The sequence below is a fragment of the Manihot esculenta genome, chromosome 5 (assembly GCF_001659605.2).
Source record: "Manihot esculenta cultivar AM560-2 chromosome 5, M.esculenta_v8, whole genome shotgun sequence".
Lineage (NCBI taxonomy): Eukaryota > Viridiplantae > Streptophyta > Magnoliopsida > Malpighiales > Euphorbiaceae > Manihot > Manihot esculenta.
In genome coordinates, this window is record NC_035165.2 from 6,656,684 (window position 1) to 6,764,842 (window position 108,159).

The 108,159-nt window shown below is 35.1% G+C and overlaps 8 protein-coding genes and 1 long non-coding RNA gene across 23 annotated transcripts; 6 read left to right on the forward strand and 3 right to left on the reverse strand.

The window, feature by feature from the left end:
* Positions 1-9,995: 9,995 nt before the first annotated feature.
* On the forward strand, positions 9,996-12,407 carry LOC110614843 (chlorophyllase-1, chloroplastic). The gene is made up of 2 exons (XM_021756522.2): positions 9,996-11,734; positions 11,964-12,407. Exons 1-2 carry the CDS (start codon positions 11,471-11,473, stop codon positions 12,183-12,185), a joined length of 486 nt encoding a protein of 161 aa, XP_021612214.2. The 5' UTR covers positions 9,996-11,470; the 3' UTR covers positions 12,186-12,407.
* A 1,167-nt stretch (positions 12,408-13,574) lies between these two features.
* On the forward strand, positions 13,575-18,427 carry LOC110614772 (protein TIFY 4B). Its single transcript, XM_021756428.2, has 9 exons — positions 13,575-13,881; positions 13,952-14,079; positions 14,305-14,474; positions 15,957-16,047; positions 16,164-16,326; positions 16,584-16,649; positions 17,598-17,655; positions 17,748-17,962; positions 18,187-18,427. The coding sequence occupies exons 1-9, from the start codon at positions 13,764-13,766 to the stop codon at positions 18,201-18,203; spliced, it is 1,026 nt and encodes a 341-aa protein (XP_021612120.1). The 5' UTR covers positions 13,575-13,763; the 3' UTR covers positions 18,204-18,427.
* A 3,535-nt stretch (positions 18,428-21,962) lies between these two features.
* LOC110615650 (ETO1-like protein 1) lies at positions 21,963-27,717 on the forward strand. 2 transcript variants are annotated; one of them, XM_021757644.2, is made up of 5 exons: positions 21,963-22,878; positions 22,996-24,708; positions 25,137-25,428; positions 26,096-26,405; positions 27,186-27,320. In XM_021757644.2, exons 1-5 carry the CDS (start codon positions 22,754-22,756, stop codon positions 27,191-27,193), a joined length of 2,448 nt encoding a protein of 815 aa, XP_021613336.1. In that variant the 5' UTR covers positions 21,963-22,753; the 3' UTR covers positions 27,194-27,320. The 2 variants fall into 2 exon arrangements, with proteins under 2 accessions (XP_021613336.1, XP_021613335.1); XM_021757643.2 differs by having other exon boundaries at positions 21,965-22,878; positions 27,229-27,717.
* A 1,228-nt stretch (positions 27,718-28,945) lies between these two features.
* LOC110614471 (probable protein phosphatase 2C 51) lies at positions 28,946-52,240 on the reverse strand. Of its 13 annotated transcripts, XM_043956678.1 has the most exons (23): positions 51,781-52,240; positions 51,351-51,609; positions 50,311-50,416; positions 50,060-50,201; positions 49,577-49,841; positions 49,015-49,385; positions 46,240-46,313; positions 45,359-45,506; positions 44,963-45,146; positions 44,239-44,467; positions 42,711-43,214; positions 42,314-42,371; positions 41,517-41,604; positions 41,254-41,328; positions 41,065-41,148; positions 40,748-40,891; positions 37,563-37,635; positions 33,584-33,669; positions 33,430-33,484; positions 32,347-32,473; positions 32,010-32,218; positions 29,631-29,680; positions 28,946-29,494 (listed from the first exon to the last, which is right to left on the reverse strand). In XM_043956678.1, the coding sequence occupies exons 1-20, from the start codon at positions 52,079-52,081 to the stop codon at positions 32,408-32,410; spliced, it is 3,312 nt and encodes a 1,103-aa protein (XP_043812613.1). In that variant the 5' UTR covers positions 52,082-52,240; the 3' UTR covers positions 28,946-29,494; positions 29,631-29,680; positions 32,010-32,218; positions 32,347-32,407. The 13 variants fall into 13 exon arrangements, with proteins under 13 accessions (XP_043812613.1, XP_021611704.1, XP_043812614.1 ...); XM_021756012.2 differs by lacking the exon at positions 29,631-29,680; XM_043956679.1 differs by lacking the exon at positions 29,631-29,680 and having other exon boundaries at positions 32,010-32,279.
* A 2,649-nt stretch (positions 52,241-54,889) lies between these two features.
* LOC110615064 (heat stress transcription factor A-7a) lies at positions 54,890-56,994 on the forward strand. Its single transcript, XM_021756770.2, has 2 exons — positions 54,890-55,575; positions 56,161-56,994. The coding sequence occupies exons 1-2, from the start codon at positions 55,366-55,368 to the stop codon at positions 56,899-56,901; spliced, it is 951 nt and encodes a 316-aa protein (XP_021612462.1). The 5' UTR covers positions 54,890-55,365; the 3' UTR covers positions 56,902-56,994.
* Positions 56,995-62,972: 5,978 nt separating this feature from the next.
* Positions 62,973-66,994, forward strand: LOC110615870 (protein indeterminate-domain 12). The gene is made up of 3 exons (XM_021758051.2): positions 62,973-63,857; positions 63,960-64,356; positions 66,032-66,994. Exons 1-3 carry the CDS (start codon positions 63,680-63,682, stop codon positions 66,819-66,821), a joined length of 1,365 nt encoding a protein of 454 aa, XP_021613743.1. The 5' UTR covers positions 62,973-63,679; the 3' UTR covers positions 66,822-66,994.
* Positions 66,995-69,865: 2,871 nt separating this feature from the next.
* Positions 69,866-82,706, reverse strand: LOC110615203 (lysine-specific demethylase JMJ30). 2 transcript variants are annotated; one of them, XM_021756958.2, is made up of 15 exons: positions 82,453-82,699; positions 82,274-82,351; positions 82,099-82,182; positions 81,857-82,000; positions 81,675-81,743; positions 81,057-81,183; positions 80,438-80,510; positions 80,152-80,268; positions 73,862-73,981; positions 73,654-73,672; positions 72,971-73,055; positions 72,552-72,880; positions 72,257-72,372; positions 72,073-72,166; positions 69,866-70,109 (listed from the first exon to the last, which is right to left on the reverse strand). In XM_021756958.2, the coding sequence occupies exons 1-15, from the start codon at positions 82,546-82,548 to the stop codon at positions 70,041-70,043; spliced, it is 1,620 nt and encodes a 539-aa protein (XP_021612650.1). In that variant the 5' UTR covers positions 82,549-82,699; the 3' UTR covers positions 69,866-70,040. The 2 variants fall into 2 exon arrangements, with proteins under 2 accessions (XP_021612650.1, XP_043812339.1); XM_043956404.1 differs by lacking the exons at positions 69,866-70,109; positions 72,073-72,166 and having other exon boundaries at positions 72,668-72,880; positions 82,453-82,706.
* A 5,086-nt stretch (positions 82,707-87,792) lies between these two features.
* LOC110615050 lies at positions 87,793-90,397 on the forward strand. Its single transcript, XR_006350666.1, has 2 exons — positions 87,793-88,481; positions 88,790-90,397. It is a non-coding gene; the product is annotated as an uncharacterized LOC110615050 (long non-coding RNA).
* A 12,268-nt stretch (positions 90,398-102,665) lies between these two features.
* LOC110615849 (calcium-transporting ATPase 12, plasma membrane-type) lies at positions 102,666-106,803 on the reverse strand. The gene is made up of 2 exons (XM_021758019.2): positions 103,035-106,803; positions 102,666-102,723 (listed from the first exon to the last, which is right to left on the reverse strand). The coding sequence occupies exon 1, from the start codon at positions 106,606-106,608 to the stop codon at positions 103,435-103,437; it is 3,174 nt and encodes a 1,057-aa protein (XP_021613711.1). The 5' UTR covers positions 106,609-106,803; the 3' UTR covers positions 102,666-102,723; positions 103,035-103,434.
* Positions 106,804-108,159: the final 1,356 nt, after the last annotated feature.

A 108,159-nucleotide genomic window follows, 5' to 3' on the forward strand; every position in this document is an offset into this window, starting at 1 on the left:
AGGGACGTCCAGAGATTAACCGGGAGAGTGGTGGCGCTTAACCGATTTATGTCAAGGTCGGCAGAAAAGTGTTTGCCATTCTTCAAAAAATTGAGGAAGGTCCCGAATTTTGAATGGACAGAAGACTGCCAAAAAGCCTTCGCAGAGCTTAAGGAATACCTCAGCTCGCCTCACGTACTCAGCAGCCCCGTAAAAGGGGAAGAACTCCTGATATATTTGGCAGCCTCAGAGCAAGCAGTCAGCGCAGTACTAGTAAGAGTGGAAGAAGGGGAGCAGAAACCTGTTTTCTACATCAGCAAGGTACTTAGAGACACTGAGATCAGGTACTCGAACATTGAAAAATTGGCTTATGCCTTGTTGTTAGCAGTCAGGAAATTCAAAGTTTATCTGGAGGGCCACCAAGGAGTTGTGATGACGAACCAACCCTTAAAGAAGGTCCTACGTAGGCCGGAAACTTCAGGACGGATGTTGGCATGGTCCGTGGAAATCAGCCCCTACTGTCTGGAATACCGACCTCGAACAGCAATAAAATCTCAAGCGCTGGCTGACTTCATAGCAGAATGCTCATTCAACGAGGAGAAGGAAGAATCATCCTCGGAGATGCCTAGAGAGGAAGGAGAGCGAGAGCTCTCCCAAGAATTTAATTGGAAGCTATATGTAGACGGAGCATCAGGATCTGAGGGCAGCGGCGCAGGGATAATGCTTAAGGGGCCGGAGGGTTTCAAAGTATGTTATGCTTTACGGTTAGAATTCAAGGCTTCTAACAATATGGCCGAGTACGAGGCCTTGGTGAATGGGATGCTGGTAGCCTCGGAAGTAGGGGTAACCGACCTCGAAGTAAATAGTGACTCTCAACTGGTGATCAACCAGGTAACGGGGGTATATCAAGCCAGAGACCCCATCATGCAGAACTATCTTGATAAAGTAAAAGCCATAGAAGCCGAGTTCGCAGAACGGGGAGTTATTATCAGATTTCGAAGAATACCCCGGGATGAAAATGAGGAGGCAGATTTGCTTAGTCGATTGACCAAAGAAGAATTAGAGCAGCTCCCTGACGAAGTATACATACAGCATATCCGCACACCTGCTTTCAAGAAGACAAACACAGTACTACAGGTGGACCGGAGCCCAACTTGGATGAGCCCCTATCTGAAATATTTGGAGAAGGGCGAACTCCCTGAAGATAAAGACGAAGCCAGAAAGATAGCAGCTCGAGCTGCCAATTACCAAGTAATAAGGGGAACTTTATACAGAAAGGGGAAGTCCAGCCCATGGCTCCGGTGTGTAAGTCCGGAAGAAGCTGCAAGGGTAATGGAGGAAATACATAGAGGCCTATGTGGGGCCCACGAGGGAGCAGAGACATTAGCTAACAAAATATTCAGACAAGGATACTACTGGCCCACTGTTAAGAAAGAAGCAGAAGAGTTTGTCCGAAGGTGCGACGTATGTCAGAGATTTGCTAATGCCATCAGGACCCCTGCCACTCCTCAGGCAAGCATATCCAGTCCATGGCCTTTCTCGCAATGGGGAATTGACATCCTGGGCCCTTTCCCCAAGACTACGGGGCAAAGAAAATTTGTAGTGGTAGCTGTGGAATACTTCTCGAAATGGCCAGAGGCAGAAGCAATAGCAACAATCACAGCCAGAAAGATGATAGATTTCGTATGGGGGCATATCATCTGCAGATTTGGCATACCCAGAGTACTTATCTCAGACAACGGCAGACAATTTGACTGCAACACTTTCAAAACCTTCACGACGAACGTGGGTATATGGCATAAGTTCTCCTCCGTAGCCCATCCTCAGACCAATGGTCAAACGGAAGTCACTAACAGAGCAATCCTCCAAGGATTAAAAAAGCGGCTGGATGGTGCAAAGGAAAATTGGGCAGAAGAACTCAATAGTATCCTATGGGCACTCCGAACTACTCCCAGAGCACCCACTAAGGAAACACCGTTCGCACTCGCTTACGGTACAGAGGCCGTAGTTCCGGTTGAATTACAGATCCCCACTCATCGAGTTCAATTTCTCAGCGAAGACACTAATGGGGAAAAGTTAAGAAGCAACCTGGATGCTCTTGAAGAAGTTAGGGAAGAAGCGCAAGTCCGAACTGCTGCTTATCAACAACGAGCGGCAAGATATTATAATCAAAAGGTCAGAGAAAGAAGCTTAAAGGTGGGAGACCTGACTTTAAGAAACTTGGAAGCTACAGGAAAAAGAGCAGCCGCAGGCAAGCTAGCACCGACCTGGGAAGGTCCATTCAAGGTGACGAAAGTGGTCAAGCCCGGGGTATACCGAATTGAAGATATGCAAGGAAACCCCGAGCCCCACGCCTGGAACATCCAGCACTTAAAAAGGTACTTCCCTTGAAATATATGTAAAGAAAAATATTGTACTCTGAAAGGCACAAATAAATAAAATAACGCCATTCTTTACGTAATGATGTTATCTCCATTAAGAATGTTACTTCTCTTTGAAAAAGAAAGAACAAAACTAAAAGACCGGGATCCCCAAGATCTCCCGGATGCAAGACCAGGATCCCCAAGATCTCCTGGCAAAAGAAGACCTCCTTGAGACATAGAGACCTCCTGGAGGTAGAAGACCGGGATCCCCAAGATCTCCCGGATGCAAGACCAGGATCCCCAAGATCTCCTGGCACTAAGAAGACCTCCTTGAGACATAGAGACCTCCTGGAGGTAGAAGACCGGGATCCCCAAGATCTCCCGGATGCAAGACCAGGATCCCCAAGATCTCCTGGCACTAAGAAGACCTCCTTGAGACATAGAGACCTCCTGGAGGTAGAAGACCGGGATCCCCAAGATCTCCCGGATGCAAGACCAGGATCCCCAAGATCTCCTGGCACTAAGAAGACCTCCTTGAGACATAGAGACCTCCTGGAGGTAGAAGACCGGGATCCCCAAGATCTCCCGGATGCAAGACCAGGATCCCCAAGATCTCCTGGCACTAAGAAGACCTCCTTGAGACATAGAGACCTCCTGGAGGTAGAAGACCAGGATCCCCAAGATCTCCTGGCAAAAGAAGACCTCCTTGAGACATAGAGACCTCCTGGAGGTAGAAGACCGGGATCCCCAAGATCTCCCGGATGCAAGACCAGGATCCCCAAGATCTCCTGGCACTAAGAAGACCTCCTTGAGACATAGAGACCTCCTGGAGGTAGAAGACCAGGATCCCCAAGATCTCCTGGCAAAAGAAGACCTCCTTGAGACATAGAGACCTCCTGGAGGTAGAAGACCGGGATCCCCAAGATCTCCCGGATGCAAGACCAGGATCCCCAAGATCTCCTGGCACTAAGAAGGCCTCCTTGAGACATAGAGACCTCCTGGAGGTAGAAGACCAGGATCCCCAAGATCTCCTGGCAAAAGAAGACCTCCTTGAGACATAGAGACCTCCTGGAGGTAGAAGACCGGGATCCCCAAGATCTCCCGGATGCAAGACCAGGATCCCCAAGATCTCCTGGCAAAAGAAGACCTCCTTGAGACATAGAGACCTCCTGGAGGTAGAAGACCAGGATCCCCAAGATCTCCTGGCAAAAGAAGACCTCCTTGAGACATAGAGACCTCCTGGAGGTAGAAGACCGGGATCCCCAAGATCTCCCGGATGCAAGACCAGGATCCCCAAGATCTCCTGGCAAAAGAAAACCTCCCTCAGACATAGAGACCTCAGTAAAAAAAGAAGACCGAGATCCCCTAGAACTCCCGGGAAAACAAAATAACAACAGCCGGTGAGGATCTTAAAGAACCTCCCGGAGCATGAAGACCAGGATTCCCAAGATCTCCTGGCAAGAGAAGACCTCATCGAGGTCCTAGTAAAAGAAGACCTCACCGAGGTCCTACCAAAAGAAGACCTCAATAAGGTCTTAACAAAAGAAGACCTCAATAAGGTCACCCCGGCACAGCCAGGATCTCGTAAAACCTCCGGCAGATAAGAATAATTGGTAAAGGACTTCAGGGCCCCCCAACCAACCAAAAAAAAAAAAAAAAAAAAAAAAAAAAAAAAAAAAATATCTCGACCCGATAAGCCCAAGACCGAGCTCCTAGCTCGGAAAGATTCATTTCTTCAAAAGATCAAAATACGAAAGCCAAAAACAAAGGCCGAGCTCCCTCCATAGAAGAACTCATAAATCCTTAGGAGGACACTCAGGCTATAATCAAAAGCCTAAATCAGTTTATTTAAAATAAATATACAAAGTCACAACGAAGAAAGAAGGACTAGAAGTCAAAAACTAGCATGACAGTTGCCATCAAATGGGTACGAGATTTGATCTCTCAGACGACAGCTAAGAGCTGAACTCACAACTTAAGATTAATTTAGAGCTTCTGAATAAACATATGAAGTCTACATCACACATACGAAGAGTAAAGATAAATGTCAAAGAATATGAAAAACAAAAAGGAAAACTAATATTCCATTAATAACTATTACAATTTATTTCTCCGGAGAAGAAGGAGGATGAATAGTCCTTAAAGGACTTACATCAATAAACCCACCCTCACTATTTCTATTTACAGCCACCCCTGAAGGAAGCTCGGTGTCCTTCGGACCAGCGCTCTCAATAGTAGGGGCAATTTCTGACCCAGGGTGAAGGCCTTCTTTCACGGAATCAGGATCGTCCTCCTCCGACCCTAGCTCGGATCCCTTTGAAGAAGACTCAGCTGGCCGATCTCGGTCCTTCCGGCAATCTCCTCGGGGCAAAGGGAAATCATCCTCCCCGTATAGCACTGACTCGCCATCTGAGTCCACTTCGCGCCTACGAAGCTTGGCCAAAGGAATATCAGGAGCCTGTCTAGCTTCTCTTAAACCGCGATTGTAGCCAGTTACATACATGCGGTAGGCCCTATCAAAGATAGCCTGTTTCATTTCACTAGAAGCTTTATACTCATCAAGATGTTCTTCACAAGCCTCGGCTACAAATTCCTCAAACTCAGAAGAATCTTTGTAGTCCTGAAGATGAGCTTCACAGGCCTGATCAATTTTACCCTTTAGCTCATCAGACTCCTGATACTCCGCTATGTACTGATCGCGCTTCCGCTGAGCCTTCTCTTCGGCATACTTTACCACCTCAAGCAGGGCTAAACATTTACATTCCAAAACTCTAACTTCATTTTTCAGCTGTTGTTGGCGAAGGTCGAACTCTTCAGCCGAGGAAGTCAAGTCTCTGATACGGTCAGAGCTTGTGCTCAACTCCTGCTCAAGGACCTGTACCCGAGCTAAGGCCATCTCTCTCTGAGCCTTTACTTCCTCCAGATGAGTCTGAAGTCCTTCGAAATCAGCCTTTAAGGCATCAAATTGGCGCTGGACTTCAGCTTTCTGGCTAACGGCCTCATCCCTCTCCTTGAGAGCCTCTGTCATAGAGGACAGCTGCTCTAGCACTCCTCTACAGCGAACCTCCAAGGTAACTGCCCTCTCATCAGCCTCCTGGAGAACATTGCGAGTCCGAGACAACTCATCTTCTAAGGACGAGGTATGCTTGGCCGTCTCGGCTGTTTTCTCTTCAGCCTTTTTGAGGGCCTCCAACGCAGAATGCAATTCCACCCGGAGGGACTGGATCTGCTCCCGAGCAGCTACCAAATTGCCCCTCGCATCACTGGTGGCAGATATATTCTCCTCCAGACGTGCCTCTTCAATTCGGCGATCTACGGACTCCCGGAGGGAGCGATCACGGATATCCACCTCCATAAAGAGGCCCGTCACCTAACATGAAAATGCAACCATCAAGAAAGAGAAACAAAGCAAACTGAAAGGAGGAGGAAAAATGACTTACCATTAGAAGCATCTCCCTAATGGACGATCCGAGCTCCTCACGAGAGCGAGACTGGAAGGATGCTTGCTCCTTGGTAAAGCTGGATAAAAGGCCGGTCAAAGCAAGAAGGCGTGGATCCGAGGCCTCTGTGGCTCCACCAAACATTTGCTCCCTAAGAAGATCGGCAACAGCACTGGCCGGAGACTCGGATGTAATACCCGACGTCTTTAGAGAATTGCCAGGAGAAGGCAATGACGGGTCAGTAGCAACACCTTTCCCTTTCCCAATGGGAGGAAGAGCTGGAGAAGATCCTGTTGCAACTCGGGACTTCTTCCGGACAGGAGAAGAGGCAGATTTTCCAGAAGAGGCTGGGCGCTTGCCTCCGATCTTTGCTGGAATGCCCTCAGAACCCTCAGGTTCAGTCCTCACAGGGACAGGGGCACTTTCACCAGAAACCTCTGGGCTTTGATCCCCTAGGAGGATGATCTCCATCCCCGTCCCAGAGGTCTCCTTGTCTTCAGCAGAGGACTTAAACTTTCCCCTCAACACCTCCTCAGTGGAATGGGCAGCACCCTGTCCCACTTGTTCAGTAGACTTTGAGCTCAACCCACCATGGCTAGATGGCTGAGCTGATTTAGTGCTGTGAGAGCTCGGCTTGGAAGCTCGAGAAGAAGCTTTACCAGACGGCCGGCTGACCTTCTCGGAGGAAGCGACCTGAGCGAGCTCTATAGCAATCTCAGTTACAGAACGCCCATCCCCAAAGGCGTCAAAAATTGCGTGCATGTTCTCCCGAGACAGGTCAAGGTTCTTGGGGAATTTAATGCCGTCCATTTTAACCTCAGAAGCTGCAAAAAATAAGAAATTATGCCGAATCAGCATATTATCTGATATTCTTAACAACGAAGAAACAGAATAGCCGGACAAAGCACTATACCCGTGTCCTGGATATCCCTAAGGTTGGCCGCAAACATACACTTCTCGACATCATACTTCCTCTCAACGGAAGTCAGTCGAAGCAGCCCAACCTGCTCAATAAGACTCAATTCGGGCAGATCATTACAGCCCGGAAAAATCTCCCCCCAACTTAGGCCCACATCCCACGATCGACAGGACCCTAGTTTCAGCTCCGCCACAAGGAAATTCTCTATCCACCCCTTTATAGAATCCTTGTAGCCCGTAAGAAGAGATAGCCCATTGCGGGGGGAAAAGTAATAGAAGTTTTGCTTCGCCCTAACCAGGCGGAAAAAAGTAACAAACAGGCAGGCCGTAGGTGTAAAACCCCAACACAGACAGATAGACTCGAAACAGGACATAAATAAAATGGAATTTGGGGATAACATTCGAGGAGTTACCCCAAAGTGTTCAAAGACCTCAACGAAGAAAGGGGAAAAAGGAAATGGTAGACCAAATTCTCTCTGCTTTAGGAAAAACACTATGCTACGACCCTCTTGGGGATCCACTAAACCAGGAGGGGGAGGGTAGGGAAGAACTATCCTCTCATTTGGACGAGGTGCTCGAATAAAATACAACGGAGTATCTAGAAGCCTCCGGGAGATGTGATCAGTTATATTGGAAGAAGTAATACGTGACTCAAGGTTAACAACATCAGGAAGCTTTGAACTTGCCATTGAAGAACAAGGGAGCGTACCTGAGAACACAATAAGGTGAAAGACGCAAAAGGAGTCGCAGGAAGCCAGAGAGCAGAAGAGAGCTAATTTCTTCGGAAGACAGAAGGAATTCGAAATGAAAGGCAATAATGAGACGGAACGTTGATCTGAACAGTTTTGTCTTGGAGCGGCGCGATCATTAATTGCTCTCGAAGTTTACCCTCTCAACGGTTAAGTAATAACCGGAGAGAAGGTAAAGGGGCAAAAGGATGATCGCTGGGCTTGTTTACATCTATCAAGAGCCAGGTCCACAATGATAGCCCATCACTTAAAGGCCCAGGCAAGCCCAACTTGTTCAGACCTGATCTCCAGCCAAGACAACGTAACCCACAAGATTCATCACTTCACCACATCCACAGCAAGTATCAAGGAAATGGAAAGAAAAACTCAAAGATGCAAGCAGATGAAAGCATGATAAAGGTTAGACCTACTCATCACATAGAATATAAGATTTGACTTGTTAAAACAAGGGTACCTCGGATCTATACTGAGCTGAGAGCTTAGAGTTCGACTTATCAGAAGCCGAGCTCATAGGTCGAAATAGTCCAGCTCGGACAACATGACCTGAGAGCTCGGCCAGCTAACCCAGAGCTCATTTCACTAAGCGAAAGACAGAGCTCTCAGGTCGGCTAGTCCAGCTCGGACAACGCACCTGAGAGCCCGGATGAAGGAGACTCAAAGCTCAATTCATTTAAGTAGAGACCGAGCTCATAGATCGGTCAGACAACCCAGTTTGGAAATATGAAAGCCCGGTTGGCTAAATGGGTCCGAAGTCCGGCTCACGGGTACAGTTAGTTCAGCTCAGAAAAAACAAATTTCAGTTAAAGCTACGAAGAAAAGCAGTTTCAGTACTCCATCCATGGTAGAGAAAGAACAACTCAAGTATGAACGAAAACGAGAACTTCATTAAAAGAAAAGCACATTACAGCACGTTACAAAGGCCTACACTACGGGACGAAAGACTATCCTTAAAGGATTTACATAGCCACATGCATCATCATCAACAATTACATCGTTATCACCTATCCTACTACTTCGGCCTTCGGTTCGGAGAAACTCTCGCAGCTCGATATGTGAGTTTGGCAGAAAGAGCTGCAGAAAGCCAAGAAGTTAATCCTCATAAGCGTTTCCCATGGATCCTCTGTAGGACGGCATTCGGTTACCCAAGTGTGATACGCGTGACAAACTCACATGTCATATGCTGTGTGTATATCACGCATAAAAAAACACGGGCTTCAGATTACGACCTCAGGAGGATCGCCGGGCTAACGTGTGAAGGTACCAGCAGAAGCTTGACTGAGTGTAGCAGATCTCAGTCTCGCGTAATACTGGTACTTCACATCAAAGAGACTAATAATACTGGTGCCTCACATCAAAGAAAACAACAAACCGAGCACTCGAGCCCCTTCCATTTATATCCAAAGAAGGCAGCAACGGGGGAGGTCGGCCAGAAGATCGGGGCAAAATAATTTCAGCAACTGGCCAAATGGTCCCACCCATCAACCGCCCTACCAGACGGATCCCCAAAGCAACATTCAAACTCCTTAGAGGTAACATCCACTCCTCTGAAATTTTGAATTGACTCATCTTCATCTCAGGTACTACGAAAAAGTCCCAAAACAGAGATAAGTTAGCACAATTTTCCGTCGAGATGATAAAAGTAAGATTAAAATAAATTCCTGGTGCAACACAGCAATGTAATATCAAGCTCGCCTTCGCCCGCTTGAAGAAGGCACCAAATGGATCCTTCACAGATAAAACAAGAAAATCTCTCTGTTCCAACAAAGTGCCTGGGAATGGTAAAGAGGTGAGGTTAACATATATATCCAAAAGTTTATGTTTTGCAGGACAAGGTAGAGCCGAATTCTCAATTAATGCTGTCAGAATCCTTCAAAGATATTCATGAGAAAGGAAAGAAAAGACATGTCCAGATAACAAGGACAGGAAAGCAAAAATAACCGAGAACGCGGAGAATAAAGAAAAGTCCGAAAGAGGAAAGAGCAGATAGGCTTCAGAAACTGCGCAAAGATAAAAAAATGAAAGAGTATTATAAAGACACCTGGACACGAACAGGCGCGGCCATGATGGTTCTTGATATTCACCCCCTCGGCAGTTGGAGCAATAACTCCCGAGAAGGTGAAGGGGCAATTGATGACCGCTGGATTTCTTCACCCCAGAACAGGGGCTTGACCCCAGCCAAAGGCCCATGACACGGAGGCCCACGTACTTGATACCCCCCAACAAGCCTGGCTCATCCCAGCTTCCGGGCCGGGCTCGACCAAGCTTCCTCACTCAGTCCAGCCTGATCCCTGACCAGCAGACCCCTCTCAGGCCCAGCGTCCAGCCCAACTCTCGGCCCAGCCCGGAGTCCAGAACAATATTCACCAGACAGCCTGGCAGATCCGCTGGAGCGTACGCACGGGGAGAATCAGAGGCCGTTACGCATGGAGCAGGCGGCTGATACCCTAGTACCTCCGAATCCGCATGGCAGAGACGCGTGGCCCAATCCTGGAGAGACCTTTACACGTCACCAGCAAGCAAGACAATGTATAAAAGAGGAGTCCTCTCCTCAGAAAGTTTAAGCCTGATTCAGTAATACAAAACCCTTGTAAAACTCTATTCTATTGGATCTCAGATCATCAAAATTTAAAAAGAAAATTAGTATGGAAGACTTGGGTTTAATTGTCAAGGATTAAGGATGGAATTGTTTAATTAAAAAAAATCAAGAAGATATCACTAAAAAATGTGAGCCTCTCCCAACAAATTTTAACAGAAGAGATATTTTAAGTTGCAGAAGAGAATATATCGCCTACAAATGGAGGCGAGTGGTAAAAAAGGTAACGAAATTAGCCCACTTTTATTACCATCATAAACTATTTTTTAATTTTTAAATTATGTTAAACTTAATATATGGGTTTTTTCGAGATAAAAAAATATTCATGATATTTAAAAATTTGAATCCTATTATAAAAAGTTTGAATCATATTATAATATACATAAATATCATCCTTTTAATGAATATATGTAATTTAGTGAAAACAACTAAGGAAGAGAGAGGAGAAGTATGCGGCAGGAAGAACGATGCTCGGTGTGGAGTTTTGTTCCATTGTGATTGTTGACGGTGTTCTCGTCTCCGTTTGTTAGCCTCTTTGTAATTTGGTTTGCTTCCCCTGCCTTTAGGTAGGGGAAAGCTTTGTTTGTCTTTATTCTCTTTTGGTTTTCCTTCATCGAATTAGATGCTGCAGTTTTTTTGCTGTTGGTCATCTGTTTATTTTGCAGGTCTTAGAGTTTCGTTGCGAGGGTGTTGTTCTTGACTTGTGAGGAATGCTCCAATTAGCTTTCAGGATAGATCTTCCTACATGCGTATGTTACCTCGGCACCGCACCACTATTTTCGGTGATTAACGCTCCCGTCGAGAGTTCTGCTGCGTGGTCCTCCTGGATGGTCTTGGGTGCTGTGTGGTCCTTCTGAGTGGTATTTTGGTGCTGTCTAGATTTATTTATTATGAGTCTTTATTTTTTTTGTTGTGTTCTAGGTTGCCTGAGATTATTTGATTTTATTTTTTTCACTTTTGTTTTTTTACTTTGTTTATCCGTGTGTTGTGTTGTATTGTTTTGAGTCTCTATTTTATGATCAATCATCAGTTTTTTATATTTTGATGATATTTTTGGCATTTATGTCAGTACCGATGAAATTAATATGGTATGTTTTGTTAATACTTTTATCGGTTCTGTTGGTCTCATTATCGTCGATTCAAGTCGTTATCGGTTTTGTTAAAATTGATATAGTATATTTTATTAATACTTTTATCGGTTCTGTTGGTCTCATTACCGTCGATTCAAGTCGATTTTATTATCGGTTCAATATATTTTGATTTAATTTTTTTAAATTTAAATTTAATTTGTTTAGATTTTTGTGAGTTTGTTTCAGCCTTTAATATTCTTATTCATAAGTTATAAGCATTTTGTAAATGCAATATAGTGCATGTTAAAAACAAAAGAGAGGAAAAAAAAAATCAATAGTGTCAATACCATTGTTAGTAATGCTACTGGCAATGACATCACAGTCGTCGGAAGTGGTGAAGCCAATTTTGACAACACAGCTTCCTGTTTTTGAAGCAGGAAATATTTCCACAAAGCCTATTTCAATGAATACTCCTACTAAGCCCTTGTTTATAATTTCCCCAATTGTAGAGGGAAATTACCCTGTCTTCTTGTTTTTCCATGGCATCTGCACTAGCAATTCTGTCTACACTCACCTCTTCAATCGTATAGATTTTCATGGATGCATGGTTGTTGCTCCTCAGGTACGTGCGTACTCTTTGCATGTGAATTCATGATTCTCTTATTTTGTTTAGGTTACTCAAGAAAATAAAATAATATCTTATTAGTTAGGATTCATGTCATGCTCCAGAATATTAAATACCACTAAATTAAAACTCGTTGATTTTAAGAGTTCTTTTTTTTTTAATTACATGGAAGAATTAAAGATATAAACTTCTTACTTTTTATTTTTCTTTTTAATCTTTGGCTCAGTTATATACTTGCCTACTCAAAATTCCTACCACAAGTGAAAATGACGAACTCAGTTACGCGGCTGAAACAGCTAACGGGTTACTCTCAGGCCTCCACACGTTAATGGGAACCTGGACTAGCTTGCTGTTTCATACTATGGCAGAGATGGAAAGACAGCTTTTGCACTTGCTCTTGGATCCTGTTGCCAGGTGGAGGAAAGGATGCCGATGTGATCCCTATTAAGTGCAATTATTTATATATAGTGTAGAAAAAAAAAATTGCCCTAGACAAGAAATTCTGCTATTGATCCTTGCTAATAGCTCCAAACACTGTCTTACCAGCCTGTCTACAAACAGAAACATCCAGATTGTGACACGCCACTATATTGCTTATAAGTGTGCTTTGTTGTCTCTTCTTTTCGTTGCTTTCTAGGCTTGTGAATTTATGAATTTATAGTTTTAGTTACTTGTTGTGGGGGAAGATTGGTGAGTTTGCTGTAAATGATTTGTGAATTTTTGTTATGGCTGCTTGTTACCATGTACTTTTATTGTTGTGGCGACCTGTTGTTTAAAACTATTAGGAATCTGCTTCTTTTTCAACGGTCAGAAGAGAACTAAATCAATTCCATTCAATTCTTCTACAACATATGGATTTTGATTCAGGTGTGTTGATGTTGGAAATAATTTGAATGTGTTAATGTTCATCATGGTCAAAGAATGCAAGTCCTGAGTTTTCATCAATTGATGACAGATTTATTTTTTTAAAAACAATCTAACGCTTAATTGAAAGAATGAGTTGAAATTATAATTTATGACCGTATGCTCAAAATAACGATATAATTGAAAAAGTTTCAATTTTTACTAATAATGATAGCCGCTGAGCTTTCTACACTTAGGGGAGAAGCTCGACCCTAGAAAAGAACACATACTCAAAACCCATTAGCCCATTCTCAAACAGAATTCAATATCTCAAACTTTAACTCAGATACCTAAGACAAACCGAATCAATCATGAGTGTAAGTCCAACAGAAGGTAATCCAGCCCGACGATATGACGTGAGAAAGAATACTTCGCAGCTCTATTAGCATGTGCGCTAGAGAAATTAAATGGTCGTCTGGTATGGAGAGGTATTTTGACGCATCCATATATATAGGCTAAGTGATAGAGACAGATAACATTGTAATAGAGAGATAGTTAGACGTCACTAACCGTAGATAAAAAAAAATAAAAAAAAGGCGGTTAGACGTCACTAATATCAGATAAAAAACAATAAATAAAGAAAAAATATAAAAGAGAAGAGGCGTTAAAATGCCACTAGTATCGAATAAAAAGAAAAGAAATAAAAAAAAAAATATTTTTTTTCACCAACATTTTATTTTTTAAATTTCAGAATATCAAAATAGTAATTATAATTTAAAAAATTTGAATATCAAAATAATAATTATAATTTGGATGGAATAAAATGTAAGGTTAAAACATCATATTTTAAAAAGAAAAAGAAAAAACATTATATATTAATTATGCTAAAAAGTAAAATTTTCTTATTATTATAGCCAAGCGGAGAATAAAATTACGTGGCGAGCGGGGGTTGCAGCCTCATCAGAAGAATAAATAAATGAAAAAGCTTCTAAAAAGCCAAGGCAGCTACCCAAAAGCCCCCCTGCCCCGGTCTCTCGCCCGCTCCACTAAACTAAACTTCCTAAAGGTACACTCTTATTTACCGCAATATCAAGAAGTAGAAACTGTGAATCTCGCTAATCTTCTCAGCAGCAGAGAGCTACCTGAACTCGCTATCGCCGATTGCTGGACGGAACCTAACGCCATGCAGCCGGGAGAGACCATTTCGCGGTCTCCTCTTGACAAACCCATTCACCAACTCACTGAAGATGACATTTCTCAGCTCACTCGCGAAGATTGCCGGAGATACCTAAAAGAAAAAGGTCTCTAAGGATACTTTGTATAAATTTGTGCTTGTTTATGAATACCAAAGTATAGGTTGTGTCACTGCAGGCATGAGACGGCCTTCGTGGAACAAATCGCAGGCAGTCCAGCAGGTGATCTCTCTCAAAACGCTTCTCGAAGCGACACCGGATACTCGGAGAAAGCTCTACATTCCCCGTCCAGATAACCCTCATCGTGTGCGTCTCCCAATCCCAACCATTAACCACCACCCTCTCATAATTCTATAAGCTGTTAGTCACAGATATTTATTTATTATTAAAGTAAAACTCTCAGCAAAATTTTATCCCCTTTATTTTTTTTAACAATTAATAAAAAAAAATGTTTCACTTGTTCTGTATGTAACGGTACTTCTTCTTTTACTGATCGTTTATTTAATCTTCATAATTTAATATTTGTTATAGGCCCCTGCAAATTCCTCTGTTTCAGTGAAGGAAACGAGCCCCGATAAACAGATCTCCGCATCGCCTGAGGAACCTGTTCCGTTTCCACGACATGATCCCACAAAGCATGATTCTCATGTAGATCTCCCGGCCCGTCTCGTTGCCACCGATAATGACTCGGTTTCCCCGAGGTTGTTCCTTTGGTTTTGTTGTTAGTTAATGTTGATGGATTAGCAGCCTTGTTATCGCTTTATTCTATTAATATTATATATTTTATGTGGAGGCAAAAATACATGTAGTTTTGCAGTGAATTTCATGCAAGTGGAAGTATCTGGGTTTGCTCAACTTATGAGATTACAAGCCAATTTAGCTCTTTTTTATTTCTTTATTTTTTGCACTTTTGCTCTCTCTTTGTGGATAGACTTAGTTTTGACTTCGTGGGTCAACTTTGTGCCGATTACTATCTTGTCAGCGAGTTAATTATAACCCTTGTATCTGGAATTTGAGCGGCATGTGCTTGCTGGCTAGTTTACAAATGTTGTTAAAACCGGATTTGTATTTGAGCAACAACTATTGTCGGCTTGGTCAACGAAAACTGTCCTTCACTTGTCTGGTATTGCTACTGCTATAACCTTTGCGTTATTCAGTGGGGTCTTCTATTTTTCATTTCTTTCCTTCCTTTTACCTTTTTCATCGATCATCATCATCTTCTTCTTCTTTTTCCTCTTCTCCCCCCTCCCTCTCTCCCCCTCCCCCTCCCCCTCCCCCTCCCCTTCTTTTCTTTTGGCCTTGACAGGTTGCATTATACTTTTGTCGCTGTGAAGTGATATACACTTGCAAATCTTTATGTAATATTTCGTATAATTTGAATCATAACACTTGCAATTTGTTTGAAATTTGAAATCTGAAAAGGATTGCAATATATGCATCTTCCTTGTTAAGTTAATTAAAATGACTTCTGGATACATTTAGTTTGTCATGGGAACATGTGTGCACGAGTAGAAAAGTGCTTCAGACTGTGCTACTGCCTATGATAGCCAGTCTTATTTTATTGAGAATTTGATTCACGATATTAGGAAAGAAAATAAGAAGAGAAGTAGTAGAGAACTGAATACTTAAAAATGAAATTCAGGTGCCTTTAAATAAGCTTTACAACCACGATTCACAAATTAAAAAATCTCAACAAATATCCTAATAAATCTTATAACTTATTTGAATAATTAAAATTGTAAAATAATAAAAAAAATAATAACTAAATATCAAATCTAATGTTGAAATTTTGAATTAAATCCCAACACATTTCCCTACAGTGGAGTTTTAATATGATGTCTCTAAATCTGCACCCTTAGATAACTGTGGCTTATAATTTTTCAATCACTGCATATTCCAATTCCCAGCATTTGAATTGGGTTGGAGGTGTTATTTGGTCTCCTTTGGGATGTTTCTTTTTTGTTTTCTTTTCATATTTTCATTAGGGCAATCAATGATGACACTGTCCATGTAACTGAATTACCTTTGGCAGTGGACCATTTTGATCCTCAAGCAGCTGTGTAATTTAGATTTTTGAGCATCTGCGACATGACCATAAATTCTAAGGATGAAATGACAAGTATGCAGTAGCATAGACTACTAATTCAGGTTCAAAAACTGAGTTAGTGTGTTTAACTTGACAGGATTAAGACCACAGCAAATGAGCCTGTAGGACAGATGACAATTTTTTATTGTGGGAAGGTTAACATTTATGATGATGTACCAAGAGACAAGGTAGAATTTCCTTTTATTTTTCTGTAGAAATACTATTCCAGATGTTATTTTCCTTTTCATGAAGACTATGAACAGTATGCTGTTGTAGACTGGTCATCTGATGTAATTATTTTCAGGCACAAGCAATAATGCAGCTTGCTGCATATCCACTCTCATTTTCTCTGGAAACTTCGTCTGATACAGTTCCAGCATTATGGCCCATTCCAAGCCGACTGGAAAGTCCAGGTGTCAAAGCAGCGCCTATTTCGCCTATGTTGATCTTTCCTGCCCTGCAGACAGGTTGGTTCTCAAGGGTGTTAGGGTTCTTTGTTTTTAAGAATTGCATTTGCATGAACATTTATTTCTTATCCTCACATGTTGATACTAGTTATACAGCTCCAGTTTCCAAAATTATCAACATGATGAGCATAGGGAGATATATATACCTATTTGTGGCTTATTTGTCACGGCATAAATTCTTGTCTCAAGTTGCAACAATTGTTGGTACACGGAGCTTTGTATTTGTAGTAACAGGTTGTCATGGTTGTACTTTGCAGGTAAAGTGGCCGATAATTGTGAGCTGCCCAGGGAAGAGAGCAACATGTCACATGAAGACAGCCTAGGTTAACCTACACTAAGCTAATCAGCTCAAGAAAAAATTTCTACTTCTATGACCTCTGTGTATGTGTGTGTTGCAAATCAAACTTTTATTTCAAAAACCACCTAGAGCAGATAATACCCAATAAATAGACTTTATATCATATAATCGGCATTGTCATTCATCTTTTATCACTTGGTACTTTGAATGTTTTATTGCTCTAGCTTGCATTGTTCCTACTTCAGTACAAACTTTATTTATTTCCATGCTGGCTTTAATTTACAGATAGGACTCTCTTATAGTATATTGGATGGTTCATTATGACTGAGAAACGAGAATGTGATATCGCTTGAGTCAGAGTGACTTGTGATAAAATTCTTGCACCACTTGAGGATGCAATATATCACCTCTATTGAAGTTGTTTTCCTCTTTCCTTTTGCAATTAACTTGTGGTATCTGCACAAGAACCCTTTGGAATATCACTATGTTAATAATAGCAGGCCGTATGTCCTCATTTAACCTTACTGCCTGACCAAGGAAGGTGGCTTTTTTTTGGGTCAATCTTCTTGAAGGTTTGTTTTCTATTGTGCCAGCTTCTGAAGTTCAGATTGATTTCTATTCGCAAGCTTTTAATTATTTGTAATATCTTGGCATCCCATGTAATTAAGCCTGCTTAATTGATCAAATGATCTGCTTCCTAGGCCATGTCAATTTGTTTTCTGAAGTTCATTATAATTAAGCGCCAGAGATGCTGTGAAAATATACTGGAGTTACTTTTAAAATAACACAGGGGAATGAGCTGGAGAATTCTTTTTCCCTTACAAAGTTTCTTTATGATTCTCATTTTCCACGAAGAGAGAAATTAATTCCTCTTATATGCTTACTGATTGATGGGGATTTCAACTTCTTCTTCTTCTTCTTCTTCTTCTTCTTTTCATTATGTTAAATTAACTCTGTCTTAAAAATGTTTCAGAAGGCCCAGCAAGTAGAAAAGCATCAGTACAGAGATATCTTGAAAAGCGAAAAGACAGGTATCTTAAATAGTATATACTTACGACGTCAAGGTAAATCAAGCAGTCTATTTTGCCCTGTTATTCGTCCCTCATATTCCTATTAGGTGAAGGTTCAAGAACAAGAGAAAGGTGGCAATGCCTTCATCTGCTAGCTCGGACATGAACTTCAATTATCGAGAAGGAGATCAATTCTCAAATGATCAATGGAACCTTAGTGGTGCATTCTCTTCTCCTCAACCCAGACCACCTCAAATGCCAACACAATGCAGCTCGGTTGAGAATACAGCAAAACATTCCTATCTCCCTGCTGATCTCAATGGCAGAGGTAGCACACACTCTTCTGTCAAACATTTAAGTTTGTAGTGGAAATAACACTTGATGCTCCCTTCAAATGTTTATATTAGTTTATGTCATTTGAATTGATACAGATTGCAAAAGTCATTAACTTATCAACTTCATATTTCCTTTACACCAACTGTAGCATGAATGTCAATATATAGAAGGGTTAAACTATTAACAATAACTTCTGATTGTGGCATTCATGTGCAGATATACAAGAATGTTGAATATGGAGAGGATGATTCTGTTATGTAAGATACTCTATCACTATGAGCAAGGACTTGCGTGTTCCACTTGACCATTTCTACTTTCTGATGTCACGTAAGAAGGCTATAGGGAGTAGCTTCTTTGGAAGAGTTTGTGCTAGGAAGATAAAGTGTATTGTAGAGGTTTCCGTAGTCAAGCAGAAAACAAATTCTAAGTTCAGATTTATCTAAATTTATTCACCCTATCTGTATCTCTTAATAGCTAGTAACTAATGTAATGGGCAATTGCTAATCCTATTACCTTAGCTGCATTCTCGTTGCTCTATGGTCATGGACCAATGGCTGAGCACATAAAAGCAGCCTGAACAAATGATGTCTTTCATGAAGAAGCTTGAATTGATATCCGTTGGATACTCCCGAGTGAGAGATTGCAGTAGAATAGACCAATGGGAGTTGTTGAATTGAGCCATGTGAGGAGGCATAGGTGAGGCATCAAGGACCCATGTATGGACCGGAGGCTTTAGGATAAGTGAGAGGGATATGCATAATCCTTCTGACGAAGATTTGTGACCAAAGTCAAATTATTGAAAGTGGAAAAGGATATATACGCTGCTGTCTCTCTTTCTGTCTCACTAGAAAGGTGGCCGAACCCATCATTCCTTGCTCCCCGTTTAGTCATTTGGTCAAATTTTCAATTATTATGAGCGCCCCAAATCTTTCATCAGTGACATACCGCTGCTCTATTTAAGGCTAATCATATACATGCATGAACATGACGCGTATTGCCATTGGTCAATTTCCTTAGATTTGCTTTTCTCTGATCCATTGAACCCTAAGCTATAAGAAGAATAATAGATTTTTCCTTACCTCTTGATTCTGTCTTATGAGATGGATGGCTCTTGAATTTTTATACCTCTCATGGTATGTGATAATATTAATAAGCCCTACATAAAAAAAAAAAAAAAAAAAACAAAAACAAAGCTTGCTTTTTTCTTCTTTCTCTAATGTTACTGTTCATTGTAATTTGAAGAAATTATTGGATATAATTAGAACAAAATTCTTTCATTCACATAAATTTTTCTTCCATTATTGACAGAATTTACTTCTTAATATTCTCTGTTGCATCTAAATTTTAATGCATTCATATAATTTATAATATGGTTGATTTTCAAATTTTTATGTATAGATTCATATTATATATAGTGCTTTTACTTGTACTTCTATTAGTAAAATAATATTTTCAACCTTAGATTATTGTTATCCATATTTAGTATAATAATTATTTACATTAAATTAAAATATAAAGGTTTTTCTATTATAATAAAAAATGAGAGAAACTTGTTGGTACTCATTTAGTCGATAGACAATAAATAAAATTTGTTATAAATAACTTGAAAATTGAATTATAGCAAGTTACCCTTTTTCTATATTTTTATTTATTTATTTTTAATTATTGTCTATTTTTTTATATTATAATAACATATAAATTAATTATTATAAATATTCAAAATATATTTTAATATCTAATAAAATTTATATTTTTAAAATTAATATAATTAAAAATTTAATATAAAAAATTATATTTTGTAATATGTGTATAAAAGCAAAATAAATAAAAATTATGAGGAAATATATTTTAATAATACGATTTAGAATTTAGAGGATATCACCAAATTTACAGCTATCTAATTTGAGGATATTGGAAATTAACATTTCTTTTTAGAAAAGATTATTATTTTGTTCTATGATATAAATAAACTCATTAGTTAATCCATGAACACTTAATTATTAATTATGTGTATTTTGTTGTAGTTAAATATTTTATTTTATTAATTTTTAATTTTTATTATATTTCAATAAAAATATTTATTTATTTTTAATGTTTATTTAATTAGATTTTGAGTAAAAATAAAATCTATAAAATTATATTACTATAAAAAAAATGATAAATGAAGTTATTGCATTTAAGTAATATCTCCGAATATTTCTTATTAATGAATATTTTTTATTAATATTTTTATTAGGATTAGACAATAAAACTGTTGAGATTGATATATATTATTTTTTTTTTATGAAATAATTGATATCTTAAATTTATCTCTAATATGTAGGTATTTATTTTATAAATGATAGCACTGAATTGACTCATTTAGAAATTCATATGAAAATAATATGGGTTTATGGATTATTTAAATCATATGTATTTGTCAATAAATAATTTTATATAAAAATTTTTACATTTTGATTTATTTTACATGTTAGTTAATTTATGAGTAATAAACGAGAATAAATTTGACATATTAATAATTATATGAAAGTGTTTAAGTAATTGAGATAGAATTTATGATTGTAGGTTAAATTAGAAAATATTTCATTTGTCCTTTATTAGCATTATCATAAAATATTTATATAAAATAAAATGAAATTAATAAATAAAATTTAAAATTTCTTTATTCGATCAATTGTTAACAAATAAAATTTAATATAATTTAACGTTGCAGATACATTTTATGTATTAAATGTTAAATCGAGACATTCGTAATAAAGAGATATTAATTTTACTAATAAACCATACACTAATAGAATAAATTGATCACTTTTAACATTTTAAATATTTAGATATTTAGATAGTTAATAAATAATATTATCAATTTTTAAATTAATTAATTAATTATATTTGCTATCAATATATTTAAAATTTAAGGCGTAATATTCATAAAAAATTATATGAAAAAATAAATTGAAAAATTAAATTAAATAAAATTTAATTGCATATAAATTGATATTAAATAAAATTATAATTTGAAAAAATTATGATTTTAATGTAATTAATTAAATAGAAATTTAATTAAAATTATTTAAAATTTATATGGTATGTTTATTAAAATTTTAAATAATAATTATAATTTATTTATTTAATTAGTTAAATAAATAAAGAGTATCTTATAAGAATCCCTCGAAGAATCCGTCGAAGAGACTTTTAACTGTGTCTAAAATTTATAAAAAAAATCAGAAAAATATCACAAAAAATTTATTTTCCTTCAAATTCTTAAGACTATTTTAAGATTTTTCTATTAACATTTGTGTTTTTGAAAATATTGTTATACATTAAGTTTGAATAATTTATAGTTTTTCACAACTCAACTGAAATGAATGGTGTTTTATTTTTGCTAAAAAAATATTTATTTATTTTTTAATATTATTATTATTTTTATTTAAATATAATTTATATTAATATTTTTTATTTTTAAAATTCAATTGAATAAAATTAATGAAACGATTAATCAGTATATTATATTTTTAAAAGTTTAGAATTTTTTAATGTAGTTATTTAAAATTGTGTGATGAGGTTTTCATTAAATTATTATTAAAATAAATAAATTTATTTTTTAATATAATAATAAATAAGTTATCATGAAATAAAGTGATTTATAATTTCAAATAAAAAATCAATATTTATGACATGATTAAGTTGGTTAGTTACATAGCGAAGAGTTTAGTTTTTTAAAGGGGAATCTCTCATTATGATCAGTTTGTCGAAAATATCCTTAATCTATAGTACCATATCATAAAATCTTTATATATTAATTTATTAATATATTTGATTTTTTAAATTAAAATTTAATAATAAAAATAAATTATTTTATTAAAAATAATTTATATGAAAAATTATTTTTTAAATATAAGTTCTTTTTTAATATATTTTTAAATAAAAAATTAATTTTATTTAAAAAGAAACCGATTCTTTTTGTAGTTTTATTCTTCCAACGAACTGTTGCTCCAAATAGCTTCTTCCCTTCTTTAGTCTCCACAGTAGCAAGAAAAGAAAAAGACTTCCCTTTTAACATACAAAAGAAACTTAACAAAAGCTGGATTCAGAATTTTTCCCTTTGGATTGCATCACTTTGATTTATCCTGCCTCTGCAAGCTCCAGCTCTCGTAATCTGTGATTTCCATCTTCAATTTTTTTAAACTCACAACTCAACTGGGTTTCCTTCTTTGTCTCTATCTATTCGTCTATTTGTTCTGCTGCTTTTGGCTTTGCTATAAGGGGATTTTGTGGGGTAGAGAGATCTTACGTGGCTGTTGGCTGGATTCGATCTTTTCTTGTTTCATTTGCTTTGTTTGTTGTGGAATGAGATAGCTAATGTTTGTTCTATGTTAGAGAATAGCAGCTGATGAAGTTCTGGTTATTCATTACTGAAAATTACCCAATCAAAATCTTGAGTGCTGCTCTGAGTGAGAATTAGCCGTCATGTTTTGCCTGCTTTTGGGATCAACATATGCAACGTGTCAACTTTGCTGAGTGATATCGTACTTGGAAGCTGTTTGTTTGTTTGTATTTTTTCTTTTTTTTTGGATTGAGTTTTTGTTGCTTTGCGGGCTGAGGAAGTGGCTTATGAACACAAGCAAATATTAGCTTTTCTATTTTCCCCTTTTGACTCCCCAACTTTGTAGTGTTCGATTTCTAGGGAGGCTGGGGAGGGGGGATAGAGAAAGAAAAGTAAAGCAAAGCAAAAATCCATCTGGATACTGTGGAGATCTGGGACTTGTTTCATCTGTTATGCCCCATGAGGACTTTCTTTCCCTCTGAATCATGTAAAGAGTCACAAGAAAATGCTTTGAATCCACAGTCATGGCTTCAGGTTGAAAGAGGGAAACTATCAAAACTGTCTCCATGCTCTTCTTCCTCCATGTAAGTCTTTGTTTTCATCTTTTATAGTTCAAATAACTAAGGCAATTTCCTTTTGACCAATAGATTGACTTTTTTTTGGTTCCTTTTCCTTTTCCTCTTTTGGATTTCTATTTGTAGAGAATCACTTATCAAGGTCCCTGAACCTCCAGTTCTACCATTCTTTAGACCAGTTGATTATGTAGAAGTTTTAGCTCAAATTCATGAAGAACTTGAATCATGTGCTGCCCAAGAGAGGGCAAATCTCTATTTATTGCAATTTCAGGTCTTTAGGGGCCTTGGGGAAGTCAAATTGATGGGGAGAAGCCTCCGCTCCGCATGGCAGAAATCTAGCACTGTGCATGAGAAGCTTGTATTTAGGGCATGGTTAAAGTATGAGAAGAAAGGAGAGGAGCTTCTTTCTGACTTGCTTGCCACTTGTGGTAAATGTGAAGAAGAGATTGGACCAATAGATGTTGTCTCCCAACTTCATGCTGATTCAAGTTTGAAGTTTAATGAGCATGCTTTAATGAATGCCGACTGCAATTTAAAAAATGTCATCTTTAAAATTGGGGATGAGAAGATATTTTGTGATAGGAAGAAAATTTCAGGCCTTTCTGCTCCATTCCAAGCTATGCTTAATGGCTGTTTCTCAGAATCTCTCTGTGAAAATATAGATTTTTCTGAAAACAACATATCCCCTTTGGGTTTTAAGGCAATAAGTGAATTCAGTGTGACAGGCAGTTTGATCGAAGTCTCCCCAAATGTTTTGTTAGAAATATTGCTCTTTGCAAATAAGTTCTGTTGCGAAAGGCTAAAAGATGAATGCGATAGGAAACTTGCTTCTCTGGTTTCCTCCTTAGAAGACGCTGTAGAACTCATGGAATTTGCTCTTGAAGAAAAATCTCCCATCCTTGCCGCATCATGTTTGCAAGTTTTCTTACAAGAGCTTCCTGCTTGTCTGAATGATGATCGGGTGGTGGAAATATTTAGTCATGCTGATAAACAGAAAAGGATGATTATGGTTGGGGCTGCCTCATTTTCACTGTACTGTTTATTAAGTGAAGTTTCCATGAATCTTGATCCTCAGTCCAATAAAACAGCTTGTTTACTAGAACGGTTGGTGGAATCAGCTGAAACTAACCGGCAGAAAATGTTGGCTTTTCATCAGTTGGGATGTGTGAGGCTTTTGAGGAAAGAGTATGATGAAGCCGAACATCTTTTTGAAGCAGCTTTGGGTGCTGGTCATATATATTCTGTATCAGGTTTGGCTAGACTGGGTTACATTAGGGGTCATAGACTTTGGGCTTATGACAAGCTCAGCTCTGTGGTTTCCTCTATTAACCCACTGGGATGGATGTATCAGGAGAGGTCCTTGTACTGTGAAGGCAATAAGAAATATGAGGACCTTGATAAAGCAACTGAGTTGGACCCAACACTCACATATCCCTACATGTATCGAGCAGCTTCTTTGATGAGGAGAGAAAATGTTAAAGCTGCACTTGCAGAAATTAACAGGATTCTTGGGTTTAAACTTGCACTGGAATGCTTGGAACTCAGGTTTTGTTTCTATCTAGGTCTTGAGGATTATGGAGCAGCCCTATCTGATGTTCAGGCAATTCTTACTCTCTCCCCAGATTATAGAATGTTTGAGGGGCGGGTGGCAGCATACCAACTTCGAACCCTTGTGCGAGAGCATGTTGGCAATTGGACAACAGCAGATTGCTGGATGCAATTGTATGAGAGGTGGTCTTCAGTTGATGATATAGGGTCTCTCTCTGTCATATACCAAATGCTTGAATCTGATGCACCAAAAGGTGTTCTATACTTCAGACAGTCTCTGCTTCTTCTTAGGTCTGTTCTGAAATTAACTGGCATTGTGACAACGTCATGAATTTGTTGGACTTAGACTAACACCTAACTTCTTTATCAAGCATATGCAACATCAGGGCATATACAGTGTTTTAATCCAGGTCCCCAACTCCTTGGGGGCTGGCACATATGGCCGAGATTTGTGATCTCACATTTGCATGGAATTATCCTTTCTAGAGTCAGAATCAGAACGTATGCTTGAACTTTTTTTACTTGTTCATTATCCCTCCCACCCATCAGCACATATTTCTTTAATTTTCCTGTCAAGTGAGAAAGTTTTCCAGTCATTTTACACTTCGACTTTCCTTGAGTCCTCTTCCATGCAATTTACTGCCTTAGGATGTTGGCATGGACTGAATGGATGATGTTTAAAATAAGATTGACATGAAGCTCATTTCTGTACTTGATAGGTTGAACTGTCCTGAGGCAACCATGCAAAGCTTACAATTAGCCCGTCTACATGCATCAACTGAACATGAACGTCTAGTTTATGAAGGATGGATCTTGTATGACACTGGTCATTGTGAGGAAGGGCTTCTAAAAGCTGAGGAGTCTATCAAAATTAATAGGTCCTTCGAGGCCTTCTTCCTTAAAGCCTATGCACTGGCTGACTCCAGCCAGGATCCATCTTGTTCTGTAACTGTTGTGTCACTCCTTGATGATGCTTTGAAGTGCCCTTCAGACAGACTGCGGAAAGGCCAGGTATGGTTTTAATGTCCTTACAGCTTTCATGACAATATTCCTTCCTTTGACTTGCTAGCATTTGCCTATCAAATTATGCAGTAAATTGGCTATCTTCATAAGAATTATAAAATAACCATTGACTTTCATCTGTAACCCAACTTTGGTTTGTATCATGGTCTTATGCTGTTTACGCATTTGGCTTTGTTTAAAGAACATCTCACATTGTTATTCGTTATAGAGTGAAATGTGAAGATTTTGCACATCATCCTCGCTGTTAATATCTTTGGGATAAAAAGTTTCATTTATCGAAAAGGATGTTGAAGAGTTCTCTGTGGAAATTATACTTGTGCATGGAACTTTTTATGGTTATGACTTATGAATTTATCAATCCACAATCTGCCTGCTATATGAATGATACCTCGTGTGTGTGTGTATATATATAGTAGTGATAACTGTCAATATAGTGTTCGAGTCTCCCCATTCACTTTTATGGGGGAAAAGAGAGAAGACTACCTCCTATTGTGTAGCGCATTGATTGTATTCCGCCTTTATGCCTCCTTCAAATCTCCCAAAAAAAAAATTGTCAATATAGTGTAAATTGATTAATCAACTATTATTTAACATTGCATTATGTGAATAAGCATGCATGTACTAACATTTTAGTTCTCAAAATTTTATTTGCCAGGCACTTAACAATCTTGGAAGTGTATATGTGGACCGGGGGAAATTAGATTTGGCAGCTGATTGCTACATAAATGCCCTTAAGATCAGGCACACTAGAGCTCACCAGGGTCTTGCACGAGTCCATTTTCTCAGAAATGACAAGGCTGCTGCATACGAAGAAATGACAAAACTGATTGAGAAAGCCCAGAATAATGCATCTGCTTATGAAAAGAGGTCTGAGTACTGTGATCGTGAACTTGCAAAAGCAGATCTTGAGATTGTCACAAAATTAGATCCACTTCGAGTGTATCCTTACAAATATCGAGCTGCAGGTCAGATTATTGTCTTCCATACCTCACTGTAGTACCACACAAATAGTTATCACATAGAAAGAATTGAAGTTTTCCCCCTAATTGAGTGTGATATTGCCATGATTATTCTGTATGTGTTGGCTGTTGTTTGGACTCTGAACTTCTGACAGAAACATGCTCTCAGTTCTGTCTTCATATAAACACCCAGCCTGTATACTCATTTGATATTGTTGGTGTCCATTCTTTGAATTTGTCGGTTTTTAGGTTGAAGTTTGTTACAATCTTCCTTTTTGTTTTTATTTTTCTTTTTCTAGAGAAATTTACTATCTAATCTGTATATTATAAGAAAACTCATTAGTTGGTTTATTAGTTTTGAAAAATACATTGAAATATTTATGATGTTTTAAAAAGTTTATTAATTAGTCTATCCGCTAAATATTTTAAAAAAAATTTAAAATATCATTGATACGGAAAGACTAATTAGTAAAGTTTTTATAAAATCAAGAAACCAATTCATAGGCCTTTTCAAAACAAAAAGGCTAAAAAGACTAAATAGCAAAATACTCAATGACTAAACTTAATAGATGCATTAATAGACTTACGGATGCATTAATAGACTTTTTAAAATGTCAAAAACGTCTTAATATATTTTTTAAAACCGATGGACCAACTAATGAATTCTTATAATATACGGAGTAAAGAGTAAATTTTCCTTTTTTTTAATTGGTAAAGACAAGGTCTTTGTTGGATCTTACTGAACTGAAGTGGGGTGACATCATATGCTTAGTTTTTCATTTGTAGGAAACTGATATTGTAGCTGCACTGCTTTTTTGTGTTGGGTCAGTGTTAATGGACAATCAAAAGGAGAAGGAAGCCATAGTGGAACTATCAAGGGCAATTGCATTCAAAGCAAACTTTCACCTTCTACACTTGAGGGCTGCATTTTATGAGCACATTGGTGATGTCATGGGCGCCCTACGCGACTGTCGAGCTGCTCTCTCCGTCGACCCAACGCACCAAGAAATGTTGGAATTTCACAGCCGTGTAAGCAGCCATGAACCCTGAATCTATACGGGCAACTGCAAATATATGCTTCTTATCATCACCCTGTATACTATTCTTTCCCGACCCTCAATTTTTTTTTTTTTTTCAATTTATGCTTTTTCCAGTTTTGTAATATTTAATTAATTAATGTGAAAGCATCCATGTTCGTCCCATTTTATAGCTAATTGTTCGACCTAATAGTAGGAGGATGTCTTGGTACCTGCAAACATATAATTCTGGTAGGATCAGAAACTCATTTGCTTACAAAGAAAATAATTCTCTCTTCTTCCTTTTAGTTTCCTAAATATTATTCGATCTTGTAAAAAAAGTATGCCTTTTTTTATTTTCTTGAAAATTTATTCCAGGAATAAAATCGCCGAGGTTCCTCTAAACTAATTCACCATTGCACTTATTAGGACCGGTTATAATTACGGGTCATCTCAAAATAAAATGCTAGGACCTCTTTATTTCTCTTCTTTTAGTTTCTGATTTTTCACTTTGATCACGCTTTGTTTTGGGTTAATTTTATTGCTAAACTTAAAATTCGTAAAATTTTTACAAATTTTATATAGAATTACAATTTCATATAAAGGAAGATGTGATTTATTTTTTATTATTATGTGATTTTTCAACTTGTATGTTGTGTTTTCTTTTTCAATAACAAATGGGCATATGAGAGTGTCGTCGTTCAAGAATGACAATTTTTATGACATCGTTAGTTTAAGTTGAAGTGGTAATTTTTTGCTATTATATAATATATTCCACTTGAACAAGATAATTATAAAAATAAAATAGTTAAATATATAATTTATCCCTTGTATGAAAATTAATTGATATTATGATCTTTTCGACGTTTTCTGACCATAAATATTTGAATCATATACAAAATTGTTAAATATTTATAATTTAATAAAATTTAATAGTTTAATAATTATTCTTTGTAAAGTAATAGGTTTATGGGTTAAAATAATTTCACTTTTATAAAAATAGAAATTAAAATTTAACAATGTGAAGTTAAGATGCCAGCTATTTTTTTTATGTAAAGCGAAAATGCCAAAATATGTATTTGACATTTTTTTCTTTTTTCACTTTTACCATTTGAGAGATAGTTGTTGCGAGAGGATAGAGAGAGACTCAATCATAGCGGGCTACACCATCATCCAGTTTTCGACTATTTCCGCAGTCCTCTCTCTTCAATTTTCAACTATTTTCTACTCTGGTGAATCTACGGCTTCCAAGAACCAATCAAGCAATCAAGTCCGAGGATAGAATTCTAATACCCTTTCCTTCAAAATCGATAACGATAACCAAGCCACCTCCAACGCAAGAATTATTAGACCTGGAATTTTAATCCTACCGGAATCATAGCAGTTGCTAATTTTTATATGGAAAGACTCGAAGAAAGAGCCATAGGTCATATCTTTACAAAACTACCCGTTGATCAAAATCCAATTCCTACTCGCTTTGAGAAATTATTAGAGACATAGCTCACCCTGAATTTGATTCATTCAATAAGATAATCGACTAAAAGAAGCTACATTATGAATCCAAGTATGTAGGCAAAAATGGGCTTGAGGAGGAAGCAGTATCTGGTGGCCTTGCCGATGGTGGGAAGGAAGCTAGCGAGATGGCGTTGTATACCGTTCATACAAGAAAATGGGCATAACAATGGGTGTTTCCCTCGAGCGATTATAAATCATTTCAGTTGGAAATTCTAAAAGAAGCATTATCCAGAACAGTAACATGGTTCTACTCACTTTTCATTTGACTGTTTAATTCCGGTACACTCCTTGAAAACCATAACATTGTTATTGCTTCATTCTGTACTCCTGGAAGCAAATAAAAATAACTTTTTCTCTGGCTCCACTGCCACTGTTCTTTTGTATGATGAGCAAATGTTAGCTGCCAATGTTTGAGTCAGAGGCCTTCTCTTCTTCTGTCCAAGAAATGTCGGTCTGGTCTGTGGATTGAACGTCTAAACCTTTCCTTAAGGTTTCCTCCCTCTGTCTTCATTGCCCGAGTTAAAGAATGACTGCATTACTTGTAGGACCTCACACACCAATAGCCTGCATGCATATAATGAGATGATTAATTGAATGTTCAATTAAATGAAAGGTGATTCAGCATTGCATATCATCAACAAATGATAGTAGTCCAGATAGAAACAAAGCAGCTGGTGGTTCTGCATAATTGGGGGCATGCCTCGAGTCAATGAAGTGCTTGCCATGACTCTTTTCGTTGGTGATATATACCTGAAAAGGTAAGTTTCTAGCTTAATTATGAGTTCATTTTGGAATCCAACAGAAACTAATGAAGACTGGTGAAGTCATTTATGTATTCCCATGTTCAATGTTGAGTATTATAGCCTGCCAGACTTTTCTTTTGGTATCATAGTATCAAAATTATTCAGCTTAATCTGTATATTTACATAAAGCCAACCTCTAATATTTTTCAGAAAGATATTGTCGTGTCCTCTCTCGTCATAGGAATATACTAAGTGGTGCCAAGTAACATATTTAAAATTTAAATTTGTGTCAAGCCCCAATAAAATCAATTTTTAGCCATTTCATTTACTATTATATGCATCTATATTAATGCATTAGAATAATAAAGAAAATCTTAAATTTGGAATCAATAAACATAAAAAAATAAAAACAAAAATACAATTTGTATATATTCCAATAATTTCAATATTACTTATTATAAATATTGCACATAATAAAAGCAAGTGAGCTTGAACTTGAGAAAGAGAATTGAGTAAGAGTGAGAGATGAAGAGAATGGAGCAGGTGTGGGTGAGATCAGAAAGAAGCCAAGAGGGAGAACTACAAAAGGAAGAAAAGTTCCAAATCAATACAACAAAAAACATGAAAGTTACCTTGCAGGTAGATCAACCATTGAAAAATCAATGAGAAGAAGACTAAAGGTTGAAGATTAAAAAAAAAAAAAAAGAGGGCTGTTAATGGCTAGGTAAATCGAGTGAGCTTGAGCTTGAGACAAGGAATCAAGTAACAGTTAAAGAACCACCAGTTCAGGTTCAAGATTTTCTTGAACCTGAACCAAACTGCCATGGGACAGTTCGAAGGACAGTTTTGAAACCATTGATTTTATTCAAGTCTCAGTATGAAACTATTCAAAGGATAGTTCGTAGAAAGACTCTGTGATATGGTTTGGATAGCGGTTCAAGAACAGTTTGAAACCAAAAAATAAGAGGAAAATTTTTTCAAATTAAGCAATCTTGTAAAAATATTTTAACTTATCTTTGAAATTTTTAATTAAAATGAAATAAGAAAAAGATTGTAATTAATTTGTCTTTTTAAGAAAATTTAATAAGAAATGACTTGAGCTCAATTGAAAAAATAGAAAAATAAAAAAAGAAATATTATAGTGATTCACCAACATTTACCTTTGCGCTTGTTCTTTGAGCTTTCAATTACACTAATTTCTATCTTTTATAAAATGGTATAAGAAAATTTGTTGATTAAAGAAAATAAGAGTAGAAGAGAAAAAAATAAAATAAAATAGAGGATACTGAAATATTTAGTGAGAGTACACAATCATTCAAGAATATTAGAAATTAAAGAGTACAGCAAACTGTATTAGAATTTGAGAGAAATTGAAAAAATGTTGTAAATTTAATCTAAATAATAATTTATAAGAAATAAATATATTGAGGAAATTAATATTAAGCGAGATAAATTATTATTCTTTGGTTACATTTTAAGTACGAAAACTATTTAAACATAAATTCCCAATTAAATGGCTAACATTAATTTCTATTTAAATGGTTTATATTTGATTGGATAACAAATAATTTTGAGATTAACAGACATCCATATAGTGCTAAATATATTTCATAATTATTGTGCTGGATATAAAGAGATTAAAAATTGTATAGAGAACTTGAGATTTTTTTTTTTCAATAATTGAATTAGAGAGGGGTGAGTTATATATAAATTTTTATTTGAATCAAACCACTAGTTCAATCCCGTTCAGAATCCAGTTCAAAACCCCCCATTTCATAGTTTTGAAGAGGTGAGAACCTGAACCAAACCACAAGGGGGTGTTTTCGGTCCAGTTCTGGTAACCCAAACCAGACCATGGCCACCCCTAGGAGCAGGTATCGATGACATAATGCATTTGCCATTTGGGTTGGCTTTGATATGGTTAACTAGCAGGCAAAAGGCCCAAGTCAATAACTTTTTGGACCTAAGGCAAAAGGACTTAGATTACTGGATTTGGGTATTACTTGGGATCGCCCAATCCAATGGGGGAAATCTCCAATGACCAAAAAGCCCAAAACAGTTATGTTTCACTAATTTCGAAGTGAACTTCTAAAATTAGATTTGAACTGAGACCGAATTTTTTTTTAAAAAAAATCAAATTTTATTGATCAGGTTTGATTGGTATAGTAATTCAGCTCAAATTAAATAATGCTCACGCCTAGTCCAAATCACATGGTACAAAATGCTATCCGATAGAGGGTTAAGAAATCGCTTGCAATGTTGATTTTAAAAATGCAATCGCATTGTTATAAACTATATAATTCCTTCCAAGATCTTTTGTTGAAAAAGTTCCTTACCTTTTGGCACCAAAAGTTGTGTTGAAAAACATGCGCAATGGTTGGTGCGGCAACTGGATCCAGGAATAGTCACCTCGTGCTGATGAAATGATTCTATCAGGAGCTGACAATAAACATTATTTTGCTCCAAGGAGCAATCTCAAGTAAGAGAATAGAACTCCCTCCCATTTCCCAACAACTCTCATTTGGCAATTCAATTCAAAACGTCCCTGAAAAGCCCACAAAGTGATCCGGTGCACATTAGAACCAAAACAACTATGAAACTGGCACCTGAAGCAAAAATACAGACATTACACACTTTCATTTTTTGTTAGTACAAGATGATTATGAAAATTACCTTCAGGAAGAAGAAACCACTGGTGCATAAAATGAAAGAAACTTGGATGCTTCTTGTTAGCTCATCTTGTAGGAGGAGGATGGAAATAAGGATGCTGCAAAGCATCATGAACGCTCAATCGATCCTCCTGCAGTCACAAGAATTAGGACCCAACTTATAATCAACCATGTGGCAAGTTGACAAGAATTAGGACCCAACTTATAATCAACCAAGTGGCAAGTTGGCAACTGTGACATTGCAAAATGAAATTCGTACAAGAAATTGGCAGTACAATTTGTCACAGCCAGTTATTAATAATGAATTTTCCTTGGATGAAAATTAGTCATGTTTCAATGCTAGATTCTTCTCAACATTCCACAAGACGTTCTAGGACTGAGCCAAGAGAGTTAACAGCCTCTAATGCCTGGGTAGTCACTATTTAAAGAGGGTTCAGTAGACTGCCAACATAAAATAAAAGGGGGCAGTAGCTTGGCCGCCAAACAGTACCTGCACTAAAGATTATCAACATGCCATCTGAAAATGCTTAAAATTCAATCAGCCAAGCGATTTAGCAGCCTCTAAAGCGTAGACATTCACTGGCAAGTTCAGTAGAATGCCTGCATAAAATAAAAAGTGGCCAGAAGCTAGGCTGCTAAAGAACACGTGCGTCAAAAATATAAACATGCCATCTGAAAATGCTTAAAATGCAATCAGATGGTTACCCTCTTTGTAGATCTATGATTCATTCAAAGAATTGATAATTTTTCACTTGACATCAATTTGATTCTGAGTCAGAATACAAATTAATGTTGATTGCAGATATCAGACAGTCAGCAAGAGCAAAACTAATACTCTGTTTAATTTGAAGCTAAGTTTGATCCTGAGTCGGCATACAATAAATGTTGATTGTAGATATCAGACATTTAAAAGCAAAACCTGTACTCTCTTTAATTTAAACCTATTGCTCTACATAAATATTCTCATATATCAATTCTTCATACAATAAAAGGAATAGGGAAATATTGAAAAATATATGGACCTGTCTTAAACATTCACCAGACATCATTGCAACAGATAGCAAATTTCCAAAATCTGTAAACTTACAGGATTCCAGAGTAATAGTTGGCGCACTAACCGCAAAGCCCAAACATCTGGAAACCTGCAGATATTGCAAAAAGAATACTGGATTGTAAGACACTAGCACTAAGGGAGAACATGAAATAGTATATAGTACAGCACCCATGACAGTATAGATTACCCTAATTTCAGAGGATCCCTACTCTTGATTTGCTGTGCAAAGAACTCTTCAGAGCACTTCCAGGAAGCAGGTGAAGTGGCTCCACCCTGGATCTCAGGAGAATATTACTTTTTTCACCATTTATAGAACATGATTAAAACATACTGACAGTAAATAGCTTTACCAACATATACTTAGAATAATGCATAAATGTGTGATTGTATCCCCCCACCATTTCTTTTTTTTTTTTTTTGGGGGAGGGGGGGTGTTGGTGTGGTGAACATGGAGAGGGAAAATAAGTTTCGTATTTCATGAGCATCATTAATGACGGCAGGATATGTACTATGCCCAGGGACCATAATCAAGAAGCTAAGCCAAGGAAAGAAAGTTACATTTGTTAGTTTGTAATATTTGAGGGTAATATTCAAGATTAATCAATATAGTTTGCATCTTTCCCTAACCCTCCTCCTTCTCGGTCTCCCTCTGTCCCTTCTCCTTCTTCCCCCATTTTCCTTTGTACTTCATTGGCTGTAACCATGTCACAACAATTGGTATCAGAGTGAGCAATACAATCCTAGGGATCGCCTTTTGCTTCCTTCTCTTCTTTTCTTGTTCTTTTCCTTCTTGATTTCTGTTCTTTCTTTTCTCTATTTGCTGCAGTAGCCATGCTGAGAATAACAAGCTTCAAGGCAATCGGACATTTGTGGCCAGTCTCATAGAGTAAAGGATTTTACCAGAATCAAGCACAATGGAAATTTCAGAATAGAATGGAACAGAATCAACAGAGTTGGGAAAAGAAAATGGATCAATTCTCGGAATTACATAATAACTTACTTTCAAGAAATGTGTCTTGCCATTGACAAAGAAGATTGTGCAAATTTTGGCTGTTCCAAACTTGAAGAAGAAGATTATGGTTATGGTTATGATTCTTGATGGCGATGATGATCAAGTTCCTGCCCTCAAATCAAATCCTTCCTCTCAAGGGTTTGCTCAATGTAATGTAAGTTTTGGTGCCTCTCAAACATTTTGGTATCGAAAGATTTAATAGAGAAATGTTAAAATTAATGAGATTTTTCCTAAATGAAGAATATTAAGAATGACTTATGAGAATCTCATGATTATGAGAAAAATCATGAGATTTATTATCATAATATCAAGAGTGATTTATTATTGATAGCATTCTATAGCCACTATAAACATGTAGTTGTATGTACTAAAAAAAAACACAAGTGAATAAAATGTAGCCCTTTAAAGGTTTTTGTTTGTAAATGTAGGGTCCTATAGCTGAACACGTAAATCTTCTTTTTGTCCTTTCCTCATTTCTTTTTTATAATTATTAAATTTTAACATGGTATCAAAGCTTGAGTTGAAGTCCCTACTATTGTTCTTCTTCATTAGAGTTGAAGTCCCTATTCTATTCTACTCTTTATTAAAGCCAAGGGTTCAAGTCCTTACTCTATTCTACTCTTTATTAAAGCCAAGGGTTCAAGTCCCTACTTCATATATCAATCTTTCTTTCCTCTACTTCTGCTCTTCCTTCTCCTTTTGGGTTTGAAGTCTCAAAGGCTTTGAAAATGCAGATCTGAGTTTCAAAACCTAGGATCCAAGACCCACCAAGCCTCTTCAGGAGGAACCCCAAAAACGAAGGACCTCCTCTCTTTGCAGTATCATAGAAGGAAAAAAAAAGGAAAGAAAATAATAGGAGAAAAAGCGCATGATAATAAATCCAGGACTTATGCAAAAATATCATTAATGGGAAATGTTAAAATTAGTGAGATTTTCTTCCATGAAGAATATTAGCAACGGGTTTATGAGAATCTTATGATTACGAGAAAATCAAGAAATTTATTACCACAATCTTAGGGGTGTTTTATCATTGTTAGCGTTCTGTTATCTTCCGCTATAAATATGGAGTTGTATGACATAGGCTCCCCGCAGCTGAACCACGTTAATCTTTTTCTTTTTTATAATTCTTAAATTTAACAAGAAAGACTCTGCAACAGATGTGGAATCTTCAATCTAATGAAATTCCTGAGACCAATGGAGGAGTGTTCTCAAGTCCCAAAAACAATTAATGTTGCTTTTGGAAATTGCAAGGATGATGATGAAAATAATTCTGAAGAAAAAAATTCAGAATCTTTAGAGCATTTCAGTGTTGTGAAGAAAGATCGAAGTTCCACGATCACTATAATTCCTCAAGTTCCATCTGCAGCAAATAATCAAGAATTGATGATCAATAAGAATTCTCCAGGTGAAGATGGCAATTCCATGTTTCTTAACCCTAAACTCTTAAATTCTGGAGATTCATCATTCATCAAAAGACTAGTTCTGAGTACCAGGATCACTTGATGAAATCAAGAGGTAATAATACCATCAACGAGAATGGACTCACAATGTGGAAAAGGCAGAGAATGAAAAGGTGTGGTGCACAGGAAATGTTCGTGGAAATGCTCTTGAAGAGAACATTCTAGAATTGAATATTGGCTCTGTTCCTATAAATTCAGGTTGTCAACATTTGGAGAGGTCCAAGTTGGTAAGGAATCATCTCCTTGGAATTCCTATATAATTCTTGGCTTTGGTGTTTGTATGGCACTTGTTGGATGAGTGAAGCAGTTGAATATATGAATCCTCAAGGAGATGTTGGAAGTTGGAACCTCAATTATGTATGGACAAAAGAACAGGTCTTGAGAGTTGGTGCCACAGAAGCAACTCTTTCCTTGTTCATGTTTAAGTTGCTAAGAATGGTAGCTTATGGGAGTATTTGCCACAGTTAGCTGGATAAACAATCTATGTGGGCAAGAAGTATGCAGATGAAGGATTTAGCTTCATCCTAGGGCACAAGGATGTTCTCAGAAAAAGCGAACTGTTACTTCCTGGGAGTCGGATCATAATCAAGAAACTAAGCCAAGGATAGGAAGTTAAAGTGGTTAGTTAGTTGTATTAGTTAGCTGTTCAGTAGTTGCTTATAATTGACAATAGGAGAATTTGAGTTGTAATTTTAGGGGATTCAAGATTAATGAAATATAACTTCTATCTATCCTTCTCAATCTCTTTCTTCCTCTTCTCACTCTCCTTCTCCCCCTTCTTCTACTTCTCCAACTTTTTCTCAGTTTCCATTCTCCCCCTTCTCCTCTGTTTGTTGGTTATTACAAGGTCACAACAATAGGATCCACAGTCAACCCCTTTATCAACCAATACATTTAGCCTTCTCCAAATAAAATATATTTGATTTCAGCATTCAATCATTTGGATTATCAAATGTTTTTATGTGACAACTCTGATGCTATATTGCATTATTGATTTTTAAATTTTTATGCAGAAATGCTAAAGTTGAAAGGTCATGGATATGAGAATCTACAAAATTTTGAGAAATTGTCAAGCACGGCCACACTAGTACCAAGCATACCATATTTGGCACTCACACCCAAATCTAACCCATTATTGAACTTATTTATGTTATTATATGTAATAAAATTATTCCTTTCACCTATCTATTTGGACTAATGTTAGAATTATATCACTGGCATCTAATTGTAGCAGAGGCCATAGAATCATGCACAAGCCATTTTCTATACCTTAAAACACTCGAGCCACCAAAAGAAATTATTTTCTTTTATTTTTTTATTAACCTACACAATCAGGTGACCTTCCATCTTCCAGAATCGTAAACCCATTGATGCCTTGGATCTCATATTATGGCTTACAACACCTCCCAAGTCCTTATAGCCTCTTCCATTAAAAAAATGAGGCCATTGATCACCAAAGAAATAGTAACAAGACCAGGTACTCTTTTCCTAATGCCAGCTACTCTGATTCCCTAAATCAAAAAATTAAATAAATAAAACAATTATGTATGTCAGGGAACAATCAAGTGCTTGATCCTAACGATCAGTTTTACTAGATATCACATCAGAATATCATATAAAGCAATAATATACTGATGAAATATGTTGTCTTGTAGACAAAATAAACAGCATTTAGAAAAAGATGCTAAACTTACTTGGCCCATCGTAGGATTATGTTTAGATGAATTCCCAGGGATTAAAATACATAGTTCCATCAATGACCTAAGTCTGGTGCACAAAAATAGCCCCTCATCAATGTCAAAGTTATCCTTAATTAAAGAAGCAAAAAATTCATTCTAGAAGCAAAAAATTCATTCTCTCCCATTGACTACTAAATATTATCTTTCTAATCGTAAAAACAAAGTTGATGGTCCACAACTCACCTTTACCATTTGTTAAATTTCTGGACCCTAGTAACAGTTTTAAGAATTCATTAACAATTAAGCAGTTCAGCAGTATGAAAGAGAACTTGCAATTTCCAATCATCGAAGGTTCTCATACACTTAAAAACACCACAAAAGTATCACATATGAGTTATAACTGCAGATAAATTTTGAGTATGTTTATGGGAAAAAAGGATTCCCAGAAACCACAGCAGGAGGTTTGACAAACAAATGCATCTCCTCTCTCTCTCTCTCTCTCTCTCTCTCTCTCTCTCTCTCTCTCTCATCCATACATTTTGAAATCTGAACCCCCTGACCCCTTGAATTTGTATCTAAATTTAATGAGGATTGAGGAAGGGCGTGGTCCAAAGCAAAAATCTGGAGGCTCTTTCATCAGTTAGAATTAGAGTGTTGGAATAAGTTAGATTTTTCCTTAATTAATAGGACATGTCCCATTGAAGAATCTCATAATTATGAGAAAATTGTGAGATTGATTCGCAAAATCTTAAAAGTGATTAATAATTTATTGATAGTATTCCATATCTATCAGGTACCTTCCATTATAAATATTTAGTTCTATGTAATATGAAATAAACCAAGTTAATAGAAATGTAATCTTTTGCATTTTGCCTCTCTCCTCTCTTCCTTTCTCCTCCTTACTATCTTTCTAAAAACTTAACGTATCAGAGATTTAAAATTCTAGTCCTCCTTTTCCTTTCTTCCCACGCAAAAATTCTGCTTTTCTTCTTCACAAGTTCAGAGTTGGGTTCAAAGTCCCAGCTCACTTTTCCCTCTTCTTCTATTGTTCTGCTGGGAATTTCTGTTATAGTGTGATTCAATTTTGGTTTTTCTAGTATTTACACTTTTTCATGTATCTTTCTCTCCTCTTCCTTCTTCTTTGCAGCTGAGGGTTCGAGTCCCAAAGCTTACTTTCTCCTTTTGGGCTTGAGTCTCAAAGCTGTGGTCGCCCAAGCTATTTTTCTCCAAATCTCTCTGCCTTTCTTATTTCCACATGGTATTGAAAAGAAAAGGCAAAGTGACATAAAAGAAAAGAGAGTGCGTGATAATAATTCCATGACTTTAGCAAAATCTCATTAAAGAGGAGTATTGTGATTAATGAGATTTCTTTTCTTAATTAATGGGATACATCCCATTGAAGAATCTCAGGATTATGAAAAAAATCGTGATATTGATTTGAAAATCTTATAAGTGACATATAATTTATTGATAGCATTCCATATATATCATGTATCTTCCCATTATAAATACGGAGTTCTATGTAATATGAAAATAACACAAGTTTATAGAAATGTAGTCTTTTGTGTTTTGCCTTTATCTTCTCTCTTCCTTCCTTTTCTCCTCCTTTCTTTCTTTCTAAAAACTTAACAGAGAGCTTCTCAATGAACTCAATCTTGGTTTTGAAATCTTTATTTAATAATATCTGCAGAAATATTGAAGGTGCATTACACTATGTGACAATTAATAAGATTCTTCTTAAGTTAAGGAGAAGACTATTGCTGCTGCTACAAATTACTGTTTGTCTTGTATTATATCCTCCATTAGAAATATGCAGTTCTATGCATGCTAAAATGTGAAGTGGTGAAATAAAAAGGTAGCCCTTTTGGTTCTTCCCATTCTCTTCCTTCCCTAAAAAATTAACATGGTATCAAAGTCATCTAAATTTCTGGGTCTCTCCTGCTCTTCTTCACAATTTCAGAATTGGGTTTAAAGTCCCAGCTCAGTTTCCCTCTTCTTCTGGCCCCTGTTTTCCAAGTATTGTTTCAATTATTGTGTTTGGTGCTTGAGCATTTCTACCTTGATAAAATCTTCCCCTGCTCCTTCATTTCAGCTGAGGTTTAAAGTCCCAACGCTATTTGTCCCATTTCTCCTATTAGAGCCAAGGGTTGAAGTCCCTACTCTATTTCTCCCATTTTCTCCTCTGTTTCTCAATAGAACCCAAGTCGCTAAAGAAGTTTTTTACGAAAAAAAAAAAGGAATCAGAAGTCAGAAACAGGCTTGAAGAAACAGACCATCAAAGACCACTTCCGTCTCCTTCCAGAAGATGTTTCTGAATTTGGACAGCTCTATTTGATTTGAGTTTCTGGACTTTTGAGGATGTTTTTTATGTCTTTTATGTGCTGGAAATTTACACTTACATTGTATTGTCTTTGTGCAGCCCATGAGCTGCCTCTGAGTTGTTGGGAGGAGTCTTTAGTTTCAAAAAGAATATCATAAGGGGGAGTATTAGGGTTAAAGAGATTCTTCTTAAATTTAGGACAACATCACTGCTTCTGCCTGCTGCATATTGCTATTTGTCTTATATTCTCCACTACAAATATGAAGAAATATATATGATGAAATTTGAAGAAGTGAAGTAAAAATGTAAAAAGTGTAGTCCTTCAGGTTCTTCCCATTCTCTTCCTTCCCTCTTCCTTCTCATAATATTTCTTTTCTAAACACTCAACACACTAGAAAGGAAAAAAGGGCATCCTCTGATACTAAAGGCTAACATTTGTTAGATAAATAATAACAACACTTGATCCTGTTTTCATGTGAAATTTCCCGGTTCTATTACTGCTGAAGGTACGAAAGAGAACCCAAGTTAGAGTTCTTTCCACAACTGAGTTTGATGGGCTCTTCCCCACCCTCCACCAACACCCTTCTCTTCCCTTATGGTAGAAAGTTGAGTACAAGAACAAGCAAAACGTGACTTTTAGTCCATTAATTTATGTTGCAAACAACCTTAGCATAATTGTGAAATATAAACTAGCTGAAGCTTAATATATCAAGTCACTTAAAATTCATTCACAATAGCACTATTAAAAAAAATTCATTCATTTGAAAGGACAATGCTCAAAAGCATATCATTGTGAAAGAGAACCATCCATGGGTCAGCTCCATAAACAATGAGAATCTAAGCATTCAATAATCATAAGAGCATAGGATGCAACACTCACTTGTATGCGAGCTCCTTAAGGTCTTCATTCCAACCTGCAATATGGGGATCTAGAAGGGCTCGTGTTAGAGAACTTATTTGAAAAATATTTGGAGATCCTAAGATCAACTCTAAGATCACAACACCAACACTCCACATATCATACCTGTCAAAACCCAAAAAAGTAGGGGCCACAATTAGGTCAAACATATTTTAATGTTGACATTCAATTTTTACAAATGAATTGAAGAGAGATACTCGAGCAAGGAAAATAACGTACTTTGCAAAGCTAACCGAAAATGCTAAAACTCAAAACCACTAAGTTGAAGGATAACATACTTTAAGTTCAAGTATGATGGGCCCTGATACCAACTTGCATTAAGAAATGCTTCAGGAGGGGCATACTCATAAGTTTGTTCAGCTCTAATTAGCAAAAAATAAATCAGTCATAAACACTTAATGAATACAGGGATCTTGTCATAGAACACAAGGAGAAATATACACTGCTCTTAAAGAGAAGTAAGATACCTAGAAGGTCCTGTTGATCCATATAAATGTTTCAGAGTGAACTCATCCATTGCACTACCAAAGTCAATAATGCGCCTGAATAGTAAATAAAAGAGGGATAACCAGTTCATAACTAGCAATACAATCAGAAAACATATGTTGCAATTAATCTCCCAAAAGCATATTCCATTCAGTAATGAGTGACTAGAAACTTCTATGTGACAACAAACTTAACAAAGAAGCTTTGTGAGTTACAAGAATTAATATAAGATAATCTACCATACATTTTGGTGGTGTAGTTCTTGTCTCTAGTGGGACCTCCTTTCAAGCATCTACCTGTGGCCTGATCCTCAAAGCATATCACCATGTTCTCTATCAATAAGAAACATGAAAGCATCTTGAGTAACGCATAATCCCCAAGAAAAAATATTACTATTGGATAACAAAAAGTGCGATAACACAAATGTAAACTGATAAGATGCAAAAAAAAAAAAAAGGTGTTATCCCAAATATAGGAAGTAGCTGTAACAGACAAGCAGATGGTATTTTTCAGTATTTCGATTCTCTTCTCTCTTTTTTTTTAAACTTCAAATAGAGTCTTAGTTTTTATGCCTGGATAAATTTTCCTATGGGATTTTCAATGTTAACTCTTTCTTATTTCTTTATTTTTTTGTTTTTTTGTTTTGTTTTTTTTTTGGGGGGGATGCATGGTGGTAATTGATAACAAGATTAAATTTTCATTTTATTTGCTCCATTCTTTATACTTTCATTTTGTTTTGCCATGTCAAGCTGCATTGTGCAAGTTCAATTTTGTTAGATGAGAATGACCAAAGAATCTATGTTCCGTAGTGGAGACTTGAGAGGATACAGAACAAAAGTTTGGATGCATTAAGCTATCCTGATCAACATGTTGCCACATCTTTGTTCAAATATTTGCATGTGTCAGATTTCCACAAGGCATCTTTCATAAATTTATACCTCTAAAAATGTTGTTAAATTTTCAAGATCATATTACATTATAATCAACCCTAACAAAGAGAAGAAGGAAAAAAAAAAAGAAAAGAGACCTTGCTGCTCTCACCTGGTTTGATATCCCTGTGGGTGATGTGGCGGTCATGGCAAGCCTTAACTGCTATCAGCTGGGAAACAGAGATATCAGATATCTTACTAGTAAAGCGGTAAATTTGTGAATAATAACAGGCACATATTGGAATAGACACGGGCTAAGATTTATATCTAGGTATAGATTTGAAACACATCAACATTAACTCCATTACAAGAATTAATTGATGCTTGCCAATAGAAACAATAGAACTAAAAGTACATCTGTTGTACCAGAAGACCAAAACAAACAGTCTAATGAACGTTTCATCAGATTAAGTTATATATAAGGAAAGTGGAGGGATGCAGGGGGCCCTGAGTTACCAAAACTTCAACCTCATAAGTCATAACAGTCTAGGATTTGTTTCCAGACATACCAACTGCCATATAAGGTTGCGCATTTCCTCTTTTCCTGCTTCCGTTGTCTTCAGCCAATGCCACCACTTTGAAGGGTGCAATACCTGAACACGAATTACTTCTTCAATCTTTTCTTTTTCAGATTTATTTTCTATTTCCTCCACGGTATACATAATCTTTGACAAGGAGACACCTTCATGATAAAATACAAGCCAAATTTCATTAGATCGTGATTCAAAAGACTCTACATATCTTGCTATATGGTTCAAACCCTCTTCAAAAGAAGCTCTCTGCAGTCTAAATTTGTTGGGGAATATATTTTCAAAATTCCAACTGTTCCATGATCCATAGAATGATTCATTTGATTCCAAAAGGTCATCAAAATCTGATTCCAATTCTTCCAATAAAGGGGCTGAGGTTCCATCTGAAAGTAAACAGCCAAGACGCCTGGAGGCATTTAGGAATAATTCACCAAAATATTTCTCCCGTAGACCACTCAAATAAACAGCCGCACCTCTCTCCACCTGTTTCCAGCAATCAACTCTATTTAAAAAATTTCACCTTCAGAACTTATAGCTAAACACAACAAATGCCAAAAACTAAGAGAATAATTTTCCATATTCAAGATTATCAACAACAGCAAGAAACAATCAAGTAATTAAATAAATCAAGTCCTGTCAAACCACTAGCTGCTTCTAGAGTTACATTAGGAGGTGGAAACAGTAAGAAACTGATCAATTTGGAGAAGATCTCAAACAGATTAACTTAGGAGCACCAAAGCACAAGCAATAATAAAAAAAACACAGAGATAGAATTCATCATGTGCAACTTAAATTTAAAATATTCCTTTCTTGTTCACTAGCATCATGTAGATGAGACTGATACTTTTCCCCAAAGCCAGTAAAGTAACCAGAGAAACCATTACAAAGTAGAACTTAAAAGGGTGTTTTTGGCTTATAAAATTAAGAACCGTTTAAAATAAGTTAGTACTTTTATCAAGCAATTAACTACTTATTGTTAATTGATTGATAAAAGTAAAAAATAGATTTTAAGTTAAAGGATAAAAGTAAGTAGCAAAACCAGACACCCTCTAAATGCTCCAATAGAGACAAAAAAACATCTTGATAAAAGTTTAAAAGATCTTTTCCTATTGTCGAAGGACAAAACAGATAAAGCAAAATCTTCCACCTTTGACAAAACAGATACAGCAAAATCTTCCAAGAAAGCCACCAACTGTATGTCATCACTAAAAAAAGTTCAGAAAATGCTTCAGCATATAGCAGGTTATTCATAATTGGATATAAGGAATAAACATAGTTCCTACAAAATTTTACATAATCTCATAATCCAATGTTTGATTACTATATAGAAATCACATATTAATAACCCAAGCAGATCAAGTAATTTCATATCAACTAACAAAATAATGAATCTTAAGGATTTTGCAACAGTAATAATCAGTCATGCATTGAGGAGAAAGGCCTCATAAAAGTGAAAGACAGCAAATTGAGATCTAAGGAAAAGACAAAATTCAATTTTCTAAATTACCATTATTCGTTTCAAAATGAACAAGTTGTCATCTGGAGAACTAGCATTGCAATCTTGCATAGTATGGCGAGAAGAAGTTCTTCCGTTTGCATCAGAACAACTAGCAAACGAGATGTTATCATTTTTTCTAGCCCAAACTGAAGCATTTCTATCTTGATGACAGTTCCAGTAGAAGGCCAGCCATACTTCACCATATGATCCTTGACCAAACCTTTTCTTTAGTACATATCTAAGAACCAGAAAGCAAAAGTGTCTTGAAGGTTAGTTTTAAAAACAAGGCATATAATCAAGTTGAATGTGAGCTAGAAATAAGTCAATGATTACAAGCACTGATATAGAGTTTCTTTAACAAAAACATTGGGCAGCGCAGTAAACAGGCAGGGTGCACCCGCAGAGAAACAAGAGTAGCTATGCTAAACAAGGCATGACCACTCAAATCACAGCCAATATCCAACTGTTCCTCTCCAATTTCTAAATTTGGGGCATGACAAGGCTTACACTCCAGCACACCTGGTTTTGCTCAAAAACCAAGCAGGATAATTATATATGGTATGAAACAAGTACCGATAAATTAACAAGATCTCAGCTGACAGGACATGGAATTGAGCTTCTCCTCTTCCCCATGCCGAATACCAGGGAAGTTTCAAATATCAAACAATTCAATAAGCTAAAAAGTTACAAAGCAGAAGAGGAAAAAAGAGTTAATGGCAAAGAAGATAGAAACCTTAAGTCAGGCGCTGCATACTCAGTTGATCCCAAATTTGAACCAGTATCATGGAAAGGAATAGACTCAAGCAAACCAAGGAAACTAGCAAAGACTTCGGGATTAGTGCATTGATCTTTAACTCCAACAGGCATCCCAATACTTAAGCATAAATTCAGGTCATTATATAAATTCAGGGGTCCACCTAAAATAAAATTAAAAAGAAAAAGTAAATACAGCGAAATGCACAAACAATTATCTACATCTACATTCTAATCCTCCAGATAAATCTGCTTCAAAAGATCTATAACAAAAATAATCACACTTTTTAAAAAAAGGTTTCATTATGGCTTTAAGATGCCATAAATCCTAATGAAATGAAACAGAAGTAAAGTACTCCGGAGCAACTTAACTTACCATACTGGTGACTGAAGGCCTCTGGTAGAGCCTGAGGTATGCCATGCACATAATTTTCTTTGTCAATATTTTGAGCTCCTAGTGTGTCCATATCATCTAGGTTCTCAGACAAATAATAACATCCAAAGTTCCCACGTTTTCCTTCAACCTGAAGAAGGAAAAAAAAACATCAAAACCCACTACACCAAGATCACAACTAACGACATAAAGGCCTATGGTAGAGCCTGAGGTATGCCATGCACATAATTTTCTTTGTCAGTATTTTGAGCTCCTAGTGTGTCCATATCATTTAGGTTCTCAGACAAATAATAACATCCAAAGTTCCCACGTTTTCCTTCAACCTGAAGAAGTAAAAAAAACATCAAAACCCACTACACCAAGATCACAACTAACGACATAAAGGCCTATGGTAGAGCCTGAGGTATGCCATGCACATAATTTTCTTTGTCAGTATTTTGAGCTCCTAGTGTGTCCATATCATTTAGGTTCTCAGACAAATAATAACATCCAAAGTTCCCACGTTTTCCTTCAACCTGAAGAAGTAAAAAAAAACATCAAAACCCACTACACCAAGATCACAACTAACGACATAAACCCACCTTACAGTTAGTTGTCTAAGAGAAACTGTACCAAATCCTTTTCTTCTCCAGTGATCATTATTAGAAAGTAAAACATATAAACCACAAACGAAAATACTTGTACCTGACCTGGTCATTTATATATTTCATTGCATGTTAAAATGCCACAATCAGTTTCTCAAAGGCAGAGCAATCAGTTGCCTCATGAGTAACTAGAGGAGCTAATGCACTAAAGCAGCCTAATTGAAAAAGCAAAGAACATAAACAAGCAAAGCCTAACAACATAAGATCTTAATGCGTTACCAGTAACCTGTCAAACTTTGCAATAAGTGGATGTCCATGCGTCAATTGTTGTAGATCAGAAGTGACACCATTAGCTGTCAGAGAGCAATAAAATGAAATGAACTCTTTGGGAAAGATGATGGTTGGATGTTAAGCATAATTAACAGGCTGTAAACAGTCCAGTGTTAAAGGTGGAAAAGGAGGAGGAAGAAAAATCTTTCAACAACCGATAGGAGTTTATGCTAAATAATTTGTTTATCTTACATTCTCAATATGAAATGCACACTTCAATACTGCATCATTTACCTACATGTTCATCATCTGTATGCAGCAATGCATAACACTTGGAACGCATATGAAACTTAGCCTGTCTACAACATAAAACGTTTAAACTTTATAAAACAAGATGCAATTGACAGATGCATAATACACAGCCAAGTTCTCAGTGATGAATAACTGATGGTCAGAAAAAATTTACATCAGCAAGGATAAGCTGACAGGAATTTTAAGTTGTTTGAAAAGGACACGAACCATATGCAGGCTCAGATTTGCAGATTCTGTGCATCTAGGAAAGAAGTCCATAATTAAGGCTCTCTTTCAGTTAATATAAAGAAAATATGGGGCAAAATCATGACCATCAAAGCATAATACAACGAAAACAAAAAAAAAAATGTTCCTCCGAAATGATCGTCCAAGGGTTCACAAGAGTGGAATTAGTTACTGCCTTGGCCAGTCAACCATTCAGTATAATTATAACAGTATAGGGAAAACAACTCCAAAAGAAATTATAAGAACTATTTCCCACTAGCAATATTCTTAGACACTGAATTAACTATTCCTAGACCATACAAGACTTTGGTTTCCAAACAACCTCCAGCTAACAATTAATCCTTCCCATAATCTGCAACAACACATGAAATTACAGTACACCTCTCTTCAACTTGTCAATTTTAGTAGTTAGACCCAGAGAAATAGGGGTGAGCACCGTTCGGTTAGAACCGAAATAACCGACCGAACCAATTTGATTTAATAATTTGGTTCGGTTTTAAAACAAAATAGTTCGGTTCGGTTTTAATTTTTGAAAATTTCGGGTTGGTCGGTTAGGTTCAGTTTTGGAGATAAAATAGTTCGGTCAAACCGAACCAGCCGAATTAGCCTTAAACGCTGCGTTTTATGATAGAGTTATATCACTTCACTTCGGCACAGTTCCCATCCCGCATACAACCAACCACCTACCTCCCTCCCTCTCAAACCTCAGTCTCAGTTGAAGCACCCTGACGGCCACGAGACGACTCCTCACCGTTCTCGTCCTTCAATTCAGTCCCGCACCCACCCAGTCGCCAGTCCCGCAGCCAGAGTCTCTTTTCTCCATCCTTCGCGTCTCTCTCATGGCCATCGCTCGCAGCTCGCGTCTCTCTCTCACGGCTGTCGCTTGCGCGGCTCGAATCTCTCCCCCTGATGGCCATCGCTCGCATCTCTCCCTTACAATCGTGGTAAATTATAATTATGGTGTATTTTAAACTTAATTTTCTTTATATTTTTGAAACTATCTAATACTAGTTTTGGGTGTCCAGATTCTGGACACATGGTGTAGCACGCTGATTCTGAACTCCATAAAGACTCTTTCTTTGACAAATTTAGCTTGTAAGTTTCATGAACTGCCCTGATTTACTATGGTTGATCATTTCAGCGTATATATTTTTGTTGAGAGTTGGTTTAGTCGGAGAGTTAAATTGCAATTCTTAGCTAAGCATCTTGGGAATTAGAAAATAAAATTGACAGTGAAAGGTGCTCCTTGCCAATTTATGATGAATACTAAGATATGCATTAGTTTTGTCATTGTAGGCTAAGGGATTTGTTGATTAATTTGGATTTTATGATTAATTGATTGGATTTTATGATTAATTAAATATATTAGGTTCAAATCAATTCTTATTAGGCTTAAATTATAGTATAATTCAATGAAATTAGAGAAAAGATCAAAAGCCGATTTCGAACCGAATTGAACTGAACCAATTCGGTTCGGTTCGGTTTTCTATCTTATTTGGTTCGGTTCAGTCTACAATTTGAAAAAATTCAGTTAAATCAGTTTTGGCCGGTTCGATTCGGTACCGAACCGACCGATGCACACCCTACAGAGAAATTCTAAAGAAAACAGAAAATTATGGTTATGAGAGCTTGGAGGAGAGTGAAATACCACCAACAAAGAGGAAAGGACCTTCATGACCATCTATCCACTGGAGATTTTTGCAACCACAAAAATCTTAGAAACCAAACTAACATTACTTCCCAACAAAATTCCCGACCTAATTGCCAGCCTTCTTCAATCCACTCTACTAGAAAAGCCTAAATGAGGATGTTACTGCCATCATTATTCGTGTCCATGAACTCCTCAACATGCCTCTAACCATGCCAGGGGCCAGTTTGTAACTGGAACTAGATTGACCAAAATCAGCATAGATCAGGAACGAAACAGGTAATCTCACTTCCAGGCCAAAACGGATTCTTAAATTCTTAAAAAAATTGAAAAAAATTCAACTGTTGGATTTGACCAAACCTCACCAGAATCAGAACCAGGGGGATTGTAAAGGAGAGTTCTATCCCGATAACCGCTGGTTCAAGCTGAGAACCAGCCCTTGGCCAACCGCCACCCCTATCTCTAGCTAAAATTTTTTGTAAGTGCAATGACAATAAATTATTAAGTCTCTTCATTAATGTGAGAATGCACTACAATTAACAAATTCCAGTTTGAGTCAAACACAATATCTTCAGAAAGCTAGAAGCAGAGAGAATTACTTGATTGGTCATGCATGAACTTCTTTAGCCCTATAGATGAGCAATCCATGTCTCCATCTTCAATGCACCTTTTACTTGGCAGGTTTTGAGGAATTCTAACAGACCCTAATAATGGAACAACAACAGTTGCCACATTGTCCACACTGCCCTTTTGAAATGCAGTGTTTACTAAACATTCAGCTAATGAATGTGAACATGAAGAAGAAAGATCTGATCTCTCAGTTCCATGAGTATGTACTTCCCAAAGTAGATCACAAACATCCTGTAAACTCAACTTTTCAAACATGCCATCAGATGCGACCACCAGATATGTATCATTTGTGGTAAGAGATTGCCAATCTGTCACTTCAGGTGCAGATATAACACCATAACTGAAGATAATTCAGAAACATTAAATAAGAAAAACAAATATTTGCTACATTATAAGAAAACACTAATCCAGATAAGACTGTTGGGGGAAAAACTGCAAGGTAGCATGCTTTAATGTGGAAAACAAATGAGATCTAATTATAAGTGAATATAAATGCCAAATAATCAATCCTTAATTGCTTATAAACCTCACCTCTTAAAATACACATCACCAATAGCTCGGGAAACAGCCAACTGACCATTTACTCGAGAAACTCCACCCCACTCATGAACATATCCACCTGCAGTTTCCACTCGAAACTTCTCATCATCTCTGTCTGGATGATGGTCTCTAGTCAATTCCTCGACAATAAAATATGCCAGTCCATTGGAGGCAATCAATTTAATGTTGTCCCGATATCTTGAAGGAAAAGCAGCTCCACTACGTCTCCGCTCTCTGTACAACCTTAATAAATTGGCTGAAATCAAAGACCACAAAATATATAAGCTTTACCATATTACACTTCAACAACAACTATGGCCGTTGCAAATCTGTAATTCATTTTCAGACATGCAAGAATATTACGCCATTAACAGAAGTTGCAGAACATTGAAAATTAACCACGAATAAAATCAGCCATGATGAGAAAATATGTAACTAAACTTTAAACATTTGATACTGGGCTCTGTTTCTGACCTTTTGCCTCTGCAGGAGACTGAAATTTTTCAGAACACAAAAAAGCCTTTGAATCTCCAATGTTGGCAACTAAAATTTGATCATTTGCTATCAGTACAATGGTGGCAGTTGAACCTGAATCAAGATTTCTTCTAGATGCTTCCTTCATGGACCAATGGATGACGACAATTGTCAACATAAGCAAGAGAAAGATTGCTGTACATATAAAAACTGAAGTTAAGTACATGTAAAGATGGAGGAATTGAACTTGCTTTTGAAAATGTGGCATCAATATCACGGATAGCCCTCAATAATGCTTCCTTCAAAATTTCCAAATGAAAAGCATCATCAAAGTTTTCTGGTAATGGAAATTTAAACCTGCAAAAGCAATGCAGAGTGCATATTAAAACATTAAAAAAGAAGGCACAAAAGCCATGATATAGTCACATCACTAATGAAATAATAGAACCAAACTAAACCTAAATGTCAAAAATACTAGTCCTGATGACAGAAGATTGTGTGTTTTGTGCAGTCCTTCAAATACATCATGGCTTTTTTTATAACCAACAAGAAAAAGAGTAGTGTTGAACATATACCCTATTTAATGTTAGAAGCTACGAGACAAACCAACAGTTTATGACTCTTTTCCCCTTCTTTTCCCACAATTATAATCTTTACCAAATTGACATGGAAGAGAGCAAAATTTATTCACTATTGGCAAAGGCAATAAGGTAGAATAACTAACATCAATTGCTACCATGTTAAAAGTTCAGATTAGTTTATATGATTCAACTGCAAACAAAAGTGGGAGAAAAGAAAAGAAAAAACGTACACTGAACATACATTGCTTCAACTAAATTTGCATATTCTTATTCATGAATTGACCATAATAAGGTTCAAATGAACTACACAAAATTTTGGGAAATTCAGTTAAATTTTAGATATCATGTGTTCATGCACTTAGGTGATAACACTAGTTATCTTGTTTATGTGTGTGTGTGCACATGCTAATGTTATAAATTTATTAGATACAAGATTTTATAGAGAGAGAGAGAGAGAGAGATGAATATTATAATTTTCATTTTATTGTTAAGGTAATTTAGGAAGTGAGAAATAAAATGAATTTCAATTATGAAATTACACCAAACATGAATTACACGGAATTTAATTGAATCCTACATTTCAAGTTGTATCATGCCAAATAGTGGGATTCATTTTTAAATAACAATGCGTCATTTGAAATAAATTCTAGGTGTGTCGTTGGTTAGAAGTTAGAACCAAAAACTACGTAAAAGTGCACAGTTAAAAGCACCTATCAAAATTCAGCTCCGGCCGACCAAGTTCTTCATCCCAATTTAACACCTGAAAAACAGCATCCTTTTCTCTCTTACTAGGTAATCTTCCTGCGTATTTCTTCAACACAAAGGAATATGTAGCATCCAAAAGAAAATATGTATGCAAAGCAAAATACTCCAACAAAAACTTCGAAGCCATCTCACTAGCCTCAGCACCATTGTGACCATCAAAAACTGCCACGATTCCTACTGTAACCTCTTTAAGCCCTGTTTTACCTGCTCGAAAAGATTCTATTATTTATTTTAGGATCACAACTCAATACAACTTATTCACATACACAAAACCATAGACAGGTACAAACGCATTTACATCCACACACCTAAAAAAACGTTTCAGTGTGTATGTGTGTGTGCGTGTGTGAAAGAGAGAGAAAGAGAAAGGGAGACCAGGGAAAGGAATGCGAACGTCAAGAGCGCAGAGGATGCGATCCTCCTGAGACTTCCTTCGACCCTGGAGCAAGGCCGATTGGCAACGGGTGCTGCCAGTTACAGTGGTGGAGGTGGTGCGTGATGGAGTGTCGTAATTTGGAAGATTCCAGCGAGGGCATTTGGTGGATTGGAAAACCGCCGGAGCACCGCCTTCTTTGTACACAGTCAAACACGTCGACGATTCTCCGCCACATTGTGTCGTTGCATATAGGGTGATGACAAACCCTACAACTAAACGCTTCCAATTACATACAACCATCCTGATCCGCTAAATTAATTTCTGAATCCTCATTGAGAATTCGATATCATAGAAATTAATCCGGGAAAGGGGAGGAGTCGGGTGAGAGGAAAAGAACTGATTCGCGCGCTTGTTGTGAACTGCAAGAACTCTCTTCTGCCCAAATTAACAGGCAATAGCCCTTCGACAAAAATAAATAAATTCAAGCATAAAACGCTCCGTATTAGCACTATTGAAAATTGAGCAAACAAATCTGACAACATTAATTAGCACATCCTCTTATTCACTTAGGAATCAATTAATATCAAATTTTAATTCCAGTGGATGTTAAACGGCAATGCTGACTTCTCTTGACAATGGACCTATTAGCATTTGTCACAATGGATATATAAATGTACACCTTTTTAATTAAAAATTAAAATATCATATTAATATATAAATTTCACTACATTTTAAATAAAATTTTAATTTTTTTTAATATCACCTATTTCTTCAAAAACTTCACCAACACTCAAAGCATTCAAGTACCTCCCTTACATATCTCATATCTAAGTGACTGTGCTCAGCTTGTACTTTCTTTCCCCTGATTATGGCATAATGCTTCCCTTATGGGCGACAGTAATTGTACTGGTTTGCCCTTTGATTAAAACGGAAAATCCAGTCTGCCCTTGCTCAGAATGAATTACTTATTCCTCCCCCAATAAAAATAAATTCATCTTTTCCTTTTTAATTTATTGTAAATTATAAATCACTTTTATTTTTAAAATAATAACTTTTAACTTTTTAATATGTATAGACAGATTTATTATTTTAAGAATAATGTAGTGATAAACGAATATGAATGTATATTAGACAAGACAAAATATAACTTAATGATATTAATTATATTTTTAAATTTATCTAAAACTAATTATAAAATCGGGATGACAAAATTTCTGTGAAATATTTTTTTATCAAATTCACATTCACAAGAGGGTATTTTAACATCGTATACCAATACATAAATATTTAAGTCTATAAACAAAGTGTCATCATAATAATTATGCATAATAAAACAAAGTTGAAAGTAAAAAATTAATAATAAGTGATATGATACAATATCACCCAAAATGTATTTTGCATTGTGACTGTAGAATTGAGTTACGTAACAAAATTTTAATAACTCGTAATTTTCAATAATTCAACTTTAATTAATAAAAAAAAAATGTTGATTAGTATGATAGTTAATATTCAAAATGATAAAATATTCACCTCTGATTGAACCTCTCATAACATCTCTCATAACGTTTAGTCACCGCTAAAAATATTATATAATATATATTTATTATATTTATAATTATAATTATAAAAACTCTTATTTATTAATTAATATTAATTGAATTTTTAAAAAATTTATTAAATTTTATTACAATATAAAAATAAATTATACATAAAATTTAAAATACATATTATTACACACTCAAATAATCTGGTAAATCATTTAGTTCTAACCCTCAATTCTTGATTTTTATCAACAACCTCATTTGTTCCATCAAGCAACAAACAATTTTATAAGATTACAAATACTTTATTTGTCGATTTTTATCAAAAATTTTAAAACATATTTTCTTTACCATGCAGTTTTTATGAATTTGATTGGCAAGCTATTTTACAAAATTCTAAATATTTTATTTATAAATTTTTATAAAAAATTTTGAAATATATTTTCTTTTAATATTTAATATTTGTGTAATTTAACTCATTAGCTATTATAATTATAAACCTGACTCTATAGATTTTCTTAATTTTACAATACAATAAAAAATTTCAATAAAAAGAGTTCAGAAGAATACAGATAGTTCTCTGATCCCGATTGTACTTTATTTTATGATATATTTAGAACGAAAAAAATAAAGAGTGATATTTTTCGTTGCTTTTACCTTCCAGCCAGATCCACATACGTACATTAATAATACTATTATTTATATAAAATAAAACAAATAAATGTTACATATTTATGTTTTAAAACAAAAATTATTAATAAAATATTTTTCAATCACCCACTTGTCACTACGCTTGTGGAAAGAGAGCAGGGACGTGTCAGCCCAAGAATACTCGAATTCACTTAACCACGCGTAGTACCTAAAACATATTTTTCATCAATATTTTTGGACTAGACTAAACAATCTGGTCCATAAAAATTAGGTACAATAAAATGTTTATATGGTAACATATGTAAATAGAATTAATATAAATTAATACTTTTTTTAAAAAGGTAAATTCACTCTTTTCTATTTAATTTTTTTTTATATTTAAAGAAAAAATTGAAAGATAAAATCTGAAATTTTTAAATTATGAATGTATTTTTTTATTTAGATTAAATTTATATATTTATAATATAAATATATAAAATTTTATTAATATTTTATATTAAGAATTTTTATAAATTCCATTTAGATAATTTTTTAATTATATTATATATTTCTATAATTTTTATTAATTTATTGTATCATATAGACCATTCTAAAAATTGCAGCAGTGTACTATCTCTCTTGCGTGCATGTCCAGCACAAGTATTATTCCCAAACCTCAAGACAAGATTCATCCACCATTGCAGGACCATACTTCCACCATCCTTACCGGTTTGCCCTTCGATGTTCTAGAAGTTTCCTGGAGGTGCACCATCACTCACTCTCTCCTCTATCCCACAACTGCCAAGTGGGAAAGGTCCTAATAAATTAAATTTAAAAAATATATATATATATATATAAAGATAAACCAATAAAATATATTACAATAGAAACCAACATCAAGAACTCTAGAACTTTCTATCCATTTTTATAATAAACATCATTTGTTCTATTTAAGAAGTTTTTGAACACTCTTGTTTATATGCATTAGTTTACCAACTTTCTAATGGCATAGGAAAACAGAGCAAAAAAAATAAAAATATTTTGATCTTTGTCCTCTTCTTTTCACCAAAGTCATTCCCTCTGTTTTTCTATTCTCCTGAGTTCAGTTGTTTAAATTTGATCCACTAATTAACAACCAAGTGTAGCTTCTGCAAGTCTACTCTGTTCTTCTACCACTTCAGCTTTTATTCCTTCCTAGTACTGTCAGAGAAAAGTTTCCACTTTCTTTCTCTCTTCGTCCACTCTAGTATTCAACATCTCCCAATTGCTTGCTCCCAAAATCTTGAACTGGCACTTGACTCAGTTTCTTGTGTTTTAAGGATCCTAATCCATATTACACAGCGAAGGAAGTACCCAGGATGAAGCTCGTTGCAGTCTGGTGATGAGCCACAAATAGTTGTCCCACCGGAGCCGATGGAGGGGCTGCACGACATAGGGCCACCGCCATTCCTGACTAAGATTTTTGAGATGGTGGATAACCCAATTACCAATCACGTAATCTCTTGGAGTGCAGGAGGTACTAGTTTTGTTGTGTGGGATCCTCATTCTTTCTCCACAGACCTCCTGCCCAGATACTTCAAGCACAATAACTTCTCCAGCTTTGTCAGGCAACTTAACACTTATGTAAGTATTACAAGTCTTCAATTCCCTTCCCCCATTTCTTCTTCTTCAAATTCAACCATGTTCTTGAAAAAGCAAAGCTCATGTTTGTTATATATTTTTCTAAATCAAATTCTAACTTAGTTTGTGCTTATTCTTGGGTGGGGTGTTCTAAAATTGGTTGCTCTTTTTTTTTATTTATTTAATTGAAATATTTTTATGCTTAAGGAACGGTGATGATGTCCTATTCATGAGAGTTGCTATTATTGCTCACCAGCAAAGAAGATTGTTCTAGGAGCTTCTGGAATCTTCATGCATCAACTTTGATAGTATTTCTGGATTATCTCCTCCAGTAAATGCTCATCGGTTTTAATGTTAATATTTTATTATTTTTCAATGTAGTTGGAGTTCTTTTGTTTAATTTTGTTTTACCAATGGTTTTTCCTGGATGTGGCCATGCTGTATATGGGTTTGGAGCCAGAAGTGGAATATTCAGTATTGATCTCGGTGATCGGTTGATTTTCTTTTTCCTCTGTTTCCGGATGCAACTTGGTAAATTTGATTATGTTGGTGGAAGTGGGTGATTGATAATATATATCAATCCTGCAGGGATTTAAAAAGATAGATCCTGACAGATGGGAGTTTGCCAATGAAGGATTTCTAAGGGGCCACAAGCATCTCCTGAGAAACATCAAGAGAAGAAAGGCACCACCTTCTCAGCCTTTGCCTCAACAGCAAGCTTTGGGTTCTTGTGTTGAAGTTGGCAGGTTTGGGTTGGATAGAGAAATTGAACGATTGAAGCGCGAAAAGCAGATTCTAATTATGGAATTAATGAAGCTCAAGCATCAACAACAGAACACTAACGCCTATATTCAGGCTATGGAACAAAGGATTCAAAGTACACAAATAAAACAGCAGCAAACCATGCAATTCTTGGCCAGAGCAGTGCAGAATCCAGCCTTTTTGCAGCAACTAGCCCAGCTAAAGGATCAGAGAGAAGAACTTGAAGAAGCAATGACCAAAAAAAGAAGGCCTATTGATCAAGGAGGCAGTAGTACTGCTGAATCAAGCTGTGGGGATGGAGGTAGAAATCCCATTAAAGCTGAACCTCTAGAGCTTGGAGATTACGTGTTTAAAGTATCAGAGCTGGAGACACTTGCACTTGAAATGCAAGGAAATGGCGCAGCTAGGAAGCGACAAGAAGAAGAAGAAGGAGGTTCCCCAGAAATTGAAGATAGAGAACTGGATGAGGAATTTTGGGATGAATTATTAAGTGGGAATAATGGAGGAGGTGAAGACATTAATGTATCGGCTGAGAGATTGGGTTATTTAGGTTATAGTCCTGAGTGAAGAAATTGAACTCTTCTGTACATGGCTGTTCATTCTGGATCAATAATTTCGTCAATGATCATTTGTTTTTCTATGTAGCAGGCTTTCTATTCATCAGTGGTTTATTAGTAGTTAACAAATTCTATCTTTTCAATCTCTCTATAGATTCTCGGTTAGCTTGCAGCAGTGCTTGGACAGAATCTGGAATTGTCCTTATCATGGTTTGTCCAGATTGTCCAGAAGCTATACTGAAATGGACATGATGGCAAGAACCACACAAATTTACTAAAATATAAGTCCCATATGCCACGTCTGTTCGATCTTTTTCCTTTTTTGGCTTGCAGTGTCTTGTTCTTTCAGCTAATGTTCTGGTCGGTGAGCATTTTCTTGACGCTGCATCTTTACCCTGTAGATATTTTCATGTCCCGTCTGCGTCGTTCTCATCAGTCATTTTCGTGGTTGCCGGGGGGTTCCTCACTGGTAATGTGTGAGCCAGCCGTTAGGTTCTTTCAAGTTTCGACCATAGCCAACGAATGTGTGTGTATTATATTTTGTGTCGAGGACACAGTTGAAGACATGTATAGCTCATTTTTTTTGTGGGAGGTAGATAGATTTCATTGAAAGGGTTTTTAAGCCCAAAAGAATAACGGACTGGGTTTTCAAAAATAGGCTACTAAGGCCTCAAACTATCAAATCCTGGAAAGGCCCAGGCTCACAACAAGGAGACCCTAATCTCCAAATCCTGTCTGAGTTGAGAACACTTTTGATCCGATGCGGATTGTAAAATTTACGGCCTGCAATTTCATCTGCGGAAAAAAAAAAAAGAAAAAACCCATTAAATTTATGTTCATGATCCGATAACTTTTAAATTCATTACATAATTTATCATAAAAACCCTCATTTTTTAAAAATTTCACATCAAAATCTCTGGTATTGAAAAGTATTACATAAAAATCTTTCATCTCTGCAAACGTTTTATAAATGTTTTACATCATTTTTCATTCATTTTTTTTTTACAATTACCATTATTATGCGATTTTCCATAAGTATATTATACACACACATCATTCGATATATATATATATATATACACACACTATGGTTCTTTGTACGAAGAAGGAAACCCAAAGGGAAAGAAAGAGAAGAAGTGATGGAAAGGAGAGGGAAGGACAAAAACTTTCTTGGTCAGTTTAATGAAACTCTAACAGTGTTCTTGGATGGTGGTATGGTTTTGTAAAATAAGATAGAATAAAAACCAAATATAAGGTTTTAGAGGTTTTAACGTTATTCAAATGCCTGCAATATAAACTTTACTAGACTTGGACTTGGACTTGGCTGGTTGACAATTCTAACACATGTGGTAGGATGTCATCCTTGATGACTAAGACCTTTTTACCATCTCATTTTTGTCACAAGTAGCCATCTTTCTTATTAACCTTCCTCACAATTAACTGTGTAGTTATCTTTAATGGGATTGTTAATTACTTGGTGCACTAGCAAGAGTTTGGGTTTGCTAAACTTGTCTGATGCAAGTTTGACTCTTGACATCAGTATCTACGAGTTCAATGACTTGCCATTTCATGTACCATGCATGCCTACGGGTCTCCTCTAGGAAGAAGCTGTTGACAGAAGATTAATGGTCTTAACTGTTGTCTTCACGGGTTAGGTGAGAAATGCAGAAAAGTCCAAAGATGCAACAGAGAGAATCTAAATTTTTATAATGTGTTTTGTAATCTCTGCTTCAATATTACAATATTGTAGACAGTGATGACAAGTTCTTGTGCCTCCATGGTGGGCTAACCCCTACAGTTAAATAAGTAAAAAAATGACTATTTATCCTTGTCCGTAAATTGTCTTGTGTTTTTGTCTTTGTTATGTTGGAGATGCAGATTTTGAAGTTCACACTTTTCTCTGATGTACTTTGAACCTGCAATGATCATCTGCCTGAAAAGGAAGATAATCCAACTTCCCTTCCCTGCAAATATGGTGAGAGAACTTATCGAGTTGTGTGAAGCTGCCACTTTTTACTGTAGATTATTGTGGTAATGTTTCTGCCGAGGTGAAAATTTGTTCCAGGGAAGTTGTGCTTGCGCTTGCATTTTCCATGTAAAATATGTTATATGAAAACCTATAAATTCAACAGTTGTTTTCTATCCCATTATTAGGATCAGATGGGGGTTCAAGAATTTTTACGTTGTTGTTTTTATCAAGAATTCTTAATGGGTTAGAAAGATTGAGGTTCAGCATTCTGATTGATTAACGTGGTTAAGAAATTGCGAGATTGAAGTACGCACTGCAGAATCCTCTCAAATTTGGTCTCTGCATGTACCACTTTTTACCCATGCAGGTTAATTTCCAGTCATCGTTCCGTAGAACAGTAAGAATATAATCATTGAAATCGAAGTTCCTTTATTTGGTTGATATGAAACGTCGTTATACTCAAGCTGTCAGGTTTAAATTAAGAAAGTAAGAACATCTGCCTCTGTACGCAGAGAGAAAGCGCTATTTCACGCGCCAATGTAGCAACTTGGAACAGATGAAATGCTTATTTTCTAGCTTCTGCTTGATGGGAAACTTGTTGAATTTCATAGCTCTCACGTTCCTCTAGTCAAATACCTGGGCTACTCGACGAGGGGAACCATTCCGAGAAAAATAAAGGTCACACATTTTTCAAACCCTGGAATTATAATTTCCAGGAGAGGGAAAATTATGACTAGTTCAAATCTAGCCGACTTAACAGTAACGTATATATAGGACAAGCCAAGTAGCCAAAAATTGTTAATCATGTCATGCATTATTATTGACGTACCATCACCTTCACTGAAGTCGTGGTCCTACTCTTCATAGTCTTCGAGCATATCCCCTGTTTTCTCTTCTCATCCGTGACTACAAAACCAGAACAAGTCAAAATGATCATTCAAAGTTTATGTGGTGCGTGTGAAGGCTTGACCCATATATTTGGAAGAGAAAAAATAATAATAATTCAGTCCAAGTCACAGGGTTCATAGTGCTTTATTGACGACTCCTGCTCCTGCTGATTGAAAAATCAGAGTCCTCGCCTGAGCTAAACTCTTTAAATTGTCTAATGGAAAATTCATGTATCGACACTATGAGGTGGAGAGTTGTTGTGCACGCTATGAGTAAGCGGGTGGGGTACGCACTTACAAGCCAGAATTGCTAAGTAACGACCAGCTGGTGTCCTGGCTGGCAGTGGCTTTAATGGGATATGGATTTCTGTCTTGGAAGCACGTGAGTCTGACACGTGTATCGAGGTTGAGGATGGGCCCAACTCCAAGTAAGCACTCGTGAGTCTAGCATCAGGAAATTAAGAGAAAAAAAAAAAATAGAAAAAATAATAAAAAAGCACAATTTCTTATCTTTCTCGTGATGTCATTATAGTCCTTAATGTGGGGCCTGCTGCCACAATCCCCTTTAGGCCTCTTGATATGGGCCTTGTGTGGATTTCTTGGCCTGCGATTTTCAACAAAAACCCTCCGCATTGCGAACTTCAGTGCATTTATGCCTAAATTTCAAAAAATAAAAATAAAAATACTGTCGAGTGCTAAAACACCAATTGATTTACCAGTTGAATCTGCCTAACCTTTTTTTTTTTCCTTATTGTTAGGTTTAAATAACTCATGATGAAAGTTTGAATGTCAGAAGCCTTTTGGCGAACAGTTGCAAGGCTTGTTGAGTCCCAACGCCCAGGATACATGGGTTTGAGTGAGAAATTAATTAAGGGAATAAACAACTTTAATATATATAATATTAATCAAGTCTTAGTAAGTGTAGGGTGGTTGTGGAGAGATCTTGAACAAAAATCATCTCAAGAATCATAGAATTAAATTAATTATTATATGTATCTATTTAGATTTTGCTTGTTTTTATTTGACCCCATGAGCATAGGTGGTCAGTAGGTGGGATGCAATATGATTTATTAGAAAAAGTTATGTCAATAAGAATCAAATATCAAATTCAAAAAAGAAAATGATTAAGAAATGAAGCTAGTTCACATATACCTTTTGATTTGAATTTGAATACATCGCTTTGTTATATATAATAGTTAATATAAAATTATTAAATAAAATAAATTAATTATTTTAAATCAAATAAGAAGCTCGAAAACAAAGAAGGGGCAAAGGCATAGGAAGCTTCACTGTTGCTTCCAAAACGCCATGGAAGAATTGTGTAAGCATGCAGAGGATAGACAACAAGGGACAAGAAGCAAAACAATTATAAAATCCACAAGGAGTACATTACAGAAAGATGTAAACATGGGTGCACTACTGCAAATATGTCTTCTGTTGTGCCCTTATGGAGTTAAAAAAAAAAAACTGCAGGAGAGAATCTGGTAATAGGAGAACCCGTGAAGAAAACAATGGCCCACAAAACCCCTATTCTTTCCCTTTCCCCACTCATCTATATGCTTCTCTCTTTTTACCTCTCTCTGCATGCACAGCTGATAAGAAATGTATCATTTTTCAATAACAAAGATGAACCAAAAAGATTACGGCAAGCTAATTCTACTGATTCTACTAGTACTTAGTGAAATTTTTACAAAAAAAAAATCTGAGATTAAAATCTGTATTCATGAATGTTAGGATAAATGTCACAGCAATGGATTATTGACCAGCTTACTTTCAAAATGATTGGCTGTCATTATATACTTTTTTATTAATTAATTTATAAAATATATAAAAGAAATGATTGAAATCACTCTAGCTAGCTATTGAGAGCAAGATTTATTTACTAAATTCACAAAATAAAATTAAATGGAAGGTTAAGTAATGCAATAGGATTAAAATTTAGCCCTATAGAGCATATCACCATAAGTTGCCATGCCCATCCAAGGAAGATTCTGTCTTAGGATTTTCAACATGCAAAGACAAGTGCTGACCTCCTTGTTTTTGCTATAGGTAACTTCAACTACTTAATAACTATACGTATTTGGAATTTTTTTTCTTATTAAATTCATGAAAATGAGATAATCTACCAAGAATAAAAAAAGATAATATATTTATATGTTAACTTGAGTGATACTGTGCATGTGCCTTGCATCAGCCTAGGTATAGCTAGCTTTATTGTGTTAAAGGTGAATCAAATGAAGCACAAATATCATCTTATCCCTAAAGAAAAAGCAGCATGAATCTCAACTCACAAGCTAATCTGATTCAAAAGATATTTGGATCAAAAGAGATCACATAGGATTCCAAAGAATCTGTAAGAGCAACACTCGATGACCAATTATATGTCCTAAAGTTCAGAGTATTGATGGGTCCTATCTACTCAGAATCTTATGGATTCTTAATTTTTTGCATGGCTTTAATGTAGTTGAGCCGCCATGTTTAGGTCATGCATGCCCTCTAAAGTAAAGAGAATTACTGGCAATGACATTTATAGACACTGCAATTATAGAATTTCTAATGAATTTTGTTATGTTTGATTAGAGAAGGGGGATAGAATGGTCAATTTATGTTATCCATTCATGTCTTTAGATTTGGGTTTGGAATAAAAAAAAGCTAGAAAAGAGATAAATAAAAGAAGAAGAGACCTTCCAAATTCTCCCATGGTGGGGTTTACTTGAGCACTTTCACCATACACTAGGATGTGAGCGAATAATTACAAAGAAAAAAGACACAAGCAGAGAAAAAATCCTCAAGAAAATAATGAAAAACAAGAAATTCATAATAATTATGATAAATTTGAAATTTAATTATATATTAAATAATTATACAAAAAGTGTATTAAAATGAAATATTTGGTTATAATGCAAAGCTAAAAGAGGCAATCAATAGATCAATCATGTTATGAGTTGTGGGGTAATAGAAAAGGCTGAGAGGCCTATCTCTATAATTCTTTGCCTTTGCCATTGCCATATCCTCAAAGCTTTTCAAGCTTCTCATTCTTAATTCTAAGCCTTCTGGTAAGCTAAACCTCCTTTTAATAAATCATTCATTCCATTCAAATCGAGGTCCTTTTAGGGTTTGGGTGTTTTATAACAGGAACAAAGGAAAAGACAGAAAGTGCCAACGTCAGACACTAAAAGAAAAATTATTAAAGAAATAATAAAGAGATGTTTGAAAAGAAAATCTTCTCTGAATCAAGTAGAATTGCGATTCTTCTTACTCTTTCCCCACCCTTCTCTCTCTCTCTCTCTACTTTTGTAGAATTGTTATCATTTTGGGGTTTGCTAGCTTTTTTCTATATAGCTTCTTTTATTTTTCTTTTTCTAGCTAATTTTGCCACCCCCTTCCTTTGGTCTGCCACTATAATTATCACTTTCTGTACACTATTATCTGCAATACCCAGCTACTGACATATAATTTCTCTTTCGTAGGGATATATAGGAGAGGGTTTACAGGAATAACTATCTTATTGTCTGATCTTTCTAAGTTTGATTGCATGGTGAGCTCATAGTTGGTTCTAGTGAGAGAGAGAGATTGGAAAGAGATATAGATGAATTGGGTAGCAGTGTTGCTCAGACAAGCAATCCATGGCTAGATAGCGACTTGGAGAATAACCCATCATCATCATCATCTCTTCACGAGATTTTGCTTTTGCTACCCAATGAATGATGCCTTTCTGTGTCTGTAATTCACTGCCATCTGTTCATCTACGAAGCTGTGTTTAGTTGTGTCCAAAGCTGGGAGTCTCTATTTCTGGGGCTGCCCTTACTTGCTCTTCTTGTTGTTTCCTCGAAGCTGCAGAGTGGGCACTTGGAGAAGGGTTAAAGTGGTAGAAATATATCAAACAAAAACAAAGAAACAGTTTTTTCCTTGGAGTTTTCTTGTTCACAGGCATGTTCCCTGCAGCCATCTCCAATTCAACTTCTTTGTCTGAGGATGCTAGTGTTTCTTCCGGTAATAGAGTTCAGGATTTTTGCGGCTTAAATCCAGTGGTTTCCGCCGTTTCTCCTCAACAGCAGCAGCAGCAGCAACCCAAAATCAAGAAGAAGAGAAGCCTACCAGGAAACCCAGGTAAGTTCTTCTCTTAATCTCTTCGATCTCAATTTCGTGTAAATTAATTTGTATAAATTTTTCTTCCCAGTATTGACCTTATGTCGTTTAATGATGTTGCAGACCCAGATGCTGAAGTGATAGCATTATCTCCAAAGACCTTATTAGCTACCAATAGATTTGTGTGTGAGATCTGCAACAAAGGGTTTCAGAGAGATCAGAATCTTCAACTTCACAGGAGAGGCCATAATCTTCCATGGAAGCTGAAGCAACGAAATAGTAAGGAGATCAAGAAGAGAGCCTACGTTTGCCCTGAGCCATCATGTGTTCACCACCATCCTTCAAGGGCTCTGGGTGACCTCACGGGTATCAAGAAACACTATTGCAGGAAACACGGGGAGAAGAAATGGAAGTGCGAAAAGTGTTCAAAGATCTACGCTGTTCAATCAGATTGGAAGGCTCACTCTAAAACCTGTGGAACTAGAGAGTATAGATGTGACTGTGGAACCCTTTTCTCCAGGTATTTTTTTTTCTTTCTTTCTTATTTCTCCAAAAATATAAATAAATAAATGCTCTCTTTGGTCTTTGTATCTTTATTATGTTCGTCTGAAATTCCCAATATTCCCATATTTTTACGAGCTTTGATGTTTCACAGTTATTCATCTTTTTGGACTGATCTTGGAATTCACAGCAAAAATTGGTCTTTTGTTTAAAGTGGGAAGTCTCATGGTGTTTGTATTTGGTTTCAATCGATTTTGTATTTGTACAAAAGCGGGTAACCTCTGCATGGAATAATATATCTGAAGCTTAAACGTATTGGCAGGTTACATAGAAATGGACACCATTAATACCAGTGTCTGTTACTGATGACATACAAGAGTAACTGAAAGCAATATCTCTGAAAATCTGAACCTGCCAATAAGTTCCCACTTAAAAAGAAATAAAAACATATATGTAATCTTTTGTTTTATATATGCTTTGTCTTTAATCAAGAGCATTACTTTTTCTCCTTCGTCCTTCTCATAGAATGCCTGTGTGAGCACTGATTCAGATTTTCTTGCGAGGGGATTCTGTGAGATGAACATATACATGAAATCTTTCTTTCTTCTTTCCTTTTTTCCTTTTTTTTTTTTCCAGTGTATTTAACTCTTTTTGGTACTTCTTAATGGAGTGTCTGTAGTCTCAAAAACAATGATGAATATTTCTGCTTGTCCAAGAAAAAGTGAAGGGAAAAAGATCTTAATTTCTTTTTGGGGTTTAACATTTCATGGCTGAGAAAACCCGTGATAATATTTTTCATGAAGCATGCATGCCATAATTTAGTTGCAGAACACTGAATCTCTGACCTTTGATCATGATGATGGGAACAGAATAAATCTGCAAAAATATCTGATATACTGATTTGCTTTCATTTTATTTCATCTATAATACTTGCGGTTTTCAATTTGCATATCTTTGTTAAATTAATTGCACGAGCACAAGTTTCAGAAGACTTGCAATTTCTTTGAATTTTTCAGCCTCACCATCCATATATGCTTATTTCTCATGCATACCCATCATTCGACTGCCTGCCTCTCTCTCTCTCTCCCCCCCCTTTGCTTTAGTTTTGACCCAAAAAGATAGTCCTACTTTTGCATTTTCCAGCTTTATAACAATTTTTTTTTCCTCATGCAAGCCACCATCGTAGTGTCTCGAAATTTTCACCTCTTATAATTCGTCGCTTATCTCCTCACTAATCAAGATTTTTTTATGAACATATTATTTGGCTCTAAAGTTTATGAAAAGTTCAATCGATATATTATTTATTTCATTAATATTTAAATTTTATAAATGTGTAACTATACTATATATTATTACCCTGCAAATGTAATTTATACATTGAACTTTTATAAAATTTAGTAGTTTAATAGTTATAATTTTACAAAATTTAGGAGTTCAATCATCATCTTTGTAAAATTTAGGCATTAAAATTTTAACTAACCTTTTTTTTCCCCAGGAGAATAATCCCATGTTCATAATTTTTTTTTTAAGGAGAATAAGCTAGACCATCTTCATAATCGTAGCTAGATTATACTATGCAAATTAATTGAATCAGCAAATGCTATAACCCATTTATCTTGATCATACTTTGCTCAGCTTTTTCAAAGCTAAACTAACGTTTTCTCTTTATGTGTGCTTTGATTTTGAAACCACAGGAAGGATAGCTTCATAACCCACAGGGCATTCTGTGATGCATTAGCAGAAGAAAGTGCAAGACTCTCAGCTCACCAATTAGTTTCTACAAATCCAATACCCCAATCTCTTCTTCTACAAAATCCACAACCCCACCCTTCTTTCTTCCCTCTTACTACCCATCATCATCATCCCCTGTCCCTCAACCCTTGGGACCCACCACCTCAAAACCCTAGCAACCCTCAAAACCCAGTTCAAGTCAAGCCTGAATCTCACCATTTCCAGCTTCCACCACTCTTCCAAGAACAGCCACCATCGTTGTCAACCCATAAGGGTTTGATAACCTCATCCTTCCAAAGCCTTTCAAACCCTGCAGCGTCAGCATCATCGCACCACCTTTCAGCCACTGCACTGCTCCAACAGGCTGCAACCGTGGGTGCAACTCAGGCAGTGGGTCAAAGTCACATGACGCAATTGGATATGGGGGACTTAGGGACGGTGAGTCAGGCAGCAACTGACTCAGTGAGTCAAATATCCCGTCAGGGATCTTACCTGGGCAATCTCGCTGCGTGGCAGAAGAATGACCATTTAACAAGAGACTTTCTGGGTCTGACCGGTGATGGCCACGTTGGCAATGGGAACGTAGGGAATGGGAATGGCGGTGTTAACGTTAGCATGAATGTTAGGGAAATACTAACATACACAGGTGGAGTAGGGTTGCAGCAATACAGTGAGAGAGACCATACGCTGTTGAAACCCCATGGTTTTGGATTTCCCCAGCAACCTGCCTCGGAAACGTGGGGTGACTGCTGAATTGCAGAAAAGGGTAAAATAGTATTTTCAGTTCTTGCTTGCCCATTTCAAAAATGACAGAAATACCCTCAAACTCTTCCCTAAGCAAAAATGAGGAGAGGTGATGGATCTCCTTAATTTCTTTCTTGTTATGCAACCATCATCTCATTTTATAGTATCCTTTATTTCAGACATTTCTCCATGCTTTCAATTTTTTCAGTAATGGATTCAACTCCACTTTGCTACTGAAATGCCATGTTTGGTATTTTAATAAGAGAATAAATTATAAAAAATTATTTCTTATAACTAAAACATTCAACATCTACCATAACCCAACATGGCATAATGGGATTTTCACTTTGTTTTTTTTCAAAGGCTTTTGCAATGCAGTGAATTGCGTGTCATATCCATGCAAGCAACATGACATGTGGGCATTGCACTTGTTAACCTATAAAGAAAAAGAAAATGAAATTATACAAATAAAATAGTTACAATTCTTTTCATGATGACGTATCAACAGACAAACTACATGCATGCAATGTATTTACAATTATGTCCCTATTTTTCAAGGAAATGAGGAGAGAGCTATGATTGTAGAGGATGAATTAAAAGGGAAGAAAGTATATCCCAGGGGTTGAAATACTTGCACTAAGTAAAGATAAGCAGTGATGATGAAGTAAATAGCTCTAATTTTTGGATTGACGAGTGTGCCGCAGCCCAAACTCTTGACAGAGACTTGCCCTTATCTCATCTTTATATTATATGTCATATCCATGGTTTTCTGGGAGATATGTGACCTCTGGCTTTTTTTTTATTATCGAAATTAAAATATAAAGCCCATGATTCTGATGTCTGAGATTGAATAGATCTTTTTTCTTTGCTTGAAGACAATTTTAAATTTAAAATTCAACAGCTAAAGACTTTAGGGTTACCCCATCTTTAGATCTCTCATTTGTCACTAATGGGAAATATTTATTTATTATTTGGAGAGCTGCTTTTTTTTCCTCTCTAATTTCCTCAACTAGGTCAATCAATAAGCTCCCAGAATTTTCAAAAATGTAGCATGTCAGCATCATTCACATTGACAAATTAATATTAAAAAAAATGTGGTTAGATAAATAATCATAGTGTAGGATCCTATACAATTAAAACACAACAACCTATGCAAGAGGAAATTAATTAATATTAGTATCATTTCTTATTTGTTTTCATAGACATCACTGAAAATGGCAATCTCACTGTTTCAATTTTATATGGTATATTGCACAATCTATAGACATTATTGGGAAATTTCTATCAGATCAGTTGTCCTCAATCAATTTCCCTATTCAAGAAATAAAGAAGCATTATCAGTTTCCAAGAATTTCTTTCCTCGATAACTTTATAAAACCATGAAGGGAAATTTTTTTCATAAAATTAAAGAAATATAGGCTTTTCTAAAGAGAGATAGATGGCTATAAAACCTGCTGTAAGCGTGAGTGAAAAGGCAACTAAGTTGATGCTGTTATGTGTATTTGTGCCAGTGTGGTGGTGGTCCGACGCATAGTGGTACTAAATCAAAAGGAAAGAAAAAAAAAAAGAAAAGAAAAGAAAAGGAGGGAAAAGAATAGAAAATAAAATAATAGGGAGAAAATGTCAACGGTTGTGAAAAAGATGCTTAATACAAATTTGAATTACAAAATTCTTTTGAGTACCCTTTATCAATTTCTGTGCACGTCCCCATATCACACAGCCTTAACCTATATGTTTACATTCATAGTATATTTCTCTACTTTGCTTGCATGACCCACCAATGTCTGCCCCCCATCTTTTTCCTTTTTCTTTCCTGGAGAAGCGCCAGTAGTTCAAAGAGTCTTCACATTGCATAATTAAGGTTTCCCATCTACTGGATTTTTTTTTTCTTTTAGATTCTAAATATGATGGGATAAAATATAGGAAGAAAACAATTGTAACAGAGGGCATTAAGGGTTTTTTCTGTTAATGGTTGAAGAGCACATGAGAGGTTGCCAATAATGAATTTGAAGTCTATATACTTGGGCAGATAAAGGATGGAAACCCTAGTTAGCAGAAGCTAAGTTAGTATATTCAGTTTGGGAAAGAGAGAGGAGACCTAGGGATTAATGAAAGGAGATGAGTTTTGGTATATCCAAGCTTTTAGAAAGTATATGTGTAAGTTGCAGGGTTAAGGTACAATACATGCCATTTGTCTTGTAAAAAAGACGATCTTTTTTTTTTTTTCTGCTCCACAACCAGACAAACTAAAAGTTCTTCTTCCATTACCTCCCCCACCCTCTTTCTTTCCCACTCTCAACAATTTCACTTAAATATGTCATCTTCTACAAGGGAATCTCATCTTTCCTTCTTTTGATTACTTCCAGTCCTAATAATTACCAAAGCTTCTTTCTATGCTTTTCTCTTTTTTTCCCCCTTCTGCAAATCCCCATGCAACTCTCTGTTTTCCACAATTCTCTTGAGTATCACCCTTCAATTAGGAGTAAAGAAATATGCATCTCTATTGCCTCTTCTGGCATGACATTTTTGTTGCTAATCGTCTCAAATCTAGATAAAGATGCTACAAAATACCAAGGAATGTTTAATTAAAAGAAAATAAAAATAAAAATTAGAACAGAAAGAAGGAGGACAATCCAAGGGACGAAAATAATTATTTTCACTAGCGCAATGCATCCAAGTTTCTATAAATAAATAGCCATTTCTCCTGCAGTAGTCAACAAGAGCCCATCTTCTCATGCGCTGGCAATATCAGCCCTAGCACTGATGGTGTCTCCATTGGAACTTTATGGGGTCATTGATTTCGACCGGTATTCTTGTTGGCTTGACTAAATCACATCCTAATAGCAGGTTTAAATTTTAGCAAAATGTATCTTACTGACATTCTACAGGAACCCCCCCTCTGAATACGCTTAGCTGCTACAATTTTGGACCATTTAGATACCAAATCAGGAAACACAAACGTGACTTCCATAATTTAGACTCCACAAGATTTTTAAAAAATTAGTTTATCATTGATGTCAGAAAAAATTGGATGGTATATAGCAAGTTGACAGCTGAGATATGAATCATTGTTCATAACTAGAAATGATTTATATTTATACAAAATTGTGGATGATGCCCATGAAAGAGTAACGATCAAAACAGATAGCTTCTTCTGTGGAAAATTGGAAATACACTGATAGACTCTTTTGATTTCACCAGTGCGACCAAGTTGCAGTACTACACGTCTTATCCAGTTGATAGTTTTCGCACATCAAAGGTTACTCCCAAATATTTATCCAACACATTATGGAATGCCTGCAACATCAAAATTAGATATCAAACAAACCATTCAATGTACTTAAAATCTAATGTATCAAAGTTGCATAAGATATTCTTCAGCTTCTCTCTCCCTCTCTCTTTTCTCTTTTCTTCCTTCCTTCCTTCCTTTCTTCTTCTTCAATTTTTCTTTTCTTTTTTCCTTTGATAAAGGAAGGATTTATTAAAGAGAAAGACACAGAATATACTAGGAAAAGTGTACAAGTGAGAAAGGGAAAACAAAATAATTATGTAGTAGCAGTAATAATAATAATTCAGCAAAGTTCTCCCTTCACAGGTTAGTAAAAACAGCATATATGTGTCCCAGAAGCATAATCCCATCCCGTCATTGATTAATATTAATTTCATTTCAGCTGGGTTCTGAACCGTTCAGAAAAGTATTTTATCCATTAGCATGCTTGGAAGATTCTTTTGCCCTACCGCAGGAAATCGAATATAAAGAAGCAGATGCTGAATAACTAATGCACCTAAAGTTCACTCAAAAAAAGATGCTATAAATGATACAACAATATAAAGAGCCAAAATGAACAGACTGAACCACTTTATAAAAACTGCTCATCTTTGGAAAAACCAATGTGGTCAAAGCTGAAGTGGCCAGAAAATCATAATGAGAGCAGGATGCAAAATTCAGTTGGATTCATTCAAAGGGAAGAAGTGTAACAAAAAATATAAATTAGAGGAATTGAGGATATGGATATTACACTCCTGCATGACAACATTAAAATGACTCGGAGCTGACTATTACCAGCCACCAGGAATTATCCAATATAATATGTCTAATAGAGCAAAGTTAATGAAACTGCTTTTTCACCAATTCTATTGAATGGGCGTGAGATATGGTTTCCAGAGCCTGTTTATGCTGATAATTTTAAACATAAAACCTAAACAAGAATCTTTTATTCTGGCCATTTATACAAAAAATGTTTGCATTTCAGCCTCTAAAGCTTTATGCACTATGTAGACTTCAACAAATTCCAGTTGCAAAACAGCCTCACCATTTAAAGGAAACAATATGAGCCCAGAGAAAGGTGCTTTACTGTGTGAAAATTGAGATCACTGAAGAACTATGATCCAGCTATAAAGTGAAATGTGTAAATCCAAATGAAAATAGGAAAGGCGTTTATAAAGAAGTATAACAAGATCAATAAAATATTTTGACATGATATCAGTTAAGATCAGTTTAGATTTCAAAATGCCAATGAATGAAATAAGAACTTTACCATGCATCAAAACCTAACAACTAGTTGGGTTGGGCAACTCCATATTGGTTAAATGCTTAAAAATATCAAGATGGCCTTGTTTCTAATTTGGTATATGAGAATATGAGTATCTTCACCACTAGGTTATTCTTTTGGATTGTCATTATTGACCCACATTCTAGTCAGTCAACATACCATTATTGTGTAAGTATTAAAGTGCCATCATGGAATGCTAGAAAAATTATTGGCTGTTGGAAGAACATAAAACAATTAAACAGATTTAAATACCAAAACAAGACTATTTTAGTCATAACTAACGGGTTAATAGAAGCAGAAAAGGAAAGATACTTTCAAGAAATGGCGAAGAATCAACAACTCAATATAAATAAAGTTCATCCATTTTCAAATTAGCATCAGAAGCAATATGTTTCATTATTGTTTTAGTTTGATTCCAAGTGATAGGAACACTAAATAATCCAATATCAATAAAACAAGTCTTCTAAAGTCCTATAGAGCATGCAGTCCTCAGCACCTACTAGCTTGAACTTTTATTTCAATGCTCTAACACATACAGATAATCTTATTCCTTGGACCATATGACTAAAAAAAATTAATGCAAAATGGTTTCATATGCCAAATAAACACATGGATAGCTACAACAAAAATATATTTTAGATTGCACTTTGGTATCAATAAAATATTTATATGTATTGACTTCAAAAAAACTAAGATGTCAGTATTACCTTGAGAGCAAATGATTCTTTCCCATTCAAAATTGCATCCATTGCAGCAAATTGGTCATCAAATGCACCATAAAAGACTTCATAGAACTTGTTTCTGAAATCATAGATGATGAATGATAGAGCAAAAATTGAAAGGTTCCTTCTTCTTTTCAAGGAATAGCTAGTTCACAAAGTTGAAAAATACCTATTTTCTTCAGTGATTTGTTGATCCATCTCATCAAATTTCCGTGTGAGTACTTCTGCTCCCACCGGTGAAAGCAAGTGCAAAATCAAAGCCTCCAAAGTTCTTGGGAAATTGTGCTGGAAAGAGTGTGATGGCAACATGAAAAATCTCCAAGAAAAAGGTGCAATGACAAAAATGCTAAATTATCTATGGTGCAATGACAAAAATGCTAAACTATCTAAGGCAAAGAATCATGTATTGTTGAAAGAAATTCCTTCCTATGAAGTGTAAGCTTTACACAAGAGTACAAACTCACAGCCATAGCAAGAAGGACATTCTGAATCGTGTATGGATCAAGGGTCCAAAGAATTTTAGCAACTGGATCATCTTCTAGGACAAATAAATTAGTTGTCGCAGTCTTATCATATTGACCTTTCATATTAACTGCAGAATCATTTGCTGAAGTTGACTCTACCAATTGACTTTGATCAATCAAGTTAACACGGTCGTGAACCAAAGAAACAAGCTCATGAAGAACCTGGAGTGCATATGGCTCCAATACATGCAAGCTAACTCTCTGCTGTTGGCCTTTCTCTTGTAAATCATTTTGTTCACAAGCCTGCACCAAATCCCTGTGATTGTGATCTGATAACAAAAAATTGGGATCGGTCCTTTGCATAAAACTAAAAGCCATAGAAAGGAAACAAGACCACACACAATAATGATCAAACTGACCTGCCTCTCCATTACTGAGCAGCTTGTGCGTATGCATCTTCTGTTTCTCCATGCCAGAAGAAGAAGCCTTCTGAAGTATGTGGTTCTGTCCTAATTTCAGGTATAGTTTATGTGTTAGAATCTTTGCCTATAAACTTCTAGTAGGAAACAAGGGATGAAACGAAAGACACAAAATGGACTATATTTTAGTGCTTACAGTTACTGAATAAAATAGAATTGCAAAATTTCCCATGTCTACTCACTATTCATTAACATATGAGGTCTACAAGGAGTTTAGACCTGAAACTAGCAAACTTTTCTGGTCCACTAACTTAAACAAAATTCTAGGTACAGATTTCAAAAGTATTGAGTTATAATCAACCATATTCACAATGATATCTGCCAGTGACCTTCACGTTTTCTTTTCCAGGATCCATTTTGGAGAAAACTTATCCTTCAGACATGGCCGAGTAGTGTGAATGCAAACTCAAATGCAAGATTCCATACAAGTAGTGCATAGGAAGTTTTTTAAGAACACATATAAATGCAATGCTTGCAAACTAAAATAATGGACATTTTTGCATTGCCCAAAACAAGAAAGCAAGGTTTTGTGGGGAGGGGGGGAGTTAGTCATCAACCCAAATTTAAAATCCAGAAGTAGCAAAAATATCTGCTGCAACTGACATACAAAGATTATCACGTACCATTTCTTTATCCGTCAATCTTGATTTCATAGCATTCAGCACATCATACATGCCAATGAATCAAGTTAGCTTACTGGATTACTAAAGCTAAACTAAACAGAAACAGATTCAAAAGGAAAACTGGGGCAAACCCAGAGAACAAAAGCTGAAACATCTAAAGAAATAATTAAGCAAAGAATGTTTTCTAAAAAAATAGAAGCAAAGGCACCTTCTTAATATTCTGCGTAAATAATAACCATCCATGTGTTCTAACATGCCAGACATTATGTTGGACCGCCACCAAAAGTTAACTGCAATTGTTAAATCGCTGCTGTCTACTTGGTGGAACCTGTAGCAATTAGAAAGAACAATCATCTAAATTTGCATGAAGTATTGACGTTTGTACCAAAGAATTGCTTTTTTTAATGGAAAAAAGGAGATCAATATATGCTAGTACTTTTAATGTTGGACCAAATGAATCCAATTTTAACTTTTAGGCCAAATAAACCAACAATTTTTCATTTAAGGTTAAATCAGTCCTAACATAATAAAAATATTGATTTTTTAATAATAAGATATTACTTTTAGCAAATTTTAAATGTTAAAATTATTTTTATTTAATTAAAATAAAAATTAAAAAGAAATAATAGTTTCACACAAAACAAACCTAGAATCCCCACCCAACTTAATAGATGATTTCTTATAATGGTGTTAGGAGGCATCCATGGGGGAAATTGCAGCAGAAATAAGGGATTCAATTAGGCAAAGCTTAAGGGTACGGTAGCTGCTTTTGCATTTCCAATTAGAGCTGGGTTTATACTCAATTCCCCTTTTCTTTTAAGACCAAATAAGAATACCGAGTATTCTTGATGTTTTGTGTTTGAGGGCGAGTGTAAATTATGGGTCCTATCATTTTTATTTTTCTTTTTTCTATTTTAGTTTTTATTTTTAATGATAATATTTAATGTTTAAAAATAAAAAATAATATTTTATTGTTAAAAATATAATATTTTTATTTAAGATAGGATTAATTTGAGCTTCAATCACACTTTAGGTATTAATCAGGCCAAAAGGTTAAAAATAGACTTATTTGAATCTTATGGAGTAATAAAAGAGCATATTTTACCCTTTTTCTTTTTTTAATTTTCCATGAATCATAGGGAGGCATCCTATTTAGGGTAAGTAACTCTAGACATGACCCACAAACTTGACTAGAATATGATATGAAAACAAAGAGTTAGGGTTGAGTTTATCCATGTTTTGTAGAAATAGTGCCAATTTGCTTATGATATGTCAATAATCATATCATGTCAAGGCCTGACCCACTAACACTTACAAAATTTTTTATTTGTGTTATGACTTATGAGTCAACTTGTGAAACATTTAATTTCAATAAAAAAAGTTTCATAAATTACACATGTAAAAAATGCTGCAGATTGCAAGCATCATAAATTGCTACATCCTTTTAAAATGCAAGTGTATACCCAAATGGCATAGTGTAATTTCATGATTAAAATTAATGTGTAAATTTCAGGATTCATTATATATTATTTTATAAAGATTAAAATTGTTTGATCACGTCAGACAAGTTATGTTGGGTTGTTATAAGCACATTAAATAGGTTTAGTAAAAAATTGTTAAATAACATGAATCATGTCAAATTAACTGGACAAAATTTAATATGAATCATGTTATGTATGTTATGTCGTGTAACTTATAAAATAAAAGAGTTGTGTTTGCATTTGGATTCTTGGTCATATTCATGTGAACCCAAAAATGGTTCATGTTGTACACTATTGACACCACATGAGCACTACCTATCAACTTGAACTGCCAGTCTGCCACCCATAATCCTATTGTTTAGTATAGCAATTAGCAATAATTTAAACCAGTAAAGATTTTCCTAGTTCCTTGCGGTTCCAATTTCTAAAAAGAATTATATTTACAAAATAATCCAAGTCAAGAAATCCTAAACCGTAGGAGGAATTTCTTCAAAAGCTTTTTGATTTTGTCCATATCTATAAATATTTCTTCAAAAAGATGTGTGGAGTAAAGCAATTAGCAATAATTATATCAATAAAAAAATTCCAAGTTCCTTGCGGTTTCAATTTCTATGAAGAATTATATGTCCAAAATAATCCAAGTCGAGCAATCCTTAACTGTAGGGGGAATTTCTTTAAAATCTATTTTGTTTTTGTCCACATCCATAAATATTTCTTGAAAGAGATGTGTGGAGCCAGATTTCACATTGAATTAACAATAACATAAACATGCATAAAAACATATGACAATAAGAACAAAAGCTTAAGAAACTAAAGAGGTGGGAGGGAATGAAACAAACTTGTTATCCAAAAAAATATTAATGTCTTAGAGCATTTTGTTAAAGGTAATTTTAATATTACTATTGCTTATCTCACTTGACATGATTTTTTTTAACTTCTATATCTATTAAGTACCATGGGAAGCAAAATCGGACAATTTTCTTAAATAATATGAATATTCTTAGCCTTTGCTTGTTTTATGGAAAATATTTTCCTTAAATCATATCCTCATTTTCTAGCATGTTGTATCTTTAAGAAAAGGGAGATTTATAATTTAGTCCTTGAATATTACCATTATTCACAAGTCAGTCCCTGCATTTTAGGAATGCATTAAAACATCCCTATACATCCAATCCGTTAAACAATTACATCCTTCCATCCATAAGAGTCCTATTTTCCATCAAATTCTCATTGAAAAAGAGAGAGAAGACTTTAAAAACTCAATTTTACCCTCATTACTCTCAATTAAATTCCAGTTTTAAAGACGTATCTAAAGCCCAACGATAACAGCCTCCTCCATTCTTGTTTTCGGCCACAACGCTCCCCACCAAAGCATTCTTCTTCTTTCTCTTCCTTTCATCGCCACAAATTCCCCACTGAAGCCTCCATCTTTCTTATTCATCTTTTCCTTTTTCTTTCTTCAAATTGGAAATTCATCACTATCCATTTCATTCAATCGTCCCCCACCCTAACTCCTCTCTTTATCACTCTGCACGTGCAAAATAAAGACTCTTAGTCGCTCACCTAAAGCAGTCAATTCTCCTCGGCTCTTCGTTTTATTCTTATTGAGTGATTGAGTCTCCAATCCCACCAACCATCAAATTACAAGATTTGTGAGTATTTGTTGTTGTATTGCTCTCTCCCAAGTCCCCATCAGTTGTTTCTCCTTGCTTGGTGCTTTCATTGCTAATGCATGTTGCAAATTTATTGTCAATGCAAAGTCTTCATTCTTTAAGATTCTTCTATTGTATATTTGTAGATTTGTGAAATGTAATTATTTGGATACAGATTTGTTTGGCTTAATCTATGAATTAGTTTTATGGTAAATTGCACATTTGAATTAATTAAATTCTTAGTTTTGATGTTTTTGTGATATGAGGGTTGATTGAAGATCGAGGCAAAATTCTTTTGGATTTGGGAGATTGATTTTTACTAGATTTAGATAAAATTCGGTTGTTTAGTTTTTTTTTTTTTTTATTTAGTTTGGAATTGAACGCAGACCCATATTATTGAAAGGCAGTTTGAGTTTTGAAGATTTCTTTTTGAAATTTGAGATTTATTTTAGCTTGGTGTATTAAAAGATTGAGAAGGATTTGGTTATTATCATTACTGTGATTTATCTCTTGAAAATTATAAGAGAGGTCATATTCTATATGAGAAAATATGAAAAAGGATAACTTGGTCTTTTCACATTCTTTTAACGGTAGAAATGAATAAAATTGGATGGAATGACTTGTTTGTTAATGGAAACAAAAGATAAGAATGTTCTAATGCATTTTAAAAAATACAGGGACTGACTTGTTAGTAATGGCAATACTCAAGGACTAAATTGTAAATCTCTCTTAAGAAAATTGGTCAATGGAAAATAATTTATTTAATCAAAGACTTTCACAATCTTATTAAAACATGTAGAAACTTATAAATGACATAAAACATACTCATTAACCCATTTGTCACCACTAGTCATCCTTGACCACTGGGCACCCAAATCATTAGCCTATTTGTCGACTAGTCATCCTTGACTACTGTGTCAAGTATTCTAGGAAGAAATATAGAAATAAAAGGGATTTAAATATATAGCAGGGAATATTACAATTATTATAGATTGTTATAGCTAGTAGTAAGGTTGTTATAGCTATGAGTGTACAGCTGTCAAATTAGTTACGGAGAAATACAATATATCTCAGCATAGCAAACATGTAAGGGCATTCCATTTTATTCATCAATACACGTACAGCTTACCTGCTTCTCTCTAAAACCCTCTTCTCTATCCAAACAGTCTCTTCTTCTCTATTCTTCTCTCTTCTTCACTATTACTCCCTATTCTGCCTTATTTTAACTTGTTAGAGCTATTGCCCTAACATTTGGTATCAAAGCCAGCGAAACAGTGGGCGATTGCGAGTGATCGTTTCTAAGGGTCGGAGCCATGACTCGATCAGCCATAGTAAGTCAGGAGACGATGAGGATCGCAGAGTTAGAAGAGCAGCTTAGAATACTCCAAGAGAACAACCAGAAGAACAACAACGAACTGAAAGAATTTAAAGAGCAGGTGCGAAAGAACTCTCGAGATACTAACGCGATTCTGGATGAGTTAAAATCCTTAATGATTAAGCATGTATCGGAGAAAGGGAAAGAAGTTAGTAGTTCCAGTGAGAGTGGAAGCAAAGCATCGCAAACAGTTTCTGGAAATGAAAGAGTATTGCCGTCAACCCAGAATGAGTCCAATCAAGCTAAAGAAAAAGGTATTTTAGGCTCTCAATCTGTAATTTCTCTCCTTAATGATATGACACAAATGCTTCCTAAGATAGAGTTAGCCACCTTTGAGGAAAAAGCTAAAGGCTTGGCTGAGGAAGTGTGTCAAGTATTTTGAGATTTATAGAATCCCTGCTGAGCAAAGGGTACAATTAGCAAAACCTATTCTTGATGGATAAGGCTGATGCGTGGTTCCGTGATTGGAACAGGGGAAGAGAGCCTATTAGGATGAATTTGCGAGGGGAGTTTGCATTAGATTTGGAGATGAAGGCTAAGAAGATATAGTGGAAGGGTTTATGAATCTGAGGCAGGAGACTCTGTTTAAGAATACGAAGACGAGTTTGAGGATATGAGAATTAGATTAGAGAGGGTAATGCTAGAATTGAGTGAATCTTATTTTCTTTATAGGTTCATTGGAGGTCTCAAAGATGAAATTAGGTTTATGGTGAAAATAATGAAGCCTGTATCTCTTTCTCAAGCTGTGGATGTAGCCAAATTGCAAGAGCAATTATTAGACAAAAGTAAATTGAATGGAAACCTCACCAATTCTTTAAAGCTTATAGAAGTCCTAAAACTAGCCAAACAGTCCAATCAAATACAACCCACACCTACTCCAAACCAAACCACCCTTATCAATACTTCTCCAAACCCAATAATACAGACCAGAAATCTACTCTGTCCAATTTTAAAGAACCTCCAGTCACCAATAGCAATTTACCCACCCCTATTAATACAAATTCAGCATCCACAAATATAACCACAGCCTCTAAAACTCTCAATTATCATTTTATATAATTTTTTTTGTATTCTGCAATAAATAGGAAAAACTGAAAATTTCATCTGCATTTTGTAGCATTTTGGATTCTCAAGGAAATTGGTTAATAGAAAATTTTTTTTTATCTAAGACATTGGCAATCTTATTAAGATGCAAAGAAACTTATAAAGGTATCAGTATAACATAAACACATACTCATTAGTCTATTAGTCACTGATAGTCATCTTTGATTACTGGGCACCACCACTGGCTAGTATCAAACAGTGAAGGTCATTGATGGTTAGTGGTGACCCCACAATTTAGCATTTTCTATAATTTTTTCTCATATTCCACAATAAATAGTAAAAAAAATAAAATTTTATAATCCAAACATTTCTATGTCACTAAAAACTGTAAGAAAATCAATATTTTTAATATACTCCAAACTTTAGAAATATTTTCCCTTAATTTTCAGCATTATTTACAACCAACAAGTGGAAAATAAATTATTTTCTTCAAAAACAATTTTCCACAAGCAAGTCATTTTCCACATTGACAAATTTATTGAGTTTATATTGTGTTGCTCAATGAATTCATAAAACATAAATATTCTACTGACAAAATATGCTTTAGAAATGTGAGATATAAACTATAAGCAAGAATGTATATTATTTAAATTCATTGATTGCTTTTGCTTATAAATTTGAAAATACTGTAATTAGGCTCATTTTGGTTTTCCCTTTATCTAGAATTCTAGTACAAAGAAGAAAGAGCCCCTGAAATTGCCTTCTGATAGGATGGCATCATTTCTACTTGGAAAATGCAATTGGGTTATGAAATCCTCACTTCAAACCCAACAAGCACATGGATGAAAAGCGCATATAGGCAAAGTTATACTTCCTTCAAAAAAAAAAAAGGAATAAACAGGCCTCTAAGGCAATTTCTTCAAACACATTATAATTTAAACCTTACCAGCCTTCAGGGATGAAAAGCGCATCACCTGCATGAAGAATTACCTTCTGAGAGTACTTTATGGAGCATTCTGCTCTTGGATACAATGAGAAATCAGGGTTTTCTAAAGCAACAGAACTGCAAGCCAGAACAAAAATTTGAAGGGGAAATAAAGGAATTAAACAGCAAATATTGTGCATGAAGATCATTATAAAAAACAAGGCAAAAACAAACTTTGATTTATTTCCTATTCTTAAAGGGCAGAGACAAAAAAAAAAGTAACAAATTTAGTATAATAGCAGCATACCTGTGGTTTGAGGCTTCACCATATATAGGCATTGGATATAAAGATGGACTTGCAGAAGAAGGCCACAAGACAACTGCAACAAAAGATAAAAAAGTAAAAATAAAAAGAATTTAAACAAAAAGGAAAAGAAATAAAAGGATCTGGTTATCATGCATGGACATAGGCTTAACATCAATGTCATGAAGTAAAACAAAAGTAAGCCAAAATCAATTAGCCAAAAAGCAGAAACTGATTTTTTTTTTTTTTTTTGTTCTTCTCCTTGTCTTTCTGTTGACAATTAAAGAAATTTTTATCTGATCAAACATTACCTATTCCCAATAACTGTATGCAAAAGATAAGTGGTTCAAAAAAGGGCAGCTCCTAAATAAGTCAGTATATGAAGCATAAGAGGACTGTCTTCTAAACACTTCAACCAATGACCATAAAAGTGAAGGCATGAGGTAAGAGTAAGTGTATAAGATAGAAGCAGGCACAGCCATAAGGTGAAGAGCTCTAAACTTTCTTCAGAAACAATAAAATGCAGACAATGACTATCGGCATCATTATAAATCAATAATCAACACAGAAAGCTCCTCTAGCCATAAAATGGATAAGAGAAAAAAAAAAAACGCAACTGCACCTTGCTTGCAACCAGCAACTATGCATAGAACATTATGATGTGGATCATAGTGAGTACTTGATCTTGAAAGAGCACTATTCATCCACAAATTAATAGAAGCTAGTTCTTTTGTCTCCAAAAATGCAGGCTGCACACATTAATCAACTGTAAACAAATGGTTCTTTTACCCTTTGTTTGGATCCTTAATTGTGTGACGGAAATGGGGAGAAACTAAGGTGGAGAAAAGAAAAGAATAGAAATTTAATTTCCTTCTCATTGTTTGGACAGGTTATTAGAAGATCTCTTAGAAAAAAGATGAAAAATGACTATGACACCCTTACACTTTTAAAAAGAGAACATTTAAACTCAAGGGCATTAAAGGATTTTCAACACAAATAAGGTTAATTCTCCCCATTACTCTTCATTTCCCACCAATTTGGTGGGAAATGTTTTGGGCTCATTTTAAGGGGAAGAGAAATACAACTTCTCTTCTTTTCTCTCTTCTATTGGTTATCCAAACAAGAGAGTTTAAAGAAATTGGATTTCTTTTCTTTTCCTTTCTCTCCAATTCCATCCATCCAAACAAAGCATGGAGAGCCACAGACTAGGAACAACAAAGTGAATTAAGAAAAAGCTAACCATTTGAATGTCTTCCCTAAGAATTTCCAGTTGAACCCTCTCTTGATCCTCAGTATTCATAATTGGAACCTAAAATACAAGCAATTCAACTTGAAAGTGAGGTGTCAGCAATTACCCCTGATATTATTAGGGATCAAAGCATACACGTTAAGAACATCCATCATATGGCTACCGAGCCAAACCTGGGCCAAATAGATTTGTTTAGGAGCATCACCAGAAAGCAGAGGGTCCTGCTCTTGTGCATCAGACGGCGCAGGCTCATGCCCTTCTGCATTTGCCATACGCTGCTTGCAAAGACCAATAAAGGTGGAGAATGGTAACGGAACCTGAAACATGAAATAACATGATATTAGCAGTGATAATGACACCGAAGAGAATACCCAGTTCAAAGCTCCGTAAAAGGAACAAATTGTTACAAAATTACCCTCTCATGGCTTCTAAGATCACCGTAAAAGACAGGAGCGGATCTGGATAGCATAGCCTCAACAGTAGATGATCCTGCCCGTTCCTAAAAGTTCTCCATCAATGGAGAGAAAGAAATCGCAGAGTTCAGTGTTCATAGATACTAATCAGTGCTCGTTTGAATAGACAGCAAATACCTGCAAATAGTCGAGGCCGCCGTTAGCCGGATTCCACCTGGTGAAGGCTTCCCAGTCCTTAATGCTTCCACGGAAAACCTTCGAAGAAGAAAAAGAAGAAGCGCAAGAGTAAGCGTTAAGGAAAACTATGGCTCCTGAGAAAGGGAAATTGAATCGGCTACACTGTTCAAGGACATTACAGCGGGGACGTTTTTGGATTCAATCTGAGACGCAAAGATTGAAGGTGAAGGAAGCTGCTGGAAACTTTCGATTTGCAATTGCTCAGTCTCCTCCATGCGTTTCTCTGTACCTATACCGCCTCGGTGTCTTTCGAATGGATTTGCCAATTTCGAACTGGGTTTGGACTCGTTGCTGCTGCGTGATGACTCGATGCAAGATCGCCCAAGTTGTAAACGAGTTGTCGTTTACGGCCCCTCTAATCCTAGACAACAATAGGTGCCCGGTTTCGGTTTATTCATAAATTGAAACAGAACCAAACTGAAATCAGTACGGTTCTCAATTCTTCGATTTCAATTCAGTTTGGTGTGATTTCGGTTTTAATTTTGAATCTCGTAAAGTAAATTTAAACAATTTTTCATGAAAAGCCAATGCTTAAATTACTATTTAAGTTTTAAAGTTACCTATTAATGTAAATTATATTATGTATATAAAATATATATTTAAATTATTAGCAATTTATCTCATAAGCCCTAAGCCCAAATGAATATCATCTCTATATTCTTATAAACCCTCCACTTCTATAAAAACTCCAAAAATATGTCAATTTCTTCATTTTTAAATTTTAGAGCTTTTCATCCGCAAAACATTTCGAATTCAGCAATTCGTATTTTGAGAGCAATTCTATCGGATAAGGGCACTTGAGCTTTGAAACATTTATAGTGACACAGTTGGAAGTTCTCAAACTAATTGTGTTCAAATCCTTCCTAGGGTTTTGAATTTGGGGGAATAGTACAGATCAAGGTGAATGCTTATAGGGATCCAAAACATGCACATTACAAGATATCTGAAAGTGAAGACATCAATGAGTTCAATAAGAGACGGAATTCTAAGGTCGGGAGGTGATTAGGTAGAAAATTAATTTAAGAAAGGGGAAGAAGTGACTTGATTTTTCTGTCTTATGTCCATGTGGCCGTGCTTTTTCTCTTTTATATTTTTTCACACGTTATTTTTACATCATTTATTCCTTGTTTATATGAATGATTTCATAAAAAAAAATTAATAAATTTTTATAAAATCATTCATAATTTTATTTTAATAAAAAAATTTTAAATTTTTATTTAAAATAATAAATTAATTTGATACAAATAGAATAAAGCACATTATTATACTAAAAAAATCTATTCAAATTCTAGTATTATTTTTAATATTTGGCTCTGTCTTCAATTCAATTAATTTTATTTGTTTTAATTTAAATTAAAATTTATTTAAACTATTTAAATATATCTCAAAGTTGATAATATTATCCCAATAATCCATTTAATTTTATATTTTAAGTTAATAATCTACATTAAAATCATTTTTCATTAAATAATTTAAATTGCTGTTATGCTATTTTTTAAATTATAATATATAAAAATTACAAATATTATCATAAAAATATATATTTTATATTAAACTAATTATTTATATAAATGAACATTAATATTTGATATATATTATTTATTTAAAATTTATAATAAATATTAATATTTAAAAAGAAATTTATTATTTAATTTTTAGTATTACCATTATTAACAAACCAATCACTTCACTTTTAGAAATCTATTAAAATATATTTATTTTTTTCTTTATTATTTTATCTTTTTTTATTAAAAAAATATAAAATAAAATAAAAAAATTTTAAAATCTAATTTCAACCTCAAATAAAACTCATTATTTAATTATTGAATATTATTACTATTAATAAATTAGTTTTTATATTTTTAAAAATTTATTAAAATATTTTTATTTTTTTATATTTATTAAAATATTTTTATTATTTTTTTCTGTAATGAAATAGTTTCTCTTTTTTTCTCATTAAAAAAAATGATAATAAAGAAAAAAAACATAAAAAGAAAAGAGAAGAGAATAAAAAGATGACAATGAATAAGAATAATATTCTCCTCTTATAAAAATGAATAATATGAAAAATTAAAGAAAAAATTAAAAAAAATTAAAGAATAGAAATAAAAAGAGAAGGAAAAAGAAACGAGAAAAAAAAAGATAATTTAATATTTTATTATATTTTTAATGGTAGAAATAAAAAATTATTTTATTAATAAATAAAAATTATAAAATTATTTTAATAAAATTTTAAAAATATAAATATTAATCTATTAATAAAATTAAATTATAAATTTTTATTTTTAAATTTGTATCATTTAAATTTATGGTACTAAATGTCAAACAGATTCCGTGCTTGAAAAAAATAAATAAATAAAAACAGATTCAGTAGAAAAAATTTTGATCCGTGTGCGTGGCCATCCCTACACTAGCCTAGGTCTGGATATTGAGCTCAGAGGCTAACTTGAATTTTATACGTATATTTATGGGAAGCAAATAGAATAGCATTAAATATTCAAAATTTATTAATTTTATTATTTTAATTTATGTGACTCGTTTGCCACTTTTTAATCAGATGGCAAAACGTAAAATGAAATAGAAATCTCTCTACTCTCACTAAGTATTTCGACATTACAAAAAGATTGAATTTAAATTTAAATTTAAATCTTTTAAATAAAAAATATACTTTTAATTTCTAAATTAAATTAGGCTACACGATATTTTCCATTTTAAATACATTTATTTCAATTTTATATTTAAGGAACCACTTTTTCAGTGTATGTTATAATTAGCAATTTCAAAAGCTAACAGGTTTGGGTTTTTTTGCTACTTTGGAAGCCTACAGCTTTGAGCTGATATTTCATGTCAAATATTAAAGCTACCATTCAAAGATGTCCTTGGCCCACAGCGCACTGCCATTCTAAAATGCAGAGCTTCAGATACAACGTGTCTTCTTGTGGATTTATGATTAATTTTGCGGTAAACAATCATCTGAATTTCGTCCACAGTGTATTGTCTCCATCCTGTAATTAATTAACCCTGTTTGATTTGAAATGGCTAAGCTGAGTGAAGGTAATAAAAAAAAAAAAAAGAAAGAATAAATAATTAGTAAAGCGCATGTGCTGTCTGAAGTGTGAACAAAGAGAGATTTGTTTGCATCTGAGCGCATGCAGTGTAGCTGTTGAATTTAGCACGCCAAGGGTAATGAAAAGGTTTCTCGCTCACTCTATCTTCTATCTTCACAGGTATAAATCCAAATAAAGGAAGTGGACCACTCTATTTAAGCTTACCTACACAACTTCAAATCATTAATTAATTTGCATTTCCCGTTCTGCTACAGCCACGTGAATGTGCATCTTCAATCTTCATTAATGGTGGATCTCATCTCAACTCAGCTTTCATCTTTATGCTACTTTATTCTTTTCTCAACCCTAGCTCTCTCTTCAGCTTTGCTGTTCTTGGGAACTGGGATAACTGAATATCACTCTCTCGTCGCCCAGTAACCTAACCAATTGAATTTATGTAAGGTTTGTTTGGATAGCTAGGGTTCCATATTCATTGCACTCTTCTCTCATCCTACTGTTAACTGAACTTGGACGAACCAAACCAGTTAGGCTATTTGTTTTTTACTGATAAAATCCCAAGAAGAAAATTGCATTGTTGTACTAAAACCCATATAATAAATATAATAGTTGAAGTCCAAAGCCAACAGCAGTCTGCCTACAAGAGAAACAGTGCGAATATATGTGTTTGTAATTGATATTACCATTATTAATAAATTATATTTTTTTTAAATTTATTAAAATATTTCACCATTAACTAATTTATTTAAATATGTCATTGAAATTATAATAGTTAATTTAAATGATATAAAATTAAAACAAGTTTATTAACATTTTTTATAAATAAATTAAAAAATTTAATTTCATAAAATATAAAAATATTTTAATGGATTGATCGAAAATATAAATTAAATAATTGATTATAATATAAGAAATAGTAATTCACTTTTTTATTTTTTTTCTATAATCAAACAGATAGCAAAACAACAAGGATATTGAGTGTGAATAATAAAATGAAAACCTTGGGTGACATATAATTTATAGATTTTGAAAATTTTGGAGAAAGGAATTTTTTTTTTCTTTACTTTTTATTTGTTTTGTTTGAGTATGATAGAACTTTTCTGTTTTTTTTTTTATTTATTTATTTCGAGTACAAGACAATATTAACATAGTTAAATTGCATCGATGAATTCAAAAAAGTAAAAAATAAAATGGTTAGTAATTATCCATAATTATTTTGATATGTGATAAACTATTAGAATTGGCTAATATAATAAATTATTTTAAATTTATAATAAATGTGTAAAAATATATACTTTAGACTCTATGTATTCTTTATTTTTATAAAATAAGAAGATATAATTAATTATGATTTTTCTTGAAAATTCAGCTAGCACCGACTAATAAATAAAAGATTCAGCAATTATAAGCGTAATGAAAATTTATTGTATAATATTTTTCAATAGAAAAGGCTCAACCAAATATATGAGCGAGTCTTTTATCGTTATGAATACCGATCATTATCGAATCTTTTTTCTTATAAATGAGACTTAAAATATCAAAAATTTTAATATGTAAATCTATCGTGTATCAATGACGCATAATACATTTTGAATAAATATCATGTCATATCATAATTATTCACATAGAAGTTTAAATACTTTAATTTATTTATTCATTCACCTAAACTAATTAAATCAATCTAATTTAAAAAAATTTTGTAATTTATGAATAAATGACTAAAATAATTTGAGTATGATTTAAAATTTATTTTTAAAAAGTTTTTTCAATCCATCGTTTTAATAAATTTGTTAAAATTTCAATAAATCTATAATATTTATATAGATAAATAGAAGTCAGTATTGAGTCAATTGAAACGCATCAAAATTTTATCTATTCTTAAAATATTAATCGAACTAAACATAAATTAAAAGAAAATCAAAATTAAAATATTTACTCAACCAATCACGACAAAATTAATCAAAATAAAAATAAAAAACTATATTTTTCATTAATTATAAATATATAACAATAATTTGTTTTAGTTAAAAAATTATAAAAATTAATATTAACAATAAAATGTAAAGGAAAAATAATTATAAATAATATTTTATTAATAAAAATTATATTATTTTGATTAGTTTAATTTAAATTAAAATTGCTTTAAAAAAATTTAAATTAAAATAAAATTAAACTGATAACTAAAATTTAAATTTTATCTAAACGAAATCAAATCTAATTGAATACTGTTTTTATTAAATAATTAAATTTTATCAATTAAATTTAATTATTTAATTATAACCAGATAATTCCTACAGGCCTTGCATTATCATCCACTACAAATTAACTTTTGGAAATATTACAAAATTATAATTCATTCTTACAGTGAAGTGGACACCAAAGAGCTGAGAGCCGGGGCCCTGTCATGGCACCCTATATTATTCTACCACCTGTAACCCTAAAACCCTCCCTAATCTGGTCATCTATGTCTCTAGCTTTCCAAGCTATCTGCTTAGCTACAACGCTTTCTCTTAGCTGTCCACGTGATCCTTCATTTAATAATACACAGCGAGGTTAATTTGTTTTCTTGTCTGTATGATTCCCTGCTTCAAGCATCTGCCTCTCTTCTCATATCCACTCCGGCCCCCTTATCCATATATTTAAGCGATCCCCTGGTTCACGAACTCTAGGGTTTCTTTTCTTTCTTTTCTCCGGTTATTTCTTGTTTTATGCTCTTGTTGATCATCGATGTTTTCTCTTTTGAGCCTTTTTATATATATTCTCATCTCTTTTGAAAATTTTCCTTTTTTCTTTCAACCAGATTTTTGTGATCATTATCCTGTGTTTTTTCCTTTCTGCTTCTGCTGCTTTTTTCTCTTGAAGAGAATCGTCAAATTAAGCTGTGTTCATGGAGGCAAGAGCTGCAGAATTCACAAGGGAAAAGGTGAAGCTGCCAGCATGATCTAGCTTTGGTTAGAGGGAAAGAGAAGGGTTGATTTTACTAACCCTAACTAGGTCATGCTCTGACAGCCTCACTCTTTCCTATTTGGGGACACAAATGCAATAGATTCCAAACATCCCTCAAATCTGATGGAAAGGTCACAGTAAGTATAATATTCTTGTCGTTTAACATCTCATAGTTTTTGGGTTGTCCGCCATGCGTTTACCAACTTTTTGGGTTCTTAACATATATATTGTGCTTTATCTGTTTATGATTTGGCATTTCTTCCACTTTTTTCATGAATGAGGCTGTCATGAGAAGTCAAATATCAATCCATGCTTTTATTGTTATATCTTACCATTGTTTGCATAAACAATTTCAGTGCACTGCACTCAGAACCCCATGTTGATTGGCACTCCCAGCTTCCCATCCATCTTTTATTTTTGTAGCCTTGTTTCTTCTATGGTTCAGGCGTTATTGGAGAATTTTCCTATGACAGTTGGGTGCAAATTTGTATGTTGGACTCTTTTTTTTCCCTTCTTTTAACCCAATCATGCAAGTTTCCTGGATTATCTAATTTATATTGCTAATTTTACTGTTTGTATGATATTTACTATTCATTGTATCTCTTTGGCTATTCACTGACTTTTCTTTGTTTCAGTTCTACTCATTTTCGATTTCTTTTGCATCTACAAGATAGTTATACTGTTACATGTTTCATTAAACGATGAAGTATCCGTTCCTATACATCTACTGGCAAGTTCTCAATCTTCCTTTCTTATTTTCCTTGGTTAGCGTGAAGAACAGAAGATTAATCAGGCTTTATTTATCTGCAGAAAATCATTTGTATTTGAAAAATATTTATTAAACCAAAAAAATTATTGCATCATTATGAAGCATTAAGGAAATGAAAATCCTGTAAGGAAAAAAGAAATTTTCTTGCTGGAAGAATGAAACTTCTTTTCCTTTTTTCCTCGTTAATTACTGTGTTCAATGTAATTTTATCTTTTACATGAACAAGGCTTCATTGCCTATATGTTTGATACTGATGAAATCTAGAACAAGGAACGAACATCTCTATGCGGATGTTTAAGGCTTGAAGCTGAGCTGGTATTTTACTGGTGTGTCCAATATTATCTGTTAATTTTGGCAACACAATCAATCTAAATGGAATCAAAGACTTGGTGCCATTAAATCAGTTACTTGAATTTCAACCTTCAGTATTGTGCTTTCTGTGTTTTCTTTTTTTCTTGGTTTATATTCATAAACGATTAGCAAAGGCTTGGGGTCCAATGCAAGGTAGACTGTTCTGTTGTAGGAACATAAACTGGAATTCGAGAAAATAAGGCAGCTCGAGGTATAATATTCCTACCCCAAAACGCAAGGCTCGTAGGGCTAAGAGCTCGAGAAACTCTAGCGTGTTTTATCATATATAAATCCCACAAAGATTATAAAAACACAGAGTTCAAGAGCTTCATATATAATAGAGTTCAATGTGGATCTAAAGTTATTTCGGTTTTGAGAGATAGATTCAAAAGCATTAGCTAATGCTTTCTAAACTTCGAAGGAAGAAGAAAGTCCAATGAGGTATGGAAAAATTTCTTCAGAAACAGAGAAAGATCACCTATTAGAGCAACATCTGATATTTTTGAAACTATATATCATAGTCAGGACAAAAGTGAGTTCAAAGGTTATAGACGAAGCGATAGTTTTATGGTTTTGGCTGGAAAAGCAGAAGAGCACTCAACAAATCCATGAATTTTTTGATAAATTGATAAAGGAGTGAATTGAGTTTTCTAGGCAAGCTAGTTTTTGGTATTCAATTTTATGGAAAAAGTGCGATGAGCAAAAGCTGGAGATGAAGAAATGGGGGAGGTTACGGCTGATTGCGTACTGTTTGAAGAATTCAAAATGACAAAAGATTGAATGACTTTGAATCATGTACCCTCTCCTCTATTCGGCTTTGATTACTGTCATAGTCTGCAGAATATGTTCCAAAATTTTTATATTTAAATCATAAAATTGGAAAGAACGTTACATTGGAAATCTTATTTTAATGGATTTTATTTTTTAATTGAAGTATTTTTGTTCAAATGTTTATATGATTATTTCATACTTTTCTTTTTGAACGGAAGTAATTAATGAAATCAAATAATTTGTAATTAACTAAAAATTTCAACTTCGATAACTCCACATATATATAATTATTGTATAATATTAATCGTTTTTATTTAAATTATATATTTATTAAATTAAGTTTAAAAATTTAAACTTTTTTAAATAAAAATAATATAATTATTATATAATATTTAATATGTTGACGTTTTTCATTAATATATAAAAAATGTTAACAATAAATATTAATGCTTTAATAGAGCTGATAATATTTAAAATATTTTTAATGTTTGCAAATTATTTAATATTCTTTGTGTACTATTTCGTTATATTGAAATGGTATACTAAATTAATCGTCTTATAATATATTATTAAGAAAATTTAAAACTTAATAAATTTATATCCTTCACGTAAATATAAATTTTTAGTAGCAGTGTAAATTTATTAATAACTTATTAAATGATAAATAATTCGGTTATATTAAAATATTTATAACGGTAAGCTGTCCACTTGTGAGATTTCATCTTATATCGACAGAATACGGCAAATATGATTATACCCGAATTGTATATAATAACTAGTACGGGATTATTAAATAATTTGTATTAACCATTTTGGATCAAGTGAAAAATAAATCCAAAAGTTATTTGAATCAATTTGAATCGAGTTTATTTCAATATTCAATAATTTCTTGTTGTTATTATTGCACACGGAATATGCAATTTTGCTTAGCTGTTATTTGTTATTATTTTTCTTAGTTGAAGACAGACAATGACTTGCATATAAACTGTTCCAAATTGGTGGGAGAGTAGTATTGGTGAATTCATATGATATGTCCAAAAGTGGAAGATGATTCCATGGCAAAATCAGCACAGGCTAACAAGTATGCAAATCACATCACATTCCATTTGCTTTTTAGGTCACAACTCCATTAAGTATTTACAACTGTTTATAATCTGTAGGTACAAGAAAAGTGGTTGGTTGGAGTTAAAGAATATATGATTATAGTGGGATGATGAAGAAGTTTAAAAAAGAAATGTCACGGAACCCAAATAGTTTGGAACTTTTGTTTATAGAATATTGTGTTTTCCACTTTGAATTATGAGGATTATTGCTGATCTTGCATGCATTCATTGGTTCCATCTCCACAAACCAACCAAAGAGATCCAAACAAGTCCAAAGAAACAGAATGTCAATATCAACACTTAACTTTTATCAGGACTTTTTTCTTTAATCATTTTCTTAATCACCCCTTTGTCAGCTCGTTTTTCTCTTTACTGATTAGGACAAAACTTAACGTTGCTTAATCCAAAGATTATGTTTAATTTGATGCAAGAGCACTCAAGAATTCTTCCTTTTACTTCATTAAACGGATTCCATAATACTCCACCTTAATTCTACAAATCCCATAATTAACCAACGTAGGAGAGAGATAAAGAGTTTGAGTATGATATTGGTAGGCAGCATTGATGGAGATTTTCCTGATGGTTTATGCTATATGTAAGAAGATGAAGCATCGAAAATGGGGCCCCATCATAAACTATAGTTGAGGGGTTAGCACTTAACACTCTTTTTTAGGTTCATTCAGGATATTTAGGAATCATACAGAAGCAGAGAGGAAAAGTGGATAATGGGAGAGATTTAGAAGAACTCGCTACCTTGTCTGCATGGTGGTGGCGTGGGCATGATAATATTCATTTTGTCTTGCTTTGGACCACTGCCATTTGTTTCTTTCCTTTTCTTTATTATTAATATTATTTTAAATTTCTAAATCTTTACACTATCATCAGATCAGACATTCTCGTTCTCTCTCTCTGTATATATACACGCTCTCCTTCTCTCTTCTCTATCACTTCTCCTTTCTCTCTTCTTCCTTAATTAATTCCATGGCGCTGGATCAACTGTGTCTGCTAGCATATCGTGCACCACTAGCAGTTGAAGCTGCCAGCATGATCTAAACTTCCTTTTCTTTATAATCTGCATCAAAAGGAAAGATCAGATCATGTGGTAGCTTCACCTGTTGATGGGATCACGACAAAAACCAATGCTCATGCATAACACTGAATCACTGTGTAAGTGTAAATTACTCTACTCATCAAGCTTTTACTCTCCCTCTCATTTTACAGTGTAATATCAATATGTACTCGACTGGGCTTGCCCTGTTAGGAATGTTTGATTGGATTATATTCAATTTTTAAATTCTGGAACTTCTTATTGTATCTCCACTCGTTTGGGCCATTTCTAAATTCTAATTGGTGCATACTCAGATGAATAAACAAATAGTTGGTTAACGTTGCTGCTGTAATTATAAATTATTACAAGAATATGCTGGAAGAGATTTCACTGCTAAGGTTTTTAGAGGCAGAATTTCTCATGTCATAGGCTGGTTGGTGCTTTTTAGGTAATCCCATCGTATTCTTACACTTCATGCGTATGGCTTATAACAGGTTTTATTGGTTTTGAACCATAATTTTAAATATATGGGTTTTGATGAAGATTAAAAAAGCTTCGGAATATTGGTTTTGGAAGAAGATAAATTTGTTTATTCATAGGAATCCTGAAAGTATTGATGGAATAGAATTAATATAACACTTGTCTTATTATTAATTCAGAATTCTATTTTAGCATAATAATTTGTTGAGAAAGAGATGGGTTCCTTCTTTTCCAGGTTACTTAATTTAATTGGCTGTGGAACTTTTTCATCTTGATAACGGAAGCATGACGAGTACAATGACGTCTTTACCTGACAACTCCAATTACATTTCTATAATTTAAGTGTACATGATCTATTATGAGCCTAACACACATAGATGTGGGTTTCACATTTTTTTTATTATAAAATATTATATATTTATATATTTTAATATTAAATAAATTGAATGTTGTAAAATAGATTTAAATTTAAAAAAAAATTATTTAAAAAAAAATTTAAAAATTTTATAATATTTAAAATTTTTATTTATGAAATTTTTAATATTACATATTTAATATTTAAATTTATTATTAAATCTGATCATTATAATTTTATTATATTATCTAAAAACTTTTATAAACACTGTCATTTTTTTAATTATAAATAGTCTGTATTTTTATTAAAAAAATACTCATATTTTTTTATTTTTTTAAAAGTAAAATTACTATTTGTATTAATAAAATTTTATAAAACAAAAATAGTTATCATCATAAATAGAGAGACAATCATATCTAATAGATTTTCTAACCAAAATATGAGTAGGTATAGTGGCATGACGATAAATCCATCTAACAGAAATATCAGTTCTAGAGTCTAACAAAAATTTACAATCATTCAAAATCAAATTCAATTCAGAAATGTCTAAATGTGGATACTGAAAAGCTTAAATCACTTGCAAACAGTCCATAAAAATGCAGTCATTAAAAAAAAAAAATTTCGTCACAAAGAGCAAACAGTGACAGAGAGTTAAAATTCTAACAATTATCGGCGTACCATTATCTTCCGAGAAACCAGAAACACCATGTTGAAATATATCCTCAGAGTTTTCCACAACAAAATTGTAGTCAATAAAATCTTGAGTTTGAAACAAAGTCTCGTCTATTTAACAAAACCAACTAAAATTGTCCAAATTTGAAGATGACGTACGAATTTGGAGAGAAATGGCTTCAAGATCACGAGTAGGGTTTGAGGAATAAAACAAGTTTCTGCCCTAATATAAAGTAGCAGTGGTATTTCCATGCAAAACACAAGCACGTTGAATAGTTTCCTAATCCAAGATATAATGCATGACGTCTTCCACAAGGTGAGCTGCTGAATTTTGCACCTGATTCTATAATAATGAGTTCCTCTTGACTATAATCTCCATGCACAAACTATTACAAAGGTTTTTCGAACCTTGTCTTGGGATATCAAATCTTATTGAAGCCATAGGCGACAACCATCAGAAACATCATTGCCAATCAAGTGCCAAAATCTCTAGTAAAATGCAGGATTTAACTCATCTGGCCCAGGTGCCTTATATGGATGCATATGAAAAAGAGCAGTTCTAAATTCCTCATTCAAAAAAGGAGCACAAAGATCAGCATTATCAACCTCACTAATCAAGAGCGGCACCAACTCAAAAATCCATTCACAATCCACAGCACCGCCATCGAAAATAGGTTGAAAATAATGCAGAACATGATTTTTAATTTCCTGCTCATCCTCAATCCAGGTACCCGACGACTCCTTTAATTTAGTAACACGGTTCATTCTTCGTCTACCATTAATTTGTGCATGATAAAATTTTTGTATTTCGGTCCCAATTTTTAAGCCAAAAGTACTTTGTTTGCTGTTTAAGTCTAGCTTCTTCCTGCTCAAGGAGACGATTCCAATCTTCCTTTAAAAAGGCATGAGAAATAGTATTGGGCCAATTATCCATTAATCTCTGTATAGTCTTCTTCTTTTGCCAAAACTCCCTATTTCTACTCCTACCCCACAATGAAAGAGTAGAACTAAATCATCACGTTTCATCAAAAGGTTGCGTGGTACAGAATTAACCCAAACTCCTTTAACAACCTCAGCCAGACCCTCATCACATAACCATGCATTATCAAATCGAAATCTCCTATCTCCTCTATTATCCTTAGGAGCTGTATTAATCACCAACGGTTTGTGATCCGATATAGGAACATGAACAACCGAGCAGACAATATTAATGAATTTACGAGCCCAGTCCTCAGTAGCAAGGGTTCTATCAAGCTTCTCTCTAACCAGATTATTTGACTCCCTACCCTTCTCCCATGTGAAGAAAGAGCCAACAGTGGATATTTAAATAAGATTATTCTTCTCAAGTGCTTGTCTAAATCCCTACATAAGATAATTTGGCAAAATTGCTCCTCTTTCTTTCTCATCTCTCGAGCATAAATCATTAAAGTCTCTTGAACAAAGCCACAGAAAAGAGTTTCTACGAGATAAAGTTCGAATAAGGTTCCAAGACTGACATCGTCATTGCGATTCTAGAAATCCATAATAACCAGTAAACCTCCATTGAACATTACCTTCCGAAACAACTGAATCAACAAAATTTGCCACAAAAACCGACATATGACTCTTCCACATTAGCGAAAGGTCTCCTCTCAATCCTTATCTATTGACTAAGAAGCAACCATTAAAATATAAAAAATTACGAAAAATTTTCATACGAGAACTAAGAACTTTTATTTCCATCAAAAATAAAATGTTCGGCTTGTAACTAGTAACCAAATCCTTCTATGAATTGACTGTCCGAGGATTGTCGAGTCCTCGACAGTTCCAATACAAGACAATCATTGCTTTCGGCTATTCCAACCTTTGACGGGACGCAAATCGTCTTCTATGAAGAAAAGGAAAAGAAGAAGTTAAGTTTAAGGAAGAAAAAAAACGAGAGTATCGAGCCACAGAAAGACCACAGAGGGAAAAAATCTTCGCATTTTTTACTTTATTCATTCTATATTGTATTGGATTATAAATTAGAGATAAATTTTTATTGTTCTGATATTAGAAATTTAATTTTGGAGGTTGCAAAATAAATTTATAATAACAGTATCTAACACGACTCAAATTTTATTATTTTTTTCATATAGAGCTCAGATAATTTTTTCTTCCTATGAGAAACTACATCAACCTCCATGTCAAATTTTTTGACACGGAACAACTAGCCTTGGATTTTATGGCAGACTTGGACCGGGGCTAACTTTTATATTTTAATTATTATTTTGGATATTTTGGGTATTTTTATAATTTTTCATATTAGAGTTTTATTTCTATTGTAAATAGCCTCCCTTGGCTATTAGGATTTTAGACTCCTATTAGGATTAGGATTATTTTTGCATATTAGGATTTTATTTCTATTGTAAATAGCCTCCCTTGGCTATTAGGATTTTAGACTCCTATTAGGATTAGGATTATTTTATTTCTATTATAAATAGCCTCCCTTGGCTATTAGAAACTCACTTTTCACTTTCCAATTGTTAAGAAATTTCAATAAGACTTTTAGTCTTCTATCTTATCTTTTCTCTTATTTCGTCTTAACCAAACGATATTGATTAAAACTCCTGACGGAGTCTAAATAGTCCTACATCAGATTGGTATCAGAGCGAAGTTCGACCATGGCAGATAACCAAGAGGCGCGACTTGCTGCGATTGAGGCATCCTTGGCAGAATTGAGGGAGATGATCGGACAGCTGACCCTGCAACAGGGAATCCACCAACCCGCCGCCGCCGTACACCCCCAACCAGTCGCCATTCCTGTGGCCGCCAATCCTGTGGTCGTCAATCCTATGCCTGCAAATCCCCAACAGAACTATCAGGAAGGTTACAGGATCAAGGTAGACCTTCAAAACTTTTCTGGTTCATTAGATGTTGAATCTGTTCTTGATTGGCTGGCAGAGGTTGAACGCTTCTTTGAAATTATGAACGTGAAAGAAGAACGCAAGGTTCCAATTGTGGCCTATAAGTTGAAAGGGAGTGCAGTAGCCTGGTGGAATTAGATTCAAAATGAATGCTATCGGAAGAGGCTGGAGCCCATACGAAACTGGGTGCTGATGAAGCAGATGTTTGAACAACGGTTCTTGCCTAGCGATCACGCTCAAGTTTTATATAACCGGTATCATGACTGTATACAAGGGAACCAAAGGGTGGATGAGTATACCGAGGAGTTTCTAAGGCTACAGGCGAGATGTGAAAACTGTGAGAACGAGGCCCAACAGGTTGCTCATTATCAGAGGGGGCTGAATTATGAAATTCGTTGTATGATGGGAGTAGCTGCGATTTTCACCTTGGCAGACGCTATTGAGATGGCAAAAAGGGCAGAAGAGCGTGTTGATTGGCAGCCACGACAGCAGCTGTAACAGCCCGGCCCCGTACGACCGGCCCTGTTACCTTGGCAGACGCTATTGAGATGGCAAAAAGGGCAGAAGAGCGTGTTGATTGGCAGCCACGACAGCAGCTGTAATAGCCCGGCCCCGTACGACCGGCCATGTTACCGCTCACAGCCCGTGACCTTCCTCTGGGCCCAGCCACTGTGAGCAGCTCTTAACATCCCTTCACCCTCACGGGTTCCAGGCAGGATTTGTCCCCTTGGGTTCTCGTCAAACGCATCCTTCCCCAAGTGGATTTGGCCCAAATTTCCCTTAGGAAATTAGGTCGCCTCCCCCACTGCTCGAACCCTTGACCTCCCACTTTAAGGGAATAGTCTGGTGAGAGTGAGTACCAATTGTTCCATGGAACAATTGGTACTCACTCTCACCAGACTATTCCCTTAAAGTGGGAGGTCAAGGGTTCGAGCAGTGGGGGAGGCGACCTAATTTCCTAAGGGAAATTTGGGCCAAAGTGAGTACCAATTGTTCCATGGAACAATTGGTACTCACTCTCACCAGACTATTCCCTTAAAGTGGGAGGTCAAGGGTTCGAACAGTGGGGGAGGCGACCTAATTTCCTAAGGGAAATTTGGGCCAAATCCACTTGGGGAAGGATGCGTTTGACGAGAACCCAAGGGGACAAATCCTGCCTGGAACCCGTGAGGGTGAAGGGATGTTAAGAGCTGCTCACAGTGGCTGGGCCCAGAGGAAGGTCACGGGCTGTGAGCGGTAACAGGGCCGGTCGTACGGAGCCGGGCTGTTACATAAAAAGGCGCCTTTTTATGTAACAGCCCGGACGTGATCCCCGGCACTGTTACCGTTCACACCCAGGGCTATCCCTCGCCTGGCCTCTTGCCACCTCAGGCTTTCCACTGGCGTATGAACAGCTCTTAACATCCCTTCACCCTCACGGGTTCCGGGCAGGATTTGTCCCCTTGGGTTCTCGACGTCGCATCCTTCCCCAAGTGGATTTGGCCCAAATTTCCCTTAGGAAATTAGGTCGCCTCCCCCACTACTCGAACTCTTGACCTCCCACTTTAAGGGAATAGTCTGGTGAGAGTGAGTACCAATTGTTCCAATTGGAATTGGAACAATTGGTACTCACTCTCACCAGACTATTCCCTTAAAGTGGGAGGTCAAGGGTTCGAGCAGTGGGGGAGGCGACCTAATTTCCAAAGGGAAATTTGGGCCAAATCCACTTGGGGAAGGATGCGTTTGTCGAGAACCCAAGGGGACAAATCCTGCCTGGAACCCGTGAGGGTGAAGGGATGTTAAGAGCTGCTCACAGTGGCTGGGCCCAGAGGAAGGTCACGGGCTGTGAGCGGTAACAGGGCCGGTCGTACGGGGCCGGGCTGTTACAGCAGCAGTACAACTTGAATTTCAATTACAGAAACTCTAGTTCAACAGGGACGCAGCAATATAGAGGCAACTGCAGCGGGCAGCCTTCTAAGGTTGTAAATTCTGGCAACCCTCCGAATACCATGGAAGAAAGGAAGAAGATCTTATGCTCAACAAAACAGGAGGACGAGACACAAAGGAGGAAGATTTTCCAGGCAAAGTGTCGAGTAGGAGAGGCAATTTGCAGGCTAATTATAGATAGCTGCAGTTGTGAGAATCTGATAGCTAAGCAGTTGGTGGACAAATTACAGTTGCCTATACAGCCGCATCCTTCACCATACAAAGTCGGATGGATTAAGGAAGGCCCGACAATTGAGGTCAACAGAATCTGCAGCGTGCCTATCTCGATCGGTAAATCTTATACTGAACTTGTTAATTGTGATGTTGTGGATATGGATTGTTGTGAAATTTTGCTAGGCCGCCCTTGGCAGTTCGATGTTGATGCTTTGTATAAAGAGAAGGAGAACTCATACATGTTCACGTGGAATCAAAAGAAGATTACTATCTTGCCTTCCGGTTCTGCGAAACATTCTAAAGTGAAAGAGAAGAATGTTATTGCTATTTCTACGGGAGTGCAGAAGCTATCAGGCGCAGTTGAGAAATCTGAGGGCACACAGACTTTATTGATGAAAGAAAAAAGTACAATGGAGGATGCACCATCTTTACCACCACCCGTCAAAGAGTTGTTGAAGGAGTTTCCTAAGATAGTGGAGGAATCATCAAAGCTTCCACCTCCGCGGGATATCCAACATCAGATTGTTCTCATTCCTGGATCAAAATTACCGAATCTGCCTCATTACAAGATGAGTCCAAATGAGAGTGAAAACCTCCAAGACCAGGTGGAATTTGCTTACAACAGTCTTGCAGCAAGCAACCTGGCAAAGCAGCACGTGGATGTTTTCAAGCAAGTACAACAATGCCTTACGGAAGCCACTGACAAATATAGGCGTTTCAAGTCCTTCAATGTCGATAACCAAGTTATGATGTATTTATGCAAGGAGCATGGTGGAGGACAGAAAAAGCTTGACGCCAAGAAGATTGGTCCATTCCGGATCATTCAGAAGATCAATGACAATGCCTATGTTCTTGACCTCCCACATGAAATGAAAATTTTCAAGACGTTTAATGTGGCAGATCTATTTCAGTACTACCCTGCTGATGACAACTCGAGGACGAGTTCTTTACAAGTGGAAGGGAATGACACTGAACAACTAGCCTTGGATTTTATGGCAGACTTGGACCGAGGCTAACTTTTATATTTTAATTATTATTTTGGATATTTTGAGTATTTTTATAATTTTGCATATTAGAGTTTTATTTCTATTGTAAATAACCTCCCTTGGCTATTAGGATTTTAGACTCCTATTAGGATTAGAATTATTTTTGCATATTAGGATTTTATTTCTATTGTAAATAGCCTCCCTTGGCTATTAGGATTTTAGACTCCTATTAGGAATAGGATTATTTTATTTCTATTATAAATAGCCTCCCTTGGCTATTAGAAACTCACTTATCACTTTCCAATTGTTAAGAAATTTCAATAAGACTTTTAGTCTTTCAGCTTATCTTTTCTCTTATTTCGTCTTAGTCAAACGATATTGGTTAAAACTCCTGACAGAGTCTAAATAGTCATTCTTTTCTCTTATTTCGTCTTAACCAAACGATATTGGTTACAACTCCTGACGGAGTCTAAATAGTCCTACATCATTTTTACATATGTTGGACTACCTAAATTCTATCTTTACATATACTTGAGTTTCTTAGATTCTATTAAGATGAATTTATATAGTATATATTTAGATTTGAGATGCATTTAAATTTTAAATTTATGCCTCTAACGAGTTGAAATTCATATATGAGTTTTGTACATTACTTGAATTTATTTATATAAATAAAATATATTTTTATATTAATATTCATACTTTTTATACATATTATTTATAAAATAAATAGAATTTAATATTTTATTCCATTATTAAAAAATTTTAAAATATAAATTAACTTTTAAATTATATTTTATGTAAATTATTAAATTAAATTTTATAAAATTAAATGTATTTGGATTTTTTTCAGATAATACTAATATGATTTAGATGAATTCAAGTACTTTTTGTGATGAATTTAGATATTTAATATATTAAAAGGGTTTAGATTTAAATAGATTAATTTTCTCCGATATTCTACCGACTACAATCTCTCATATCTAGTTCTCCTTTTCACTGCAAAAATACTTTCTCCACTCTATAGTTATTTTTATATAAATTAAAATATAACTAATATTATTAAAATAATTTATTATTAATTTTAAAAAAAACTACTGTTTAATTCTTATGATATAAAAAAAATTATTAGTTGATCTCTTAATTTTAAAAAATATATTAAAATTATTTTTAATATTTTAAAAAATTTATACGTTAGTCTTTTCGTTAATTTTAATTATTAAATATTTTTTAAGAAAATGAAAATTCTCCTAATATAAAAGGACTAATTAATAAATTTTTTAAAATTTTTTTTAAAATTATATAGATTAAATAGTAAAATACTTAACAGTTAAAATTAATAAAAAGACTTATAAGTAGATGATAAGCGGTTGTCGAAACCGTAAAAAATAAACCTATTAAACAATCAACAATAAACTTGCAGATAGTGGCAATAGGGTCGAATCCACAGGGAATTGATACTTACTTATTTTCCTTGTCAAGACCAAGTAAATAAACAAACAATAAAAGTAAAATGGGGGTTTTGAGGTTTGATAAACTAAACTAATATTGAAAGCAATAGAGAAAAGCAAATAATTAAAGTAGAGAAATTCAATAATGAGAAAGGCCTAGTTGAAGAGTTAGATCCACTTTAGTTATTAGGATTGATCATTGAAACTTATATTCTCTTATTTAACTCAATAAATTAGTTATGGAGGTGGAAGACGCTTCTCACCAACCATATCCCTCCTTAAGCATAGATTAATTAGGGAACGTCATTTAATTAATCACTAATCAACAAGTTGCCAAGGAACGTCCTTGGGCCTTTGGCATCTAACAACTGTTAATTGCATTAAGAAATAGAGAGACCTAATTCTAGCTACCCAAACGTATAGTGATATTGCTAGATTATGCAATTTCCTAGGTTTTTACACCAAGGGTTACTTGTGTTTGAATAATTCCAGCAATTACGAACTAAAAATTATCCAAACTAACAAAGAATTACTTTGCAATCAAGAATCAAGTGGCCAATTTGATCAAAATAACAAAGCAACAATGAATTAAGCACAAAATTGCATAAATACTGATTAATAAAAGAATAACATAAAGGTTCAGATCTCCCAATCCATAAACAACCAAAGTTTCACCTTATTCTTCAACTACAAAAAAAGGTTTCAGCCACTCATGGCTGAAACTAACATAAAAGAAAAGAAAGAAAGCAAAAAGAAGGAGAAAAAGGGCCAATTGGCCTGCTGGTGTGGTGCGGCTGTTGGTGCAGCTTCTGCCGAGGATGTATGATGATCCAAAGATGATTGATCTGCTGGTTTGCATGCCCTTTTATAGCTGAAGAGACTGCCCTAGGGTTTCCTTGTTGAGTTGGGACTCCTTTTCCCAATTGGAGTTGAATTCTTGGAAGGTAATTGTATTTTGATGAGATTTGCCTTCCTAAATATGTGGGATTGAGTGCTGAGGTGTCTTTAGGGTTTGTTGAGCTGTCCACGCGTGTTTGGGAGGGAAAACACTTCTTGAGCATTTGAATTTTAATTTTCCCGCAATTTACTGTCTGCTGGTTGCTGGTGCTGTTTGCCCGGGTTGTTTGGGCAAACAGCTCGGGCAAACAGTCTAGTTTTCCAGTTGTCTATGCTCTGCTTCTGCCCTGCTGGTCTGTTTGCCCAGTCTGTTTGGGCAAACAGTCTGGTCAAACAGCAGATTGTTCCTCTTCCATTTCAGCTTCAACTTTGGTTTGGGCAAACAATTTGGGCAAACCATGCTTGTGCAATTTTGCTCTCTTTTGGGCAGATTTAAGGCCATTTTTGCCAAATTACCATTTTACTCCATTTTCTGCAAAATAAGGTTAAAACCACAAAATTAGGTAGAAAATGTGTAAATTAACATAAATATTAATATGAAAAATGGGTCTAAATTTGGCTCTATCAGTAGACTTTTTAAAATATTAAAAGTATTTTAAATATTTTTAAAAATCAAGAGACTAATCAGTGAATTTTCTCGTATTTTATTAATTTTTAATTCTTAAAATTATTTCAAAGAGGAAAATAATGTATATTATAAAATATATAAAAAAGTTTATTTCAGTGAGAGAAAAGAATAAATAATTATAATTATAATTAATCCATTATAAATAAGATCTCTACCCATGCATAACGGCCCCCTAATTCTCCCGGACGCGCGTACGGATGGTCCCATGTGAAAGATAGGTAGATCTTCTTCCTAAATACGGGTCACGCCGGAAGATATGATATGGGCTAAGTCCAGAGAGGATTTGTTCATATGACCCAAAGAGGTAGACCGGCCTGCTCGGGGAGATTAGTGGGAGTTCGGTCTCAAGGCTGGCGGACTGGCGGATTGGGCTTGGATCATAAGGAAGACTTGAGGGCCTCTAAGTACTGAGCTGATATAACGGGCTTGGCCTCAGACCGGAGGGGAGGAATCCAACGGTCATGTCCTGCAATCCCTGGATGTGAATTGTCAGATCTCCAATTATAAAAAAAACCATTTCTTTTGCTGGATTTTGTTCAAGAGAATGAATTTTTTTTAGCTTCTCCCACACTCATTTGCAAACCTACAGGAAGAGGATCTTCTATGGTAGATTGAACTCATTGCCCTATTGAAGCTGAATGCAGGCCTCTTCAGGTAACTGAGGAATGGCTTGCCTGACACAGGCATCAGCTTCACAATCCAAGCAATTGGCCATGACACAGCTGCTATTAATATACAAACTGCCCATTGCAGCCAATTCAACTTCTCTGTACTTGCAAACTTCTTTAAAAACTCCACCATAACAATCTGAAGAACAATAGTGACTCCCACAATCCCAAGAAACAGATGGTTCCTGTGGATGCCTTTGAATACATTCTGCTTCTCCAAATTCCTTGCGTTGAACTCATTGAATACTTGGCAAAACACGAAAGTATTGAATATAATTGTATCATTTACCTCTGGACTCACATTAAATATAGACTCCCCCCTGAATTGCAGAGTCAGGAGGATTGCTATCTGGTAAAGAGATTGAGCTAGCAGGTTTCTCCACATAATATTTGTTATGAGGGGCTCTGTCCGACCAACAGGGGGCCTCTTCATTAGTTCATCAGTGGGCCGTTCTGTAGCCAGCGCCAGAGCTCCCAGCGTGTCCATAATGAGATTTACCCACAGCAATTGGACTGCTGTTAAGGGAACCTCGCCAGCAGAAACTGCTGCTATGAAATTGATCACAAGAGCTGCAACGTTGACGGTCAGTTGAAATTGGATAAATTTCTGGATGTTGTTGTAGACACATCTTCCCCACCTTAAAACTGTGGCCACAGATGTAAAATTATCATCCAAAATGACAATATCTGAGCTTTCCTTGGCGACCTCTGTGCCTTGAATCCCCATAGACAATCCTATGTCCGCTTCTTTTAATGCTGGTGCATCATTTGTGCCATCTCCTGTTACTGCAACAACATGGCCTTTCTGCTTCAGGCACTGTACCATTAGAAGTTTGTCAAATGGTGATGATCTTGCCATCACGCAAATTTTATCGACCCTTTCCATTCTCTCCTCATGTGTGTAGTTCCGAAATTCGGCACCTTCTACTACTACCCCATCGTCTACTTTGTGATCCATCTCTAGTATTCCACATTCTGTGGCTATGGCTTTTGCTGTGAAAACATTGTCGCCGGTTATCATTTTGATGTTTACTCCGGCGGACTTGCAAATTTCCACAGCTTTTTTGGCTCCTGGTCGACATGGATCCTTGAGCCCCACTATCCCTAGCAAGGTCAAATCATGCTCTTGTAGTTTTGGGCGCGTTTTTTCACCATTGTCATTCTCCATTGCTTCTTCTGTGATTTTTTTGTGAGCAAAAGCAATGCATCTGAGGCTACTAGCTGCCATACCTTGGATTATTCTCTCAATTTTATTTCTTCCATCTTCATCTATAGAATTTATGGTCCCATTGCTCTCATAATAGTCTGAACACATCCCTAATATCATCTCAGCTGCACCTTTCCAATGTACATGAACAGTGTTGTCAGCCAATTTCCTTATTGAAACCCCACTTCGTTTCTTCTCTGAATTAAAGGTTTCGACATGGAGAATGGTATAATTTTGCTTCACTCTTCCTATGTCCATGCCCATTTCAGAAACTGCCCATGAGAGAATGGCCTTTTCAGTTGGACTACCTGAAAGCTCTGGTAAAGATCCTGATGCTGGTATGTAGACGCTACCAGTTGTGTTCAGACCGACTCCTTGGTGGAACAATTCAACAATGGTTGGAGCAATCCCTCTGCAAGAAACTTCATCAATGGGTTCTTGACCGAGCCAGAACTTCGTTACTTGCATTTGATTCAATGTTAAAGTGCCTGTTTTGTCAGTACAGATAACTGTGGCAGAGCCCATGGTTTCACAAGCAGAAAGCTTTCTGACCATAGCCTGATCTTTCATCATTCTCTTCATTGAGTAAGCTAGAGTTAGCGTGACTGCTAACGGCAAACCTTCTGGAATTGCTACGACCACGATTGTGACTGCAGCAGCCACAATGCGAACAATAGCATTTAACATATCATCTGTATCTGTTTTGGTGCCTCGGTACTCTGTCATACCATTCTCATTCTTTGTATTTTTTGTGAAATAGCGAATTAACATGACTACAAGGACTAGGAAAGCAACCGAAAGTCCAACCTTCCCAATTGAAGATGTTAGTTTGTCAAGTCGAGCTTGTAATGGCGTTCTTTCGTTGGAGTCGCGAGTTATTGAGCTCATCATTTCGCCCCAGGCAGTGTTCATTCCAACGGACGTCACCAACATTTGAGCATATCCATCTGCAACTTTTGAACCAGAAAGCAAGAATGGATTCCTGGTGGAATTTACTTCAACGTGGTCGCTCTCTCCTGTCATGCTTGACTCGTCCACCATGAAAGAATGCCCATGCAAGAACAACCCATCTGCTGGAATTTGATCTCCAATTTTCAGCGAGATAACATCTCCGACTACAATATCAAATATGGAGATCTGTTGTCTACGTCCATTTCTAACAACATCAATTTTGATATTGCTGCTAATTCGCGATAACTTGTCAAATTGTGTCTCCTGTCTAAAATTGCTGAGAGCAGAGACAACAACGACTAGAAACACAGCAACAAAGATACTCCCACCTTCATACCAACCATCCTCTGCTCCATCCTCTTTTATACCAAAGCCAAGAGAAAGAGTAGCACACACCAGGAGGATAATAATGGTGGTGTCTTTAAAAGCATCCACTACAAAAAATAGAAAACCCTTAGGGGGCGGTTTATTGTAAGTGTTGGAACCGAACACGTCACGCCGGGAGCAGATTTCACTCTCCCCACCGTCGATTCCATGTTCTATGTTTGTCCCAAGAGCGGTAGCAACGCCTTCAACTCCTTCAAACTGGCGGAGAGCTTCGGAATCTTTCTCTTTTACCATTTCGGCAAGTGTTTTTTTATCAACATCAGGGAGTTTGGACACGGGTCCATGTTTCTTGGAACTGATAGATTCTACATCTAGGATTGTGTAGGGAATAGAATGCAGAATACCAGAGTGTTGATAGCTATTTGTTTCGGATGCAATTATCTCTCTTACAAGAGAAAGCATTGCGCGGACAGAACATATGGTTAAATAAGCAATACGCCACCGTTTTTTAGCTTTGTTGAGAGTGTTGGTTAGCAATGTGCTGCAATCAAAATTAGATTGCTTATTGCTGGCCATGTTTTCGCTTCTCTGTTAAGAAGTTGCTGAATAAGTTAGGGAAGAAGGGCTGGTTTAGAATTTCATTTCCAGGAATTGGCCTCAGTGGGTGTTTATATAACAGAACTGAGCCAATAAAATGGATTTTCTAAAGCAATTTCCCACTGGACATTTCTTTTCTTTTTTTTTTTAATCTAATCTTTCAGTGCATGTAATTGTTTGGCTAACAGGCGGGCGGAATTAGAAAGCAAGACTTTCAAATTCTTACAACTATGTATGGCCTGTTGTGTTGTGGACCCTTGAATAAAGAGAATCTGTTGATTGTCCAAATTGGATGGATATCAGCTTAACCTCAGGCGGTGGAAATGTTTCATTTGACTTGTGACTAGGCCGTAAATGGGTAGGATAATCGCGAAAATTAAACTATTCGAATCTGAATTTGATTTATATTAGTAATATCTGAATTTATTTTAAATTTGATTAAAAATTAATTTAAACTATCCAAATTTATTTCAAATTCAATTATTATTATCCGAATAAAATCCGAATCCGTTTAATCTTATATATTTTAATTAATAATTTATATAAAAAATATTTTTCATTAATAATTTTTATTTAAAAAATTTAATATTTTTAAAGAATATTTAAATTTAAATTTTTAAATAAAAATAAATATATAAAAAAAATTATAAATATTATTATAAAATATATTTTTTATATTAAATTAATTATTTATATAAACGAGTTCGAGGAGTATTCTATATAAAATTTGAATTCGATCCGAACTCGCAACAGGTATTATTTTTAAACTCAAATTCATTCTAAACTCAATTATAACTATTTAAAATCATTTTATTAAAATTCATTCGGATCGAATACTCAAAAATATTCCCCTCCCTACTTGTGACGTGAGAAACGTGAGTTTAAATTAACTTTGTTTTTCTTTTTCTTTTGCTTTTTCTTTAACCAGTCGTGTGGTGCACATATCAATTACTTGTGAAATGGGTTTTTTTTTTCTTTTCACTGTTCAGACACTTTCATGTCTATCTAATTGTACTGTCTAATTTTGGTCACCAATGAAGTGCAAGCGCAAAGAATCCTATCATTTTCATTGTTTATCTGTCTCATCCATTTGTCTGTAATTCTAAAAATCAATTGATATGAGAGAAATTTTTATATTAAAATATTTTTTTTGTAAAATATATTTTCATAGAGAATATTTTTTTATAAAAAAAAAAACTTATTTTTCAATTTTTGTATTGTAACTCTAAAAATAAAAGATATTAATAAGTTTATATATAATAGTATAACAAAATTATTAAAATATAGGAAATAATTTTTTATTTTGAGAAAATAATGTTATTTTTAAGAGATTTAATTTTCTCTTTAAAAATTTTAAATATTCACAAGTTATAAGTGAAATATATATTCTAATTTTATATTATATAATTTTAAAGAAAAATTATTTATATATTTGACCGATTAAAATAGAATAAATATTTTAATATATGAATTCTATTATATTATATTTTAAAATAATTTTTTTTATTAATTTTAAATAACATGTGAATA

What these genes read in the sequence shown, in the direction of transcription:
- LOC110615870 (XM_021758051.2), top strand. Translation starts at nt 63,680, where the DNA reads ATGTTCCCTGCAGCCATCTCCAATTCAACTTCTTTGTCTGAGGATGCT. An exon ending in AAGCCTACCAGGAAACCCAG is followed by an intron (nt 63,858 to 63,959) that starts GTAAGTTCTTCT and finishes ATGATGTTGCAG; the next exon opens with ACCCAGATGCTGAAGTGATA. An exon ending in TGTGGAACCCTTTTCTCCAG is followed by an intron (nt 64,357 to 66,031) that starts GTATTTTTTTTT and finishes TTGAAACCACAG; the next exon opens with GAAGGATAGCTTCATAACCC.
- LOC110615064 (XM_021756770.2), top strand. Translation starts at nt 55,366, where the DNA reads ATGGAGGGGCTGCACGACATAGGGCCACCGCCATTCCTGACTAAGATT. An exon ending in TCAGGCAACTTAACACTTAT is followed by an intron (nt 55,576 to 56,160) that starts GTAAGTATTACA and finishes TCAATCCTGCAG; the next exon opens with GGATTTAAAAAGATAGATCC.
- LOC110615650 (XM_021757643.2), top strand. Translation starts at nt 22,754, where the DNA reads ATGAGGACTTTCTTTCCCTCTGAATCATGTAAAGAGTCACAAGAAAAT. An exon ending in CCATGCTCTTCTTCCTCCAT is followed by an intron (nt 22,879 to 22,995) that starts GTAAGTCTTTGT and finishes TTCTATTTGTAG; the next exon opens with AGAATCACTTATCAAGGTCC. An exon ending in ACAGACTGCGGAAAGGCCAG is followed by an intron (nt 25,429 to 26,095) that starts GTATGGTTTTAA and finishes TTTATTTGCCAG; the next exon opens with GCACTTAACAATCTTGGAAG.
- LOC110614772 (XM_021756428.2), top strand. Translation starts at nt 13,764, where the DNA reads ATGCAGCCGGGAGAGACCATTTCGCGGTCTCCTCTTGACAAACCCATT. An exon ending in AATGACTCGGTTTCCCCGAG is followed by an intron (nt 14,475 to 15,956) that starts GTTGTTCCTTTG and finishes TTAACTTGACAG; the next exon opens with GATTAAGACCACAGCAAATG. An exon ending in CTTTCCTGCCCTGCAGACAG is followed by an intron (nt 16,327 to 16,583) that starts GTTGGTTCTCAA and finishes TGTACTTTGCAG; the next exon opens with GTAAAGTGGCCGATAATTGT.
- LOC110615849 (XM_021758019.2), bottom strand. Translation starts at nt 106,608, where the DNA reads ATGGCCAGCAATAAGCAATCTAATTTTGATTGCAGCACATTGCTAACC.
- LOC110614471 (XM_021756012.2), bottom strand. Translation starts at nt 52,081, where the DNA reads ATGGTTGTATGTAATTGGAAGCGTTTAGTTGTAGGGTTTGTCATCACC. An exon ending in CCGGAGCTGAATTTTGATAG is followed by an intron (nt 50,417 to 51,350) that starts GTGCTTTTAACT and finishes TTGCTTTTGCAG; the next exon opens with GTTTAAATTTCCATTACCAG. An exon ending in GGCCTTCAGTCACCAGTATG is followed by an intron (nt 45,147 to 45,358) that starts GTAAGTTAAGTT and finishes ATTTTATTTTAG; the next exon opens with GTGGACCCCTGAATTTATAT.
- LOC110615203 (XM_021756958.2), bottom strand. Translation starts at nt 82,548, where the DNA reads ATGGAGGAGACTGAGCAATTGCAAATCGAAAGTTTCCAGCAGCTTCCT. An exon ending in GCGGCCTCGACTATTTGCAG is followed by an intron (nt 82,183 to 82,273) that starts GTATTTGCTGTC and finishes GAGAACTTTTAG; the next exon opens with GAACGGGCAGGATCATCTAC. An exon ending in ATCTTAGAAGCCATGAGAGG is followed by an intron (nt 82,001 to 82,098) that starts GTAATTTTGTAA and finishes TTCATGTTTCAG; the next exon opens with GTTCCGTTACCATTCTCCAC.
- LOC110614843 (XM_021756522.2), top strand. Translation starts at nt 11,471, where the DNA reads ATGCTACTGGCAATGACATCACAGTCGTCGGAAGTGGTGAAGCCAATT. An exon ending in GCATGGTTGTTGCTCCTCAG is followed by an intron (nt 11,735 to 11,963) that starts GTACGTGCGTAC and finishes TCTTTGGCTCAG; the next exon opens with TTATATACTTGCCTACTCAA.